The 144,179-nt window shown below is 44.3% G+C and overlaps 1 protein-coding gene across 1 annotated transcript; it reads left to right on the top strand.

Moving 5' to 3' along the window:
- The first annotated feature begins 67,726 nt into the window (after positions 1-67,726).
- Positions 67,727-114,094, top strand: ATP10B (ATPase phospholipid transporting 10B (putative)). Its single transcript, XM_032703126.1, is given in 25 exon segments — positions 67,727-67,763; positions 69,286-69,581; positions 69,583-69,657; positions 69,659-69,694; positions 69,696-69,814; positions 79,812-80,016; positions 81,052-81,137; positions 83,777-83,883; positions 87,290-87,421; positions 89,511-89,638; positions 90,763-91,015; positions 92,002-92,237; positions 95,067-95,246; positions 96,116-96,755; positions 97,281-97,375; positions 98,057-98,183; positions 99,680-99,864; positions 103,140-103,452; positions 104,620-104,696; positions 105,247-105,372; positions 106,704-106,904; positions 107,805-107,885; positions 107,994-108,098; positions 108,541-108,728; positions 111,636-114,094. Coding segments are annotated over 25 exon segments (4,476 nt in total). The 5' UTR covers positions 67,727-67,756; the 3' UTR covers positions 112,114-114,094.
- The last annotated feature ends 30,085 nt before the right edge of the window (positions 114,095-144,179 follow it).

Below are 144,179 nucleotides of genomic sequence, written 5' to 3'. Positions count from 1 at the left end.
GGGATGCTGCAGCACTTCAGACATACAGGCCTTGCAGAAAGATGAAAATGGACTTTTAGTGTAATTTATATCACCAGTTAACTATAGAAATAAAACTACAATGTGCTTTTAATATCGTATTGCTCAGTACTCATTAAGTGTTAGGATCATTAACAACACTTTATACACTGTGTTTAGTAATTGCACAAATGCCCTGCTGATAGTCTCATCTCCCAGCCCCATCCCTGAGTTAACACCAAAGGATATGTGCAACTTTCCACTCATTTCTAGAAATGGTGCTCGTGAGGGGTTATTAATTCCCCAGTTCTGGCTGTGAAGCAAATGTAGCTTGAGGCTCAATGTTCTGACAATTCTGCCCCCCTTTAAAGGTAGCCCAGCTCTCAGGGTTACAGTGCCTGGAACCAGTCTGCCAAGTTTAATGAGAGTTTCAGGAGTGAGAATAGAAGTGGAAGCCCTTGGAAGAGGTCATTAATAAGAAATAGGTTTAAAAAGGAAAGTAAAACATCTTGTTATTCTCTGGTCCAATGTTTTTGTGCAGCTGTGCTGAGCATTGTGAGCCTGGTAGAACTGGATGATTTATTTCCATCTCACAGAAAACTTTGTCAGGGGAGGAGGATGTTCAAAGTTTCACTGTGCTACGTTCCTCAGATCTCCTTTTCTCCCCCTCCACCCCTCTACAGTCTGTGTGGCTTCAGCCTTTCCCCTCTCCTGCATCCCATGGAATATTTCCTGCCCCCAGGAGATCTCAGCTGTGCCAGCCTCCTGCTGCCTGACTGGCTCCTGTGCTGGGGAGGGGACAGAACTCTTCTTCTGCAGGCACCTTTCCTGACTTCTCTCAGGGAGCTCAGGACAATAAAAAAGAGTTGGCCAGCACATCTTAATGTCAATGTTTGCACAAATGTATTTGTTTGAAGCAAATGGCTTCTCAGGAGTCGTTTGAAGAGCCTGAACACACTGTCCTACACTGCAGGCTGCTGATGGAGAAGCTCATTTCTTTCCAGTGTCCTGGTCCTGGTTTGATACGTACAGGGGGTGGGGGACTGCCAGGACTCTTCAGCTTAGAAATTCCAGGTGTCCTTATGTTCCTAAAGCAGATATTTTGGGGTTGTTCACACCTTTAGAAATGGAAGGAGATACATCTTCCTCAGGATTTTTATTCTCTTCCCAGCAGGCTGCAGGCAGGCAGAGGATGCTTTCAGCAGTGACCTTTTATCACACCAGAGATAATGGTATGATGTTTGTTAATTCACTCTTGTGATGCTTTAGGCAAATGTGATGGGTGGAGAGGCAAGAAATCTATTCAGTAATGTCATCCCCTGTAAAAAAGATTATAGGGAAATGCTTTATTCTCATTGCTCACAATGGTGGCTCACTGGTTTTCAAAATACCAACAATATGTCAAATGCTTTCAGGAGAGCTGTAAGAACAGCTCTTTCCTGGAATAATTTACAGCCATGGCAGGCTGTCATCTGCTGGTGTGCATGTGCATTTTCCATTTTTTATCACCCTGTTTCGCAGAGAGGAAAAAAAGAAAAGCATCAGGCCGTTCTCTGTTGTCAAATGAAGAGAAAATAAACGGGAGAGGAGGACTGCAACATGAGCAGGGAGTTGTTGTTTATTTGATTTGTTGAGGGGAAAGTTCAGATAATTACCTCGAATGTTGCAAAGCTTTGCCTGTCAGCCTTGATACATAATGAGAATTTGTTGGGAGACATCCAGAGGGAAAATTGCTTTGAATTCTTGCATGGCATTTTACAGTGTGCTGTTTGTGTTGGAGGGGGTGAGCAGTGGCTCAGTGTGTGCCCAGATGTGGAGCTGGACCCAAACCCTGCACTGCCTGGGCAGGGAGATGGTGCCTTTCCCTGTGGCTGTGCCTGTGACCCTGCCCCTGTCAGTGCTGAGAGGCACCAGCCCATCCTTCAGAATCACTCTGAGAACAAACATCTTCCTTCTACACACCCTGACTGATCCTTCTGCCAGCTCTTCATATTGCAACTCAGTCTTCCTATTGCAGATTTGAGGGGAAAAAACAGCTCAGCCCTCTCAAATAATCTAATCTTGTCCATTTGTTTCCCTGGGCTGGGTTTTCCTTTCCCTGTCCCAGCCTCAGGGCTGTGTCAAACTTTTGCAGAGATTTGCTACAAAGCAGAGCAAACAGCTGCATTTCTTTCTGAGGATTGGCAGTATATTAACACTGAGTTTTAAAAAGAAGTTGGAGGACTTCAGTTTGACTCTTAACTGAAGCCTTACTGATCATTTATCAGGATTCATTTTGCTAAAAACATAAATTGGTTCTTACTGGGTGCATTTCAGGAACCTCTAATCTTTCCTTCTAATTTCTGTATTGATTTGAATTAATTGTCATTCTAGGATTGCGAGCTCCTTCCTGTGACCATCTAGTGACTTTTGCCAATGCTCCACCACACTTGTTTTGAATTTTAACGATTCAGGAGATGGGGAGTTTCAAGTAATTGCTGTCTAGAGAGGAAATTGCTTTTCACTGGTTAAAAGTTATTGAATGTGCTGTTCTTTCTAACCTTTGAAAATCTGGGTTTGCTGGTGGTGTTTTGGTTTTTAAGCTTACATTTTCCATGTCTTGACAAAGTCACATTTTGACCTGAGCAATATTCTGAAGGGTCTGAGAGTCCTGATTAGAGCCAAGAAGTGACCTGATTGACTTCACAGATTGCCTGATTTTCTAGGTGACTCTCCATACATGCTTTGTCTCTCCTTCTGCCACAGAATCCAGTGTTTAATTGTCAGGTGAGGGGGGATGGCAAAGTTCCCTTGCCCTGCCTTGCAGGACACCCTTCCCACGTGTGCTCTGTGCCTTCAAATCTCCCAGGCAGAGGAGAATTTCGTGTTCTGTGCAGACAGGACTTACCACAACAAGGTCCTTGTTTCCCAGAGCCTGCACCATGAAGGATGTAACCCTGGCATGGGATGATCACATGCACAGCCAACTCTCCTGGAGACAGGGTTTGTTCCACCAGGAGATGAAATGGGAATTTTGGTTCAGGAGTAAATGGGGTGTGGCTGAAGAGTGGATGGAGCCATCCAGCTGCTGCTCTGGTTGTGCCTCCACTGCTGGTGGGAAAACGGGAGAAGCATTTCTGTGACACATTAAATATTCTAAAAACTAATAGCAAAATGCTGCAAGTTCCTTTGACCACTAGTGACTAGTTTAAAAAAAAAAAAAGTCACTTAACCACAACAGCACTTTTAGAGAGCCCATAATTAGGGCTTTAATCTTATTTTATTGTTTTATTTCTTTTTCCCTGAGTCAGATTCTGGGGTTTGTTATGGGGACTAAAGAGTCAAGTTCTGTTTGTTCAAGTAAAAGCCCAGGCTAAGGAAACCCCCGTATTTCTTTCTCAATTAAGTAGATGACCAAAAGAGGGAAGAGCAGGAAGGGGGGCAGGAGAAATGGAGAAAAGTTGGTTCTAACGCATAAGTGTCACACAAGTGTCAGGTGGGAGGTGGCTCAGGGCAGACTGGGGGGTTGACACTGAATTCCTGCCCGGGCACATTTAGCACTGCTGTCCTAAGGAGTTACATTTCACCAAAATTCACAATTTCAGCACATCACCTTTGAATGTTTTTCGAAATGCTGTTCATCCTGTAGCTCCAGGAGTAGCAGAAATAGAGCTTAGAAGTAGGAGGAATTTTTGTATCTCTTCCATTTCTGGGGTTTGCACAATCTCTTATTTGCAGAATGAAAAGGGCCAAAGGGGTTCTGTTTGTGGGAAAAGAATCCTGAATATCTTGGCTTAATGTTCAAGCCCTTTGAATTCAGTGAGGAGCTATTCTTCCCAGCAAGTCAGAGAAATCTCCTGGGTGACTCAGATAATCTAGGTAAATTGCAAAATTAGTGTAATTTAAGAGTTTAATTCCTAAGAGGATCCCAGAGCAGCTGTTGTATGCACAATTAAGGTGGGTACAGGTTATCTGCCTGGTATGTCTGCTGCCATTTACTGAATTTCAGGGGTGTTTTCATGCAGCCTTTTAATTAAGTTAATGTAAAACTCTGTTTTTAGGACCAGTGATAAGATGATTTATGTACCAGCATTTCCCAGTGTTTGCTCTTGAGACAGAAGACTGATGGTTTAAAATGACTGAAAGTGTTTCTTCCATTTCCGTGTGACAGTTCATTATCAGATTATCCACAGAAACATCCTCACTCACATACAAAGCAGAGGCATCAGCAAACATGTGAAACGTGCATTTAATCCCATTCATTGATGTACACAATAATCCATAAAGGTGATTTATTGTTGCCACTTGCTTTATCTTGCATGATCAAACTATAATCAATAAGAGCTATTATTCTTTCAGGGTAGAGATTTATAGACCTTGGTCATGGAGTAATGGCCAATATGCACATAAAGATCAGTTTGAAAAGCCTTTACTTTTACATTCCAGCGTCCTTGAGACACAGCCCCTGAGCTGGCTTCCATGTCACCAAACAAACTGGATTATAATCATCTCAAATCAAAGAAATCAGAGGGAAAAATGGGTTTGGTAACTCAACAATTGATTTGTTTTTCCACCTATATCAGACTGGAAACGTGGCTACTCAGCACTTTTAAAGCTCTGTGAGCAAAACAGGGCTTTCAGCCCTTCTCCCCCCCGGGGATGTTTCATCCCATGGTGGTTTTGCTCTTGCTCTGTAACGTGTCAGGATCAGCAGGGGCTGCAGAGAACCTGCCCAGAGCCAGCTGCTGGCAGAGCTCTGCACACTGAGGGCATTTTGGTGGCATGATCTGGACATGTTACAACACCAACCTGCAATTTGCCATCCATGGATAAGTTGTTCCAGTTCCTGTGACTTTATAATTTGCCTCCTCTCAGTTTAAATAATAGTGAAAAAGTTAAGCTTAGTTCAAGGTTGCCTTATTTCACAATCACAGACATAATGAAAAGCTCAATTTTTCTTGGGGCTGTTTCAGCCTGTCTGCAGGCTCAGGTCAATACTGTCAGATCCATTTACCCTGTGTTTAATTGTTAGCTGGTTTTATTACCTTAGAGGAATCTCCTTTCTGGATTCCCAGCTGATCCCTAACTTCATGTGTACAGTTGACAGCAAACTGCAACAATAACAGCTAAAAAATGATTTTCACCCTCTCAACTTCAGCCACAAAGATATTAGCTGTGGTTTAGCTTTGGATTAAAGGCTTGGGATCTGTGTAAGGGAGGTGGACAAATCTGTGAGTTCTCAGAGGTAAAATATGCACGAGCCACTTGGGAGAAGAACAATTTCTATGTTCTTAAATATATTCTTAGCCCAGCTTTGTGCATTTTAATAAAACAAGGTAAATTAGGGTTCCTACAATGTGACTGAAGTTTCTGCTTTTCTTACCCAGTGTTTGACAGGAATGATGATGTTTTGACATGTTCTGTTGAAGGTTCATTTTGACTCCCCAGGTGGGAGGTGAGCACACAGTGGGAGAACAGTTCTGGTGTTTCCTTCCTCTCAGACACGCTGGAGAAGACAGTTGGCAAACTGCTGTTATATTAATCCTTCCACTGCAGACGGTAAATCAAGTTTAGAGTGATGTCTGTAGGGCAGCAAATGAATTGTGTCCTGTCTCTGGTAAAGGCATTGCATTGGCAGGGTATGTGAGGTCAAGGCCATTAAAAAGTCCTCATTCTTGTGGACTCTTATTTATACATTATTTACTCATATTAGGTACTTGGATCTTTTTAAAGATGTTGTTTGGCTCATCATTATAACCCAAAGGTGGAGATTTCCTATTGAAATGCTAAATGTTAACCATTTTTAGTTACAAAAGTTGAGGTTTTCTGCAGATGAGAGGCTTGTCCTGTAGCTGTGTCTAACCCTCCTCAGTGTTCAAGTCATGAAATTATGCAACCATGATTCACAGATGAATCTGGTTTATTAACAAATGAACTGTTATATTAAGTTACTAATTAGGCAAATCATATATTTTGTTTTCTTTTCAGAATGTTATAATTACCCATAATACATCACCTGAATGTTTCATCTTATTTCAACTGACAGCCCTTTTTTCCTTTTGGCATACATGAAGTAATTTAAATTCTACTTTTATTCTTATTTGTAAGTATTTCTTCTTATGTTGCTTTTTGTTGCCTCATCAAAATTTGGCTACTAAGTCTTTTATTTTTCCTGCCAGAGCTCAAGAAGCCTTTGGACAATGCTCTGAGGCACATGGTGGGATTTTGGGGCTGTGCTGTGCAGGACCAGGAACTGGACTCAGTGATCCTTGTGTGTCCCTTCCAACCCAGGCTATTCTGTGATTTCACTGATTTTGTATCATTTGAGCTGGTGTGTGTGTTCCACTCCAAGGGGCACACTGAACTGAGTTTAACACACAGGGGGAAAAGAAAGCTTTGAGATCCTTCCCCCTCTCCCACTTCCCACCTCCCATCCCCGTGAGAACTGCTGGGGTTGCTCAGATTCTCTCTGGAAACACATCTTGGCAGTTCTGCCTTCCCTGGTGGATGTGATGTGAAACACCACTGGAGTGAAGGATGACTTGTAAGATACCATTCCTGAATTTCAGTATCTGAAGAGATAAATTTGCCCCTTCCAGGATTAGGGCCCGGGGAACTCCTGGTGTGATTGTAGCTCCTCCTCAGAGTGGCTTAACTTCGAGGTGACAAAGCTCCCAGGCTGGTGATCCCCCAAGAACTGCAGCCTTTGTCTGCAGCCACTGACAGCACATTAAAGCCTCACTGCTCTGTCACTGCTTCTCATCTGCAGAGAGAGAAACATCTGATTTTCAAAGGGTTTGCTAAAATTCCACCATAATAACTCAGCCAATCTGGCTTGGGAGCAGGTCGACAGCTATTCAGTTAAACAACAGAGGATAGTTGTAAAGATTTTTATTCTGTGGTAATTTCTAGGTGAAAAAAATATTAAATAATGTACTGGTATGTGTTGGATTGGAGGATAAGCTGAGAATCTGTAGCAATTACTTCCCACCAGATGGGCTATAAGTAGGTTGGAGTGCTGGCAGCTGATATTTAGGATGTAATCTGAAGAAAACAGGAAAGTAGAAGCAAGGGGCAAACTGTAAGGCAGAGTGAAAATAGAACTAATAGAGCAGTGAAAATAGGAACCTTGTTTTCCTGCAATATAACAACTGCAATTCCTAAATCACTTTCCTGTAGGAGAGGATGCTTTTCCCACAGCTGATGAGTGAGATACAAAGGGAAATATTTTCACTGGAGAGCCAGAGCTTTCCCACCACAAAGGGCATCCTGGTTTGAAGTGTGATAGATGCTCACATATGGCCCAGTGGTGTTGCAAAAGGCAGCCAGAGTCCATGTCTGGAGCAACAGCTGTGTTAAACAAACAGCTTTCTGCAGGGGTAATCCAAATTTCCCATTATTAGAGTATCACATCCCAGGGACATGATGTGTGTGTCTTGGGGCCCTGGCTGTCTGCTGGGCAGCTCTGGTCCTTTCTTGGTTTATGTTAATTTGTTTGACACTATGTGTTAGAACAGATCCTATCATCTACTGTCCTAAATCCTTTGGAGCCTGTTAGAAAAGGGAATGTTTGTCACTGTGTTTCCTGAACACAACTCATTTCTTCACATCAGCCAGGGAGCAAAGGGAGACAAGTTTTCTCTTTCAGCATCTGTGTGTTGTTGCTGGCACCTGGCAGTCCTGTGCCCATTGCTGGTGCCAAGCAAGGTGCAAACCCCGTTCCTTTGTGCCCTGGGGAGCTCCAGGGCTGCCCCTTCTCCCAGAGCCTGCTCAGCTCAGTGATGGGGCTGGTGATTGCTGCCTGCCAGGGCTGGGACAAACACAGATATCTCCTATTTTAACACATGTTCATCTTTCACTAATGTCTCTCCTGGGGTTAAAGATGTGACTGATTCATTCCAGGGCTGGATGGTCACAACTGGGGGTCTCATCAGTCCTCAGCTGTTGTTTGCTGCAGCTTTACCATGTCCAGAGGACTGGGCACCATTTGTTCCAGTGGCTGCTGCTCTCCTCAGGTGTAAATGCTCATTAGCAGTGCTTTCAGCAGTATTTCTCTATTTTACGTATTTCTCTACATCCAAACCAGTTATTTAAAATTAAGTTATTTTTTGGAGTATTTTCTGTTTCTGTTCCATTTCCCCAGGAGTGTGGGTTTCTCTGTTCCTCAGACAGACAGCAGTCTGGCATGGCACACATGGCACACCTACACAGGATTAGCAGTTCCTTTTAGGGATTTCTGACTGTCAAAGCAGGTGAATCCAGCCCAGCTCCTTCGATCCTGCCTCCTCACTAAATCAGCTGCTCCTTGTTATTTCTAGACAAGTGTTGCATCCAGTGCAGGGGGAGTTTTGCAAGCACTCCATGTTTCAAGAATCTGAAGGATTTGTAATACCTGTGGGGCTTAGTTTGTTCATAAAATTAGGTATGAAACACAAAAGACTCAGAGTTTAAAAGCTCCAACCTCACATGCACAGGGTGGAAGAACCTTCACAGGTAATCCCCCATATTCTGGGCAGTTTGGGTGGGCTGATCCCTCCCCCCTGTGCTTCCCAGAGCACTCCTGCCTTGCACCCTGTCCTGCTGAGTCTGTTTTTGGGGAGCCTGGGGTGACACAGGTGGTGTTGCCCTCCCAAAATTTGCAGCCATGGTTGTACTGAGTTCAACGGGTCAGGAGAGATTGGGGAATGATGAATGCCTTGGTGCTGCTTCGTGTCATTATGCCTTGATGAGAGGTAAATTAATTTGTATTTTCGACCTATCCTTCAAGTTTAAGGCTCTGCTGTTGCTGTTGAATGATGTGTCACCAGATTTTTTGTGGCAGTGGTTTCTAATGTCTGATATAAATAAATTCAGCAGACCAGGCCTGTGTTACATCTTGCTTTCTTCTTAAATTGCTTGCACCTCACCTTACAGCATGGAGTTTTTTGTCTTCTGCTGCCAAGTAAATGTCGTGTAATAACTGAGCATGGTGAAAAGTCAATCAAACATGACTGCAGTTCTAGGGAATAAATAGATATAGCTCTGTAAGGGGTGTCTGTAGAGCTGAGAGAGAAAGGGGGTGCAGAGGGGACAGGCTTGTACTCCCTGGAGCTGTGTGCAGGATCTCTCTTGTTATATAATGGTTGTTTTCCATAAAGAGAGATTAAATTTATGGATTAATATGGTGGATTCTTTACTAAATCTTACTAGTTCCACTAGTTATAAAATGAAATTAATTACTGGTACTAAAATAAACATGATCTGTTCAAAGCATCACATGAAGAAAATAAATATATATTCTTTCCATTCAAAATACAACTTTTCAGAAAACCTGAAATTGTAGTTATTGCTATAGTCCACTTAATATCTAATATCTTGTATCCATTAAACCAGAACAGAAAGCCTCCTTTCCCCTCAAATTACCAGCTTGATGAAGGCATTACATTTTGTAATTCATTGAAAAATTCTGCAGGCTCCACATCTTGTAGCTTATGAAAGAAGTAAACGAGCTCATTTTCTGTTGGAGATGCGTGAAAGAATATGGTGGATCTAAAAAAAATTGGCTTTGTGAAGGAGTGCACAGGAGAACAGTCCATAACAAAGCAGGTTTGATTTCTGTCAGTACTCCAAAAGTTGTGGGATTCAGGAAAATTCCTATCTCTATTTCTATAGTAAAGTTAACAGCTACCTATTTCTACTCTGATTTCTTTGCAAAAATGATCTGCTTTATGATGCATAACACAGTGGGGATTTTCTATTAGATAGGGCCTTTAAGCAGGATTTTTGGTAATGATCTGTATGCTCATGGGTTACTGAAGGAAAGTAAGGGTAAAGTAAAAACTGGAATTAAGAGCTCTATAGGAAGTTGTAAAATGAACCTTACACTGAAACTTCCTCAGAGATTTTGGAACAGGGACTCTGAAAGGCCTCAGAAAAGTTTGTGACACTTTCTTTTGGCAGAGATGTTTCTGAAGGCTTTGCACAGCTGGAAAGCCACCACTTCCCATCCAGCTGATAACCCCCAGCAGAGCCCTGGCAGGGCTGGGACCCTTCCCTGGGGTCACTCCTGGAAGGGGCAGTGGCTGTTTGACAGCCCCCCCTTCCCTGTCCTGGTTTGCCACAGGGATGCACATCCACTGCTTGGTGTTTGCTGCAACAGAAGGTGTGGTTTCAGTTTTTATTTTTAACCCTATTACAACAAAGGGGATGTTGTACCCTGGGCTGGACACCTGTGCTGAGTCCTTCACCTCAGCCAGGGGTGGACATCTGCACATTGTCCTTCCTCTTCACAAAGGCACTTATTTATCCTGATGGAGGTGGCATTTAGATGAGAATGCAGACAAAGGACCTCCTTCACCTTTTCCTGTGAGGTTCTACCTCTCATTTCATCAGCCTTGTTCCCCATCTGTCCATTTAGAGCAGCTAAGATGTGCTTTCCGGTGGCACTCTGGATTTGACTCACTTTTTGCTTTAATATAAAAGTTGCAACAAACCTGTTAATGGCACAGAGACCTCTTATTGATTTGTATTTTCTATCCTGTCAACTCCTGAATGCAAAGAGAAGGGCATTAATTCCTTGGATCTCAGGGGATTCAGCACGCAAATTTCCTGGAGGAAAAGAGAAGTTTTATGCACCGGTTAAATTAAGGACACCTTCACTTGGAAGGTCTGTGCCTGGTTTTCAGTTGTCCTTGGTCAAAGGTTTTCTTTGGTCAGATTATATTGCCTGATATATCCTCCTTGTACCCAGTTCCCATTTTCCTTCCCCCTGAAGCAACATGACATGACTGCAGCCCAGAGGCCACAATGGGAGCCCAGGAGGAATTGCTCTTATACTTGCAGATCAGCTCCGTTTCTGTTCTTTCCTTCTCTCAGATGTATTTATGTTGTTTTTCCAAGGATGCTCCAAGGGTTTCACCCAGGGAGAAGGAGCTCAGATGTCTCCCAGTGCAGGGAAGTGCTGGGAACACTCCCACAGACACCAGCGCAGGGGCTGTGTTAGATCAGTGTTCCATGGCCACTGACTTCCATGCAAAACAGCAGCAAGTATGTGCTTCCTTTCTTGTAGTGCCATTAAGATGCCCAGGGAGAGAAGGCAGTTAAGTGGTTGGTAGTTTGGGGAACAATTTTCAGCATCTTTACATGTGCACTCAGTGTTGGCAGAGAAGCGGCTGCTCTCTGAGACACGGGGAGGATGTTCAGCTGAACAAGAGGTGGCAGATGTTCTGGTTACAAATCATGGGAGAGTCCTTACAGAGCCCTGAAATAGTCATGAAGGTTGGCTGGATGCAGGGTTCTTAAACTCTGCCTGCTCCTGTTCCAGTGCTGTGCTGGGAGCGGGAGGCACAGACCAAGGGCAGTGGCTGTCCCTGAGGGCAGAATTCTCAACTTGAACTCTTCTCTGCACAACAAATCCTGAGCATGTCATGCCCTTGTTCCATGCAGAGGGCTTACAATAATCTTAGAGTGCCTTTTTTGGTTGGTTGGTTGATTTGTGGTTTTTTTAAAGAAAAGTCTTGCTCCCTGATCCACTTGGGAGGCATCTTGGTTTGCTGCTGTGCTCAGTGCTGGACTGGAACAGCAGATGTTGAACTCTGACATCCGTGCAGGAGGGAAGGTGAGGGATACACTAAATCTGAAAGCTGTGGAGTTCCTCCATGGGTAATTTGATGACATTCAGAGCAGAATCTCTCTCAACATGTTAGAAAGAAATACAGGATGAACCATCCATGTCTTCCCTTAACCTTGTAGGAAGGAGCCAGAGGGACCACAGAGGCAACATTGCAGGAACAGAGTGGCTCCTGCTCACCCAAATTTTCTTGCTGCTTCTTTTGAAGCCATGGCAATAGTCTCCACAGTGCCCTGTATGCAGCTTAATTTATGGGTTTGGACAAAAGTCTTTGCAAAAGTTCTGCTTCACAGACTTCTGCTTAAACTGAAAGCTGCAGCCAGCCAAGGGAGGACAGGAGAGTGAATACAGAGGATAAAAACAGCTAAAAAAAATGGCAACAAGCAATTGCTTGTCAGAAAAGCTCTTCTAAATTGGAGAGAAGTATTAAGCAGGGCTCCCAAAGGGTAGTCCTTGAACACAGACGGTGTCTAATGTATATACATGACTGACAGGGAGACTGAACTAGTTAGTTGCTTGTTAAACTAAATTTTGAGCAGCAGAGGCTGTGGAACAAACAATAAAGGAGACTTGAAAGGATTGCAGACTGAAGTATGAGCCCTGGTGTATTAAATGAGCTTTAATACAGACAGATGTACACCACAATACAGCAAACAGTAAAAGTGCTCAAAACAGGAAAAAAATTCATTTAAACTGTAAGAGAATAAAGCTCAAGGGCTGGAACTTCTACAGCCTGAGTAGAAAGATGCAAAGAGCAAACAGAAAGCATGTCTTTACATCTGTCATTTCCCACTGCATTAATTGAGTCACTTAAGTAGCACCAAATTTTTGCCATATTTATATACCTAATTGCTTGGCACACATAAGACTATTCCCAGTCCTTTTTCTGACACTATTTCAAAGTATTAGAGAATTGATTTGTGAGTCAATTCTAATGACAGATTTTTCAAAACAGTAAGACAAATTGGGCCAATTCTGTGGTAAAAACTATCTCGTAATCCATTTATACATCTATAGGAACAGTTACATGGAAAAAAAAGTGAAATTTTGGACTATCAGAACCTGAGTAGAAGAAAAATATGATTCTTTTTTTTTCCCAGGTAGATGTATTTTTCAGCAAAGTTAATACTATGTCTGTGCTCTCTGGTGTTGTGCTGATGCACATCCACATGCCCTGGGGAAAGCAGATGTTGTGCTGTTGGTGGTGAGAGTCCCCATTTTTTCTTGTTTTACCCTCACACACTCTATCCCACTTCTCCTGCCAATGGATAGAACGTAAATGTGTTACCAGAGTGCCCATCCAGCGAGCAGCAGCACTGCTGGATGTGGAGGAGACCCCAGTGTGGGCTGGCCAGACCCCAGTGCCACACTGAACTCCCGGGGGCTGTGCCAGCCTTTCCCAGCTCCCTCCCTGCATCAGCAGCGTTCAGGTCCTCAGGGAGAACAGCAAACCCCAGGAGTGGGGCAGTGCCCCTCCTCTGAGCTCTTCCTTCTCTCCTCTGGTGAAGAGAGAACAGGGCAAACATGAGCATCCTGGGCCTGAATGTGACAGCACCCTGCAATCTTTGCTTGCTGACATGAAAGGATTTGCAAATCCAAGGTCCTTGTCCCCTTCCTTCCAGCTGACTGTGAGTTCCAGGCCTCACTTTACAGTATTTCATTTTTACCACCCCCCAGGAGCGTTGTACAGTCCTGTACAGGACAATCCTGCCCAGAGCTGGAGCCCTGCAGGGCTGCTGCCCAGGGGAGGCTACAAAGAAATCAGTGCAGTGATGCAAAGCCTTTTATAGCCGTTGGTAGTGTTGTATTTTATTGTCTTGGCCGTCACCTTAAGCAGCTTTTCTGGCTCTGGCTGATGTGGGTTAATCATGGTTACTGGGGCACAAAGCAGGGTTGGGTATAAATTAATGCAGTCAGCTTGGAGGAGGCAAAAAATCAATAGCAACTCCAGATCATCTTATTTTTGGTTTGGAAATGGACTGGCAAGAGGTTTTGGTAATGATTTAAATTGCATCTTGGAAATGCTTTTAATTATGATTAAGATGACTGCTAAATTTAACAAGATACAATTAAATCCCAGTGTATTAAGTTTGAATCTGTGGCTGATGAGCAGTTACGCATGAGGTACGTTTTTAATGTTCCCTAATCCCGAATAAATGGTTTGGATAATCAATTGGTATTTAACGTATTAATAACTTTTATCTCCAAATGCAAAGACAAACACACAGTTCTGAGCTGTGCCTTGTACCTGCCCCATCTCCTGCAGACTGAGCCCTTGCACTGGGCCATTGAAGCAACTCTGCAGCAGCTGCAGAGCAAAGTTCACCAACTCCCTGTAGTGGGTTTTTGGGGGTTGGGTTTGGGTTGGTTGGTTCAGTGTGGCTTGTTTGAAAGGCTGCTGTGTGACTTGGCCATGCCTGTGTTGCAAAGAGAGCAGAGCTCACTCAGAGCAAAGGTGACTTTGCTCTCTGTCCCTCCTTGGGCTCTGTGCTCTGGTACCTCCACTGCTGCCACTTGGCACCACATTTTCCAATATTTGTCATCAAAACTGCTGTCATTGGGAATGCCTGGGGTGCCTTTGGGAAAGCCAGCTTGAATTTAGTAGCCAGAAGATTTACCAAACGTTTGGTTTGTTTTCTACATTCTTGGAATGTATTTTTTCTTTTAATGGAATGTTTTGAATGCTCTTGCTTGGAGCACACCAGCTAATGTTTTCAATAATTAGTGTTTAACACACCGTTTCTTCACAAGCTGTTTTTTGCTGTGTTACTTTTGTGGTGGTTCAGAGCTCTTTGGAAATGTACTCTATCTGTGCCCAGGGTGTTCAGGGAGCATTTGCTGTGATAAGGCACTGATCTCTTAAATTCTGAATACTGGTGCAATTTAATTTTTTGGTATGTTTTACAGAGCAACACCTTACTCCTTATTCCCAGTGCCCACAGAGCTCATGTGTTTGAGCTGGGTGGGAGATCCAGCTGAACAAAGCAGGACATGGTGCCCTGTGCCCATATACACCAAGGACAGCAAAGTACAGATGTAAAGATGGGCAGCTGCAGATCTATATTTGCAGATCAACAGCTCTCACAAGGCAGCCCCAAGAAAGGCTGTCACCTGCACAGAAACACCTGCACACTTGGCTCTCCAGTGTCTCCTCAGCTCTCCTACCATGCAGTCCCACAGTTCCTCCCACTGAACACTCTCAGTAATCAAGAGAAAAAAACACTTGAGTTTTTCTCCCAGGAATGTGTTAAATGGTGAGACCTTGAGCTGAAAGGGCCTCATCAAACTGCTCTGGTACTTAAATACCCTTTAGGAATTGTGACCTACCAGATGCCCTGAATGCGTAGACTGCAGGTGTCAGTTTTTGGATGCACTGCAGAGCAGGAGGAGCCTCCAGAGCCCTCTCCAAGGTCTGTGCAATCATGGTCAGAGTGTCTCTGCCCTGTGACTCAAGGCACCTGCACAGGATTTTTTCCTGCTTACTTTTTTGACTTCTCATTATTAAAGTCTCCTAGAAACTTATTTTAATCTGTCAAGTAGAACTAAGATATGAGAGTATTCAAGCATCCAGATTTAATCCTCTCAGTAATAAAATAGTAAAAACAAGAACGCATATGAAAAAAGAAATAGAAGCTAACAAATATGTGATATGATTTTGACCACCAAAATGATCATATTGCATTCTTGACTCATTCTGCTGAGGGGTTTCACTTCAGTTTACAAGTGCCTGAAATCTTACTTAGTTTTTTCTCTGGCTCCCTCAGTTGATCCAACAAAAGGTACATAACTCCCTATAAACAAACATGCCCCATTTACATTCTTAAGTTCTTAAAGGTACACGAGCACTGGAACTAGAGTTTTATTGTAAGTACTAGATTTTCTAGGGCAGTGTGTGTCATGGGGGGGGGTGTAGCCTTAATCAGTAGGATATCAGAATTTGTTGTTTGGTTTATGTGGGAGTTTTAGTGGTTTTTGTTTTTAAGACCTTTCCTTCACTGAAAAAAAATAAATAAAACCCCAACAATGACAAAAAAACCCCCCTAAGATTTATGCCTTGACTTTGAATTGAAAGGACAACTTAGACATTTGGTCCTTTCTCTGTTACTTGGGCTTTTTTCCACTGAACTGCTCTTTAAATCAGTGGTGTATAATGTTATTGATGGCAGCTTTGGAGAGAAGCTTGACTTGGACTTTTTGGCGTGTCATGTTATGAAAAATCCCAGCTGAGTGATTGTGTCGGGAACTGAGGGACTCCACTCCCCCAGCTGACCCCCAAGCCCCTGAGCTGTGCCCCAGCTGCCCCAGTGCAGCTCCCCCTGAGCTGCACTCACAGGAAGCCTTGGAGGCCAAACTCAAGCTCTGGTTTAAGCAGGAAGGCCACAGAGTTGTTTTTTATGCAATCTATATTTGGACAAAGCTTTTGCTGTTCCTTGGGCAGACTGCCCAGAGCAGAGAGATCTGTCCAAAAGAACAGCAGGTGGTATTTGGGGTATTGCCTTTCTCTTTTCCTATTGATCTTCTGAGCACAATATGTCATTCTCAGGAACATAAAGCCAAAACTCTCCTGGACTCACATCCTCCCTTTGAGGCTTTAGAAGCTCTTCAGTAATTGGTGTTGTCAGTCTGCAGATTTCAAATCTGCAAAACGTTTGATCCTTTCTTTTAAGCCACACAAATAACTAAAAATTAATATTTTGGGTAAATCTTCAGCTCACACAAGAGTACTCTGCAGTCTTCATTGTAGGGAGATGATTGAAGCTAATTCAGGCTTTGAGACTTCCTGATTTTCACTTCAGGGAATCCTGAAGGTGGGAGAATTATTGTAAGTCTTGAGGGAGTCATGGAACACATTAGAAAGACTTGTATGTTGTTCAGATGCATGTTTCAGGTATTGTGGCAGGTACACAATCTTTAAATGTGGAGGAAGCAGCTTTCATGCAGGGTGTAGGGGTTTAATGCATTTTACTGTGGTACTTCACCATTTTGACAAAGCTACACCATTCTATTTATGCAAAAGTAAGACTTTGAGCTTGCTGCCCTGACAGAACTGAAGTTTCCACACCCCTTCAGAGCTCTGTTTAGCCAAAAACAGCAGCACCAAGTCCCAAGATTAATTTTGAAGTTCTTTTGCAGCAGCTAAAAGTAACTCCTCAAATTCCTTGCTCTCTCTTTTTGTGCCCTTTTCCCCTACTCTGTATGAAACAAGTGTTGCTTCTGCCTCCCTCCATCACTTGCTTTGCCTCCTGTAGACAAGAATTATCTCTTCTTTTGTACTAAGGAGTCTGGAATTTACTGAGACCTCAAGGCACTGCTGCACAAGGAATAAATAACAAATAATCAGATGTGGGAGAGTTATGCCTCATAACTGCTAATAGAAATGTACTTCTCAGCTTTATTTATCTCCTTTAACCAGTACAGAGGGACTATTGTAGTCTACAAATTCTGTGACTTATTTGCATTTCCAAGGCCAAGTTGCTCTGAATGCAAAGTGTTCCTCTGCCATTTTTTGAATCTCAAATACAATTTTATAATAAAACTGAACCTGTCTTTCCTGTTTCCCTCTCTTCCTGTTGTGTTTCCTTTATAGCTGTAGTTCAGGAAATTAGTCAGTGACCCATCACAGAGCTGTAGGAAGGAGAGATGACAGATTAATTTGGCTGAGACAGGTAGAAAACACCTGTGATTGGGTTCAGAGGTGCAGTTGTGTTGCAGCTCCTGCTGTGTTTGCCTCTTTTCAGCCACACTGCCTAAGGTGTTCCCACCAGATAATTAGATTAATACCCAAGCTTTCAAAAGGCAGCAGCATAACATCCCCCCAGACAGATGGGGTTGGATTCCTATTCTTGGGTTAGAGAGCAGCAAACCACAAGGAAAGAAAACAGGGCAGTTTGTTGTAAAATTGAACTCAGTGCTTCTGTCCTCTCTCTGAAATTATTTAACCTTGAGCTTCTTTTTCTCTGAGAAAATTATCTCTGTCAGAATCATTCAAATAATCATTGATGTCACTGAGTCACAAGACTGAGTTAGTTGGTTCATTAAATCTCTCTTGACACGTGGTTTTCTCAAAGCCTGTGAAGAGAAGGACAAACTGCAGCCAAAGGAAAAGGGCTCCTGGGTTGGGTTGGGTCTGGGTGTTCTTTAGGTGGTGGGATTCTCCCCAGATCTGATGATAAGAAAAAGCAATGACTGAATGACTGGCAGCATTTCTGAACTCTGTCTGCCCACAGGACTGGGGCAAATTTCCCAAAGGGAGGGAAGGGTTGCATGTTTAACATTCCCTGTGCAGCTCAGGGGAAGGAGTGCTTGGCTGGGAGGCAACACAGGCAGAGCAGTTGACTTTATTTATAAAATATTATTCACTTCTCTGTTCACTACTGTAGGTAAGGATTGCTAATGGAGAGAGACATGTATACAATATTTTAAGAAGCTTTTGAACATTCAACAGGAAATAGGTTTGAATAAAAGGGTGTTTTGCAGCAAGGGCAGAATAAAAAGCCAGGGAATGGAGCTGATCTCTGGACTTTTGCCTGACTCTTGCTCTTATTTGAAAGAAAGACTAAGGTAAAACAGTTGTTGCAGCTGTTAGACTGGCAAGAAAAAAGAAATTACCTTTTATTTCACACATTTTCTGTTGTGTAGGGAGACAGGCTCACACCTAAAGTCTCTGTGAAATAGATTTTAAAAGACAGTTTTGGTAAAAATCTATGCTTTCTGCATATTATAGAACTGGATCATCTCTCCTTCAACTCTCTTTTAACATCATTTCTCCCAGGATTAGCCCTAAAAACGCTTCTTCTTTTCAGTTGTATGTGTTAGGTGCAAAAATGGCTTTCCTTACTAAAACAGAGCTGACTGCTCCAGACTGGAGTGAAATTTAAGCTGAAATTCATGTCTGGGGGAAAACTGCTGTCCTCAGATGTCTCAATACCTGGAATAGAGAGAATGGAAGAATTTAGGAAAAGACTTAAATTTACATTTAATTAATTTCTTAATGTGAAGCACTGAGACTGTATCACATAAGAGACAATAACAAGGTCTTGTGGTTTTACTTCATACTGTGCTCTTACCACAACATGTTCTTTTTTCCTTCTGCTCAGTGATCACATCCACATCACCTCTATTTTGTTTCCCATGGAGAAGTATTTTGCTGATTTTCCATGATTATAGATGGATTATTCATGAAGATTCAGATCTTAATTCTTAGCCAGATCAAAGAGTCCTCTCTTCCTTTATAACCCAAAAAAAAGGGTTTTCCTCTCTTAGAAGATCCCACTTGATCATTGCTGCAATCACATGACTAAATAAAATCTAACATTGCCATCTAGTGTCCAAGTACTGGGATATTGCACTGGTTTAGCCCAGTGGGATCAGAAAACCTTTGAGTATCATTTGGAACCCTGGGGTGCTCAAGTGACAGAAATGTTCTTTGTTTCCAAAACTTCCATTTTGGTCTTTTTTTTTTTTCCCTAAAGAAGTAACTTTATACCTATAATCATAACAATATTAAGTATTTTATATAATGATGCCAAGAATGTCAGCTTTTGGACAGTTCCTAAAGGATTGTGTTCAGTATTGGAAGGAGCCAACTGGGATAGGAAGTGCAGGGAGTAAACTCTGTGCTCTTCCCCTCACTGTTCTGTTTGGAGAACTGGCACAAATGAGCTTCTTACCACAGAGTCTGATTCCACTGGGGTAAAAAATTCCCCAGCAGTTCTGGGACAGGAATGGTCAAGATGACCACAACAAATTAAGGAAAAAGGAGAACCATTGAAGAAAACATATTCTGTCTCTGGTTTTGTTTTGGGGGTTTTTTTAGAACTAATGTGTTGAGGACACACTTGGATGCACAGCAGCATCCTGCCTCCCTGGGGAGGCCCTTTCCCCCCAGGGAGCTGCAGAGGAACCCTCTGGCTGTCCCTGGGGGCTCTGAGCTGTCCCTGGGGGCTCTGAGCTCCCGGCTGGCCCAGGGTGCTGCCCCTTCCTTGGGATGCTGGAACAGAACTTCCCACAGCTCAGGAATGGTGGAGGGACCTCGCTGAGAGATGCATTGATCTGAGGTCTGTTCACCTCCCCAGTGAGCTCAGGTGCTGCCCTGGAGGCCTCTGGCAGGATTGCAGCCCCACAGCCCCGGGCAGCCCCGTGGGTGCAGTTCATTCACTGCTCCCCTGCACCCCAGAATTTACCTTTTACACCTTCCACTATTGACTTCTCTGTTCTGTCGTTCCTCAAGCACAAATATGAAGAATTCCCTTGAGAGCCAAGGTGCCTTAACCCCATTGTGAAGAGCCCTTCCCTTGGGGTCTGTGTTCCTTTGGCTCAGCCCTGGTCCAGCCCCAGCAGAGCTCACCTGGGCTGGGTGAGATCAGCCCCAACTGCTGCAGAGTCCAGAGGAACTGCAGAACTCACAGCAGAACCTCTGATGTGACCAGAGGTGATTGGCACGACTTTATTCCTGGAGCAGAGCTTAGGGGAACATGTTCTGCCTGTATTTTAGGAGATTTTTATTACTGCCATTTTCCCTTCACAAACACAGAAGGGATCCACAAAACCTTTGGGGATCTCCTTTAATGAAATCGTTGGCAGGTGGCTGCTCTTTGTGTTCAGTACAGTCTCAATCTTCAAAATTCAAAGTAAAAATTTAAAACTATTTGAGTGGGAAATGAGGAAATAAATCAGGTAGGGTTGTTCAAGTGCCTTTAGAGCTGTGCATTTCTTCAGTTAAGAGAAACTTCTCTTCTCCACAGGTTTGTGAACACATATAAATTGCTCCAATGAATCTTTTATGTTTACTGTCTTGCTTATTTATTGCTCATGTGTTTTTTGTTTCTAGTTTATACTCCTGTCTAATGACATAATATGAGACCTAAAAAGATACTTAGATTTGCTAAATCATACTGCAAGCCTTGCTCACATGCATGACAGAAGTGATTCTGGTTGGTTTGGGTTTGTTGGTTGGATTTATGGGCTTTTTTTCCTGTGACTTTCTTTTTCTTCTGTTCAGTGAAAACTAATGAGACCTTTTTTTAAGCAAGTATCATTTTGTAGGTTCTCATTGCTGCAATGTTTAATATTTGCCTGTATAAATGTTTAATTGCAGTGTGTATAGAGTGCAGGAATGTAGACAAATCAGTTCTGCAAATCGTCTATCTAAGGAAAATGTTGTTTACTTAATAAAAGACAACTGTTGTGTCTAACTGAAATGGAAGCAACTTCTCCTGTTGATAGGGAATGTTTTATCATGGATTTCTTGTATGTTAGCAGGATGTTTGCATTCCTCTGGACCAGAAGTTACTTCACATGCCCAGGGTTTAAGGGGGTTATTTAATTTTTCTCATTCATCAGTAGGTGTTGGCACTAGGGAGGGGAATTTATTCCTCAGAAGTAAAGATCTTCCTTTCTCAACCTCAGGCAAGTTGATCCATCACTATAAACTGTAGGTCTGTGCTGTGAGCTCAGGTAAAGTTGACCATCCTTTTATAGATGTGACTGGCACAGGATTTTACAGGACAGAAAGACCCCCTGGGATACACTGGGTTAGAATTTAGGTGGGGAAAAGGTAAAATGATGAACCCAGCCAGGAGGGAGTTTTCTGTCAGAGAGACACGAACCCCAGTGAGCTTAACTTGTGGCAACTGGAGCTCCCTGTGGTTTCCTTGTTCCTGCCCAGGGAGCTCCTGGCTCAGCCTCCCTGGCAGGAGTCCTGCCCGCTCCCAGAGGAGCTGCTGTCCATGGGCACAAGAGCTGCCCCCCTGCCCGTGTCCTGCCAGGCTCTCACTGAGATCAGACTGTTCCCCCAGTCCTCTGCAGCCCAGGAGGTGACTTTGTGGTGTCCCTGCACGAGGCTCAGCCCAGGTGCCACCACAGGACTTGTCAACAATGCACGAGCGGTGCCTTTGGAGCTCTGTTGGGTGATCTGAGCAAGATTAGTCCTTCAGGTTCTGGGGCACTCAAAGCCACAATAAACAGCGTGTGAATTAGCCCTTCAACCCAAAATAGCTACAGATTCTCATCCGAGCAAGATGATATTAGAATTGCAAATCATTATGAATACCATCAAGCAATCAAACCCTAACACAGAAATGTATGCAGAGATAAAGCAGATATTGTGTTCTCTAGGTTTAATGAAAAATGTCTGTTCCTTTTGTAGTCAGACTTTCATTGGATCTGTTTCTCAGGCTTTTTTGTGATGAAAAATCCAAGCGTAGTAGTTCATAAAAAAAGACTACTCTCTGGCCATTTTCTTTTATAAATATCTGTTACAAGTTAGAGTCCATTTCTATTTAAAATCTGTTTCTAGGAAAAAAAAAAAAAGATATTCTAGAGTTACTTTTATACTGTTTGCCTTAGAGAACTTAGGGTTGCTTATTAAACAACCACAAATTTTTGATTTTATTTTTACTTGTCTCTCAAAAGAGCTATGTGACAATGAAATGAATATTTTTTTCTCTTTTTCTGAAATGGAAAAGAACCACTTTGAATCTATTTTAGCATAGGTACAGGCATTTAAAATTAATAAGTCTCTAGGAAGCAAATGTTGGTGCCATTTGAGGAATGAGCAGTTGCTGTGCACCTGGCTACCTGTTAAAAAGAATTCAGTTAAATATTTGTTATATATTTGGGCTCATTAATATATACAGTTACATGATACAGTACATGTATCATGTAAAAGTTATTATGGGTTTTTTAGGAACTGTTTTACCCTTTCACAATAGAAAAAAATTAAATATAGGTCAACACTGTATGTTATTAACACTGAATAACATTCCAGCACAGCAAAATGTTAGCAGGTACCTGTTTCTGGAGGTGAGAAAAAGGACTGCAAATATGAGAGCTCAACCTTTTAACTGAGCTCTCAAGCCCATTATTTTCATCAGTTACTTAGTTCAATTAACGTGTGTCCTTGATTTTCACTGGTCAGGTTCTTAACAATAAGTTCTAAACCAGTGTCTGTGGCAGTTACACTTTCATCAGTCAAAGTCCATATTCCATCAGTCAAAGACAGTGTTTATCACTCTCTGCTTTCACTTCACTTTCAAGAAGGGCATTTGCAGCTCTAAGAGCTTCATTGCAACCATTTTAAAATAGCACATTCCATGCATTGTGGAGTTAGCACTCCTTTTACTACCTAAGAAAATAATGCTCTCCTTACCCATCAACCACCGTATATTTATTTCCAAGGTGATACAAGTCTTGCCTCCTTTTTGGATTACTTTTATTTCTCTGATTAGTAAAAGCAGAGTCGCAGCACAGTGATGGGCATGTTGTTTGAGGCCAGTGAGTCTGGCTGGTCAAATATCTTTTCTCCCATAATAGCTGGAAACCACAAGAAATCCTGTAGTGGCTAATTATGAAATTATCTGTCTCTAAGGAAAATTTCTTCTTAACTGCATGAGCTGGCTTATTCCCTGAAGGGAGAATGTTTTATATTTCTCATGTAATTATACAAGGGAGCTTAGAAAGTGCTGAAACAAATTCCTTTTTTAAAATAAGTGGATATTATAAAATTATAAAATCCATTCTCAGCTTTAGACACAAAGTAACTAATGTGGAAAGCAGACACAATGTGGAAAAAATCTTCCAGAATACTTCCTTGTATTTCAGAGGGTGGATGTGCATTGAATATTATCTCTTTCAGAAATGGTTAATAAGAGTGGATTCATAGTCACTGCTGGGGAGAACAGGGAAGGTCCAGACTGGCATTTGCAGCCTGTCCCACGCCTGGGCCCAACCTTGCTGGGTCTGACCCAACTCCTGCCTGTGCCAGCAGGACAAAAGCCATTTCCAGCTGTTCTCACACATGAGAGCCTGAAAAAAATGTCACAGATTTGTAGCTATAAAAACCCTATTAGTCTGGAGGCAGTAATCTGAGTTAATTGAGCATTGCTGTCCCACAGAGACCACAGAACAGCAGAACCAGAGCTGAGTCAGGACCTTCTGTGGGTTTGAGTCTGTCGGTCTGCATGGCATGGCCCACCCTGAGGAGGGGCTCAACTGACTAATTGGGCTAATTAATCACCTGATAAACGGTGCCATCATGGCAGGGGGGAGCAGAAGGGGCACAGGCTGTTGTTAACACCAAAATGGGAACTCCACTGGCTGGTGAGCACTGGGGAACCCCAGGAGAGGGGCTGTCCTGTCCTGTCCTGTCCTGTCCTGCCACCACAGCGAGCAGCAGATGTTGGAGAGAGGGAACCTTCCCGACTGCTTTCGTGCTTAACTTGATGCTGCTGCTTTGGTTTTCCTCCCCAAGCCCTTCCCGTGCAAAAACCCTGGGACAGAGTGAGGCTGTACCAGGGCTCTCCACACCAGCCTGGGTGTTCAGCCAGGCTTGGCTGGAGCTGCTCCTGTCTCAGAGCCAGGGAGACCTGACTGAGGACACGGGATTCAGGAGGTTGGGGCAGAGCCAGCCCAGCACAAGCAGGTGAAAATGAGGACTAACACCACAGCCTATCAGTGACCACGGCCAGGATATTTATGGTATGAAGGAGCTGTGCAGTGTTTAAAGCCATGTAAGAAAATCTGAGTTGGAAAATAAACCAACACCCACTTAAATGTCACACACAGAGCTCAGAACAGCTTCCCCAGCGTTTAACTATGATGGGAACAATTGAGCTCATCATCAAAAGGCTGCGAGTCTCTTCGCTGGGTTTCAGCACTACAGGGCTATCAAAATGTTGCTTTGCTTTGCAAAATGTTAAGTTGGCACACATAAATTATTTAAATAATTTCTGAAAGCCAAATGTCTGCAAAGGTACTGAGGTTGCATGTAAATTCAGGAACACGAGGGTACTGCTGGAGACAGGTACAGTGCAGTGGAGCGTGAGAAATGCAAACTGAATTGCAAAGCACACAAGCAGCATTAAAGAAATGTATTTCAGCTTCTAGGCAGTGAACCCAAACATGTTGTACATTATGCAGACTGCTTAGCAATTTGCATAATTATAAACTCCCCTCGAAACAGTAAACATTACTGCAGAATTCAGTAATGCCAAAAAAAAGCAACATTAATATGAATTGCTTATTTGACTTTTTAATTTTTCCAGGGTCTTTGAAAACACCAAGATTTTAGAACAGGCAAAATAGAGACTTTTACAGTAACAAGTAATCTGTATTGGAAAGAAATGGAGCATAAAAATAGAAACTTTCTGTTTTAATTTAAAGTAGTGGTCTTGTTGACTTTCTGAAGCTGTTTCTGGTAAAGTTTTATTTTACTCTTTATATGTATTCTTAAATTCCTCCAAAGAGTAATCCATTAAACCACAGACTGCCAATGTATGAGGGGGTTCAGACAAGATTATCTCTATTGCTGTGGATGGCAGACAATATGATTACTTGAGGGGGCTCTGCTCTGTGGCTGGGGAGCAGAGAAGCTGAATTAGCAGCAGAATACTAATATTGATAGTTCTTCACGGGAGACTGCAGAAGAGTTCTTTCCAGGGAGATTTGGGGCAGGAATACAGAAGTTTAAATATGAAAATGAAAGAATTCTCAAGGAGACAGGAATGAAAACTAATCCCTTTGTTAACAAAACAAGAAGAGAATACTGCATTGGGAATTTTGTGAGCTTTATGCCTGGTTCATGTTCTAAAGAAAGCCTGGTCTGGGGAGCAGTTCTGGAGGGGAGCTCCTGCCCTGGAGAAAACTGTTGTACCCTCAGGGGCCCTGTCCTGAGGTAACTGGTGTGACAGCTTCAGGCAGATTTGCCTTGTTTTGTGGAGAGAAAGGGAAGGAGGTGACCCCACTGCTGCAAAGGCTGCAGAGCAACTCCAGCCCCAGGGGTGGGTGCTGGGAATTCTGACTGGGAGGAAGCCACAGGAGCCATGTGCTGCTGGTCCTGCTCAGAGCAGGGTTCCTCAGAGGTTTCCTACTGATTCTAGTTCAGAAAGATGAATTAGTGAAAAGAGCAATGCAAAGATGGACTGCTTAGAGAGCCTAAAAGATGAGTTCAAGAGAACTTATGGGATGTTGGTAGTGCTGGTGCATCACCACCCTGTGTGTTGGGTTTTGTCAGCTATTCCATTGCAGGGCTCTTGTGTCAGCTCAGACCAGCAGTGATGTGTTTGGATTTATCTCTGTGAGCATCCTGAGTCATCCTTCACCATTCCAAAGCAATAACCTCCTTAATTCCAGTCTTTTTAAAAAGCTTTTCGAAATCAAATAAATAAAGCAGGCATCAGGAAAACAAACAATTATCAAGCAAACAAAACAAAAATTGTGAGCTTTTATGCAAAAGAAATAATTATCCCAGCAGAGAAAACTATTTCTAATTTTTTCTAGCAAGAATGACATAACAATGAGCACTGTGTAATCTATCTTGTTTTCTGTTTCTAGTAAAGAGGAAAGCTGCTTGCTCAGGCAGAGCAGGATCCAGTTAATTTTCTGCATCCTCAGGCCAATTAGACAGGTTGAGAAATCAATCTCTGTCAGTCCCATGCTCAGGAATGGGCTGTGTGTGTGTGGAGTGCTTGGAATGGCTGCTAGTAATTTCTTTCAGAAATGTATGAACATTAATTACATATTTTGTCCATCTGTGCAATAACATTGTCATTAAGATTTCAAAAAGGTTAATTTTGACTACTTCTTACCAAACTACGGGAGACTTCATCCTCTTTATTTCTCTTATCTGTTTGCAACCTTCCCATTAGTGTGACCAGGAATGGGGTTTATCTGCAGTGGGTGGCTGACTAAATCCACAGTGACTCTTTATTTAGACGGTATTTCAGGGGGATTAGGAGGGTGTGGACTAGGAACACACCCCAATATTTCAATTCTGACACTTAATCTGGACCACCAGCTCAGCTGCTTGTTCTTCCCATCTTTTGTGGATAAAGTACTGTGCAAATCTTGGGTGGATTTAAGCTTCTGAGCACAGGTTAATGCAGACTGTGAAGCTGTAGGGCAGAGGCTACCAAACTTCCTGACCCTGAGAGTTATTTGCTAAATTATTTAATTGTTTCTAATAGCTGTATCCTTTTGGAAGTCTCTCTGTGTCTCCTGTATTTTACAGACAAGCCCTTATACCCCATTGTCCCTTTACCCATCACTGTTCTGAAGCAAAGCTAATTTTGGCAGATTGCTGCTATTATATTGTACAAGAGAGATCTCTGGGTTCTATTGAAGAGTAAGGTTTTATCTGCTCATTAATGACTGTGCATGTTGATGGTTTTGTGGCATTTTCTGTTGAACTTTTTCTTCCCGTTTCAGAGATGTGCTGAGGTTTAAATAATGTGGTTCTGGGATTGCCTGTTCCCATTTCCTCAGCTTGTGCCAGGCTCAGGTTCAGCAGCCAGTGCTGACCCTCCTGCCCTTCCCACCTCTGATTACAAACCCCCTGGAGTTGTTCTGCACTTGGGCACATTTCCCTGCCATGTGCTGTTGAGAGCAGATCCTCCAAGCCAGTGCCCCAATTTGGGGTTATCTCATTCCACATGATCTGTCCCTCTGGCAACCTGCTTTTAGTAGTTTCTACACCAACTGCAAGACTGACAATAATCCAGGATTCTGTTTCCAAAGGCTGACAGAGGTAGGTGAGGTTTTGCAGGTACAACACACAGGTAAATGAAGAGTACAACCCTTAATTTGCAGAATAGCACGTGGCTGTGTTTGCTCTTCTGGTCACCACTTTATTCCTGCCTTGAGCTCTGTGCAGCATCAGTCTGAACAAACCAATCAACACCATGTTTCCTCCCTAGTCTGGCTTTCAGTGAGTTTTGTAATTATTTGATGTATTATCTTGGTGGGATGGGCCCAGTTTAGAGGTGCAGACCTGGGGCTGCCTCTCTGTGCAGGCTGGACCTGGGCTTGTCTGCTCCATTCTCAGAGAAATCCTTTGGAAAAAGGGAGAGTCTTTGCTGGGCACCCAGAGCCTCATTTAGAAATAAACTGTATGTAATGAGGAAACCCAAGGAGGTTGTTTTCAGTGTTTTAATAGAGTTTATGTGCCTGGATCAAACAATGTGAGTAAGAACCAATTAAAGAAAACTTGGGTGTTTTCTTTAGCATTCTCCAGGGTGCTGTCAACAAGCATATTCTGCTGCCTGCAGCCTCTCTGTTACCAATTGTTACCTTTTACCACAGATATTCTTTTATTTCCCTGCCCATTGTTTTAGTTACTTCATGAATAAAGAGAATTTAATTTGCCTCAATCTTAGAGCTACTGCATTTTTAAGTAATTGCAACTGATATGGGACTATCAGAGCTTAACATATTATAATATGTATTAGCTACTCCAGCTGGCTCTTGTAAACAACCTCTTTCAGTAATATTTCATTTCTATGCAGCTGGAGGTTTGCCTGGGCATGCAGCATGCTTATTCTAACCTAGAATAGTTTAAAGTATGTTTGAAAAGCAGAAATTCAGGAAATTAGTACTTGCATACACTGGGCAGTGTTAACGTTCCTGTTACACTGAAAGATTTTACAGCCTCTTATTGAAAATTAATTTGTGGATTTGAGTCTTGCAGAGAACTTGTAAATAGTCTGTTCTGAACTGGACAGTAAACCTGCAGCATTTCCTGAAGAGGTTTTTAGGACAGGCAAGGATGTTTCTCCCAAGCCACCCTCCTTATGCTCCATCTCTCTGCCTCTGCTCCTGCCCCTGTGTGCAGGGAAGCTCTTCTTCATCAGCATCCTTTGGAGGATGAGGCACTGAGATCCTCAGGAGTGGCCTTTCCACACCAGCTGTCTGTGAAGTAAAATGTGGATGGGTGGGAACTCTTTATTATTCCTTTTTCTACCTCATTTATGTTTTTTTTGCCAAAAGGCTTCTCAGGCACGTCTCCTAAGAATTGCTTATACAACCAGCCAGCACAGAGAGTAGAGAGCAGAGCTAATACAGTAATTTTCTACCTTGTCTGCAATTTAACCAGCCAGAGGAAGGTCTGGGGGGCTCTGAGGCTTTCTGGGCAGTGTGGCCAGCAGACTGTGGGCCTGGGTGTGTGCTTTCAGGCCAAACTGCCCTCTGATCTTAGTCTAGCCAGGTGGGGGGTTTCTGGTTATAAAGAAGGGAGTTGCCAGGTTTTACAAATACTAAGGCCAAATATCCCATTAGGTGCACACACTCCTCCTCTCCTAATTAGCCCATTGACACACTGTGGAAGCTTCTGTCAGAGCTGAGGACACGAACCACTGCTTTAAACATGTTTTGGGAACAGCCACAGCTGGAAATCTGACCTTAACTACTTCTTAAAGCACATAAATCATACAGATACAGATGCTGTAGGTGTTACTGCAGTCTTGCAGGATCACAGATTTTGTTGGTTGACTTGCCATTGCTCGTTTGTTCCTTGTGCTTGCCTGGTGTCTCATTAGAAGCTCTCACTCATTTGCAAACACTAATTAAACTGTTTACCTCTTGCAAGGTAGGGTCATGTGCTGTACATGCTTCAAAATCACTGCTCTTTGGTGTCTTTTCGAGCTGTTTTCCCTGTTCCTGTGTCAGAGCTGCCCAGGACAGAAGCTGGCAGGTGAAGGATCCCTTCTCCTTCACTCTCCCTGTGCTGTGCCTGACTGGCAGCTGGCACGGCCACCACTTTCCCCAGACCTCAGAGAAAGTGTAGGTGTTGTGACAGCTCTGCTACTCCCACCAGTGGTGTGATAGTGCCAGCAAATTAAATAAGTTGATGTAGACACAAAAAGTGAGAATACAAGAAAAGCAATGATAAATAGAGAGTGCTGTCAAAGTAAAACCACTTGGGGAAAGAGGCATGTTTTCCCTTCCTTGTATCTTTGTATCATGAGAATCCCAGGGGACACAGGATCTGTAAGAAGAAATTGCATGTTTTGACTCTATGAGGAAAAGCAGTATTGTAGCAATAGCCTGGTGCTGATCTGCTGTCAGTGCTTATTGTCTGCGTGTTGTTGAGAGTGACCAAGGCAACAGCAGGCAAACTGGTCCATTTAATAGAGTATTAAAGAAGTCTTTGGTAGTGCAATCTGAACCAGAGGATTATTGGAAGGATTCACTTTACTGGAAGAGCAGCCCCACTCTTGACAGGCCATGCTGTTCCATGAGCTGGTTGGTGTTTGCATACCCCCAGCTCTAAAATGCCAAAGAGCTCAGGTTCTTGCACAGGGTGGTTAATTTGCTTTGCTGTTTTAGTCAGCAGCTGTTCACCCATGTGTGGCCTTTCCTGATAATGGGAGAAAAAAAAACAAATATATTTTTTGACTCTGTCCTGTCTTGAGGGAATGTGACTATTGAAGTTGCTGTGGTTTGTGCTCTGTCCATGGGGGCTGGAGGTGTGTGCTCTGTGCAGGAGGGCTGGAGGTGTGTGCTCTGTTCAGGAGGGTTGGAGGTGTGTGCTCTGTTCAGGAGGGCTGGAGGTGTGTGTTCTGTGCAGGAGGGCTGGAGGTGTGTGTTCTGTTCAGGAGGGCTGGAGGTGTGTGCTCTGTTCAGGAGGGTTGGAGGTGTGTGCTCTGTTCAGGAGGGCTGGAGGTGTGTGCTCTGTTCAGGAGGGTTGGAGGTGTGTGCTCTGTTCAGGAGGGTTGGAGGTGTGTGCTCTGTTCAGGAGGGTTGGAGGTGTGTGCTCTGTTCAGGAGGGTTGGAGGTGTGTGTTCTGTTCAGGAGGGCTGGAGGTGTGTGCTCTGTTCAGGAGGGCTGGAGGTGTGTGCTCTGTTCAGGAGGGCTGGAGGTGTGTGTTCTGTTCAGGAGGGCTGGAGGTGTGTGTTCTGTTCAGGAGGGCTGGAGGTGTGTGTTCTGTGCAGGAGGGCTGGAGGTGTGTGTTCTGTTCAGGAGGGCTGGAGGTGTGTGTTCTGTTCAGGAGGGCTGGAGGTGTGTGTTCTGTTCAGGAGGGCTGGAGGTGTGTGTTCTGTGCAGGAGGGCTGGAGGTGTGTGTTCTGTTCAGGAGGGTTGGAGGTGTGTGCTCTGTGCAGGAGGGCTGGAGGTGTGTGCTCTGTGCAGGAGGAGGGCTGGTGGCCTCTGGCACAGGACCTGGGCAGAGCTCAGTCACTGCTGAGCTGCTGCTGCAGGACTGGCCGGTTGTTTTCAGTCAGTCCTGAGCTAAGAAATGTGAACAGAATTATCAAAAGTACCTGTGTGATTTGGGAGGTGGTTTCTCTGTGAAACCAAAGGCTCAGGCTCACGGGGGGATGCTGGTATGCTCTTGCTGAGCTTTGCTCCAGCTCCCCACCCCAGGCTGGGTGAGCAGGGGCTGCTCTGGGGCAGCAGCCCCGAGTCCAGCCCGTTCCATCTCCAGTCTCCAAGGGGCTCATTAGCTGGGGCTCAGCATTTTAAGCACAGAGCCCCAGCTTTGGAGCTGAGTCACATCCAGTGAGCTCCAAATCCGGGCTCAGTGAACTCCTGTCTGCAGCCAGAATAACAAGTAGGCAAAGCTCAGAGCCCTGCTGGCACATGAGAGGTGCTCATCTCTGAGTCTGGGATGCTCTGCTGGCTCCAATAAGGCAGAAGAAGTGAAAGTGTTCCTTTGAGATTATACTCTTGTACAAGGAATATTTTAAACTGAAAATAAGTTACCAAATGAATGGGACAGGTTGCCATAATCATCTGATAATTCGCTGCTGCCACCTGCCCAACCAAAAGTTAATTCTGAAAGGGAGGGACTAGTTCAGGAATGTTTCTTTGTGTCTCCAGCACTAAGAGGTCTTAAATCACACTACAGGTCTAAAAGAATGGGCTGATAAAAAGCTTCTTGGCTTTTTATCTAGGAAATATTCATTTCCTTAGATTCTACTTCCAAAACATTCATTGTCTGAGACCATAGAAATAAGATCCCAGCTAGGAAAGTGTGCAGATTCAAACTTTTCTAAATCTTTTTACAAGTTTTTAAAACCCTTCTCCAGCGGTACTGGAGGGGGTGGAATCCTGTTTAGAAGCTTGACAGTGAGATTTCTTTTCTTAGAAAACCTTAATTTTTTACTCTGAGTTCATTATCCTTTTATTTCTGCAGGTTTAACCACGAGCAATACACTCAAAAGTATTTATCTTTTAAGGAAAAAGCAAGTTAACATTTTCTTTTAATTAATTTTAATTCAGTGTTTGCTAGTGGAGTTCAGCAGGGGCAAATCAGCTACAGGTTTTGTCTTTGTACTGATGACTACTGTGAATTCTTACAAAATACAGCTTGCACTTGGCATTTAGATCCAGTAAATAAAAACAGATATTTTAAATACCTTCATTACTCTATGCTCAATTTTCATTTAACATAATTTATTTTCCATTAATTTCGTTTTGTTACCTGAGAAACATTTCTGGATCAATAATCTGATTTTTTTAAAGTAAAAATATATTGCAATGACTGTTTCTGTTATAGAGCTGAAACGCTTTTTTCAAATTGACTTATTTGCTCTTTGAGGTGATAAAAAAACCTGCACATATTTTATCTGAATGATAAATGATTGCAAGGGGGGAAGAATATCTTGCAACAAAAGATATCAGTGATGCTCTTTTCATTAGTGATTCCTTATGACAAAGATCAAGAAGTGAGAGACCTGTACATCCATTTAGATTGTTAATTACTTTCCATAAAATAACCTTCACATTTGAGGGCTTGTTTCAACTACAGCTGTGAAACTCTGCAGGTTTTAATCACTGTTTCAACCAGTTGGATCAGAACAGAAAGTTCCCCTCCTGTGAAAAGTTTTCCATTTACAATCTTATTGTACATCTTTATTATAAGCAAAGAAAGGAGTTTTTAAATGCTGAAACTCCAATTTATGGCAGCAGAGACATAAATTTCTTTTCCTTTTCAAAAATGAACTTTAATGAATGGGGCTTTATCTCTTTTATCACATTTTCTTATTTAATGCGATTCCTTTTTTACTTTAGCAGATTTCTTTTCTATAGCACAGCATGCATTTGGGAATGATTATCTAAAACTGGGAAAAAATAACTTCCAGAACGTCTTAAACCTGTTGCTGCACGATGTCCACTTTAGCAGTGATTTTCCAGCCTGTTTCCATGGCACAGGGACCTGCCCCAGTGTGGAGCTGCTGTGGGGGCTCCAGAGCTCCCACAAAGGCACCCCTGGCTCTGGGTGCCAGGGAAGGGTGCTCAGCTCTGCTCTGGGTGCCAGGGAAGGGTGCTCAGCTCTGCTCTGGGTGCCAGGGAAGGGTGCTCAGCTCTGCTCTGGGTGCCAGGAGAAGGGTGCTCAGCTCTGCTCTGGTGCCAGGGGAAGGGTGCTCAGCTCTGCTCTGGTGCCAGGGGAAGGGTGCTCAGCTCTGCTCTGGGTGCCAGGGGAAGGGTGCTCAGCTCTGCTCTGGGTGCCAGGGGAAGGGTGCTCAGCTCTGCTCTGGTGCCAGGGGAAGGGTGCTCAGCTCTGCCCTGCTCTGCCCGTGGGCCTTGGCACAGCTGTGGGAACATCTGGGGCCCCCGGGGGTGTCTGGGGGCTGGACAGAGGCAGGTCCTGCTCTCTGCTCTGTGCCCTGGATGGGCAGCAAGAGGCATCAACCCTGAGAGCAGCTGATTTCTGACAGGAGTCATCTCTGGGACTGGTTACTCAAAAGAACAACCTTTGTTTTAGAACTACAGTGTGTGGTTACATCCCAAATCTGTGGCTGTGTGCTCTTGGTTTCACGTTTCGAGGTCTAGAAGAGGAAAAACTGATTGAAGCACAAGTAAAAGCAGTGTGAGAGACTGGATGTGTCTGCTCCAACTGGTGTCACACGTACTGCTTTTCCTCATGGCAGGGCTGAGAATTCTCAGTTCACTTCTGGCAATCTATTTTATCATGGTTGTTATTTATTCATGTTGAGTGTTTTCTGGCAGGGGTGAGCTCTCTGGGGGTTGGCCCAGCCTTCCCCTGGTGCCCCTTTCTCTGTGGGCAGGATGGAGGCAGCACCTTCCCTGTGCTTTCCCATGACAGGCTCAGACTGATGAACCCCTTGGCATTCCTGCCAGGCTGATGTTCTAATCCTAATGATATTTATTCAGGGTCTGATGGTTCTGTTGAATATGGCTTATCAGTCAACATAATGTGGTAATCGGGCAAATATTAAAACTGAATGTTCCTCTTCTATTCCTCTCCTGCCATTGGGATGATCCTTCACCCAGCAGACCCTGTTGTAATCCTTTGGTAATGTTCTCTCCTGTTTTGCCTCATTTTCTATCTCACCCTGAGCACTCCCAATTTTGCAGTTAGTTTCCTGTGCCTAATTTTCCAAACATGCTGGAGCCTTTCTAGTGTATAATGTACCTTTCAGCCCACAGTGTCTGCTCTGCCAGGCTGCTTTAGAACTTGGGACTTCGTAAATCACTTTGGAACACCTTGTACATAAAAACACTGTCTGAAAGAAAACTTCATTCAAGGTCTTGTTCAAGGGAATTATCACAGCAAGGAATTTCTGCCACAACCCTCTGTCACAGGGGTTTTTTGGTGCTTCTTTAAGAATTTTGGTTGCCTTTCAGCATGAGTTGGTGAAGGATAAAGAGAATAGACAAACCCATAAATTGTATACTCTCTCAAGATGTCCTCATTTAAATCATCTGACTGGGTAGAATTTGGGGCATTATTATTGAATGAATGTAGAAAGGTGTTTTTGAAAAAAAAGTCAGTAATGTATAATATTTTTAAACTATCATATTTTACATGTAAATGAACATATTGTTGTCAGAAAAGAGGGAAATAATGATGCTTCCATGAAACCCACAAAAAGTTGGGAAGCCCTGAGGCACACTAAAGAAATCTATCATTAAACTTGTCCCTCAAAAACCATTTCCTAGTGCTCCTGTAAATTCCATTTACAGAAATTGATGGTAGATATAGGATTTTAGAAAATTGCCAAGTGTGTTTTAAGCATCACTGGACAGTAAAGAGATTTTTAACACAATATGGAAGACAAGAGCTCAGTTCTTTTTGAGAAACACCCAGGGCGGGTCCCTTGAGTGAGAGGAGAGGGATGAGGTCGTCATGTCAAGATGGGGAAAGCAATTAAAAGGAAAGGAAAGTGCTGAAAAGCTGCAAGCAAAGCTTGACTTCACCAAAGGTTGCACAGAAAGGGAGTTGAGGGCAGGTGTAGGCAGTGCAAGGGTAGAACAGTCCCGGGGAGGAAAGGCAAGGCTGCAGGAAGGTTCAGACGAGGCCACAGACTCTTCTCCCAGCACACTCCTGTCCCTGAGTGTTGTGCAGCCCCTCAGGCAGGGCCACAGCACCTCCAGTGCAGAGCTGGGATGGAGTGAGGACAAGGGAAAACCACGTGTGAGGGTTTCAGCAGAGAGAATGTGTCCAGTTCTGGGCCCTCAGCTCAGGAAGGACATTGAGGTCCTGGAGCAGGTCCAGAGGAGAGCAACGAGGCTGGGGAAGGGACTGGAGCACAAGTGCTGTGAGGAGAGGCTGAGGGAGCTGGGGCTGTTCAGCCTGGAGAAGAGGAGGCTCAGGGGAGACCTCCTCACACTCTACAACTCCCTGCCAGGAGGGGGGAGCCAGGGGGGGGTTGGTCTCTTTTCCCACCCAACCATCAGCAAGACAAGAGGGCTCGGTCTTCAGCTGTGCCAGGGGAGGTTTAGGTTGGATGTTAGGAAGAATTTCTTTCCAGAGAGGGTGCTCAGCCATTGGAATGGGCTGCCCAGGGAAGTGGGGGATTCTCCATCCCTGGAGGTGTTGAAGGTGAGACTGGATGTGGCATCAGTGCCATGGGCTGGGAACCACAGGGGGGTTGGATCAAGGGTTGGACTGGATGATCTCAGAGGTCCCTTCCAACCCAGCTGATTCTATGATTCTACGAATGGGCAGCTTTGCCTTTCTCAGGTGACTTCCAAGGCAATATTGCCTCATGCCATAGCTGGGTCACACGGCTGCAGGTCTGTGCAGGGCTGAGTCACTGCCAGTCTGAAAGGTTCCTCCTTTGTTTTCCAAGCTGAAATTAGGAAAATATATAAATATCATTGTCCTTCATGGTTCACTGCTTTGGTTGACTAGTTATGTTATGTTTATCACAGAAAGCTCAATGACCTGTGGTTCTAATTTATAGGGAAGAAATTAGATTTTTTTTAAAAGACTGTCTGCAGAGCACTCTCTAGATTTGCCTGCCTAGACCTTCTGCCAGTCAAGTGATGGTGACAGATTCTGAAGCAGTTGTCACTCTTTATTTGTTTGTGCAGTAGAAATACAATGCCTAGAATTATTACCCTTATAAACAAGAGTGCAGAAATGCTTGTATTCGTTTCTGTCCTTTAGTTTTGTATTTGCATGTGTGTTTTCCAAGGGAAAAAAAGAAAACTTCTTAAATGCTCATTGACCCAATACTTGATGTGTAAATAGGGGATGGAAAGTTCCATTTCAGTTAAAAAAAAAAAATTTGTGCTGTTATTATTATTATTATTATTTCAATGAACTCCACCCTTGCTCATGGTGCAGAGCAGCCAAAATCCATTCTGTGCCACCACATTGCCCTTTGATTAATTGCTTTTAGTCTCACTATTGCAAATTGTATTAATGCCTCCTGGTACCATAAATGTGTTTACTGCACAATGGAGCAGCTGCTGTACAAAGCTGAGCAGCATAACTGCATTTTGTATTGACTCTGTCTCGTTGGGATCTTTTTATTGATGGAGCTGACTTTTAAAGAGCCTCCTTGTAACAAAAATGAGTAGGCCTTGGTGCTTGTCATTTCTTTCACCTCCAGAAGAGTCTTTTGCACTTCTGTGGTGATGATAATGATTTCTCAGTCAAGTGGAACATAAAAAGGCTTAAAACAAAGCTCTTGGTACAGGTAAAAAAGTCATGCTTTTGTAAATAGTGTCCTCCCCACTCAGGAATGTGAGTCTCAGGCTGTGAGAGAAGTGTGCTCTGAAATCCAAGTAGTTAAATTGTTCTAACTCTAAAATAATTGAAAAATTGTTCAGTCTTTTTGTTTTAATGTGTTTTGGCTAATCTCTATAGCTAAAAATGAGAGAATAAGTAGAAATTCCTGAGACTTACTAAAGAAGGGGGGCAGTGGAATACCCAGCCCCCAGGTCCTGTTGTTTTATGGAGTAGCTCCACTTCACCTGTATTTGGAAAGTCATGTTCTTGTCTTTGTTAGTTGTTTATGTTGCAAAGACAAGCTCTGAGATGTGGTGGTGTCTTTGATATCCACGTTGACACTGGGGACTCTTGTCCTCCATGGTATCAAATCCAACTTTCATTAACGTGTGTTATGAGCAAGAGTTTCTTTCTGTAAGACAAAAAAGAGGGATATTTCTAGGGTTTTAAAGACATTCCAGCTTATGTATCCACAATTATTATACATTTCAGTGTTCAACACTTGCTCAGAGACCTTTATGTTTCTGAGGTTTTTTGTAAAGAAGAAATTGTGACTCCAATGTAGAATGTAGCCTTAGGGGGAAATGTGATTAGATTTGCTGCAGTAAGGATGGAAGGAGAGCACTGGAATTTTCATCAAACATCATTGATAGGTAATTCTGTAGGACTGGTCCATCAGAGGATCCAGTCTGATGCATTTGCCTCTTGTCCAACTGCCCATGATAGTGGTTATCCTCCTAATTGTGTGCAGGAGCTAAGTACTAATTGGTCTTGGATTTTTCATAACGGGATAAGATAGACAAAGAAACAGCTTTTAGCTCCTTTTGATAGTTGAGAGAGCAATGACAACCTTTGGGTCTAATTTAATGCTTCTCTGCTGAATTTGATTTATTAGTAATTGAATTGTGTGTTTCACTGGTTTCTGTCAATACATCTTTTTGTTCCACACTGACAGTGAAGAGCAGCAAAGTGCTGCTCAGAAAATCACAGAATCAAGAGCATGCCCTTTAGAATTATGTATTTTAATTAGACACTGACATCTGGTATGGACTATGAATGCTTATGTGCACACCTGCAGGCTATTTTATGAAGAAACCCCAAGTACCTGGAGAATTTGTCTGCAGATGGGGTTTAGTGATTTAATTTAATACAGCAATTGTGCAGAATGTATTGTATTTATAAGTATTGTAAAATTTGTATGCCACATATGTTCTGTGGACTTAAAAGCTGTTCATTACATAAATAACAGTTTCCCCTTCTGACAATTTTCATAATTGATGGAAAGGCAAAGGGATAATCTTGACAATATTAAAATCTGATAGTGGAAAAGGTTTTGTTGAAACACAATTTGATTTTTATTAACATTTAAGACTTACAAATGATTGAAATGGATATCCATGAGGAAAAGTCATTGTACAGCAAGCTCAGCTGGGCTGAGGTGTGCCTGAGGGCTCACATCACACAGCCAGAGGACAGCAAAGTTCACTCAACATTCACAATTACTATAATGACCTCGTTGGTTCTGAAGTTTAGTTTTAGTCACAGACATTATGTTAAGAAGAATTCCTAAACCTTTGTAAAATAACTGCTTTGTCCTCCCTGTAAGTGTTGAATGAACCTCGACACTGCAGAATCCTGAAGTTAAGGGTCACCCAAACAGTTTTCCACAGCAAAGTGAAAATTCCACACTGCAGGATGTCTGATTTACTGTCACTCTCCACTGCTCTCCCTTAGCAGAAGTTTCTCTCTTGGGAAGTGAGGACTGAGGACAAGACCCGTGTTTTGTGTCAGTGGCTTCTCCCATCCAAAGTTGCATGTGTGTGTTCTCATTTTTCTCATTGTTCTGCTGCTTTCAGGAGAAGGAAAGGGCTGAAACAACAAATATAAGAGAGGATTTCATTATGTCTAGGGAAGAAGAAGAAAAACTGATTTTAATCCCAGAAATGCTCTGCTTCTTAAGCTACCCCTCCCTTTTGAGGTGCTGCCTGTCCTTGCAGAGCACAGCTGCCTTTTGGCATCCCCAGTGCTGAGGATGGAGCAGGAAGTCACCAATGTCACCCCTCCAGCTGCTTCAGCAGCACGTGGGGAAGGCATGTAAGGGACACAAATGCTGCCACTGTGTCCCCTGTGCTGCAGGACCCTCTCCTTTGGGGGCCAGGTCTGGCACGTTGCTGCTGGGAGGGGGAGCCTGAGGCCCTGTTACTTTAGAGACCTATTTAGCTCTTGAGATCTGGCCTGGAATGCAAATGTTTATTTGTTCACCTCGTCCAAGGACCTGCAGGGCACCAAAGGGTGTGTCTGGAGATCAGATGTACAGCCTGTGTTAGAGTTTTGTATCGTCTGGAAGGAATTATAGCTTGTGATTTATACCTGATTTCCAGTTCTCTTGTTTTCAGCATCTCTATCAGAAAAAATCTGTTCTACTCACAGACTCTTATTTGCTTGGAAAACAACCCCAAGCATACAGCACACACCGCAGCAGTGTCATGGGCCTGGCAAAAGAGGTGAATCAAAAAATAAACTCACCATCAGCATATACAAGTTTCTGTGGGTTAGAGAAATAAAAAAAGTGGCACTGGAATAGGAGAAAATGCTTTACCTGAACAGCACCACTTCCATGCAACCCAGAGAGGAAAGGTTTGGAGGGAGCAGAGCATGTCCCTCACTGAGGAATTATCATCCCCCTGGCTATGATCTACTTTTACAGCTGGTCAAAAGCAATGACTCTAAACCCTGCTCCTTAATTGCTCATTGGGCAACAGTATCAGTGTGAGATATTGTACAACCTTTCACTGTAATAATAGTTAATCACAGACATAAATGCTCCATCATTAGTGCCTGGTAATAAGGCAATCCTGCCGTGCTGCTTGACCAGCAGACAGGACTGAGTGACACCCAGGCTGCTGCTCTGCTGTGGCTGCAGAGGAGTCAACAGCAGAAAAGGGGGGCTGCAGCAGATTATATTTTTTCAGTTGGGATTTTTGTTTGGTCCCCTGTACAATCTCTGCCATTGTACCCAAATCTGGAATAGTAAATATTCCTCTTCAGTTTCTGGCCATTTCATTAAGAGGATGAGATACTAAGATTACTCTGAATGTATTAATTAATGTGTCTTTTCACCTGCCTTGTTGAGTTTTGTATATTTGTGAGAAGTAGGAGTAACAGGACTAGAAACTTAACTCTGGTCTCATCCTAAGTAGGGAGATGCTCCCCACTCCCAGCAGAGTCCCTGACAGCTCCCTCCCCAGAATATTGCTCTTTTTCCCTTTCTTCATTCTGTCCTCCATTCATCTATTTGGGCACTTTACCCAGGTCAGTGAGCTCCTCCTCTGGGTGTGTCTGTCAGAGCAGAGGTGGCTGCACGAGTGCAAGCTGAGCTCTGTCTGACTATTGGCTTTAGGCCTGGCCTAAAGTCTGTGACTGTGGCTCTGGGCTCCGTCTGACTTGGCTTTAGGCCTGACCTTGCTGTCTGTGACTGGCTCTGGGCTCAGTGTCAGGCCGAGCTCTGTCCCCCAGAGCCACACAGACACAAGTGCACAATTGTTTCAGAACCAACTGGGCAAATTTGTCCATCTTGCAGCTGAAACTCCTTCTTGGCATATCACACACTTATTGATTAAATAACTGATTAATTAAGAGAAACAGCTGTTCTTTGGGCTAGACATGCAGGACACTGTTGCCAAAGCAAGTAACGTGCTACTGAGGAGAAAGGGAAGCAGACTGTGATCTCTGGATATTGCAGCATCACAGTGTCTGCACTAAAGGGTAGTAATTAAGGGTAAATGATGGTAGAATTGTGGACAGCAACTTCTTAATGGGAAAAATTGTCTTTTCATGTTCTGCCTAGCACTGGGAAGATTCAGAGGGACTGGCTGTGCCAGGAATGAAGTGGCAAACCTGCATCTTGGGCATGTGGGAAGGGCACAAGCAGAACGTTCTAGCCCAGCAGTGCAGAGCCAGAGAGGTTTTTGTCTCTACACAGAGCTCCTTCTTGTACAAAGCAAGGAGGAGCATTGATAACAAAAGATAGAGTAACACGCTCCTTTGCCTTGACTTGCAGCTTCCAGGGATCTCAGTCTGATAATGATGCAAGTAAAGGTTAAATTGCCTTAGAAGTATCCCAGCTGGGGGGTTGGTCTGGTTCATGCCATAAAGATTTTTCCAATCGATTTTCTTTATTCAGCAGGATATGTTGGTGTAGGTGAGGTCTTCCAACACAGAGGGCAGATAAATGTAAAGTGTGATTAAACCAGGTTCAAAATCATCTCGAAAAACAACTCCCATAACTTCAAAACAACATGCCTAGGTAAATGTTCAATACAGAAGTGAATGAGAACTGTAGTCCAGAGACAAATGCTTGTTGAGAGTTAACAAATAATCCCCTCATCAGTGAAAAGAGAAAGGCAAGTTAAAAAGGGGAATCTTGTTACAGGTCATGATAAATTCAGATCAGATGCTCAGCTGATGATAAGTTTATTTTTTATTCTAGAGTTTTAAAGGAAGAGTTGCAATAAATATATTAAGTCCCTGGTGACACATTTGCAATAAGAAGTCACACCCCAAAGATCTTGCAATCAAGACAAGTAGTTTATAAAGCTTCACAAAGCAGTGCAGGTCACACACAAACCTGTGGCAGGATGAAAACCAGGAAAGGTCTCCCAAATATAGCCCAGTGCAGACCCACAGTGTCCTCCTGAGCTTCCCACTGCTGGACACAGCATCCATGAGAACAAGGCACTGTTAACCAACAAGGACACGTGTCTTCATGGCTCTACCATCACCCTGGGGACAGAAAAGATAACAAGAACATTTACTTAGAAACTTACTCCTTTTTTTTTTTTTTCATATTACATTAATAAAACTCTTCTAATTCTAAATGCATTCCTCTTCCTTCCCATTGAAATGGGACAATTTTGGGAAAAGAAATGAGCTGGCAGTGAGTGCCCAGAGCTAAAAAAATTACCTTCAAATCATGGCTGTGTGAGGAGTAAGCAAGTCAATCCTTGCTAATCTTCCTTGTCTCAATAGTTCAGATTCCTCCCTCATTGTTGTTGGGGGGGTTGGATGTTTATTGCTGGGTCTCTTGTTCATTTTTTTTTAACCTTCTTATTGCCAACTCTCAGCTCTGCTGAGCAGCTTTATTAACCCTCTGGCATTCCATGCCAAGGGCCAGGCTGGTCCCTGGGTGTCCCTGTGCTGCCCCAGGCTCTGCCACACTGACCCAGCCCTGGCACCGCTGTTGGCTCCAGCAGCACCCCAGCTCTGGTGGGCTCTGCTGCCCCTCAGCTCCTGTGGCTGCTCTGCTTCCACCCTCCGGGCTCCTGGGAGCTCAGAAGGGTCATGGTTCCATAAAACCATTGCCCAGCCCCAGAGTGTCTGGGGGCAGGGATCTCTGCACAGGAGCCCTGTGCTCATGTGAGACTGGGATGAACCTCTGGTGCCACTAAGGAAAAGTTCTTTAAGGTAGTTGGCCAACATAAGGGACTTTGTGCAGCTATAAACCTGCATTTTAGGGACTTGTGGTCCTGACACAGAAATTCAGCTTGTCTGTCTTATTCATGTGCTACAGCTGAGTATTATCAAGGGAGTACCAGTATATCTGCAAGCTTGTGCTTTGGAAACAAGGGAGCTGAAAGTTAAAATGTTTAACTCTTTCTCCTTTGAAGACTTGTTTTAAAATCCTGGTTAGATGGCAAATGAAAAACTAGCTTGACTAAACCCAAAAATTTGCCACTTCACCTCCTATGTTCCTCACAAAGCAGTACAAGGTTTCCAGATGTCTGGACAAGTTTGGCAGATTCCTGACCTGCACAGGGAGTGTTTTGGTAGGTCCTGTGCAAATGTGGATGCAGAATGGGGGAAAGGAAGCAGGAGGGGGCAGAGCTTCCTGTGCTGTTCCTTGCAGGGCTGTCAATCCCATGAATAATCCACTCCAGCTTTCCAGCTGGTTCACCCTTGCATGAGTTACTATTCTGTGTCACTGAGTGATATTTCAGGAACCAAGTCAAACTTGTTAAAAATAACTATCTCCTATCATTTAGTTTTATGAATTTATATTATTTTGAGCAGCAATTACTGGCTGACTCAGTCACTGGCAATGGAAGAAGTGTCATTTTAAGTAACTCAGGCCAAGATTTGAACAAGAATGAGACTATTTGATAAGATGTCAACAAGTGAAGGTTGTAACCTTGTCAGCCATGACATTACAAGTCCTATCATGTCCTGTGCAAACTGTCACAACCTTTAAACAGGGGCTTCAGCAAAAGGAATTCTTATGTCACATAAAGCAATGGGTTGAAGCCAGACTGGAATAAATGGAAAGTTCAGTAGGCTCTTATTTTCTGGGGTTCTAAATCAATTCAAACATTTAATAAATAAATAAAACATTTCATAAAGATTGTAGTGCAGTCTCTTAGGCTCAAGAAGCTGACTTTGGGACTTGGAGAGACATAAAGACAGAATTGTAATGTACTGTGTTGGCTTTAATAGTGTGAAAATCCTGGATGCCGGAATAGTTGGATATGATTAAAAATTCAGGTGTTTAGTTCATTGTAGAATGGGAAATGCTGTCTGCAGTTCTAAATGTAGGGTCTGCCAGTACATCAGTTCTTGAACTGGAGCAAACATCTCTATAGTGTAAAACTTTTCTGTTGTTGAAATAATTTTTCAGATGACCCCACCAATCAGCTTTCCGAGTTCTGTTTTTCATTTGAGTGGAACTCTACATTTAATTTAGAAGTAAAAATAATATTCATGTTATCAAAGGTTTCCTCTCCTTTTGGATGGGCAGACATCCCCCCAGTACACACAGAAGTTAAATGCCTGAACCCATGGCTGGATTCCCACGAGTGCTGTGAGCACAGACCCACAGCAGATGGGGGTTTGCAGGAGGCAGCTGCACTTCACCCTCCTGCTCCTCAGGGACGGGGGGAGCAGCCAAAGCCACCTCAGGAGCTGGCCTGGGCCAGGGGGCAGTGACAGGAGGGGGAATCAGCCTTTCCCAGAAGCGGAAGGCAGAGGATTCTCTGAATCCTGAAGTCGCTGCCTCAGAACCGAGTGTTTCCCCAGAGGTGTTCTGTGCAAATCTGGGATTCACAGCGGTGGAAAAAGCAGTGAGAGGCTGATGGAAAAGAGGTGACACACAGAACCAGGTGGGCCATTTTTGGCCAGTGCACAGCAACAATTACAGCCATTCACTGGGAGCTGTTCCTGCCCAGAAGGACGACAACAGCTACTTATTTCTGCCTGTTAACAGCTGGGCTTTCATCTTCCTCCTGCAAAGTGAGCCATTCTTTCCTCCAGATGGAAGGTTTAATAACTTCTGCCTTGCTTGGGCACTAGGATGTCATCTGGTGTGTTTTCTAAAGCATCCCCTTTGTAAGGCTTTTAAAACCTATTTTTATATTCGTTCTTTGATGTAACTTTTTTTTTTCACCGAGCTCACGATACATGAAAGGCAAAAAAAAAAAATTAGGTACAATAATTACCAACTGAGAACATTTGACAGGAAATGACAGGTTCTGTCCATTAAAAAAGACCACAAAGGTTTTCATATGGATTTATACTAATCTCTTTTAACAAATTGTTCTTATTTTAAAGATTTTGCAGCTAACACGTGTATATCAGAAACCAGCCAGACACTTAGAGAGATCCTTGTCGTTATCATCTCTTTATGAAAAACAATAAAAAAGAGCTTTTTTTGTTTCTAAATGTATTTCATTAAAATGTCCAGCTTGATAAATGTCCTGTAGAGAAAGTGTCTGTAGCCAAGATAATAGTAACCAACTTTTGTGACAATCACTCCAGATGACAGACAAAAAGTGGAGGATCAGCTGGCAGTGCCCTGGCTCACATTCCCCACAGCTATTATTCACTTTTTCTGTCTGCTTCATCTATTCTTGTTTGCCTGCTTTATATACATTGACTTATTGCCACTATATCTCTTGAGGTGTCTTTTTTTTTTTCTCAAAATGGTAAAAATCCACACTTGTCCTTGGTTTTGGGCCATCCAAAACCAGTCTTTATAATTTTCCATGTTGTTTTCTTTCAAGCCTCATCTAAAGAATGAATTCATGCTCATGGAGCTCATTGTGCCTTAATGTTTATTGCTTCTTTTCATGGTAGGGGAACTGAAATGTGTTATCAACATCTAATTGCAAAAAATCTTTTAAAATTTTTGATAACCATTCTTTTCTTAACAGTAACCTCCAGGTTATAGAATTGTATTCAAGAGAGCATCACTACCATAATGTGGGGCAGTGGTGGAGCTTTCTTGTTGGGTTTTTCACTTTGAGGTGTTGTATTGATGTTATCCAACCAGGGCAGCTCCTTGGAAGTCCGTAAGTGCTTTTTCAGAATGTTGTACTTTTAACAGAAATCCATTTGCAGTATTTGAGCAGCATGTACAATGTGGCTTTTTTTTTTCATCCCTGCCATTAGCAGAGAGGAAAAAAAATATATATATAATATATATATGTAAAACCAAATCCAGCCTTATTGTTCTCCATCCTAAATTCCCTCCTGCTCAGAGAGGGCTCAGCAGGGCCATTGGCAGGAGCTGAGCTGTTAAACTCAGCCTAGCAAGGCTGAGTCCTGGCTCTGGGATTCTGCATGGAAGGGCAATTGTAGGGGAAGGCAAAGAGGGCGGGTTGCTGAGAGCAGCAAAACACCTTTGCAGCCACATTGGCAGCACTTGATGGCCCAGGGAAGGGTCACTGAGGGCTGGAGTGGGGCAGGGGCAGAAGGTGCTCTGTGCAGGGACAGGGGTGACAGGTCCTGTGCAGGGATAGGGGTGACAGGGACAGGGGTGACAGGTCCTGTGCAGGGCACAGGCAGCTCCCCAGCTCTGTGCTCTCTCTCCCTGCACAGCAGCACTGCCTTGGGAGGGACATCCCTGAAAATGGCCTTCCCAGAAGACAGACTGTGGAACCTACACCACCTCCAATGTCTTGGGGCCCAGAACAGCAAATCTGGTTTCTCTCTGAGCCAGCCCCACCTTTCCCTCCTACAGTTCCTGGTGTGGTCTCTCTCCCCCTGAACTGTCCCGTTTCACACCCATGGGTTCCTCCCCCTCACAGCCCAGTTCAGGTGGGACTGTCTGGATGATGGGACTGTCTGGATGATGGGACTGTCTGCATGGTGGGACTGTCTGCATGGTGGGACTGTCTGCATGGTGGGGCTGTCTGCATCTTTTCCATGCTTGTTTCAGCTCTGAACATTTGATCCCAGCTCCCTCTGTGGGGGTGGTTATCCCTTCCCCATTGCAATACTGATAGTTTTCTGAGCTTTGGCAGAAGATCTGCAGCAGTGTGTTTGCAGAAATGAAGCTCCAAGAAGAGCCCCTTCCATCCTAACCCTTCCTGCCCTCCCTGCCCAGTGCCTGCTCCCAGCTGTCTTGCTCTTTGAAAAAGGCCTCAGGCAAGTGAAATCCTGGGAGACAGGGCTGCCCAGGCTGAGGTAACACTGCCTGTCTAGTTTGCCAAATTAGTCTGTAATAATTACATTCCTAAACTGGTCCATTTTCATGGTTAATTTGGCTGGCAGAAAATGAAGAAGCTATTTTTGCAGCATATATGCACCATATGAATATAATTACTTGGAAACACTGCAGACTCCAGGACTGAATGCTTTCAAAAAAAACACGTTCTGATGAGCATGAGCAGCCTGTGCTGTTTGCAGTTGCCTGGGTAACTGAGATCAGACCTTTACCTGCCTTATTCTGGTACCCTTGGAGGAATATACACTAATTCTGATGTTTGGGCTCTACCCTAAAGTATTTTATGGAGATAGGAAAGGTCAAAAAACATCTTTAAGCCTGCCCTTACTGCATGCATCAGAGACAATGATCAGGCAATTGATCCCTTTTGCAGGAGAGCTGGGTCTGACTGGAATATAAAGGAGTTGGTTCCCTTTGCTTCTGCATCTGATTGCAAATTGTGTCCTGTGCTGACAGGCACAAGGCATTGAGGGGGTCTGCTCTGGGCTGGGCTGGACCTTCAGGCACAGCTCTGAACCGCACTGGGGGCTGCAGAGTGTTCCCAGCCCTGCGGGACCCTCCGGGGCTGCGGGACCCTCTGGAACCCGGCCCTGGATCCAACCCGTGCCCGGCTGGGTCGGCAGGGCACTGCCCACCCTGGCATTGCAGACAATGTCTGTGTGTGGCTCTCAGGGCACTGCCCACCCTGGCATTGCAGACAATGTCTGTGTGTGGCTCTCAGGGCACTGCCCACCCTGGCATTGCAGACAATGTCTGTGTGTGGCTCTCAGGGCACTGCCCACCCTGGCATTGCAGACAATGTCTGTGTGTGGCTCTGCAGGGCACTGCCCACCCTGGCATTGCAGACAATGTCTGTGTGTGGCTCTCAGGGCACTGCCCACCCTGGCTTTGCAGACAATGTCTGTGTGTGGCTCTGCAGGGCACTGCCCACCCTGGCATTGCAGACAATGTCTGTGTGTGGCTCTCAGGGCACTGCCCACCCTGGCACACATCTCCTCTGGGCGACTCCATGAGCTGCCTGAAATCTCCAAAGGACTAGTGTCCCAGTAACCTTGGAGACCACATTCCTCCTCCTCCTGCTGCAACCAAAGCGGTGGCAGCGAAGTTCGGTGGCTTTGGGGGGTGTTGCGAGGCTGATTAGTCTGAGGTTTGGAAAAGGGGGGGATTTCAGGGGGGAAAGGGCACGGTATTGGGATGTGCCAGGTGTGGTAAATAGGAATGGGAACCCCACCCCTAATGCTGAGCTGTGTTATGCTGCATATGGCTTGTACAAAGACAGGAGAGAGACCGTGCAGGGGAGGGACTGTCCATAGATCCCCCTCCTGCCGGGGTGGAAAAGATGGATAACCATTTTGAGAAATATTAATTTAAATTTTACTTTATCTTGTTTCTAACTTGGCGGTTTTGTCTGAAATGAAAATGCTGGAGTATTATGAGCTATAAACAAGCTGGTTTTTTTGTATGGAAAAGTCAAAGGAAATCATTATGCAACAATTATGCCAGAATAGGCTATACTGTTAGAGCTTAATGGCACATCTCCCTGTGTTGACAAGTTAACTGGCTGCCAAATAGACACAGAGGCCCTGAAGTTATTGCTGCTTCTTTCTGCTGCAGGATATCTCACAAGGGGGTTTCACAGGTGAGGACTGAGAATATGAAGTGGATTTGAAAATACTTTACTTTTTTAACAGTAGGAGAAGTGAGCAGAGAGCCTCAGATTTTTCTTCTAATTCAATCCACAAGATTTCAATCTGCTACTTAAGAATAAAATCCCTTTTCTCTAAACAAATCAAGAGAACAGTAACTCTGAATTATTCTTATCTGCAGCTTTTCCTAACTGCTTGATCTGTCATTTAACCTGGCATTTTTGTTAAGTGCCATTTTCCATCTGTATCTGTAAAACTGTGACTGTGTTTTTCAAGTTACATCAGAGAGCTTGAGGAAAGTCATACTGGATAACATGAAAAAAGATATTCTCTTTTCCCAGGAGGATGAACAGTGTCCATGTATGACATAAATCTACTGAGACACAAATCTTCGTGTCACAAACCCGCCTGGGTGTCACTGCTGTCATCTTCCCTTACACACAGGCAAGTGCAATGGAGTTTTTGCTTAAAAGGGCCATTACTGAGCCTTGTGTTACATTTCAGAGCAAAGAAGTTCTGTGCATCAGAGCAGCATGGATGAGTGCCCTGAGAGATGCCCAGGAAAATGGAGTGGCAGCAGCTCCAAAGACTGACCTGCTGGCAAGTTCCCTTCCATTGCTCAGAACCCCCTTCTTCCTCTGCTCCTCTGAGAACTAAATAGGGAGCACAGGTTTCAGAGAGGAAGCAGGAAAAGGTCAGGAAAGCTGCCGTGGCCAATCTGTATCTTAGTTTCTCATCTCTGTTCAGTGTTCTGATCCCTGCAGCCAACAGGAGGGAGTGTGTTCTCAGTGATCCCCACCAGGGCAGCAGTTTTTTGAAACCTGTGCCCCAGAAACACTGCTGCAGACTCAGCCTCTTGGATTTACCTTTCTTCTGAGCACATTTGGGCTGCTGTCAGGTGAATGATGGTGAGGGACTAAGGTAGGACAGACTCCTTCAGAAAATCTGCCTTGGGAAGGTGGCAGATTGTCAGGAACTTGCCTGTGACTCCATCCTGGCTCTGTTGCAAATCTGCCCAGGAGTTCTCAGCAAGAGCCACACGTTGCCAAGAACACTTGAAAATAAGGCTTAAATTATAGTTTCCTGATGTCCTGAAATGTCTGGCAGTAAGTTCTGCTGAAAGCACAACCTGTGCAGTCAGAGGTGGCCCTGCAGTGCCCTGTGAGCTCTGGGGCTGACCTGGAACACCAGGAGCTCATCCCAGCATAGTGCCAAGCACACCAAATGCTGCTGCTGGGCTGTGACAGGCACTGCTGTGCCCTGGGGGCTCAAACACGAGCCCCTGGCCAGCCAGGATCACAGTGACCTGAGCAAGGTCTGACCTCCAGGGCTCTGCAGGGCAGGTGCTAATGGAGAGCTTTGGGAGTTTGTTCTGGCAGTGCCACCAGCAATTTTTTTGTTCAGATGTGTTGCTTGGCTACAAGTCCTTTCCTTTTGAAAGCTCACATAAAAATCTAACCCAACATCTCTGGCAGTGTTGGCTGCTGAAAGAATATATTGCTTTGCAATCAGGAGCTTGAAAATGAAAATGTCCTATAAAGCTTTGCTTCCTTGCCACTTAGCCTGTTCAAACCCTTGTGCCACCCTTTACATAAAACCTAATAATAAACCCCAGCCGGAATAATTGATGCAGAAAATCACACAGCATAGCATTATGTATTTATTGTTTGTCTTTTAGTGGCACAGACTGTTAGTTTTAGTGGACTTGAGAGCAGTTCTTCCAAGTAAATAACATAACTGCATCATGGCTTCTTGCTCTCCTTAACCTTTAACCTGACTTTGCCATCACAATTTTTTAATGTGGGCTGTCTTAAAAGGATTTGCTCCTTTCCATCAGGGTGTGCTGGGCAGTGAGGAGGCAGAGAACAGAACACACCAGGATGGCCATGGCTGGTTCCTGCCTGACCAGCTGGGGATATTCAAGGAGCAGAGGAAAAAGTTTCTGCCAGGAAATGATGAGAGTTGTGCTGCTGTACTTTGAATAATTTATTCAATAGGCATGAGTGTGGCTGTGGCTCTTGTTTGCTGACAGTCAAATAACAGCTTTAAACCCCTGAACTATTTCTTTGGCACTTACTGGGGTTGGCTTCCCTTCTAATCCTTCACTTCTGATCCTTATCCTTGCTCCCAGTCCTGCAGGACCAGCTCAGCCCCCTGATGCAGCTTTGACACCTCAGCTCCAAGGTCCCTTTGGAGCTCCCGTGTCCCTGCTGTGCCCAGGGGGACAGAGCTGGGCTGGCTGCAGCTCTCACAGCCTCTCCCATCGAGCTGGGGTCACCAGTCCTTGTCCAGCCCCACAGAACTGTGGTACAGTGGGAGATGGACCCCCTCAGGCAGAATTTTCACATATCTCAGGTGGTTTCAATGAAAAATTCACAGTCTTGCTTTTGCTGACCAAGCCTATTCAGACCATATTCTGATCCCAATATACACTTTCAGATTGGTTGTGTCCATTAACTGAGCTTTCAATTAAACCGAGACTTAAATGTTTAGCTGCCAGTTTCAAAAAGGTCTTAGTTTAGTTAAACATAATGAAAATGGTGTCAAAGGAGCTGTGTTAAAGACATTGTTGCAGGTAATTTTTGAATGAAAACAAATGTCATACTTTCCTGAATGTTAATTTTTATTAAATCCTTGAATCCAATAAAACTGCTCTGAATCACTCTGCTAAAGCTTAACTACTTCGTGTTGGAAACAAGGCAGGTGTTCCACTTCTGGTGCAGTAGCTAATTAGTTTAACAGCCCTAAAACATGTCATAAACTCATAATTAAAAATAAGGGCACACCACTCATAACAAACTAGGGACATATTATAATCTGGCTGCAGAAAAGTTTGCCTTTTAGTCTGTACCTCTCTGGAGCATGAGTGGGTTCTGAAATGCAGAGGGAGAAAAGAGTACATGGTTCCTTCTCCTCCTTTTTCTACTACCTTGTATAACTTCAAGTGGCTCTAAAAAAATAAATATTTAAGTTACTTGAATAAAAGACTAACCTTCAGGTCATGCCCACCTCTCCCACAACACCTGCAGTTTATATTGTGTTTAACTGACTCAGTTGACTGAAGGAAGGAGGGCAGTGTGAAATTGGGGAGATTTCTAGGTATGTTCATCAGTTTAAACTCTGGACATCCACAGTGCTACAGTAATAGTGGATGGGGCTATTTTTCCCAGGATATTTAGGAAATTGTTATTTATCCTTTGCTGGATATTTACACCTCCTAAGTGTAGATACTTAATTTAAAGCATTGACCTTGTAGATTTATTTCCCTAGACAGGAAATAATTAGAAGAGACAGGCTCCTTGTGTTATCTCAGATAGATTCTCTCAAATCATCCTCTGCAAGACTCTCACCTTTCCTTTTGGCTAAAGAAAGATTGGAATGTGAATATGGATATTTGGGTAGGGAGTATCTCCCTAGAGCTATCCCAGTCACACAGAAGAACTGGTATCCTTGTCAGCCTCTAGTCTGCACATCTCTGAACTTCCTAAAGTGGTACCTCTGTCTTTGGAGATTTGCAGAACCTGAGTGGACAAGGCCCTGAGAAACCTCCTCTACCTCTGAAGCTGGCCCTGCCCTGGCATGGGGGTCTTGTCCAGTGTAAATTATTCGGTGCCTCTAAACTCAACAGTTCAGGGCATAACCTCACAAGAATTTCCTTTCAAGCTCTCAATTCAGAACAGGTTCATCCCCTGCAGCAGGAAAATGAAGGAGAATCCATAAATCTTATATGTTTATAAAGGATACAACTATTATTCTAATCTTGATAGCAAGAAGTGTTCTCCCAGTGTATGCCACATTTTCTCTTAGGAATCTCTGGCTTTCACTGTTACTCTTGGAGCTCTCCCCTTTCCTTGAAAGACAAGGTGCTCAGAAAGCAGCAAAATTCCCTTATGCTCTTAGTGAGTGAGAAGAGGGAACAGTTGAGGATCCGGGGAGGGGTTTATTTGCTCTGCATCTGCTGTGCTGTTTTCAGACAGTGCTTGGATACTCTGGGTGAGCACCCAGAGCACAGCAGGGAGCAGGTGAAGGGACCTGGGTGACCCTGAGGGTGCTGACAGGGGAACACTCTGGTCCCTCCAATGCACAGTGTGGAGAATGCAGTAGTGCAGGAACACGGGCTGAGAGCATGTGCCCAGAGGATTGTAGATGGCCTGTTAAGTGCTGAGAACACAGTTCAGAGTGTCTCGTTGAGAAGCTCTGATTCAGTTGGCACTTGTTTCCAGCTTCAGCAGCATGTCTGGAAACAGAGAGCTGCTGTGAGTCAAAGCAGGGATCTAGAGAGATGGGAACTGAGAGGGAAAGTACCCATCTGCTGGAGCTGTCAGGAATGTGTGAGGTTCCCCAGGGGCTGGATAAATAAAGGAGCTGTCTGGGTGGGAGCTTTGAAAGAAAACCAGATGGCTGCAGTTGCTTGCAAGAAAGTTGATGTGCCAAATAACTTTTTAAATCTCTAATGTGTGAAAAAGGTTTGGCCCTTGACTTCAAAGTGCCAGAGTGCTTGTCACGCTGCCTGGTGCTTTTCTGGCTTGTGTTCTGGCTGTTCTCCCTCCCAGCCAGGGGGGTTTGCTCCAGCCATCCTGCAAACAGCTCGTGAGGTACCTGCTGCTTATCCTGAGAGCTGCCTGCCAGTCCTGCTGCAAACGCTGGGGCTGTGCTGTTGTTAGAGCTGGCAGCAAATGGAGAGTTCAGAGTTGTGTGGCTCTGGCTGAATTCCAAATGGATAATTACATTCTGCCCACCTAAATTTCCCCTTCCAGCTTTTGGAACTCTGCTGCTCAAAGCCCTTATGATGGTGTCACTCTGCTCTTAACTGGTCACCACCTTCCACTGCACAGGAACTGCATTTCAGTGAGGGGTGAGGTGACCTTGTGTGTATTGTGATATCCCCATGGAAAATTGCAAATCCATGTAAAAACTGCAGTTTTCCTGCAAGCCTCATCCCAGCTGCCCTCTCCCCAATGATACGTTTCCTGTACTATGTGCTTGTAAAGTAATTGCCTCTAGTTTACCTGGAAATATTAATTTTTTGAAGTTCTTCTATCATACAGTTACCTTCTGCTGTTTTGGCAATGTCTTAGTTACCTTTTTCTTTGGTTTTTTATCATTTTTTTATAATGTGCAAGGCATCACTGGCCTCTATCCTCAGTGTTTAAAGTGACTTGAAATTCAGGGATGAGAAGAGATTGTTCCAGAACTGGAGACCCCCTGGAGAAGCTCCCACACATCCAGGCTCTGGCCATGACATTGAGTCAGAACATCTCACCAGACAAAATGAAGTAGCACACAAGTGGGTAGATCAACATCAGCACAGTCAGTTCTGCAGGGGATTTTGTCACCCCGGGGCTGGGCCATCCACATGGTGCCTGAATCCCATTTCCCCATTCCCAGGGCCATCTGAAAACTGGTGCTGGGAGTGCTGGAGCTCTGAAGTGGGTAGTGCCAGGTGTGGGTATTGAAGGCTGAAATTATACATGTTCTCCTATATTTAACTGTAATTAAGCAGACACTTGAGTATCCATTCATCTGGTTTGTGCTTTTTTAGGCTTGCCACCATTCAGTAAACACATCTTTTTAGCTTTAGTCCTCACATAAGGTATATGCACAGGAGTGATTAAAAATGTTAAGCTGTGCAAGGTTGAGTTCACATTAATCTTGTGGAAAATGTGTTTTGATGCCATTTCCACCCTGTCTCCCGCAGCCTTCTCTAAAAATGAAAAAAAAAAAAAAAAGAAGGACTCTGTTTGGGAGAATGTGTTCCTCCCTGGCAAAGAAAAGAAAGAGGAACAAATCCTGTGCAGCACATGGGAGAGCTGCAAACTTGCTCTCAGCTTTTGCAAATAGCACTGTAATGAGGCTCCACTCGGAGATCTGTAGTAAAAAATGGTCTGTGATGTTCCTGCCAACAGCACCACGTTCCCTTTCAGGAACCTGGATGGTGTTTGTGCTCTGAGGCTTTGGAAAAACAAACAAGGAGTTGCTTGAGCAATGCAACCTCCAGAGCCTGGCTTGGGGCAGGAGGGTTCAGGGCTCCTGGTGGGATCTAAAGGGGGTTGGGGGCACTTGCACTGCAGCCCCTCTTTGGGGCACTGCCCCGGGGGGCTCTGCAGACTCTCACTCTTGTTTGCACAGAAGCTGTGGTGTATTACTGTCTGAATTCCTACTTGTTTGATTCAAAATGTCTTGCTGTGGAAGGAAAAGGGGAATGATGAACAGACTGGTACCTTAATACCCCGTTTCCCTTTGCATCCAGGCTGCAGAGAAATGTTGGCTACAGCAAAGTCTACAGCAGGGCTGAGCAGTAAAGATGGTTTTGTTCACTCCTATACTTGTTATGAGGAGTCTCTGCCCCTGGCCCCTCTACAGTGCAGTTTAGTTCAAAGGTACAACTGACTTTGCTTTAGCAGTGACAAATACTGGAAGCCCAGGAAAATGCAGGGTCAGAGGAGATGTGAAATTAATGATACATCTACACTTATTTTGGGAAAGCAACTCTGTTATGTGTAATATATCCTGAAATATCTTATGGGCACTTAAGGCATGCACTTGGCACATGAACTGGTTCACCTTTGGTTTGAATGCGGTATATTCTTAATTTTTCTTTAGACAAACTGCAAAAGACAGTGGCAGTGCTGTCCCTGGCTCCTGACACAGTTTGCATCAGTCATTTCATGTCTGCAAACCTCACATGGAATAACCACACAGTTCCCATAGGCCTCTCTCATTCTGCACTTAGGACTGTGGTACAGCTGCTGAGGGATTTAATAGTTTTCAAGTGTGGAGGGTTCAGCTGATTTCCCCCAGTGATGGAGCAGCTGCACTGAAGCCAATTCAGCTTCAAGAAAACAGCCCTGAGTGTGACCTGCCTGTGGTTCTTGTAATACTTGGGGCATCTGGGAGTTTTAGTGCTGGGAGCTTCAAAGTACAGCTGTGGAATGGCAAGTGTTTTCACCGTGCTCCAGACAGGGAAAATCATGCAGCAAGAAAGGAACAGTGGATGTTCTGCTGCCATTCAGTCACTGTGTGTTATTGGGGTCTGTATTCTGCTCTAGTACTCCCACATTGCTGTCATTTAATTATAGCCCACTCTGCCTTAGGTCTCATTCAGGTTCCAGGTTATGTTCAGATTTGTTTTGTTTTGATTCTTCTATTTGTTTGTCCTGCTGCCCTCCTCAGGGCCCTTGGAGTTGTACTTGAGCAGGGGAAGAAGTGTTGGTGCTCAACCTCCCACGGTACTTATTGTTCTCTGAGAGTGTATTTCTGCCACAGACAGTCCTGTCACCAGATTATGTGATTTAATAGTTTGCAGGACCTGTAATAATGAGGTAAAGTAGAACTGGCCAACATGGTGCATCTTCCATTTCAACCAGTAGGTGAAGCTGAGAACATTTATGGGACAGAATTACTGCCTCCCTGCCATTAATAAAACTAAAGGTTTTGGGTAGTGCTGCACAGTTATTTCTCCCTGTGAATTTATGAGGGCATTCGGGGAGAGCTGTTTTTCTTCCCCTGGTTCCCTTTGCCTGCAGTGAGTGATGGTTGTGCCTGCAAGGAGAGCACAGAGCAAACAGTTCATAACTGAAACTGCCTCCAGGAGAGCTCTGCTGGGCAGCAAAGTGCTCTAATGGAGCAGCAGCCAGGGTGGGCAGGCTGTAAAACAAATGCATTGCTACTTAAAGACTTGTCTGCACTCACTTTATACCTCGCTGGTGCCTGATACAGGAAATATTTGCAGTAGAGGTATTTCTGAGCTTCTCAGGCAGTTCTGCTCATCTTCAGTGTGCCCTGTCAGTCACCTGCTGCCTCTCTCCCTGTCCTGGTAATCTCTGCAGTGCTGCATGGTGGAACCAACCCTAAAGCTGGGCTGTGAACTGGTAAACTTACGAAACATATGTCCAATTCTACTTCTAGTCTTGCACACTGCATAAAAGGAAAGATTCTTACTATTTTTTGTTTCTTACACCACATGTACCAGAGAGGAAGTTTTAGTTTCTGTGGTTCAAAAAGGGCACCTTCTAGGTCCATTATGAAAAAAAGGGAAGATTCTAATAAATTTATGTTCCTAATCTAAGTCAGTAGAAGAGTGTCTTTTTTTTCTATTAAAATCTGTAGAATATTTCCCTAAGGGCGCCAAGATAAATATACTGTTTGCACTAAAACATTCATTTCTAATAAATGGCCCTGACCTACTTTAATGCTGTTACATGTGTAATTGGGGCAAACTAATGTGTTAATCTTTCTTTAAAAATGGGAGTGGCCTGCAAGGCTGTAAATACAGAAACAAATATATAGGAGGTAGAGCCCCAAGTCCACAGTGTCTGCCTGCTGTTTGCCTTTAAAGTGTTGTGCTCTTAAAATTACAGCTGTGAGTTTGTCAGGCTCTGGGACTTGTAAAGTGCTCAGCTGATGTGGGTTAACCCACAGTCTGCACAATTCTACATTTTTACAGGCAACAGTTTAGTGTGGAATCCTGCTGGGATGAAGTGCAAGGCTGGGACACTGATTCCTGAAGTTTTGTCCATGCTGGGACACTGACAGTCATTTTTCTGTTTGCAGAATGGGTGGTTCATTTACATCAGCAAATCTTTACAGTGACCACCTGGTTAATGGTTGCAAAACAGACAGAGGCCTTTAAATGAAGTGGTAAAGTATTGAAGTATTTCTTGTGCTGCTCTTTTGTTGATTAGAGCCAGAATCATTTGATGTGGAATCCTTTAATATGTGAATGCTCTGCCTGTTTATTGACACTGTCACTGCTCACCAGTTCAGTTGTGTCCTGGGTGATAAATTAGGATTGTACAAACTCCTTGACACCCCTTTCCACTGAAAAATCACTGAAATGCATTTTCTTTTGTAGCCTCGGTGTGTGTGCTGCTGTTCTTTGGGTTCCCATCCATGTACAGCACACCCTGGGACAGGCATTGAGAACAGCCTCATGTTGGTTGTACCACTGAGCTCAAGAACCAGCACCACCAGCTTGCAATGGTCTTTGCTTGGCAGGAAAAGGTGGAACTCCCTATAGGATAGTCTTGAAATTGGCTTTGTTTCTTTCAGATTTCTGTAGGAAATCACCCTGAATGTGTCTGTATATGCTGTATAACTGTACTTTATGAAATTATGGGTAATATGTTTTAGAAGAGACCCCAGTTTTATTTCTTGGTGTTGTAAAATCAGAAATTCCATCAAGCACATACTTAATACTGGAAGAATTTGATAAAAGGATTGGCAAATGTTACTAGGAAGTCAGGTTATGCAATGCCATGCCCCAGACTAGGAACACTGACACTTCAGTTTTAAAAACAGCTCCCTTTTCTCTTAGCAGGGGCAGTACAGCTCCTGGGGGGAGAGGTCACAATTAGCTCTTGTGAACAAGGTTCTCAGGGTGTAGGCACTGCCTTTCATGCTGGTGTTCCCTGAAAAAGGGGCTCAGGTCTGACAGATTCCTTGGACTGTTGTGTAATGGCAGGATTGACAGACCTGACCTGTGGGTTTTGTCCAAGAGGAATCTACTCCTGCAAATAGTTTCTTTTGCAGAATTCACATGACAGTAACAAACCGTGTCTTGGGGCGCTGCAGTGCAGTGATGAATGAAGAGATGCTGTACCAGACACAGAAATAGATGATTCTGCCGAAAGACTTTGTCTTCTGCTGCCAAGAAAAGCTGTGAAATCGCCGTGCAGGAGCTGCAGGGTCAGCCTGGTGCAACAGCAACTCCAGATTGGGGTTGTGTTTAACCTTCACCCACTCGGGCAACGTCTCACTCACGTTATCCTGAGGAGCCGCAAATGTGGCACCTTCACTGCAGGGATGTGACTCCCAGCACCCCGTATTTGGGTATTTATAACTTCACTGTGTGCTGAGGGAGTGAGAGGGGACAGCAGGAGCAACACAGCAGTCAAGGCAGAGAAGGTAATTAAGAAATAGAAAAGAAGAAGGAACACAATGTAAGGGTTTGAATCTGTCTCTGAATTTAAAGGAAGTTCATTGTTCACAGCAGGTCAGCTGGGCTTACACAAGATAACTAACAAATGAGTAAAATTCCAGGAACGCAGACTGACAACTTCCCAGGCTCATGGTATTGCCTGTTCATAAACAATTGTGGTTTCCATCATCCACTTCAGGGTCAGAGCCAAGCCCAGCTCAGTTAATAACTGGAGATGAGTGAGTCAAGTGCCCCGGTACCAGCAGGTTGTAACCACCTTCAGGGGGAAGATATAAATTACAATCAGGTGCTTTTAAAAGCAAAACCATCAGCTTGAAATCACTTCAGTAACACTGTACTAGGCTGCTCTGACAGGAACACCACCTTGGGATGCAGTGGTGGAGAGGCTCTTCCACACACTCGGGGACCAGTTGTAACAGTTTGGGTTTGTTGGGCAGACTTGGCTGCAGGTCTCTCCTGTGTCAACAGGATAAGCAAGAAGAGGATGATAAGACCCTTTTTTCTCTGACTCAAGAACAGATTCATGCCCTAGTGCAATTTCAGTCGAAAATGCTGTATGTGAAAAGTCAGCCTAGAAGTGGATTTATTTCTCCATCAGACTCACACAGCATTTGTGCTTATTAATGCTTTTTGTTGTGCTTGACTTTGAATGTCATCTGGTTTAGGTCATAATGAAATGGAGTACTTTGAATAACCAGTCTTTCAATTTGCATCAGAAATCAGCCATCCTACTTTACAGGCAAGCAAAAAATATTTGCTGTTTTCATTGAAACCTTGGCTGCAAATCATCAGAGTGCCTGTGTTCTGCTCTTTAATTACAGAGTAATTAAAACCTGAAATTTGGGCCAGTGTTTGTGATGGTATAAAGTTCTACAACCAAAAAATAGTCCTCAGAACAGATGAACAAAACAGCTTTGCATGAGTTAGAATTTAGTATCTTAAATTCTTGGGTATTTTAGAAATTGAAGAATAATAGCAAAAAAGGGGTTTGCTATTTTTCATTTAAGGCTATTCTTCAGCATGTTTTCACAGTCTGATACTTATCATTCTGCTTTAAAGGCACATTTCAGACTTAAGTAATATTGAACAGAATTAAAATTTCCTCCTTTCCATTGGTTAAGTAGTAATTAACAATACAGGTTATGATAATATGATCTCAAATGTTGCAATCAGATGTAAGTGAAGATCAGATTTGGAATTAGATTTCTTAACTTCCTTTTGGGTTCAGTCTTAACATTTGCTGCTCTGATATCACTTTGATTCCACTCTGCCTCTCATTTTTGGAATCAGACACCTGGTTGCTCCTTATCATGATGATTTTGCACTCATGCAAAGACTGCACGAGTCATTTGCTGCAAAGCAACAAAAAAACAAGCCTGAGGAGTCTTCAGTGTGCCAGAGGCACATGTTTGCTTTTTATCTTAAGGGTTTTTATGCTTTCAGACCTTACTGAAAACACAGAGCTTGAACATAGACTGGGAGAGGGAGTTTGACCTTCCAGAGATTCTGACAAGGAAGGATCTGCCCCCAGAGTGAGGAGATGCTCAGAGAGGGTACCAGCCTCTGTTGGACCCAAAATAGTGCCAGTGTGGAGTGTGACACCCTGTGCCTCCTGTGACACCCTGTGCCTCCCTCAGCCCATTCTCCTTGGCCTTGCCTGGTTTTATACAGTAACTACCCTGCTGAATAACAAAGAGGTGCTTCATCAGGCCTGGCCCAGTTCTGCTTCACAGTTCTGCTCTTTACATGCAATCCCTGTGTGCTCTGAGTGCAGCCTGAGTGAATGGAGAAAAAAAAGTTTTCTGAAATTTTCCTAGATCTCACTTTTTTAATGTGCTTTTGAATCTCTGTTTGTGGTACCTCACTGCAGCACCTCTGATATTCTGTAAAGACACAGTTTCTGAAGGGACTGGGTTAAGTTCTCTTGCTTCATGTATTTTTCTCCAGGAATAAGATGACATTTCCCAAAATTACTTAATAATTACTGTTCCCTCCAAAAGGTCTGGCTTGGGTCACCTTGCAGGACAAACCCAACCACCCTTTGTGTCTGTGGGACACTGTAGACCACTTCTCCCTGAATTCCTGCTTCAGGAAGAGCCAGACTGGTTCCAGCAGATTGAGGCACCTGCAATAATTTGCAGTGTGAGTGGAGCAGCTTCACCCTCTTCCCAGCACTGCCCCTGAGCTGCTCCAGTGACTCGTTGCTCTGGAACAAGGTGACATTTCTTCAGGTAAATGTTGTATCTCTGTGACCTGACAGAAGGAGGAACAAGGAAGATTCCAGAGGAAATGAGATATAGGTAGAATATTGTGGTTATAAACCTTTCTAGGAAAACTAGCCTTGACCTGGCACAGTGTAAACTTTGGTCTCTCAGATTGTATTACCATGGGTTTGGGGGGAAATCCTCTGCCAACAAGGGAACTTTTGTATTAGACTATTTTGTGGCATCATAAAATAGTTTCTGTTGTATTATCTTATTTTACTATCTAGTTTATTTAAATGCAAATATGTGCATCCCAATTACCTTATTGAGGATGACAGTACAGGATTAAAAAAATGAGAGAAAGAGATAGGGTTGTAGGGAATCTTGCTACTGTTTTTAAAAAGGAGTTGATGCTTCCAAGGAGCACTTCACAGGTACATGTTATTATTATGCATTTCGTGCTCAGATTCTTTTATTTCTGGTGGTCTTCAAGGCCAAGGAAACCTGTGAGCAGGAAGGGGGGATCAGCTTCCTGCACCTTAACCTGTGTTCCCGTGGTCCTCCCCCAGTTCCTGTGGTCCTCCCAGGTCTCCTGGTGTTCTCCCTGTGGTCCAACACTGCCAGGAAGGAGTGTCTGGACTGAGAGGATTTTCACATCCTTCTTTCAGAAATGGCTGACAACAATTGCTCTGGACAGGACCAGAACAGGTTTGTGCTGTGCCCACCCCTGGTTCCCCAGCCCAGGAGTTACTGGATGTTCCCCCCATAATGCTTGTGATTGGATCCTGATGGAGCTTTCCCTGGATCTTTGATTGACATGGAGCTGTGCCCTGGTGAATTGGCAACCTTTTTAGCCACTCTGCTTTTTCTTTCCATTCACATAAATAAGTAACTATTCTCTTTGAGGCACTTTAACATTCAGATTTGGGGAACCGAAATTAGAGTCAGCACATTCTGACAAAAACATAGTTGCATAAAAGGTTTTTACATATAAAGGATCTTCTGGTCACTTTCCAGTTTATTTTCAATTTTTCTGCTTCCTTTTGGAATTTTTCAGCATTGCTGAGTTCCCACATGAACATCTGCAACATAATTTTGATCCTAAGTGCTTTATAATCATACACTCTATAAATATTAGATTGTCTTTTAGAGGCCACTTCACTTTGATTTTGAATATTAAGTGGAACAAAGAAAAAAAATTATTGTTCAGACAATTGCTCTAATTTTGGTGTCCTCATTTCTGGGCTAAAATGTAACTAAATTCTGCCATTGCTGGAGTTTGAAACATATGGTCTTCTAATTAAGTAGTGTGCAGGACCACTCAGAGAGCTGGAGATAGAGGCATACTTTGGATTGAAACAAATATTAGTCTCTTTTCAGTAGCAAAAAAAGACTTTTGAATAGCCAGATGAGAGCACAAGGGAATGCTTCCCCAACCTGCAGCAATGGGAATGTTTCTCATGTGTTATATTCAGGAAAACAAGAGAGCAGTGCACAAAGCCCCACACAGGCAGAGACACTGGGCTGGATGGGTTTCAGCTTTCCAAGGAAATCTTTGCTGATTAAAGGAGCTCCCAGCACAGTGGCTCTACAATTTGCCTCACTTTGCCTTTCCCTGACTCTGACGTGCCTCCTCCCCCCCCCATCCCTGTCTCTGTGCTTTCCCTTTCCCCAGGATCTGGCTGGAGGTGGCTTATCCCAGGGCTTTGCTGAGGCCACCTGGTTGTGTCTGCCCTGGAAGTTACTTTGCTTACACTGACTTACTGCAGTCACACCTCATTTATGTTTTGGAGGGCTTCTTGCACTCTGTTACTCCAGTACTGGTTTGAGATTGTTCAGGGCCCAACAAGAAAACTGATAACTGGGCCCAAAATTCTTTAATACTTTTCAAATCCTTAAAGATGGACTTTTCCCAGCCATGTTTGAAATTTATATGAAAATATGTATGCACATAAAACATTTTGAGGATGTGTAGTGGAATTCACTGCCACAGGAAGCCTCAAGAAAAGTCATGGAAACCACAGCCCTGGCTGCCCTTTCAATCTGACTCTCCAAGTAGCACCTTGCCATTCTGGACTCTGTAAAAGCTCTGTGCAAGTCCCACTTCCCAAAGTGTCCTCAGCTGCAGAGGTGAGGGGGCAGAAGCAATGCCCTTGTTAGAAGGTGGGAATGGTGCAGGAGTTACCTCTGCCTGCACTGGGAGAAGTCCAGTGGCCCAAATGTCCCAAGAACAGCCCCCCAGAGCTTTGGGTGTGCTGGCAGAGGGACACTCCTTGCACCAGCCAGAGCATTTCAGTCTAACTCTCTATTTAACTGAGCACATAATGTGGAGACCAGAGCAAGCTCCTTATTCACAGAGTGGAGTCAAACACATTACTGTTTGCAAGCTGGAAACTTCCTTCTTGAATAATATCTGATAATCATCCTTGTGTGCATGACCTGGATGTCAGCAGATGCTGAGAGCACATCTATTTTCAAACCAGTCTTAACAACCCAGCTGCAGCCCTGGGGAAGAGTGTTGTGCCTGAACATGCTCAAGCTCCAGGAAAGTTCTGCATCAGGCACTGAAATCTGGTCTGTCCTCGGCAAAGAGCCTTCTAATTAACCTATTATTGCAAGATTTGGAGTTTATTTCCAGAGGAGAGAGAATCTAGTCAAGACATGAAAAACGTGCCAGTGTAATTCAGTAATAGGGGAGTGAAGCCCTGTGGTCTAATGACACACCAGATTTATGAAAAGCTCTTTTCTGTGTATCCCTTACAAACACAAACTTGCACTCAAACCCATTAGATAATTGTTAATCCATATTACATTTCTCTTGTTAGTTGAATAACAACAGTCTGCATTGACCAGCTTTTTTTGAACGAAGCAGGTTTTTTGAGCTCTTTTTTAATTCTACAACATTCTTTCATACTGCAAGTCTTATGTCTCTAATTTGAAAAGCTAAAGGATAATTTTAGGCTGCGGTCTGTATCCTGCTAATCAATGTAACTGCCTTCCTTGTTCTTTCCAAACTCCTTTCCTTTTTCTGGTAGTCTTAGCCACAAAATATTTTCTGTGAACTGTGGCTTAGAAAGAGTTTCTATACAGTATCACCAAAAAATGAAAGACATTTCTCGCAGGTAACTACAAAGCAGATAAAGAAGTTTGTGGCTGAAATGTCTGTCAATACTCAGCTCACTTGGTACTTGTTATCTCCTTGGCCAAACCTTCCCTGGCAAGGCTCTTTTGGGGGGTGCCGCATCATCCATATGAGCATCAAGAAGAAAAATCATTGCTGCTTTCTTAGGAAATAAAATAAACTAAAAGTTTTGGAATAATGGAATAATATTTTAGACAGGACTTATCTTATGTCTTCTTGCCTTAGAAGTGAAGATGTACAAGTGAAAATATCAGCTTTTCTTAGTTGTGGTTCCTGATGATGCACATATCTGCATTTTAGTGCTAATTCTCACAGTCCTGATTTGCAAAAATAAGCTCCACCCTGTCTGAAATTTTGCCCTGAAGTTCAGAAATACCCAACCAGCTTTTGAAAATGAGATACAGACCTTGTCTTTCTTTGATAACTCTGGAAGTGACTGCTTTGTGTTGCTGCCTTCTGCAGCTGTTTTTCCATGTGCCTGTGAGCAGGATTGGTTTTCTTTTCATGTGGATCCATCGTGCCCTTTGATAAACAGCACAGGAGGCACAATTGTGTAAAAACCTTTGTGCACACACAGGAGGGACAGGATTCCTCTCTCCAGCCTCTCAGGTATGGGATGCAGAGATCTGAGCCTGTTGTTTGGCAGGAATGAGGCAACTTCAAAAGAGAGAAAATTGTTTTCTTATTGCTGCCTTCTGATGAGCTTTCTCTTCTGGTCAGCAATACCTTTTTGTGTACAAGAGTCTTCAGAAGAGAGAGAGCACTTGAATATTCCTGAAGTTTGTGTCAGAACCAATCCTTCCTTGCTGACAGCACCAGCACAGCTCTCCAGTGCAGTTCTGCTTCTGCCACAGAAGGGGAGAGTTTCCTTTAGGATTAGAGGAGATAAAGCACCCCGAGGGAGGATGCCAATCATACAATGAAAAACTGAGAAAGGCTCTTTGCAAGATCAACACAGGGATGCAAGAGGAAAACTCTTACCATCAGTGGTCTGTTGCAACATTCCTTTTACAAAAAGTATTTCCCAAATACTTTTGCTGGCTTACAATTGCAGTACTCGCAAATGGAAGATAAACTCAAAGCATTTGGGGATAAAAATGCCAAATTCTAGCAACTGCATGCAAACTTCCCTCTGATTTCTTACTTGTTAAGTCTCTTAACAAGAAAGTTCACAACTTGTATAAGAATGCCAAGTTCCCAGTATAGTATGACATATATAAAATAATTTTAAAATAGGCATAAGCCTGCCTGAGAAGGCTGGAGCCAGAGAAGTATGAGGTAGTTTAACTGGGATGAGCAGAACCCTCTGAACAGGTTGGAATCCACACTTGGAAAGGGCTGGCTGTGATTCCTTCTGCCTCTGCAGACCCACTGTGCCTTCCAGCTCTTCTGCCAGCAAAAGGAATATATCTTTATCCTGTTTCTCTCAAGTTTCCAAGTGTGTTCACATGCCCTGGGTACTTTATGTTCTGGACACAGGCAAGGGCTGCCTGTGAAGGGTTATCAGAGTGCAGGTAAAGCACCAGCACAGATTGCCCAGATGGTCAGGGCAGATACAGAGTTCCAATCTTATCAATGGGGGCAGTTCCATTCACTGATTAAATGCAGGAAGAAGGAAATAAAAGAGACTTTCCCAACACAAATGGTGGCCTTTGGTTTTAGAAGGTGGAGTTAAAAGCTCCTATTGCAGTGGATCCATCCCTTCTGTGTTCACTGCACGTGCAAAATCCCCCCAGAGACAGGGCAGGGGATGGCTTGTCACCAGCAGGAGCTTTTCCAGAGTGCCACTACAAAACTGTCAGGCAAAATATGTCCCTTCCAGGAACAGCATCCTGCACTCTTTTTAGCAATACAAGTTGGATGTTTTAATCCATATGTACATGGCAAAAAAAAATTGTTTAATGCCATTGTTCCATTGTTCCAAATTCTGTGCATTCTCTGCCTGATGGTACCATATGCCAAAGGGCACCCCAGGTTCTCCAGAAGGGATATGTCAGTCCTCCTTTTGTTGCTAAGAAGTTGTGACTTTTCAAGAGCTGCCTGACAACTTTATGAATGGTACCATTTTAATTTACAGTGCATTGTTCAGTTCACTCTTTCACCAAACATCAGAAATCTTGAAAACTTTCTGGGACATACTTTCTTCCATAGTTTTGTGGGAGAGGTGCAAAGATTTTCGTGCTTTCTTTATTGCCTCACTTTCCAGAGATTTTGCTGAAGCTTGTGAAATAATGTGAGTGCTCATCCAGCCTCCTGTGCTAACACCAGCTCACACGTTTCCCCTCTCACATCTCAGTGTATCTGGGTGTGTAGCTGACATTTTTTTGTGTGGCCAACTTACCTTTGCTATAAATAGATTATAGTTTAATCACTTGTATGTTGCTTATCTTGTTTATTCCGAGTGCAGGAGTTCAGGAATTGAGACACCAAGACATGTTTAACTTTCTGCCCCTCTCTTGATGCTGCAGTAACTCCACTGGACAGTTAGAAAAGTGACAAAAATTGGGACTGTGGGAAAGAGAGCTTTTCCTAAAAGGAAGAATAAAATAGGTAATGATCCATTATAATTTTATATAATGAATTTTATATAATGAATAATAATACATCTCTGTGAGTGTGGAAACTTTGAGAGGCATCTACACAAGGAGGGACAGGACTTGTCCTAGGCTGGATTGCACTGATGTTTTCTCCCTAGAAAACCAAATGGGAAAACTGTGTCTGCCCTGTTGGATACTGCCCACAGTCCATCCCTCAGGAATGGAATGGAAAGAAAGAGGACAAAGAGGTTCTGGAAACAGAAACTTCCCAGCAGAGTGGACGATGAGACAGCAGCAGTTTGTGACTGTACAGCAGCAGAGGGGAATGGTCCTGGCCATTCCTCTTGTGACTCACCTGAATAATTCCTCCAGGCTGCCTCCCACTTATTAGCTTTTGTGGCTTTAAGGACACAGAGGGTTCTTTTTGTCCCCCTTGGTTTCCAGGTCTGACAAGTGCTGAGCTGCTGTTGGGCTGCACAGAACTCTGGCATTTTCCATTCAAACCAGGTTCCTTTGGAGACTCTGGAAAACTGTTACGTGAGTGTAAATGAAATTAGGATGATGCTGCAGTTCTTTATTGTCTGAGCTATTAACATTCAACACCTGAACCAGTCCCCTTTTAAGTAAAAATGAACAGGAAAGGGTATTGTATGAAAGTCAGACGTTTGAAGAAAAATGCCTGAGTAAATTTGGTGGCACTTTATGACTGAGAAAAATGATAGAGAGTTTGTGATGGAAAAGCCATTGTTCCCCTCTGATAAATTGGCTTTGTCCACGTTAGTTTGGTGTTATAACACACGGAAAACACATTTTGGATTATTTTTCTCCCCAGAGATAGAAACAGATTTTTCCATATTGAAGATTTTGTTGTATCTTTTATTCTGTGCATTCTCTGAGCTCGGAAGCTGAACATGCAATGCAGGGAGCAGGAGGATTGTTTGTGGTGTTAAACCTCTGCTCACAGACACCAAGTGAGTTTTCTCCAGAGTGGAACTGTTTGTCAGTGCTTGTCATGCCTTTGTCTTGCAGCCTGACCCCCTGGCAATGGCTTTCTCTGTGGACTCAGCTTGGTACCGTTGGCAGCATCTGGGAGCTCCATCCCAGGCTCCATCAGAATCCACCCCACTGCTGCTTCCTGGCAGAGACAAACCAAAACTCAGCCTGAACAAATGGAGAGTCATCTTTCCTGGCAGTGGGAGACAGTGGAAAGACTGGAAACAAGCTTCTACCTTTTATTCTGGAAACGGGATACAGACCACAAAATACACGTGGTTCACTTTTGTGCCCCAAAATCTTTTTGAACAGTTTCACAGGTAAAAAAAATCGTTCAGTGATCCATGAGATTCCAGGAGTCTCTCTGAAACAGTGATATTTGAGAGCAACGGAGAAGGGCCATGTGTAGTGGCCACAGGACTAACACTTAGGTGATGATTATTTGTAAGCAAATGTCACTCAGTTCACACTGAAATGGAGGATTAAAGCAAGTAAACACTGGCAGTGTCTGACACTGCTGGGACCAGCTGTCTTGTTTGAATGCTGGAACAGTTTTCTTTGTAAAAATTTCAAATTTTTATTTAAAAATCCCTCTGGTTTCATAAACTCTTGATTTTTAAGAATACAGAAAGGATTCATTGGATGTGTTGAGAAAATATTGTGGATTTCAGCAGCTCAATTTTGATATCTTTTTAATGTCATGAAGTGATTCTCTACCAACCCATAAACAGTATAAATGTATGTGCAAGTGCAGGTCAGCTTTCTGTCCAAGTGCTCATTTCAAATTATGTACCCCCTCAGCAGAATTAATCGTGTCAAAAAGATGCCCAGGGAAATATCATTATGATAAAGAGAAATGAAAATTGTATATTCATCTCTAGCCTTGAAATCTTCATTCTGTATATTAGATTTACACATTCATAATTTGACCTTCCACTTGTGGAATCCTTCATGGATTCCTGACTGGGACATTTCATTCATTGGTTTGATTTCTTAAGGTTTTTTTGGCTTCTGTTTGATTTTGTGCTTATTTTCAAGACTGAGGCAGTGGGGGGGTCATTAAAGACCTTGGAGCTCCTGGTAAATAGTGTTTGTAAGATGTGGGGAAATGGAGTTAGCTATAATAGTATGAAAATGTATCTCACAGGCTCCTCTGAAGAAATAATTATCATCTTGGTTAAGCAACTGATTAATCCATTCTGGAGAAAGGAAAAGGAGGGCATAGGAGTGGAATGATTAATGTTCCTTTGACACAAAATGGGTGTTGTTCATTAAGGAAAAGAGACATTCTCATTTCTGACTACTTTTAATTTATTTTCTCCTTTTCAGGCTGGGCAATCTTTGCTTCTTCTTTCTGGTGGTTCTGATCTGGTTCCCACAAGTGGAAGTCTTCCACAGGGAGGTCACTCTGCTGCCTCTGGTTGTGGTGCTGCTTCCCAGCATGATTAAGGATGCTATTGAGGACTACAGAAGACACCAGTATGACAAGACAATAAACTCCTGTAAAACCAGGGTATATGACAAGTAAGTAAACAAAACCAATTATTTTCCCTTGTGTTTATTGGGGCGGAAACTGTTCATCTGGTTGTGCAGTAATTCCCTCATTGACCCTTTGGAAGCACTGTAAATTGGAAAAGCTCTTAGAAAAGAATTTTTTCTACCTTAAAATGCCTTACTTATCTCACTGAAATCATCTCAGTATCACTGGAGCTTTGTTCCATGTCCCAGCAGTGTGTGCTGATATACAGGTTTCCATTCCAAGTTTTCAAACCAGCTTGCCAACCCACACAACATCCTCTCCAGGGAGCAGAAGGATCTGGAGGAAAAATGAAACTTATCCAAGTCTGGAAAGGATAACTGGGGCTGTTTAAAAACATGTAAGATGTTTCACACTGAACCCATTAATAAAGAATTAGTGATCAACAACATTCAAGGTGAATCACGATCAGGAACTGAAAAACAATTTCTAGGGCTTCCAGTAAGCAGAGGGATCAATAGAGGCCTGGCTTTGGGATGGTACAACACCTGCAGGGAGCTGTTTGCTCAGGAGTGACTCAGAAGGAAGAAATACTTTCATGTGTAATTGTTATTGCAACATTCCATTTCATCAGAGTTTTCTTGTCCAAGCACCAACTTGACTTGAGACTGCTCAGCTTATCACTGTATAATGCAGTAGATAAGAGTTTTCATTTAGAAGAAGTTTAAATATTTAGGTCTCTTCCTTTTTTCACCTCCCCTTAAGACCAGACTACAGAGAAAATATTACTGTGCTTTGCATACCTGTCATTAGCTCTCCTGGAAATTACATATTCATGTGCCAGAGGCATGAGGACCAAAGGGTGAGAAGAAAAGAGAGACTGGAAGGAGTGACTGGGTAAGAGAGGAGGTTTTGGGTCTATCAGAGGAGAAGGGTTGGTCTGAGGGGCAGTGCAGGTACACTGCCCTTCATTTGCCTGTGTCTGTGTGTCATCCCCAAAACTGCCAAATCAGAGGTTTGCTGGGTTTGGGGGGTGGGAGTTGTTGTTCAATAATCCATGTTATGATCCATGTTATGATCATGAAAACAAGTAGTAGATAGAGGAAGTAAAAGAGAAATAGTGTCTGAACTGAGCTTGGAGCATTGTCGTATTGACATCTGGGACGTGAAGCTCAGCCCATCACCTTTGAGCTTCCTGGCAACTCCCAGGGCCATAAAATGATCCTGGAACTCCTGGAGTGACCTGTGGAAATCCTGGGAGTGTTCTGAGCTCCGTCCCTGCTCTGGGGCGGAGCAGAGGCACCCTCTGAGCAGAGGCGTGCCAGGGAATGGTTCTGAGCCAACAGGAATAACCCAACATTCCAGATGCTTCTGTCCCGGCGAGGTGCAGCCCCAGCAGGCTCTGGGACCTGCAGCTGAGTCAGGCTGAGCCCTGGCCCGGGGGAGCTGGAGGCTGGAGCAGAAGGAGAGGCAGCTCTGGGCTTCGGACACCTCAGCTCTTCCCTCCACCGTCTGGGAGTTCATTTGGATTATTGAACTCTTCTAACCTGGTTGGTTTTCAATTTGAAGCTACTTTTTTGAGAGGAAACAAGATGTCAAGGAGAATTGTTCCAGGCTGCTTCTCTAGAATGGTGTGGAAGAAACATTTCTTCAAAGAAAGCTGCTGCCGCTGTGGTTGCCCAGACACCGAAATCCAAAATGAGGAGCTGGAGAAGAGAGGAAAAGGAAAGAAAAGAAAGAAGAAAAATGAAAACAAACGAGTGATCGTCTCCAATTTGCCCTTTGGAATTCAGAAGTGGAAGGAAAATCCAAATAGACACTACGGCTCCAATAAAATCAAGACCACAAAATACACCATCCTGACCATTCCTCCCCAAAAACATCTACGAGCAGTTCCACCGCTTCGCCAACGTCTACTTCGTGTTCATTGCCCTGCTGAACCTTTGTGCCAGTGGTGAATGCCTTCCAGCCAGAGGTTGTCTCTGATCCCCATCTGTGTCATCATGGCCATCACAGCCATCAAAGATGCCTGGGAGGACTTCAGGAGGTACAAGTTAGACAAAGAGATCAATCACATGGGGTGTTACATCTACAGCAGGTGAGCTTTGGGCAGCTTTGTTACTAAACCGTGGGGTCTGAGATCTTTTATCAATGGTGAGGCTTTTTGCTGAAAAAAATTAATACATTTCCAGCTGCTGGGAAATCCCAGTGATTAAGTGAAATGGGGGAAAATTCAAAGCTGCTATTTCCCACCTGGTATTTGTACTGATACAGGGGAAGATTTTGATTTTTTTTTAAAGCACTTTTAGATGGGAAGATCAGTTTGAGTTTCATGATATTGTGTGGCTGTGGGCCTCTTGGATGTGGAGAGCACCTGGAAAGAGGTGCTCGAGGAGGTACAAGCAACTGCTTTTTAAGAAATCTTTGGGAGGGTTTAAATTCTATCTGTGTAAGGGGCACAGAACAAGATCGTCATGGGACTTGTTTGCATTCTTAGATGCCAAGAAACCTCTTAAAGTCTGGCCCTTTGAAACCCATTTAATGTTGTACTCTACTCTGGAGCTTTCAAAATGAAAACTGTAAAATGCAGTCTAGAAACAGGAGATAGTGCCATGTGCCTGTGTTTAGTCATCCCCTAAATGAATTAACTGCCTGTTAGTCTGTGCTCACTTAAATGCTTCCTGACTTCTTGCTCTCAGGACTTTCCTAAATTGAAAATTATGTTTCATTCTATCAAAACTGTTCTCTCAGCAAAGTAGCAATGCCTTCTCCCTGTTAAAATATCACATCTGGGAGTCAGGAGTGCAAAACTTTCCATCTCTGGGATGTACCTGTCAGCCCTCCAATTAATCAGCAGTGCTTTACATAATGTGCACTTTCACAGGCCGGATCTTGCAGAACTTGGCTTTTATCACATGGGGCTGTCATTTCTCTTTGTTTCTCTTGCGTGTGTTTGTCAGGTTTTTATTTTATATCCTGCTGGTTTTAAACAGGAAAACAATGGATTTGCTTGTTTAGAGGCTAGACTTATCCCCAAATATAGATAGTGATTTGTCAGAAACAAAACTGCACTGCTCTCTTTGCCAACTTGTCCACAAGAGAAGGCACTTGACAAGCTCCTAAATAATGTTCATTTAAGATTCCTCCTCTCCCACAGAGGAGAGTGTCAGTAATTGGAGCTCTTGGGAGGGAGGCAAGCTGCCTCCTCTGCCTGTCTTGGAGACAACAATCTAGTTGGACGTCTGAATGTTTTCAGTGTTGCATTAGCCCATGAGGCAATGGATTATTTGTTAACACTTGTTAAAACCAGGATGAGGGAAAGGTGGGGCAGTGGGTGCTACTGAATGAATCCACAGAGGAATCTTAGTTGTTTCCTCTATACAGACAGCAACCATGTTAATTTAGATCTGAAAGCCTTTTACCACAGGAACATGAGAAGCAGGGAATACAGTAAAACTTGTTCTGTATAAGGGAAAAATGTCCCTCCTGGAATTACAACACACATTCAGACCCAGGTTCAACTCACAGCTGTGAGTACTTTGTTATGCAGAAACATGACATGGGCCTGCCTTAAAATTGGTTTCCCATGCCATAAAAAAGATGTTGATCTGCTAATAATACTGCCTAGAATCTTGTCTTTCACCCAAGTTTTATGGCCTGAAAAGGTGATGTAAGGGAAAGGAAGATGAGAAGGGCTTCCGACTGTAGGATTCATCCTGTCTGAAAAGAACGTGGGTAATTACAGTTGCCATCAGATCAGTCACCACAGCTTATTATATCATGAATAATTTTAATCAGGCTTCTCCAGTGCTTTGGGAAGCTGATATTTCTTGTTCTTCTTGCTGGCTGCAAAGTCATGGAAGAGAATGATGTCTTCTAATTTTCTTCCTTCTGAATCATCTGCTGGAGGTGATTTTTTTTAGCACAGGTGAAAGTCTTTTTGGGACCCTGCACATTTTGTTAATCTTGTGGTGGCAAAAAGTTTTTCTTAATAGAGCAACTGATCTTTCATCCTAAAATGAGGGATTACTTAGATTTTAAGGGGTAGTCTTGGAGTGCATATGGTCTTTATCTCAGATTTCAATAACAAGAACTCTGGCTCCTGCTCCAAAGGAAGTACAAAGACAGACCAACATTTCCCAAATGCTGACTGTTCTCCAAAACTTTCTTGAAGACAAAAGGAAATGCAGTAACCTGTCTTCTTTTAACACAGAGCAAGGGAAATTGAAATTAAATAGGCTGGCCTGTAAACATCCTTCTTCCAATTTTGTTTTTCCAGAGATCAGCTGGAATGGGAAACCCAGGTTGCTGATCTAATGAAAGAAAAGAGTCTTCCAGTACTGTTTTTAAGGAATGTTTAATTGAGAAAATGGGAGACAATTAACAGACATTAAAGTATTTTGGGGAGATGCAATAACTTAGATCTAATGTTTCATTTTGAAGATTGTCATTTCAGACCCAAAGCTTTTGGAATCATCCCAACTGTAGACAAACTTGTGCTGTCAGAACAAATCACCCATGTTTAAATGCCTCATTTCTCCTGGTGTTCTTTAAAATATAATTTGTCTGCTTTTAAATTTTGCAAGCGAGGGGGGGCTGCAATTACTACAAAATGTGATTGTCAAAGCATTTTCTGTGATACTATGCTTTATTATCCCTCTTTCATTGCATATAAATTTCTCAAGTCACCTGATTTCATACAACCCTAATTAGTTATTCTCCATCCATAACAGTTAATTATAATCTTCAAATGTGTGATTTTCTATCAGGTCATTCTGCTGCACCCAAACACCTTTAGTCAAAACCTGCACAGAGATTGCTCCTTTCATCTTTCCTGTCAGTCAGTCCCCCCAGCCCTGCTGTGGTTCCTTCTCTCTGAACTCTCTCCAGTTTGTCACTCACTCACTAACAGGGGCTGCCACTGGATGGGAGGCACAGCCCTGAGAGGGAATGGCAGGGCAACAGTGGCTAAAAGCTGTTATTTAATTTTCTTGAAGTTCCATAATGTTCAAATATATGGCTTGGATGTGATACATCCCTCAGATTTTATAGAGGTCTGCAAATACTCCATAGCATCCAGACAGGTTTTTACATCAAAATTCACATTTCTTGAAGAATTAACCTCATTTTTTCTCAGTGTTTCAATAGACACTAAGATACAAATGCAAGGACTGCACAGTTCTGGATGGCACAGCAGCAGCCACAAAAACATTCCCTTCATTTAAGCTGTTCACATTGCTTAATTTGAAGCACCTAAACTCGGATATCTGAGTCAGTGACTTAGGGAAGCCTAGTTAGTTTATATGCTTTGAATCACCCTGTGGAGCTGTTGGATAAGTAGATAAGCCAACAGGCATCCTCAATGAGATAACCTGATTACTTTTTCAATAGGAAGTTCCTCTGTGATGCTTCCAGGGCCTGTGGTTTTCAAGTAGTTCTTGCAAGGATCAATCTCCTCTTCCTCTGTAGGTCCATTGATGTCTGTGATACAAAGAATTCAGGCTGCCCTTCACTGGAACTCTTTGTCTGCTTAGTGTGAGGTTTTAGAACATTTAAAGATTTTTGCATCAGCACTAACTCTGGGTTAGTCCTACAGAGTGATGTGGAAAGAAGATAAAAACAAAGAACTCATCACTGTGTTGCACAAAACCAGAACTGCTAACAGCTGAAAAGCTGCCAGTGGCTTAAGCTGAACTCCCTGCTTTGAAAGAGAATTAAAATATTTCAGTCAGTTGGAGTATTGTAATTCCGTGTTGTAATTTTCTCTATGACCTCCTTAGGGAAGCTGGGCAGCAAAGACAAAGGTTCTGTTTGAACCTCCCTCAGAGCTCTGGTCAGCTGGACTTTGGGAAGGGAGGAGAGACTGAACCTCCCCTGGATGCTCCCCATGGAGCTGGGAGAGTGACTGGGGCTGGCCAGGGATGCAGGGACCAACAGAGGCTTCTGGAAGACAGCAGAGAAGGGCAGGGAACGGGCCTGAAAACAGGCATTAACCTGCTGTCAAATCTCAGAAGAAAGAAGGAAAGAAGCAAAGAAAGAAAGAAAAAAAAAAAAAAAAGAAGAAAATTTATTTCTCTCTGGACCCTGGAAACATATGCAGCTCACTCTGCCCAGGGTGAACCTGAGGGTTTGTAAAGTAGAAAGCAGGAGGAGAGGAAAATACCATCCTGCCAAGGGCACAGTGAGCAAAAAGATTTCTTGCCAAAACTTTAATTTAAGTCTTGTTCAGCAGCACTGAGTGTTAAAGAGCCTTTTCTTTTAGCTTTATCATTTTTGTTTTCTAACAAAGCATAACTTTAAAGACGAGGAGCCTGCTGGAGGCTTTAGTGTGTTCATTTTATACACCAAAAAACCTAAAGCCTCTGTCCCACTTGAAATCTCACCATGTTCCCTCAGGCAAAATTGCAATGAATTTTCTTGGGCATAGATATAGAAATATCAAGGCTCCACCTCAGTGGTGCCTCCTCTGAACAGTGCATGGATCTCATCAGCTGGGGGCTGAAGGACTCCTCAGTAGGTGCATTCCCAGGACAGCCCCAAAGCCACTGTCCCCCTGCCCCGTGTCACCATGACTGGGCTGTTCTCCACGAGGGACTGGCACTGCACTGGGCATCCTCTGCTCTGTCATCCCTGGGATTTTGGTGTGTACTTCAGCTACTGTGGAAATTTTGCACCTAGTTTAGCTCTGGATACATGAATTAACAGTGGCTTTTAGTGAAGGCCCAAACACTCTGTGCAAGCTGAGGGGATTCTTCAAACTCCCACTGAGCTGAGAAAGTGTCCTTAGCCAAGAGTACACCCAAGGGTGTTGTGTCCCCAGGACACTGCTGGAAACCAGTGCTACCAAAATTGTGAAGGAATTAAAACCTAAATTCATCTTATGAGGAGGGTGCTGATTGTTTGGTGAAGGAATATGGGACATCCTGGGCTGACTAAATGCAAAATTAAGATACCAACACTCAGCTGGGCCGGGCAGCAGCACCTGGAAGCCAAAGAGCAGCGAGGCAGGAGGAGGTGTGTGATTGCTGCAGTGAGGATCCTGCTCTCTGTGCAGGAAAATCCATAAATCCATTACTAATGCTACCACTGGTTTGTGTATTGCTTTATCAGAGCTTTCTCCAAGATTTATTACCTGCCAAGGCATTAAAGCTGCTTCCCAGAAAAGGTGCAGTGGTTTAGCAGTGGCAGCAGGAGTTAATGACTAAACATTAGGGGAAATAAATGAAAACCTGTGGATTTGACTCAGACCTGCAGAATCGTGGCCTCGTGGCATTAAGATCCATCCTACTGTCTGGATTTTTAAAATACCTTAAAAACCTGGAGAGAAGCAGGTTTCTACCTTGTGACCTCATGAGCTACATGGTCATGTAAGGATATGACCACCAAAAAAATCTTATATAGACTGTGGGTCCTAGAAACTTCATAAGTTAATGAGAATCTTTAGAAACTAATGCTGATGATTAATGCATGCTAAGGACACTGAGTGACCATGGAGTCACATGTTAGTTCCTACTGGTGCCAGGAAGAATCGTAACAATAGTATTTTGTTCAAGGCAGTATTAAAAACAAAATAGATTTTCTTAAGTACAGTGATCTATAACTTACAAAATGAACCCAGTAAGTCTAAGCAAATGTGCTCTCAACATGCTTTTTACTCCTATTTTATTTTATTTCTTCAAAGGCAAGTTAAAGAGATCCAAACCCTTGTATATGAACACACAGCACGTTTATAGAGCTCTGGCACTTACTTAAAGTTCTCATAAAATTGAATTGATTATTGAAGTTGAACAGAGGCTTCTTTTATCATCCAGAGAATAACTTCCTTGGTACAATACTATAGCAGCTTTAGCACATAAAAGATGGGATCTGTTACTAACATTAAGGAATTTGGAATGCCAAAACCATGGCAGTGTTTGTATTTTATTAGATTTTAGAAAAATTTCACTCTCATTACCTGTCTCAACACAGTGTCCAAATCACAGAATGGTGAGGGTTGAGAGGGATCATCTGGTCCCACCCCCTTGCCATGGGCAGGGACACCTCCCTCTCGAGGTGGGGAACCTGGGAGAGTTGGGGATCTGGGAAAGGCTGGGGCTGGGGCTGGTTCCAGCACTGGCTGCTGCCAGAGACATCCTTGATGCTGCTGGGCTGATGTCCAGGTCACAAACCACCTTCCCAGCCCTGCAGTGGCTCCGTGGCAGAAGCCAGGGATGAGCCAACACTGAGGTTCCTCCTCGTGCTCCAACAGTGTCTCCAGCCAGGAGCCAGCAGCCAGGTTGTGCTGCACCCTGACCAGGGACAGCTCTCACAATCAGCTCCTGGATGGTCCAGTGCCTTCCTTGAGTCCTAAACCTGCTCCTTTGGTGTCAGTTTTGTGAAGTTTGTGGCAGTAGCTCCAAACTGTGAGGCCCTGGACCAACAGTGGTCTTTGAAAATATTCTGTGAGTTTTTTTACATATAAAGGCTGGTGTAACCTTTGATAGCATAAAACTGTGTGAGGTTTCTACTTGCAAAAATAGCCTGTGAAGGGTAAGAACCTGTGTGATTCACCCTGCTGTATGTGTAGAACTGAGATCTCAGAATATGTGCATTTTTTATAAAGCAAGTGATGCTTGAGGAGGCCATTTTCAAATACAACAGTTTAGCAAATTTATATACAATAAAATAGAAACATTGGAGTTTGTCTATTGATGACACTGATATATTTTTCCAGGTGTGGCAATTTAGGGAGTGAAAGGGAGAGAAAACAAGCTTTACTTTGAGCTGCAAAGGATCCTGAGATGGAGCTTGCAGTAATTCAAGGGAATAAGACTCATTGAACTCTAATTGGCTGTTAAAATGCTTTTAGGTGATAAAGATTTTGAAGATCTTTCTCTAAGACAACCTAGGACATGTAGACATGTTGTGGAGTGCATGTGAAAAATTACTTTTATTTCATTTCCTCTGGGGAGCAGAACAATAATTTTTATTTGCTCCCATTCACCATCCATTTTGACCCAGTTTTTGTTTGAGATTTATCTTTATTGAATCCAAGAACGAGAAATCAAATTGTTGACACAAAGTCAATAATTTATTCAAGTTTCCCCATGATCTCCAGTGGCAGCAGGGTGTTTTTATGATCCTTTTTTCCAGAAATGACTTCATAAAGTCTATTTAGTTTGGGTCTTCTGGTCAGATTTGATGGGTCCAATAACAGTTCTGGCACTTTGGCTGTTCAAGGGAAGCTCTTTTCATTGGCACTGTCCTCTGCTGGACATTATCATGCTCCCCATTATCCCAGGACAGCAGGGGAACACTTGTGAGTGTGCTGTTGATAAATTGCTGGTAAAGGAGAGAAGGAACTGAGGAATTCTCTCTTACCTCATGTCTCTGATGTGCCACAGCCCTGATGCCACGTGCTGCAAGAATCAGATTTCCAGATTCCCACCTATTGAAAATCATCACATCTTGTTTATTTTATTGGTTAAATGCATTTGCCCTTTTTATATGTTTCTCATCAGACCATCTTGGATTTATGAAGCTCCTCTGTTTGTTCAGCAACCAGAGCTTGTGCTGTGAACTTTAATCAGTGAGCAGAAAATGGGCAGCATTCCCAGTTCCAGGGATTGCTGGAAGGAATCTGCTTCATCTAAAAACATTGTCAGGCAACTGGGCCGGTGCTGCCATGGGGGCACCAGGCTCAGCAGGAAGTGTTTTTCTCCCTTTCATCCACTGGTAATTCTCTATAAAGTTGTAGAAAACCTTTGTACTGCAGGAAACTGTTAATCTTCCAGCTCCAACTGAAGGGTCCTGTCAGGAGCAGAAAATGTGTTTCTCTGCCAAACTGAATGTTCCTTGGGAGAGAGGGACAGGCAGTTCACCTGAGAGCAGGTCTGGGATTCTGGCAGTTCCTGAGCTCCAGTCCCTGTGCTGAGTTCTGCTTTTCCTCTCATCTAAAAGAGGTCATTTGGCTTTTCTGACTCACTCTCTCCTCTGTAATTAGTGAATGGGCAGGACCCTGAAGCTTTATGTGTAATGTGCGTTTCATAGGGAATTATTGAAAAGATATTTCAAATCTGGGATTTCTGTGCATTATTCCAGCTACAATGGTTTCTTTGAGCTGGTGTGGAACAGAGCCAGCTGGGCAAGGCCCTTCTGTGGTGTTTTGTGAGCAGGGAAAGTCAGAAGTGTGTCCTGTAAACCTCCCACCTGCGCAGGAGGTGACGTGCAGGGAGGGGGATTGTCCTGAGGGAGCCACAGCAAACATGGTGTGCAAACTGCACACGGCTTCCAAATGTCCAGCGTGGCAAGACAAGCCAGCTGCTGTCTCTGAACTGATTTTATACTCTCTCTTTTATGCTTTAAACAAACACATTTAGAAGTCCTACACAGGTGTTTGACATGGGAAGGATTCATATTTATTTAGTTGACTTGCTATATTAACTTAGTATCTATTTTGCAGAGCATTAAATACACAACATACACCTACTGAAATACTTTTTAAATAGAAATTGATCTAGATTTTTTTTGAATGGGTAGCAACATCAAATTAACTTACAATAGTTCTTCAATGTGGTCTTTTATGTCTGTTGTTGAGCAAAAGAGAAAGGATGTGCAGATAAGTAGAGTCAGACAAAATAAGAAAGAAGAATGAAAAATTCAGAAAAGAAGAATTAATGTAAGAAGGAAAAAATAGTGCTGCAACACCATCATTTAGTAAACACCTCCCAGCATTAAAGGGATTTAAGTAGTTAGGTTGAGGGGTTCTTTTTTTGAATAAAAAGTGGATACCACTGGGAAATACAGAGGATTTAATTGCTTGCACAACCTTTGCAGGTGGCTGTGTTTGATGTTGTTCTGAAGGACAGCAGCCAAGTGTGAGGGTTTGCCTGGCAGCACAGGCTGGCTCTGCTCTGCAGAAGGCAGAAAGTAGGTTAGCAGGAAGCAGCCCTTGGCCTGGCTCTGAAGCAGAGCTTGGAAATGTGCTTTGAACTGGAGCAAACCCCTTTATCTGCTCTATCACTGCTCCCTTCTCTGGGTACAAACACTGAAATGAACGACAGGATTCTTCAGGCAAGAGATGGGGATGATGAAAAACTTAGAAAATAAGACTCTCATTACAAGAGGCCTTTTAGTGTCTGTCTGCAAAAGTATCATGAGCATTTTCCCTCTTACTGAGCAAGGCATAAGATGATTTAATTATTCATTTTGAAAAAATAATTTCCTCTCAAAGAGTTAGAGGAACCAAGCCATTGTTGCCAGAGCAGTTTTCCCATTAACTAATTTTAAAACTTATTGTGCAGTTTTCGGTTGGCTTAGATGGTTAAGAGCAGTTGAAGGATTAATTATTGAAAATGTAATGCCAAAAAAAAGTCTGCTATTTGCTGAACCTCTGAGCACTGTTCTGTTGATGAAATAGTAATCTCATTTCCTTGAACCCCATAGGCTCTTTTTCTTCTCCTTTTTTTTTTTTTAATCATTTAGAAGCTCTTTGTTTCTTACTTTAACTTTTCCATTAAACTTAGGCTCTGGTTGCATTTTTTTTTTTGCTCAATAGTAAGGGTCATTTGTCAGGTCTTCTACCTTTTGAAGCTGTTCCTGTGCACTAAACTCAAGCTTTGTAGCTCCCTCTTGAGAATTACAAACTATAAAGACCTGAAACAAGTGTAGCTGAGGTATCACTTTGCTTCATTCAGGATCTATGTGCTGATGTTGGAAAGTATCTGAGACGTAGTCACACAGTCAAAAAAATTAATAAGTTTTGGTGAAGTGTCTGAATTTTTTCAATAAGATACTTTAAATACTTCTACTGGTCTAAACTACATTCTAACTTTTGCTGTGGAGATTACAGGGCTAATGCTAGAATGAAAGAGAACTTCAGTTGTAGTTGGGTGTTTTTTAGTTCCATTATTTAATTCCAAGATTTGGTTTGAATGTGACGTGGTGAAGTGACACTATGGAAGTGTCTGACTCATTAATTTCTGGCTGTTGGGCTGTGTCCTTTAAAAAAAAAAGTCAATGAGCCCCCAAGCCCTGTTTTCTCTTCCTGAAGCCCCCAACCCTCGGGTCCTGCCCCCCCAGTGTCCCCCTTCCCCTGACGGGTTTTTGTGCCCCAGGGAGGAACGTGCTTACGTGGAGAGGTGCTGGAAGGACGTGAGAGTGGGGGACTTTGTGCAGCTGCAGTGCAACGAGACCATCCCAGCTGACATCCTGCTGCTCCACTCCTCCGACCAGAGCGGGATCTGCCACCTGGAAACCGCCAACCTGGACGGGGAGACCAACCTGAAGCAGCGGCGGGTGGTGAGGGGCCTGTCTGGGCAGGTGAGAGCTGGGAAGGGGCTGGGCTGGGACACAGCTCTGCCAGCACACGGCACAGCCTCTGCTGCTGAGGGGGGGAGTTCTGCACCCACTGCTCCTGAGGGCATTAGTTCTGCAGGGCTTGGAGGAAGGCTCGTGGTCCCTCTGCCCAAGGGGCCGTGGCTTCCCCAGCACTGGTGAGGCCACCCCTGCAGTGCTGTGTCCATTCTGGGCCCTCAGCTCAGGAAGGACATTGAGGGGCTGGAGCAGGTCCAGAGGAGAGCAACGAGGCTGGGGAAGGGACTGGAGCACAAGTGCTGGGAGGAGAGGAGGCTCAGGGGAGACCTCCTCACTCTCTGCAACTCCCTGACAGGAGGGGGGAGCCAGGGGGGGGTTGGTCTCTTTTCCCACCCAACCATCAGCAAGACAAGAGGGCTCGGTCTTCAGCTGTGCCAGGGGAGGTTTAGGTTGGATATTAGAAAGAATTTCTTTCCAAAGAGGGTGCTCAGCCATTGGAATGGGCTGCCCAGGGAAGTGGGGGATTCTCCATCCCTGGAGGTGTTGAAGGTGAGACTGGATGTGGCATCAGTGCCATGGGCTGGGAACCACAGCGGGGTTGGATCAAGGGTTGGACTGGATGATCTTGGAGGTCCCTTCCAACCCAGCTGATTCTGTGATTCTGTGATTCCATGATTCTATGGATCCTCCTCCTCCCAGGCAGCTCCTGCCCCACACTCCCTTTCCAGGCACATGGGTGTGTGGCAGCTCAGCCAGGGGCTGCTCTGAGGCACACAGGGTCGACAAAATTTAAAGAAAGGAATTTTTTACAGGAGTATAGTAAGCATTTTAATAGGAACTGAAGGTAAGGTAAATTAAAATTAAAAAAATTATATGTTTGACATCACTTTGAGATTCAGTTTGGATGCTTAAAACCACCATTTTTTCATAGACCAGGGAAATGCTCCAGCCTTGGGGGTCTAAATTAGGCTTCTCTTGGTCTCTGACTTTTCAAGTATTCATTGCATTTGACACTAACTTTCAGTTCATTTTCTCTTGCAGAATGCTTTGTTTGAACCCGAATTTTTCCAAAGCACCATCACCTGTGAGATGCCAAACAATGACCTCAATAAGTTCCAAGGTTACATGTAAGTGTTTGTCATCAGTAAATGCATTTTGTATCTGAACTTCAGTATTTCTCTTGGAGGAACTGGATGGAAGGAAGTATTTTGGGGATATTGATGGTTGTCACTATTACCTATTCCTGGATTAAGAAGTCAGTATAAAACATAGACTGGACTCCTTTTCTGAGGGGAGGCAGAACCAAGGCTTGCCACTGAGTTTGTGGTTGTTCCATACAAGCTGTTCTCACAAGGCTTCAACTCTCTTCAAAATTTAGACATAAGCTCATTTAAATCTGACCTAGTGGTTAGACTAGGCTAGATTTTAGATATAAATCCTTCCTAATGTTTAAAGGTACCCAGCTTCATGGCTCTAGTTTCTTCATCTTTACAGCCCCAGGGACAAGGTGTCCAAGAACTAACAAGCAATCCGGATTTTCTTCTTATTAGAAAGTTAGAAAAAGCAAACAAGCAAATTCCTATTGAACCAATGTATTAGATTGGTGCGAAAATGTGCTCTTTTTTTAGTGTTTCTTCATTGAATAATTCTGGCACAGGCATAACAAGGAAATCTATACCAGCAAATTCAGCAGACTTAAGCCCTTCCGTGGACTGTAAGGACGTGGCTCATGTCCTAAAACTCTCTCACCCTCCAACACAGGGCAGCTGTTTCCCAAGGTGCTCTTCAGAGGTCTCAGTCCATGCTGATTCCCACACCAGTGTCCTGCTGTCCCAGACCAAATCCCTACCCCGTGTTATGCAAACCATTTAACTGCCTGACTGTGCCACATCCCACCCACAGCCCGGGTTTAAGTGTTCCTGTAGCTGAACTGGAGTTCCTGTCCCTGCAGGGCAGCAGGGAGAGCTGCAGCTGGAGCAGCTGCAAAGGGCCAGATCAGCCCCAGTGACCCCGAGGGGTGTCCCCCATCAGCACTGCCCCTGTTTGGGCTGGGTTGGGGTCCCTGCCCTGTGAGGGTGGTGCCTCCCCCAGCAGTGCCATTTCTCCTCTCCTGCAATATCTCCTCAGGCACAGAGAGGTCAGGTTTCTATTGATTGCTGGCTCTGCTTGCTGGCTTTGGGACCGCTGGGCTTAATCTAAATTGAAGCAATCCTTCCAATTAGCCTGAGTAATACAGCCCAGGAGCACTGAGATTATAGAAATGTGGGGGATGTGTCACAGGAAAACACACACAAATACACACCCTTAGGACCCAGGACTGGCTTCAAAATCTTCAACTCTACTGAAAGTCTGTAACAGAAATCTCTTTGGTAAATGCCTATTATCTCACCTGCTTGCTGGAATGTGGAATTAGCTGCCTTTCTCTCCCTGCTCCAGGGGTAGATGAAAGAAGTTGCCAGGGAAAATTACTTGCTAACAGTTAGTGGAGTTTCCATCTTTGGTCTGCTGAGATTTGAGCTATTTTGTAAACACAAATTACTTGGAACAGGTTACCTTTTTCTCCAAGAACCCTTAATAAATTATTGAGGCTCTATTGCCTTGCTATAAAATAGCAGCAGTACTGCCTCTGCTAAAATGATCCGAAAGAACTTAGTGCCATCCACCTGACACACCTGACCAGAGCACATTCTGTTCAGGGAGGTGCAAGAAGGCTTCTATTAAATGAGTTCACCAAGGCTGAATGTAGATTCCAAGAAAAACAGATTTCTGGCATAAATTTTTACAATTCTAGCAGGTGTAGGCTGTTGGCAGCTACACCTTTTCCCTTGTCTGGTGTAAGTAATGTAACCCTGTGCAGCTGCACTTGGACATGGGGCTGGACTGAGCCCTGAGATGGCACCCAACTGTGCCCCCATCTGAGGGACACTGCTGTTTGCTGGTGAAGGCAGTGCCAGGCATCAAACACAAAGCAGAGAAAGATGCATATTCTTGGAAAAAAGTAATCTTTTCTGACCCTGATGTTTACATAACAAAACAAGATGGAGTGTCTTCAGTAAAAAATCTCAGCCTTGGTGAAGGACTCAGGAGGAAGGTACCAGAGTGGGCAATAAAAGCTGGACAGAGGTTGGTGTGAGCATTCATTTTCAGAGGCACATCACACACTGCCTCCCTGCTGGAGCACTGACCTGGTGCTTTCATCAGTTGGTGCTGTGAGCAGAAGGGTCTGGGGTGTGAGGGAACACCGTTAGCCAGATGACAAGTCTTGCATCCAGGGTGAGACTGAGGGAGAGATCTCAGCCTGGACACTGCTCAGGTGACCTGAGGGTCACAGAGATGAGAAGCCCTTTGGTGGCTGACACAGAGACAGAGGCTCTTGCAAGGTGTGGGTGTATTTGTCTGAGCCACGACCTGCAGGCAGACCCTGCTCAGCTTTCCAAAAGAACTGTGTCTGTGAGAAGTCACATAATGTGTCTGGGTTTCATTCATGAGATACTGAATCTGCCTGATGAGGCACCAAGGGAAAGCCAAACTTGCTCTGTGTTGACCTCATCTCACACACACACAATGCAAGTGGTCTTTAAAGACAGATTTGTTCTTCCCTCAACTTCTTGCTGGAGTCTTCACTGAAGCTGAGTGAAATAAAAGCAAAATAGGGCCTTCAAATTTACTTGATTTCAGCTTATAACAGACAAGCACACAGAAATTTTGTTTAACACTTTATTAGAAGAAAAAAAGGAATTGCTTCATTTGATATTCTTTCTTCTAGGGAGCAGCCAAATGATGAACGGGTTGGTTTTAACATTGAAAGCCTCTTGCTCCGTGGATGTACAATCAGAAATACTGAGGTTGCAGTGGGAATTGTTATATATGCAGGTAAGATATACTTTCTATTCAGGTAAACTGAGAATTTCGCTGTAAATATCCCTAAAGAAATAAGTATAATCTAATATTGCACCATAAGTCAACATTTTGTTTTAAAAACTGGGAGTGCAGAAGAAAATTACATAACTTTTTTTTTAGGGTATTACTCATCCATCTCCAAAGCCAGCAAGTCTTGCACTGGGTCTCTGGCAAGTGCCAGTATCCTTGTGCATGTCAAATATCTTGCAAAAATATCCAGACAAGTAAAGAATTGCTGAGGTGAGTTTAACCCTCAGCTCTGCAGCTCTGACTATGACACTAATTCCATCTGTCATAAAACCTACCCAGCTGCCCTGAGGGAGGTCTCACTGGCTCCTCAGGGTGGAAACTGGTGCAGCTGAAGATCTACCCAGAAAAAAACAAAAAGGGACTTTCGTCTGTGAGTGTCATCCATCCATTTGATCTGTGGCAGTGCCAGCACACAGGAGGCAGCAGCTGGAGGTGACAGGGAGGCAGCAGCAGCACAGGTTTGTGCTGACACAGACACAGGGTGTCCATGCAGCCATGAATTCCTGCAGCACAGACCTGGACCAAGACAATGCCAGTGCTCAGATCAAGAGCAGCAGTGCCAGGGTCAGCAGAGGGTCACTTCATCTGTCTCTCAGCATCTTTTACCTCTGGACTGTCACCACTGCTGGGACTCAGGGAGCATGATTTATCATTGGCTTTGCCAGCTGTGCCCTCTTCTGCTCCAGACAGGGGGTATCAGCCACCCTCTTCTTTGTAGGTTAAGTAGAGGTCACTTCAAACACAACAATTAATCCCACGGGCTAATTTGATCTTTCCAGTAGAGTTATATCACTTGTTTCATGTCTAATCAGCAGCTTCAAGGCCAAGCCACCTAAAAGAAAATAGAAGTCACCAACTTTGCAGGAGTCATTTAGATTGGATTAATCTCCAATCCACAGAACAATTCACCTGACAACTGTTTATTTCAGTACTGCAGAACTGGGATCTAAATGTCTGTAGCTCCCCTATGTTTCCAAGGTAGCTGTGTCTTTGTGGGCCTTTCATTGCTCTCTCTGAACACCACATGTGAGGGTGGTGCCTGCCAGGGAGAGGAGGAAAGCCAGAGCTGAGCTCAGCCCTCATTTTTTGGATATAACCACTACATAACAACCTCAGTAGGGATCTCTGTTTATGCTGCTTAAGCTGCTGGTAGCAAAGGCTGGAGTTCTGAAGGTGTTCCCACGACATGGTGGCTTTGGTCTGAGTGAGTGTTCAATTCAATTCCCAACTGACATCTCATTGTTCATGTCAGCAGAAAAGTTTATTCTTTTTTTCCTAAAATTAGACTGGCTTGAGTCAGTACCAGCTTCATTTCCAGGGTTCTTTGACATTGATTATACTCTGGCTTTTAATCATGGTCTGTGACCTTTTCTGAACAGTCAAGATCAGTCACATTATAAGAGGGCACATTTTCCATTTTTATAACTCTATTACTCCTCAAACTTTCTTTCTGATGGAAGCCTTTGTGAAGAGCACAACCATCACTTAGTGCAATTGCTTGGCCTGTGCACTTCTCATCTGACCCCAGGAGGGTTACACTCCTCATGGCCACCCAAATGGTTCTGCACAAAGCAGCAGCACTAAAGCACAAAAACCTCATCACAGAGCCACAGCCAGTGTGGTTTTCTCATTGTGATAGGGACAGCAGCAAGAATTACAGGCTTTTCACATAATAAAGTACCAGAAAGAAGTTTTAGATGAGCCCATCAGCATCTAGAAACACAGAGACAAGGTTTTAGTAGGGTGGTAGGTGAGGGGCTGTGTTGCACAGCAAAGGAAACTGTGAGGGTTAGAGGACAACAAAGTAGTTTATTCCTCATATTTCTGATTGTCTGTCCCTTGCAAGGTGATATCTGTGCTGCAGAAGTGTCCTTCTCCTGATGGTCAGCTGAAGTGCAGAGGAATGGTAGCACTGATATTTGGAAAGAAAGCCCTTCGCATTTTCTTTGTGAAATAAATCCGTCAAAATTTCCTTGAGTATTTTCTGGGAGGGATTTGAGGGTTTTGGCTTGTTTTGTTTTCAGCACAAAACATTCCATTAAACCTGACACGACAGAGAAGTGAGGCACAAGGTTCACACAGCTCTGGAGGAACAGAAGTGCAAGGGCAGTGCCCTCCTCTTCTGTGCAGCTCAGTGCTTGGAGCATTTGCTCACAGAAGGGCAGACCTGGGGTCTGGTCTCAGTTCTGCCTGTCTGGGAGTGAACACCCCCCTCCTGCTGCCCCAGGAACACTGGGAACTGTGTCCACACGAGCTGCACAGGAAGGAAGGAGCAGGGGCAGCAAGGGCTTGGGCCCACCAACAGGCTCCAGGCTGTGTAAATAATTACAGACTCACTGGAACAGCAGGGCAGGAGTCCCAGCTCTTGGGTGAGTGTCCTGAACATAAGGCTGGAGACTCATTTTCTCTCCTGCTCTCTGCCTTAGTTAATAACCATTGATGTAAAGCTGGACTGAATCCAGCAGGTGTGATGGAATTGCACCTGACCCCCAGCTTTGGGTTTAAATCACTTCCCCAGAGAAAGCTGAAAGGCAGCTTGGAAAACAGCCCCTCACACACACACCATGCACATACACATGACAACTAAATACGGGTCTGAGGGGTCTGTATTTTCAGGGAAAAAGACTGTAGAAATAAACATAAAAGATACCATTTACTATAGCAACAGATGGTGTCCAGACATCCCAATTGTGGAGCCACAGTTTAGATAATATTAATGGAATTGAAAAAAGCAATTTCGACTTCTTTACTTCTTACAGCACTCCTCTTTTTCCATTACAAATAAACCAGCTCAATTCTAATTCACTAAGTTTAAGGTTTTTTAATTTCTCATCCTACTGTTTTGTTAGCACTTTACAACCACATAGTGAAAAACTAAATACCATTAGTGTCTTTCACTGCTTGTTGAATTTTATTTAAGTTAATACGTGAAATGTGTCTAGTGACTTTTAAATAGCTGCTGCAAAATTCTCAAATGTAGGTTTCAGGAATCTGTGTAACACCTAAGCAATTTGTTTGTAAAATACAAAAACATAATATTATTGTTCATTTTCCTTTTACTCTTATGGAGATTTGGCTTTTGAATTGCTCTCATTGGGAGAACAAAATGTACATGGCAGCTGAAATCTGCAGTGTAATGGAGGCCTTTTGTCTCTGATATACTCTCTGGATTTAGTCTCTGATACACTCAGGCAAACGGGAAGAGGGGCAATAAAAGTTCTGAGTGAAACTGGAGTCGGATTAACATTAGTCATCCTGCTCTCATTCTGGGAGAGAAATACTTTTAAAAAAGGCAAACCAAACTCCAGAATGTTCCCCAAACCTGCTGACCCTGCTCTGTGTTTTGAAGGGCACGAGACCAAGGCCATGTTGAACAACAACGGCCCCCGGTACAAGCGCAGCCGCATCGAGCGCAGGATGAACGTGGACATTTTCCTCTGTGTGGGGCTCCTGTTTGTGATGTGCCTCATTGGAGCTGTAGGTAGGAAGCACTGACAAAAATCCTCTTCTGTTTCATTGCTTTTTTCTAAGTGCTGTTAAAATTGCTCTTACAGACACGAGTGGGATCCAGAGCTGAACGCTCCCGGGGGCTTTGGGTGTCTTGGTCTGTCCAACAGATGAGTTAAAATGACAAATCTGAGCAGGCTGTGAGATGGAATCATTGTTTAGGTGGGAATAGCCTGTACTTTTCTGGGGTCCTTGCAGGTGAGCACATGTGAATACAGCACCCAGGGTTAGCTGACTAGAGTTTGCTGGATTGCTAATCTCAAAAACATCTTCCTCACCTGCTTCCTTCCAGCTCTGGTTGCAACCTGTCTCAGGCAGGCCAGAATTAATAGGATCTCATCATTCTGAGGGAAGGACCAGATTTTAAATCCACTGTCTTTTGAATGGGTCACTGCTTTAAGGAGATAACAGGGGCTCCCATGAGCCCCTTTTCTTTTTAATGGATTTTGTCTCGGTGACAACTCGCTTAGTGCTGCTGCTCTGATTTAGTGACAAAGTCACATCATGTGGTTCTGCCAAGTTTTCCTGCACCTGCCCTGGAGGTATGTGATGGGACACACAACCAGTGCTCAGTGTAATACTACTGAAAGTAGGAGCCATCCAAAGCAGATGAACAATTGAACTGACTTAATCACTTCTTTAATTTTACTGCTTCATGTCACAGTGGGCTTTTTTGGCACCGAAATGGGATTTCAACTTGACAACTGAGCTCTGTGTGAGGGAGAGAGAGACTTTATTTTCCTTGTTCCCTGGCTACTGTCATGTAGATTTAGAGACTTGCCTTTGTCTGTTGTGTAGGGGCCCTTGAGTAATGAAGTCCTTCAATTTAAGGTTTGAAGTAGTCTCAGATGAAAAAATCAGTATTTGAAAAACAGCTTATCTGCTTGGGTTAAAAAAAAAAATAAAAAGAAACAAAATGTTGTTAGTTTAAGTGAAACATGTGAAACAGTACCAAGCCCATTAGCTTTCATCCATCCAAAATGTCCCGAGGCTCCACCATGAGTTCTTGCTCTGCATCCTTGTCTGAACGTGGGGTTCCAGGCAGAAATTTCCCTGGGGGGTCAGGTACCAGGATTTCTTGCATACAGTGATAAATTGGGGTAAGAAGTGGCTTGTAGAGCAGAGTTGTTCTTGCTCAGATGTGACTCTGGTCTCTAGCAGCCAGAAAGCATTGCTGCAATAATCTGAATATCTTTGGCAGCATTTCAGTGGGCAGATGCTGCAAAACAACTGCTTTCTTATGTGGTGCTAATGGGAGTTTGATCAGAGCTGGGTATGTGAAGGGGACTAACTGAGACTTTTGGCATCTGGAGCAATGATGCAAAGAGGGAAATCCAATTGTTTGCCTTGGCTCTGCATTTCTGATTGTGGTATATTTAGTTTCTGATATTGTATATTTAGTAACCTCTTTGAGCAAAGTTTATTTCCATAAGGGCAGGATGAAAAGTGGTAAAGCAATCATGATGGAATGTTGTTGAGTCCTGAAACAGAGGCTTTGTTGTTGTAGCAGATGTCTACTAGTGTTTAAGACACGGCAAGAAGCAGTTTGGGATAGGATTTGATTGAAGGGAATGTAAAATGAGTTGCCCAGACTGAATTATAGAGGGTTTGTCAACTCTAAGACACATTGAAATTGAGAGTGGTCAGGAAGGATAAGAAATATTTTAGTTGGTCTCCATAAAGGTTCTAAGGTTTCTTTCAGTTGGAAAGAAGAGTCTTCAGCACTGAGGATTTTTATAGACAGGAGGTAGAGATGGAGCCTCCAGCAGCAAGATGGAGAATGGGAAAGGTCTGTGGAGAGCTGAGAGCCCTGGGGGACTCCTGCTGATGGGAATGCAAATATCCCTGGCTGTTTATTTCTCCCCAGCACATCCCTCATGTGTGTGCTCCAGAGCTCTGCACGTGCTCTGTGTCCTCCCAAGGTCTGGCCACTGCTCAGGCCTCTTGCTCAGGAAATGTTCTCTCTGTGCAGTGACCAGGGCAGTTCCACACCTGCACATCTCAGCAGCTCTGTCCATCCCCTCAGGGCTCAGCCCATTTCAGTCTGTCCCTCGTTCCCACAGGACATGGCATTTGGACTGGAACCTTCTTGGAGCACCCCCCTTACGATGTCCCAGATGAATATGGCAATTTTCTGTCTCCAGCCCTTGCTGGTTTCTACACGTTCCTGACAATGATAATCCTGCTGCAGGTAAAAGACAAAAACCTCTCTGTTACCTCCAAGGAAGAAGCTTTTCAAAATTAAGTATATTCACTAATGAACAATTAATATTAACTAATAGCTGTGCAGTATCTTCTTAATCCTATTTGAAAAAATTGCTGTATTTCAAACCATCCAAGTGTGAAATAATGTATCTTCTTTTTCTTTATTCCTTCTTACTAACTGCAGATTTTTCTTTCTTGCTGTTGAAACCCCACAAGAATATAGATAGGAAAGACATGTATTTTATCTTTCACTCCAGAATTTCTAGCAGATGCAATAAAGAGGATGTTTGCATCCAAATGTCAGATTATTTTTTTTGCCTATATACAGAATTCAAAAATAATAATTCCACTTAACATCTCAGGAAAACAGTGAAACAAAAATTGTCATTTTTGCCAGTGGGAAATAATAACTAGTTATGGTTCAGCTGGTCTAGGAAGGAAGCTAAATTAGAAGTAGGATACTTGTATATCTGAGTCTGATTAAGCCTAATTGGGGGAGAACATTTTGTTGGTTGAGGGAAAAAAACCACATTTACTTTTCAGATTTCTTGATGTCACTGCTGAGTTTTAAGTGGACAGAATTTCTTTAATACGAGTGAAATATGAAAATAACTTTCAGAGCTGCTCAGAGATTCCTTGGGGGATTATTCTTCATTACTGAAACAGAATATCTGTGCATCTTAAGAATTCATTATTATTTCAGGGCAAGGAAGCTCGTGGGTGGGAAGTGTGTGCCAAGTAATGGTTTGTGTGAAACTTTTCTGCCCTCAGTCTGAGCTGGTGCAACCCTTCAGAGCTTCATAAGGGTAAGGGCAAGCATGGTCCTATGTCCAGAAAACCTGCTTTGTGAGGGCATCCTCTGAGAGACACAGCTTAGAATTTGGTATTACAGGAATTCTGTCTTAAATTTGCCACTTATTGTCTCTGTTTATCCATTGCTATTTTGTGCAGGGTTTTTTTCCCCCTGAACTGTTATTCATCTGTGCTACACTATGTCTCTAGGAAGAACTGTTTCTTTGGGAATCATTAGTGTGCCTGTGCCAGGACATTGCTGACAGAAAGCAGAAAGACTTGTCTCACCCCTTACTGAGAATTTCAACTCTCTTTCAGACTTTAATCCCCATTTCTCTCTATGTGTCAATTGAGTTGGTTAAATTGGGCCAAGTCTTCTTAATTCACAATGACATTGACCTGTATGATGAAGCAGCAGATTTGCCCATCCAGTGCCGTGCCCTAAATATTTCTGAAGATCTTGGACAAATCCAGTATATCTTCTCAGACAAAACTGGGACACTAACAGAAAACAAAATGGTATTTCGACGCTGTACTGTTGATGGAATTGAGTTTTCCCATCAGGAAAATGGTGAGAGATGCTTTTTTATTCTAGCTTTTTTTTCTCTGAGCAATTAAATGCTATTAATTTAAATATTAATACTTAAACCTGCTGAGCCTTCTAATTGAACATAGAGCTTTGTGCATTTGTCTCCATTTTGTGAGGGACTCCTGTTACAGAGATTCATGAGAGTCAAGGTGTTTTAAATGGTTCAGAAGTCAGATGGGAAAGGTTTTCCACCTCAGGCTCTGCCCTGCATTCAGTACCCACTTGAGCATGCAAAGAGAACATTTCCTCTTTCATTTCTGGAGGAACACCAGTCAACCTTTGATAAGCTCCCAAACTGATAGTAATTAAGCTCAGTGGGTCCAGCAGTAATTAGCACACTGTGTGTGACAGGGAGGGCACAGCCACCAAGCCCTGGTGGGCTCTGCCCACGGTCCCTGTCCAAGGGCTCTTGGCACTCGGGGCTCTGAGTCACTCAGACCCCTCTTTGGTCGCTGCTTTCTCGCTCCACACAGTGGAAAGGACTTTATTAAGCTGGCAGGCAGCTGCCAAAAAAGATGTTTGTGTTCTGTGACTGAAAACATTAGCAAATTTGTGAACTACCATGTTTCACTGTCCTGGTCCAGTCAACTGCAAACTGCAGCTGAAGAGACCAAGCGTTAGCAGAAGTCCATAAAAGTGACAGATTGCTTTGGAAACATACTTTTGTTTTTTTGCAATAATAAACAGTGGGAGTTGCCAGAAACTGCAGTGGACAGTGAGGTTTTCCTGGTGCTGGCTTTGGAGATGTTTTTGCTTTGGTTTAGTTTGTTTCAGGTTTTTTAACTGATCCAGGAATTCCTCCCAAGCAATGCAAAAAAAAAAAAACCAAACCAAAGCAAACAAACAAAAACCTCCAAACCCAAACAAACCCACAAACAAGCAAACAAACCATAAAATAAAAACAAGCAAAACTAACAAACCAACCAAAAAACAGAAGAAGAGGTGAGCTTTCTTTTTGTCTTTTCCAGCCAGGCGCCTGGAGACCCACAAAGAGCTGGATTTGGATGATGAGGACTTTACAAAACTTCAACACTTCACTCTCCCTACCCCGAATCTTGGGAGAGCAGCCTGTGCCCAGCAGAGCCCCCCCGGAGCCCTGCGGCGCTGCCAGAGCGCCCGCGCGCGGGTCCAGGGCCACGCCAGGAGCAGGTCCCTGGGCAGGAGGGACAGCAGCCAGTCCCAGGTGGCCTTCAGCAGCACCATCGTGAGTACCAGGCTGGGCCACCCAGCCCAGCCACCCTTCCAGCCCCCCTTTGGCACGGGGAGCCAGCAGGGAGACGGGAAAATCCTCCCTGTTGGGGCTACAAGAGGGAAGAGGAGCCAAAGCTTTGGAGGGTGCAGAGTGCAGTCAGGGGGGAGCAGACTCTGCTGGACTTTAGATCTGAAACTTCCCGAAGTCTGGCACAACCTAATTAAAATCAGACTGAATTATTATTCTTCTTGGAAGGTTTTTTAACAGGCGTCTCAGACAAGGCTTTTGTGAACAGTAAGAGAAGGTCACACACTTTCAAAATTAGAATTCCAATTAAAATTAAAGGCCTGGAAAACCCTTCCAAATCTTGACTTTAAAAAAAAGGCTAACAAATACAAAATTCTCAGAGCTTCATTTTCTGCAGTTGTTGTTCATTATAAGATCCTACTTAGCTTATTCAATTCCTCTGTCATATAGTAGATATCAGCCAGAACTCTTCCTGTTCTTGGAATATGGGAGTTGCTGTCCCAGGATTTTCCAGCCCAATCCTCATGAGATGTTGAGAACATCTCCATGGATTCTTGAGAACCCATGACTTGTGACTTTTGAGAACTTCTTAGAGGTCATGACTTTTGAAGTTTGATAAAGAAATTTCTTGCCAGTATATTTCCCAATTAGATTTTTTACTGACAGACCTCTTCACTTTCTTCTATAAATAAACCTTTTTTTTCCACTGTAAAAGCAATATCTGAGGAAATGGTATCAAATATCTCTTTTGCAGAGGAAGATTAAGTTGCTGCCATGGACTCATAGGTGTCACTCTTATCTGGATAAATCGTTTGACCCCTATGACAAATCTGAAGAGGTAGTAAAAAAGGAGACAATACAGGAGGCTGTCCTGTATGTTGATGTCCTTTAAATGACACGTAGGAGCATCCTTCTTTACCTGCCATGCCAATCCCCTATTAATAAAATGGGGATAATAAATTTCTCTGTGTCTCTTTGGTTCCTGCCCTTTGGAACTTGTATCTCCTTGTCTGATGCATTTGTACTTTGCTCCAAATTTGGAGCATCCTGAGAATTCCAGGTATTCAGAGAGTGTTTGTGGGCCTGTGTGGATGTCAGCAGTCAGAGGTTCTGAAGAAAAATCCATCTTTGAACAATGGAACAAGATAGAGAATTAACATTTACTCTCTCTACCTTAAGGGGTTCTTATGAACTAAGACAGTGACAGCACATTTCCTTCTAGATTTAATAGTTCCAATAAGTAGTGCCTTGCTATTAGAAACGTTTCATGAAGATTTCCACTGTCCTATTGTCATCAGATTTTAATGCCACCAAGTAGAAAAAATGCTATCAAGTTAATGAGGAAATCTTAAAAACTGAATGGCACCAGCCATCTTATAGCATCAACATTTTCACTAACAAAATTGCTAACATAGAAAAGGTGGTAAATTTAATTGATCAGCATCATTAGTGCTGTCTTATTTTGCTTTCTTTTTTGTTTGCTTAGAGTTTTTTATACATTTTCAGGCTGGAAATTCAGGTCAGCCTTGTTTTCATTGAATGTGGAAAAAAAAAGGAGAAAAATTCTTCTGATAAATATTGACATGTTTAAATTATTATTATTATTATTATCAGTCTCTGATTCCTTTTAAGAGATCTGAGAAGACAACTAAAAAATCAGGCTTATCCTTAGCACATATTAGTTTGCTAAAGAAAGGACTGCAAACATTTTCTTGTGTGTGAAAAAAAAAAGTCTGAAAACACTGAACCAGAAGAACCAGAGCCTTCCACAGCAGGGAAAGTGCAAACCTTGTTCCAGCTTTGGATTTCAGCTGAGCTGCAAAATGAGCAGTGGATTTCCTTGCAATTATTAGGATTATTTAAGAAGCACTCCTCACTGCAGCAAGCAGGAGTTCCAGTGCAGCACTTCCAGCCCAGCCCAGCCCTGAAGGGGGCTGGGGGAATTTGCTGGAATTTTACAGAACCGGGGAAAACTGTGCCAGACTGAATGAGGAGAGGAGAAGAGCTGGGATGAACTAGAAAGCAGCTCAGTAATTTGGCAGTTCCTCAAAGAAGACATCCAAAACTGTTGGCTCACAGGAAGTTGTCTTTTAAATTTGGAAGTCCTTGTTAAATATGGCCCTGAATTAAATCCAAACCAGATTCTGCTAACATGAAATTTCCATTAAAAGTAATACTCCCATAGCCCTTCACCAAATTAAATTGTAGATAAGTGACACTCTTAAGTAGTTTGGCTTGCAAAATTAGGTTTTATTAGAAAGAGAGTGGTAGTAAAATTACAGAAACATTTCAGGAACAAGTATGTATTTATTTATTTATTGTAAAAACTGAGGAAGAACAGTTTGAGGCAGCTTCTCTTTCTGGGTGCAAAATGAAATTGCTCTGGAAACAAAAAGTGATGCTGCTGTAACTAAGCCATAAGCACAAAATATTCTCTGTTGAAATGATGATCAGTTTCCACATTGAAATGGAAGATCCCAAGTATACTTCCATCTGGAATGCCCTTTAATTCAGGAGTCAGCAGTTTCAAAGTTGGGGGATACAGTATAGATTATTCTTTATTTTTAGTAAATCTCAAAAGAAAAAAATTCCGAAATCCTCTTCTATTTCAAGATGCATTTCCTTCTAATTTTCTAGCTATGCAGCTTTTAGAAATACATCTTTTTTTCCCTAGAAGTAAAGTACAAAAGACATTTACCTTACATAATTCTAGGTGTAAATTCAATAAGAGGCAAGAGGTCTATCAAGCCTCCAGTTGTTCCTTGAGGCCAAGGGGAAGTGGGAATAATCCTCACTAAGTAATTTCTCTTGCAGGAGAAGGATGTGACTCCCGACAGCAGGCTGCTGAGGAGGGTGAGAGAAGCTGCACTCCAGACTGAAAGCCTTTCTCCTCTTATTCCTACGAGAACTTCCACAGTCTTTGCTGACTTTTTTCTTGCCCTTGCCATCTGCAACACAGTGCTGGTGTCCACAGCCACCGAGCCAAGACAACGGGTAATCTGACTTCAAGTATATGAGGAAAATTGATTATGCTCCCATTTAACAACATGGAGCAGTGTTCAGTGAAAGCTCAAATGGTGAAAATGGTTTGTTTGGGAGCTCTCCTCTCATTCCTTTACCGTTTCTTTTTCCTTTTACTGTTTCTCTGCCTTTGTATTCCTCTCTAACAGGGCTTTTTAAGGTTGATGAATAGTTATGTCTACCACAGAATCTGCACCTTTTCCTTTAGATTTTATATTATCTGTGCTATAAGAAGTATGTGGAATATACTGGGTTTTCTCTGATCTACCAGGCAACTGACAGAACTCCAAGGGGCTCGACTGCATCTCTGCTTCAGAGGCAGAGACGCAAATCACCATCAAATTTGGATGCCACCTCACCTATGACTCCTCTGGTGAATTCTCCCCCCACAGTTAAATAGGGGGCTGGGGAGAAAGTTTCTTTCATAATTATTGTCATTTAGATAGAGAAAAATATACTGAAGTTTTGAGAAGTATCTTGTAGTTCACCTCTTGGCCATATTGATCACCATAACTGGTCTACTCTGGCCTCCAGTCGGGAGCTCTGGAGACACACCAGCTATAACGCTGCTGTTTCCTTTGAGAACACACGCAGGGTCACTCTCGAGGAGAAAAGACAAGCAGAAAGAATCGTGTCTTGCAGAATTCACCACCTAAGGAGTCTTTCTGCTGTGCCTTTTGCAATCGGACATGTCTGTCTCGTATTGGCCTCATAAGCCACCAGCGAGCTTGTAACAAACGTGGATAGAGCCTTTCCTAAATCTTCATTCGTGAAGCCCGGTCATGATGATGATGTAGTTCACCTTTATTTATTTTTAACCACAGGTTTTCTCATATTTCTAGGTCACGATTCCACCACCAATAAAACCTCCAGGAATCACCCTGGAGAAGATTCACCAGATATTTCAAAGGCTAAAGTTAGCAAGCCTCAGCCAGTCCTTTTCCACATCCCAGTCCAGCTCTGAGCTGGGTGCGAGTTTTGGTGCGAGGGGCCCCGAGGAGCCTCTCCCTGCCCTGGGCAGCGGTGACAGAGGTGACAGCGGTGACAGAGGTGACAACGGTGACAGAGGTGACAACGGTGACAGCGGTGACAGAGGTGACAGCGGTGATAGCGGTGACAGACGTGACAGTGGTGACAGCACGGACATGGGCCCTGCCTCCCTGGAGGAGGTGTTCCAGTCTGTGAGCAGCAGCTCTCTGCCCCCGGCCTTGTGCTACGAGGCCGAGAGCCCTGACGAGGCCGCCCTGGTGCACGCGGCCCAGGCCTACAGCTTCAGCCTGGTGTCCCGCACCCCCGAGAGGGTGACAGTGCGCCTGCCTCAGGGCACCCTGCTCACCTTCGACATCCTGCACACCCTGGGCTTCGACTCCGTCAGGAAAAGGATGTCTGTGGTGGTGAGACACCCCCTCACCAAGGAGATCGTTGTCTACACCAAAGGCGCTGACTCGGTCATCATGGACTTGCTGGAGGACTCTGCCAGAGGTAACTGGCCAGGGAGATGCTTCTGTTGTGTCTCCTGCAAAGGGGAATTCGGCTCTCTTTTCTGCATGAAATAATATGTCTAGCCATTAGAAGTATAAAAAAAAAAAAGAATAAGCTTCCCCTAGTGTTATGCTTGCAGATCAGAACAGAGGTATTTATTTAACCTCAGTATTGCTTAGAACATGGAACGGGCTAATTAAAATTCCCTGGCAGTGCTAACCCGTGTGGATTGTGTACTCTGCAGTAATACTGTCAGAAGGGCCTGACCATTATTTTTCAGCTTGTCAGCAAGATTGCTATAACATTAACAAACAAACAAAAACAAGAAACTTTATCCTAAAGGAAACAAAGATCTTTAGCAAGCCTTCAGCTTCTGCACAGACAACAGTTTTGAGCTTTTAAAGAAATTTCTGTTATACTGGGACCCACTTTTCTCTAAAACCATTTAACCTTAGGCCATTAGATCTGAAATGATCTAAATGCTTAAAAATGCTTAAAATACAGAATCTTTTCCTTGTGTTTTAGCTGAGAAGAGAATGAAAAGAATAAAAGAAAAAACACAGAAACACCTGGACCTCTACGCCCGTGATGGACTGAGGACTCTGTGCATAGCTAAGAAGGTGGGAGAGCACCAGCCTAGTGTTGTTTACAGCTTATCTCTCTATATGTCAATAGATTTACTAGAAACATATAATGGTTATAATTCTTTCTGCTTCAGAGAACCAGCCAGACCAGCTGCTCTTTTTTTCCCCTTTTTCTTCAATGTGACCAGATGATGGATTTTTAGTCGGTCTCAAAACATTTATTTCTGTTTCTCTAATGGTAACTCCAGCTGACCTCCCCTACAATGCTTCCAAGTAAGAAACAAAAAATCTGCAGAGGAGCCAACCGTCTTCTGTTTTGCCTGGCATTCAGCTTTCACAAATCTTGCCCTCAGCCTGGGTTAGTGCACCTCAGTGCCATACTTTCATGCAGAAGGTGTCTATGTGCAACAAATAGGTCACATCCAAGCTCTGGAGAAATGTAGATCAACGTTCAGAAACTGTGTGTTCTGGTTCAGAGCCCCAGCTAAGGGCTGTGTGATCAAGAGCTTCTAGAGGTCATGTTTTTGAGTCTCAGCTGAAAGCCATTTGTACAAACTACTAGTTCTTGCAGTTTTCTCTTGGAGAAGTTTGTGTTATTTTAAAGATGACACGGTACTTTACCAGCTTGGATAGGAGTTAAGTCGCTGTGATCCTGAATGTTGGCATTCCTCTCTTATTTAAATTTAAAATAAGCTCTGTTTAAATTGTGTTATGCAGGTCTTAAGTGAAGATGACTTTCAGAAATGGGCCAATTTTCGTCGGGAGGCAGAAGCTGCCATTGAGAACAGAGAGGAGCTGCTAATGGAGACAGCCCAGCACCTGGAGACCAAACTCACCTTGCTGGGTACTAAAAATAACAATTGTCATTGCATGAAGCAGCACTGGCTCTCCTGTGATATTCTTGGCAATCAGACAGACAACAGCTTATACTAATTTATATCCAAAAGTCTTCTTCTGAGGTTTGGAAATCTGCAGGCCAGGGAGATACAATCCAATGACAGTGTCTACACAAGTTCTTGTGCATTTCAAGCAGCAGTAACTTTGAAAAAGTGCACTGAAACTCTCATGTGCCAGGAGCAAAGAGCACACATATCAGCTGTTACTGTGGCTCAGCTGACACAGCAGATAATGAAACCACCCCTATTCAATCATGTGTCCATGTCCTTGGATAAACCCATAATATGCTATAAATTAACTTCAGTTTTGAGCACAAGTTCCAAGGGAATTTTGGTAATTGAACTGTGTTATAAAAACCAGTAACTTAAACACGTGGGCGTTTTGCCAGTGAATTCCTGTTGTTGCATTGGTGAGTTTACTTTCTGCACTTTGTAGAAAGATGTTTAATGTTAAAACTTACATTCATTGACACTTCTGCATCATCCATCACTATCTTATCTAACAACACCATTCTGTTAAATTAAGAAGCACTACAGTGCTTTCTATTCTATTTTGTTTCCAAACATTTTGTTCTTTATGACTTTGATTTTTGGAGTTGTCTCAGTCTCATTTTTCTGTGAGTACAATTTGCACCCATATTTCGTTATCCTGAATTTCTGTGATTGCAAGCTATTAGCATTATGGCTTCTCATAGTCTCTGCAGTGATTTAAAAAATTAGAGTAATAATGGTAAATGCCATAAGCAGAACACATAAGAGGTAATGTAGATCTTGTCAGAATCTCTTACCTTTGCCAACTCCTAAGGCTCTGTGTGCTTTCATACTTTAATTTACAAGAAATGTTCTTTTAGCTTAAATCAATGTCTATCTTTAATGTACCACAGTTACAGCATCTTCAAACTGACCTCTAGTGGAAGAGACAAGGAGTGTTGTAACTCTCAGAGGGTGATTTACCAACATCATCAGGATGAGCGTTGGCATCTGCTCCTAAGTTTGTGCATTTTCAAAAAGAAAATGTACTGTACTGTTTCTTCTCCTTTGATGGCTGAAGCATCTAACTTGACAATAGGGACAGCATTCATTTAAATACTCAAAGTTCATCTTTTCTGGTTGCTTTGATAGGACTTAATGCAGTACTTTAAAAATGCATATGGCGTGGTTCCTCTGCCAGCACATTGTCATTTTGGATTATTAAGAAGAAATGAAATTCATTGTTCTACCAATGAGCAAAATGAAGAGCCAGAACTTGACTGCTGACACATTCAGACCTTAATCCAAATGCAGATCTTGTGCCTGTGTGTTTATTTGCTGGACAATACCTTAGCTCAACTCTTGATAAGTTCAGGAGCATGACTGGAAACCAAAGAGCTTTCCTTAAACAAGAAAACAGCAATGTGATTTCCAAATGAAGAAACCTGTTTCTCTTTTTTTCTTGTTTGCCCAGGAGCAACAGGGATCGAGGACCGGCTGCAGGATGGAGTTCCTGACACTATTGTGGCCCTTCGGGAAGCAGGGATACAAATCTGGGTGTTGACAGGAGACAAGCAGGAAACAGCAGTGAACATTGCATACTCCTGTAAGCTCCTGGACCAGAGGGACACTGTCTTCACCATCAACACCGAAAATAGGGTGGGTAGAGAAAGACAAGGTGCACAAGAATTCGCTACGGAATTTGCTATGTTGCCCTTTTTTCGTGTCTTGCAGTTTGGTGCTGCTTTGCTTTAGACCACATTCAGCACAAAAAATTCAGCAAAAACCCCTATAGCATTAGGCCAGGAACTCTGTAGACCACACATAACAGGATGAATTGAAATACAAGACATTTATGTAGAGTTTCATTCAATTAGAATGCACTGATTTTTCCAAATGAAAATATTCTTTTTTAAAATTGCCCAAATCACTAGCTATTACCTGAATTACTAGCTTTAGAAAGAAGGGTAATATGCAGTTTAAGTGCCTAATTCCTTAATAACATTGATATCTGGATTTTCAGCTTACAATGGAAATTTCAGTGGCAATGATATTTTAACCCTAGTATATCTATTGGAAGACATTTGGAAAGTACTTTGAGTCAGCCAGGAAGAAGTCTACAGGTGTAGATCTAATTAAATTGAGAATTTTCTAGTTGCATGTTCTCCAACAGGATTAGACTTAACCAGAAATTTATTAGTGAACATTTTTATCCAGTATCTTTCTGTGTAAGCAGAATTTCACCTTCTTGAACACCTAAATATAGTTCTGGTGGGTCAGTAAAAAACACAGTCACTTCCTTGGCATTCCATGGTGGTGCACATCGTGGTTGATGGGCACGGATACTCCTTGAATTTCCATGAGCAACAAGAAGGGCAGACAGCAGGCAAAACAAACACTCCAAAATGAGGATAAGCACTTGAAGCTGTCTGTCAGCTCCTGTGACTCACTGACACACCGTGAGCAGTCTGGGGTGCAATCCAGGGCTATTCCTGACACATCTGAACAGAACAAACACAGCCCTGCCTTCCCAAGATGGTAAGTGCCATCATGGATGGTGCAAGTCAAAGGCTTTAGAAAAGCCACACTGGCTTTTGGTGGTTGTGGAGCAACACAGAAAAACCACGCCTTGATTCCAGAGAGCAGAATGGCCACCCCTGTGCAGGGCCTTCATCTCATCCCTCCAGGCAGCCAGGGGGGCAGGTGGCTTTGGAGATGGACTTAGGGGAGAGAGAGGCCAACATTATGGTTAAACCAGATCCATTTGCTAAGGAGAGGTCAGCCCTGACCCAAAAGCAGGGTCCAAGATGTGCCACTGCCCTTTTTGCATTTTCTTGCTGGTGACCTCTTACTTGCCACAGAGCCCTGGAAGCCCCTGACGTGCCCCCAGAGCAGCTGCTGCCCTCTCCCCAGTGCTGCTCCGTCCCTTTTGTGCAGCGTCAGTCGTGGCCCCCTCGGCAGGGTCAGGAGGCACCATGAGAGCAGCCTTGCCATGGGCTGGCAGGAGGCTGGGGAGGGCAGGAGGAGCTTCCCTCTGTCACTGGGCAGTCCCTGCCTCGGTTGCCTCCGTTTCTCTCCCCACAGAACCAGGGTCCCCAGTATGAGCTTGCCTTTCTCTATAAAGCTATTGTGAGGATCAATTAAATATAGTTAAAATACTGACTGTTTTTCTTGGGATAGGCAATTGTAGAGAGCAGTGAGATGGCCTACTTTCTAACTGCTTTTGTCTGCAGTTAGTAGCTCTCCAAAAAAGAATCAAATCCTATGCAAATGTCTGTCTCTTTTAATGTCACGGAAATAGGGGAACACGCAAGGGTGATATGGAATTTGGCACGGAATGCTTTCCCTGCTTCAATGTGTAATTTCATTTGATACGGGGATCTGCCTGAACGGGAGGCAGAATGAATACATTTAGGATGGAAATTAGGAGATGGTTTGTGCCAGGGAAGTGATGCTGCAGGTGAGACCACTCTGGCTCCAGGAAACACTTCCCCCCAGCACCCTCTGGATCCCGGCACAAGCTGAGCACATGTGGGGAATCCCAGTGGGTCACTGGGCACTGGAGTTCCACCACGACAAGGTTTAGTTGCCTCCCTTTCAAAACGCAGCCAAGGACAGACCCTGGTTCTGGAAGGGGCTCCCAGAGCAGTGAGGGACACACAGAACACCTACAAAGTTTAACCTGTTCACTGTGCCAGAGTTAACTCTGGAAGTGGTGTCAGTGGAAGGCCTTCTCTTTACCCCTGAGCCCAGCAGCTCATTCAAATACTGACAATTAAATATCTTCCAGGAAGATGCAACATAAGGAGGGAGCTTGGGGGATTCATTTCAACAGCAAGCCAAGGCAAACCAGGAATTTCCACTACAATTTTTGGTTTGTTCACAGAAAGATGATGCTTCTTCAATATTTTTTAGATGTTTTAAGCATGCAGGATTTTTATTAGATGTCAGAGGAATGCTGACATTTGATTCCAGAACCTCCCACTTACGTGTAATTTAAATCTTGCAAACATCCTACACATGTACCTTATGCAACATAAAGTGAAAATAACATTTTAGAACTGAATCATCGCTCAATAAAGCTGACAGAAAAGGTAGAAAAAGGAATGATTAGCTCCTCAGGTATTCAATGCCATGCACAGAAGGAGGACTTTCAGTGCTAAGCAACAGGAAAATAACTTTAAGATCATTCAGGGTTTTCTGTGATAGTGGTGTGCCAGTTTAGAAGATCTGTATGGGAAAGACAAAAGTGCTCTCCTTGAATCTGTTTGTATTTAATATTAAGTCAATTCTGTTGTTTCCATCTAAAAAAAAGCGACTTGGAGACAGATGAGACAAAATGAGACAGATTTGCTGAGAGGGATGGACTTAATTTGTGTTTAAGACAGAGTGCTGGAAAGTAGGAGCTTTTATTTGTGTTCCTAACTCTGATACACATCTGATATGTGACCTAGAAAAGGCCAAATTCTCAAAGTTACTGGATAATTTTGATTGTTTCTCTACTGCAGTTCATTTCTGATGGAAGCAAACACTGCAATATATCACATCATTCATATCAGAACCAGATTTTTCAATCTCCTTAAAAAAAAAAAAAAGGGATTTTCTTTTTAATTTCTGAACTCTCAGCATTGCAAGACAGCATTGCACATATGTCCTCCTGATGTAAAGATTATTTTATTTTCTTTTAAAATAATTCCTTTCTTCAGTGAACTGGCTGATGAAATGCTCAGTGTTTCCAGGGGGGGATTTGAGGATGCTGCTGCAATAATCCCCGACCAGATGAACGAGTGCACTTCCCAGGCAGCGTTCTCTGATGTTTGTCTGACAGGCTTAAAGCCACTGGTATGGTTATACAAACACACACTTGGCGAGGTGCTGAGCTGGAAAAGGAGCTGAAGACAACCATTGCTAAACCCGCTCCTGTTTCCTCACAGGAAACTTGTGAATCTCTCCTGGATTTAACCCTGGAAGAGGTGAGGAAGAGTTACGAGTGCGACAAACCGCGGAGGAAGATTTTCGGCATCATCCCAACGGCCCCCCCGGCCCCGGAGGCTCCCAGTGCCGAGTTTGGGCTGGTGATCGATGGGAAGACGCTGAGCCTCATCTTCCAGGGGGGCCTGCAGGAGAAGTTTGTGTCCCTGGCGCGGCGCTGCCGCTCGGTGCTGTGCTGCCGCTCCACGCCCCTGCAGAAGGGCATGGTGGTCAGGCTGCTCCGGGGGCAGCTCCGAGTGATGACCCTGGCTATAGGTACCCCATCTGAACCCCACAGCACACGGGGGGAGCAGGTTCCTCCTGTAAGAGCTAGGGAAATGTATGGAATACACCTACACGCTAGTTTTTGTGCCTCAGAGGGACACAGGGAGGAAACAGCACTGAATAATCTTTCCTTGTCAAAACACACATGAAAGTCCTTCTTCATCTATCACTAAGCAAATCTGGCCCCCCTTTAAACAAGATGAAGGTACTCCAAATTCAGAATCTCCCAGCAGTGCCTTTCATGCACGTCAGTACAAACACATGTACATGTTCCCTCTGGAATGTCCTTGCTTTGGGCCTGCAAAGCACTCCAGAGTAGTCACTAATTTGTCTTTTTATAAAGCCCTTTTCCTGTCAGATTTTCCCAGCTGGTGAAAACAGAGTTATCCCCAGAGTGGTATTAAGCAGTGACTCATTTGCCTTTTACCTCCAAATAATGTGAAATGTTTTGAGTTCTCTGCCCCACTTTTGGCAAGCAATGCCACTAAAATCCTTGCAGAATTGATTTTTGTGACTTCCAACTAAAAAATACACCTCTGTGGACCAAACAGAAAAGGAAGGGTCTGTTGTATTTTAAATTTTTTTACTTTGCCTTGTAGTTCAAAATGTAAGCTTTCAGCCTTCTGCTCCATCTACCTTGCTTTACCAGTAGCCTGATTTACCATCTCCACACTGCAAGTGGCAACCATGGCTGTTCTTTCCCTGGAAATTTGGTTATATATTTAACATATTGCTGTGAGTTGAAACGAGCAAAATAACCCCTGAAATTGGCTTGTTACATTGTCATCTGCAATGCAATTTATCCTACAATTTGGAGGATTCGAGTAGGTGCTGCAGAGCGTGTTGCTGAGCATATGGAGCTCTCCAGGCAGAAACACCAAATGATGCAGATGGAGACGGTGTCGGGGTGTCCATCCACCACCCAGCTGGTCCCACTGCTGGAGCCAGGGCTCCTGGAAGGGAGGGAGGATGTTCCTACCAAGGACAGAGCCTAGAGGTCATGAGTACTTTGCTAAGTATTAGTTACCCTAATTAAGATGCAGGTAGAAGAGAATGGCCAAAATAATCAGCATAGCTAAGATTATTTCCTTCTGATAGGGGCACTATGTATTAAACACCCTTTCTCACACTTCTGTTGTTCCCCCCTTCCTATTCTAGGTGATGGTGCAAATGATGTGAATATGATTCAAGCAGCTGACGTTGGAATTGGAATATCTGGTCAGGAAGGCATGCAGGTACCCTGTCAGTTTAGTTCTATTCCTCCTCTGTCATGTGCTCTCTTGCTGCTTAATAAGTTCCAGAGCAGCCCTGTGCTCTCAAGTGTCATCTTAAAAATGCAAGTTGGCATCATCACTGTCATAAATTAACATGCAGTTCATAATTATGGGTCCAGCCAAAAAACAGCATTTTGAGCCAACAATTAGCATGCATGGACAGATGTGTGTTTGCTCATAAGCCTGGAAAATTAGCAGATGCCTGTCCAGTGGTAGCTTAGCATCTGCTTTCTGAATCCTTTCTGCTACTGCTTTTCCAGGGTTTGTAAATTCTTTCTTTTCCACTGTCTTCTGCCCTGAATTCTTCCCTACACATCCCCCTTCCTCATGCTCCTTAAATGGAGAGTTCTGCAGAGAAAGTTCCAACTATTTTCTTGAGGGTTGGTTTTTTGAGGGTTTTTTCCTGCAATATGCAAAAGTAGGAAATTATTTCAATGTCCATGTTCAAGTTTCATTATATTGGCTGGGGAAAGGATATATTGTAAATGACCTTCTATTCCTCTTCCCAAAGGCAGTGATGGCCAGTGACTTTGCAATAGCCCGATTTAAACACCTCAAAAAACTACTTCTTGTCCACGGACATTGGTGTTATTCTCGCCTGGCAAAGATGGTGATTTACTTTTTCTACAAAAATGTGGTAAGATTATTCAAATTATGGAGGTTTTCATCCTAGTAAGGGTTAATTCCAGGGCTGGGTTGGGTTTTTTGGCCTGGTTTTGTTTTTCACAGGTTATGCTCATACTTTTTATGAAGCTACAGTTCGCATTTCTTCACTTTTCAAGTTTATAATGTGGCACTTCTTTCTCAGCAATGTGCTGCATAAAGCACTGAGGAAAATATGGGCTTTAAATATATTTTGAAACTAGCATTATTCCAGAGGGAAAAGGACTCAAGGCTTGGTAACTTTATATGGTAGTTCAAGAAACTTTATTAATAATACCCATGAGCCTCAAAATAAAATTTGCATAAGGAAGATCAGATTATTAGTGCTAGAATATAGAAAATGACTCTGCACTAGGAATTGCTAGCCTGTGAAACCTCTGAATTTTTATAGGAACCACTTGCAAGTAATGATGCAGTCATACCTGGCATTTTTATTAAAAATTTAATGTATATGCAAATGAGCTGCGCATTGAAGGATAATGTAAAGTGGAAAAAGGACAGTAATTCAGTTTCTACAAGACTGTGCAAACAAGTCCATTTGACATGAAATACACTCTGAGCATGAAAGGCTATTTACTTAGAATTCAAAGTGTCTGTTTTTGGGAGGGTTTTTAATAATTTTGAATAAGGATTACTTCTTATCACTGTTAAATTTTGTAGTGGAAATGAACACTTCCCTTTTTCTGATTGGCCATCCTTTTAGAGTTCAAAGGATACTTATTTACAGTGTGAAATCTCTCTCCAGAATGGGATGCTGCTCTTCTATTATCTCCCCAGTAGCATTAGGGAGCAGGAGCCCTTTGATTCCACATGGACAACCAGTTTATGCAAGGATTCTAAAATCTGGTGCTCGGAGCTGTAAACAGTTTACTTAATTATTCTCTGATATGTTCTTAAGGAAACCTAATGGCTTTTAAAGAGCTCTATCACAGTGGATTGCTGTGAAGCAGAGCCTTCAGATATTCTCTTTATGGAAGGAAGTGCAGGGCTGTCTGCTGCCAGCACCTTTAACCAAAGCAGGGTGTTCCTAAAAGGCTCTGTCAGTACCCAGTGTCCTACACCAGCCTTGGGGCTGGAACTGTGAGAGACACAGACCCTGTGCATTGACAGCAAAAGGTCCAGATCAGGTGTAATGGGGGGAAAGGAAGGGGATGGGAGGAAGAGGCCACAGGAAAACTGCAGCTTCATGGCTCCCACAGCCCAAAGAGAAATGGAACCACATCAGCATGAAGGATGGGATGCTGCACGTGTGGAGGGGCAGCACAGCTCTGACAGGCTGTTGGGTTTGTCTTTGCCCCTCCCCAGAGCTACGTCAACCTGCTCTTCTGGTACCAGTTCTTCTGTGGCTTCTCAGGCAGCACCATGATTGATTACTGGCAGATGATCTTCTTCAACCTCTTCTTCACCTCAGTGCCCCCTATTCTCTTTGGAGTCCTGGATAAAGATGTTTCTGCAGAAACACTTCTAGGTTTGCCCGAGTTATACAGGAATGGGCAAAATTCAGAGGTATGTCATGATTGCTGAAGCAGCTGCTTGATGAGCCAAAGGACCACAGGTTTTTTGGTTTGGGAAGGAGTGAAGGAGTTTAGACTTACTTGGAACCAAATGTTCCATTTTATGGTGTCAAGTTTACTGATGTCCACTAAAAAAGGCGTAATTGTAGCTGTCAGAAGAGCTGGAACATATGGCTGAAGTTGCTTCTTGGAAGTGATGCTGGTGCTGGGTCAGAGGATGTAAAGGGAAGGTTTATTCTGCCATTAAATGTATGGAGCAATCCCAGCATGCTGCATTATAATGAGTAATGTGACATGCCAGGGAATCAGCCCTGTGGTTGGTTTGTTCACTGAAGAGATGGTGGAGCAAATACCTGTGTGTGTGTGTGTGTGTGTGTGTGTGTGTGTGTGTGCATGTATATATGCACTGTGTATGTAGACAGATTCTCAGTGAAGGCTTATGGAGAAATAAATAAAATAGGATAAAAGATGTAAAAGATGAAGGTAAAATAGTTTAGCTGGCCCTTGGTTAAACTCAGCTCAGATTTAGTGCTTCAAACACTCTCAACCTACTAAAGAACCTACTAAACCTACTAAAGATTACAGCAAAAAGTGACAAGAAAACACAAACCCTTAAATCAATAAGCAACTTGACATTTTTTTCCTCCTCTCAGGTTCAGAAATACACCTGTTAATGTTCCTAAGGTCTATCTTTAGCTAACACAGAGAAAAGGTCTGTTCAGAGATAAGCCTTTGGATTAATCAGCTGCTCATGAGGCATTTACTCATGAAGGGAGACCAGTTAGCTCTAATCAGTATCTGAATGGAAGAAAAACAGGCAGCAATTATGTCTTCAGGACAGGCTAGGGATGTGTGTCCCATCCTAATGACTGTTATCTCTAAACTCCTGCAGATATACAACCTGTCAACTTTTATTATCGCCATGCTGGATGCCTTCTATCAGAGCCTCATTTGCTTCTTTGTCCCCTATTTGGTAAGTAATAGGCTCATTAATATTCTCATTCTCTTGTCCTCCTTAAAAAGTAGAAAATTCCCTTCTGAATGGTCAGGGTTCCTCACAGTGCCTCTGCCTGTTTTCTAGGTGTACAAGGACTCTGACATAGATGTGTTTTCCTTTGGAAACCCCATCAACACCATCTCCCTCCTGACCATTCTCTTGCACCAGGCTCTGGAAATGAAAACGTGGGTATGTGTTTGCCCTGCCCTGCTCATAGGACTGTTGTGGTTTTGGGAACACAGCATCCTGTGTAGCCATGGCATTGTCTTTCAGAGTCATTTGCCAGAATTCTGGGTCACAGAGAGTGAGTAACAGATGCACTGAGACTTCACAATGTGCCAGAATTTGTTATTAGCCCCGGGACAACACCTTCACGTGCACAGAATTTGTTTGTACTGTGCCTTTGGACAGGACAGAACACGATGTTTGCATCTTTCAATACATGAGTATGTGTTACTCAGAGAACTGAACTCACTGTTGTTTTCTAAGTTCATTCCTGGCTATTTCTCCTACTGCACATTTCAGTAAAATGGGCTGTTGGATAAATTCTTTCCACCCTCTCTGTGTCTCCCTCTGTGTCACCCTCAGAGCCAGGTCTCACAGTCCCCCCTGTCTCTTGTGCCCTCCCCAGACCCTGTCCCAGCTGGTGGCCATGATGTGCAGCCTGGGCTTCTACCTCGTCTTCTCCCTGATCTACAACGCCGTGTGCCTGCTCTGCAACCCTCCCAGCAACCCCTACTGGATCCTGGAGAGGCAGCTCTCCGAGCCCACCTTCTACCTGCTGTGCCTGCTCACCCCGCCCGCCGCGCTCCTGCCCAGGTGGGGACGGCTCCTCTCCGTGTTCCCTGGGGGGTTTGTGGGCATGGGAGAAAGGGACAAAGTCAGCTGTGTCCATATGGGATGTGTCAGGCACGTGTTGCACGGGGATAATTCAGTGTGGGAGGCACAGGCCTGGGTTCAGCTTTCCAGTTCACAAACCATCCATTTGTTCAGTTATATAACCCCAGATAAGTCACTATATATCTACTGCTTGTTTTCCCACGAGAAAACCTTTTTTTCTGGGGTGCTTCAAAGTTTACCAGTACAAATCTACTCTGGAATTGTTCACTCTCCTGAACACAACGGGGTTGAGCTGATCAAGACTAGAAGGCAAGTCTTTGAAATATTCCTGTAAACTTTGAGAGTTGCAAAACATATTCTGTTATTAAGTACTTTGCAGTCCATTGCTAAGCTAAAATTAAGAACATGCTTCTGTATGAAAAAATTTTCTGCATCCAGAATTTTAGTTTTACTCTCTGCAACAAATCAGGTATGTTAAAGATAACTTTAACTGAGACTGGATATTTGGAGAGGGATAATTATTTTGATACGTTGCTGAAAAAAATTGGTTTGAAAAACATAATGGTTCTGTTTCCATGTATGTATATGGGAAGCTTACTACTTTTGGTACTTAATACCTTAACTAATCCTTTAAGCAGATGTAGTTTGTTTGAGTTGCACCATTTATTTAAATTCTTTATTTGTACTTGGACAGTGAAAGCACACCCATTTGAGTTGGTTTGACTATCTTCCTAGTTTCCTTCTCATCCTAATTGCCATGAAGTAGTGCAGCACACTGGTACTGCAAGAATCAGGAAAATATTTTTAGTATCTGATTTTGTAAGTGCTTTAAGGCATTTGAACTGAGCCTTAACTTTGTCTGAAAAGTTCCTTTTCAAGAATAGATAGTCTTTTTCTTCATATTGTTATTATTATTCCCCCATTTGAGTTGAGATGCTCTTGTGACTTCATGCTCCATTATGTAAGTTCAGATGAGAATAAACAACACATAGTTCAGTAAGGTCTCATGTCTTCTAGGCAGGGCACCCTTTTCCAGCCTGTTTTGCTCCTGTGTGAGTTTTGTTTTCCTGTCAGGTCTCATTCACAGAGTCATTTTTGACCCTGAGCTTCTCACTGAGAGCTGCCTCAAACATGTGCTTAGAGAACTCACATCTCCATCTCGGGAATCCAGCACAATTAAGGTCCTTTCTGCCTCAGCAGGTTACTGAGCTTAAGGATTTTATCTTGGTGTCTTCAAAGCTGGAGAACTGCTTTTCCTTCATGTAGGTCCTGCAGATTACTTTCTGCAGAGTCCTCTGTTCATAGACTGTCCACCCTCCAGTTCCTGCTACAACTGAGCTGTGCCACCACAGCTGTGGTGAAACCACCCTTTCCTAAAATATCCTGAATTTTCAGTTCCATTCCATGGTCCATCTCAGCATGCTGCCTGCTCACCATCTCCTTCAGAAACTACTCCTTCAGAAACAGAGCCTTGACATTCTGGTTTCTGCCTACAAGGTTTTGTTAAAATCCTCGCTCTCCTCAGTTCTTCCTTTTTAGTCCTGCCTCCTGTTCTGGCTGCCAGGCCTGAGACACCACAGCCCCCTGGGGGTCTGGCCCGTGCCCTGCCTGCTCCAGGCTTTCCCTGCACAAACATCTGGCAGTGCTTTGCACCTCTGCAGCTCAGAGCTGCCCCTGCACTCCTGGGACACAAACTGCACAGCAGGGAGTTTTCAAACCCTCAAGCCTGACAAGAAGAAAGGGGTCTGAATTTCATGTTTGTTCAGTGGCAAGGGAGGGCTCTGTGTCTCCTGGAGGATTTCAACACACAAACCAGATGCATTTGTCCAGCTGTGGAAGGACTGGTCTGCCAGGACCTGCAGAGACCCAACAGACCCTGCAGGGCTGTGGGAGGGGCAGGAGAAAGTGAGAGCAGTTCACAGGATGGAAGACACAGTTTTCCATCCCATCTCTGTCCTCCTGTCTGGTCCACATGCTGGCCCAGAAAGTACAGAGGGAGGCTGAGGGGAAAGCCAGGCCAGTCTGATGCAGGTCTGTGCAGGTCCCTGGGCTGCCCTTGCTGTGCTCTGGGCTCCCAACCAGAGCTGAGATTGTGGGACTGACCAGCCTGAGCACAGGCACACAAAGGGACTTCCTCCACTCCTGCTTGTGCAAGCCTGAGGAATCCATTGCCTTAAAAGCCCTTTCTGTTCTGAGTCTGGCCTGTCAGCCTTTTTAATCCTGTCACACTAATTTATACCTACATTTAGCAGCAGGATGGGACAACAGCAGCTTTCTCAGTGCCATTTCATAGAGTCCCCACGTTTGTTTTAAAATGCATGTTGAGGCCATCTATGTAAAGGTCAAATCCTAATAAAAAGATGCTTTGAAGGAGACACTGGTTTTCACACAAAGCTGACATGACATGGAGAGACGATGTGTGCTCTCTCACTGCACACAATATATAGTTATATAAGTTCTCTATCCTGCAAAGGGCAGGTAGGACACCTTTTGGTTGCTGCTTTCTGAGCAAATCCAAAAGCTGAGCTTTTAAAATTTCTAGTCTCCTGTTATCTACCAAATTAAGATCCTTTCTTTAGCCTGTTTTAGCAGTACAAATAGAATTTCAATATTTTCAAATACTGCATCTCTTGGTGACCTTTTGTGTCTCTTTCTTCACTGGTCAGCAATTGAGTAGTTGTCAATACTAAATAAATGATCATATATATGTATAGTTCATTCTCTGTTGTGTTAAGATCCAGGAGTCAGCTTTCATCTACCAGGTATAAGGTGTCTACCAGATGCCTGTAGAGCAATGGAAAATTAGCACCTGGATTTGTGTTATGTGATGCAGATTATGGAAGGAGCCCACTGTTAGAATAATCCATTCTCTTCCTCTTTCATCAGGTTCTTTGTTTCTGCTCTACGAGGAACCTTTGGAGCATCTCTGATTCTGAAAGCACAGCAAATAGATAAACTTCCTAAGGGACAGCGGGATCTCGAAATCCAGAAACTGAGATCAAGGAAAGAAGCTACTTCTGGTGCATCACCTGCACCTAATGATGACCTTGACCAAAGCATCAGCCACTTATGTGTGTCACCATTTCTCCACCCAGCAGCAGCAGCAGCTGTGTCTCAGGGGCACACAGAGGGTCAGGGGCTTTCCAGCTCTGCAGTGAGTCCTTTTGGGAGAGGGACACCAGAGGAAGGCTACTGTTTCTACAACAGGTGGGCAGAGGAAGAATCTGCTGCTACAGACTCTTCAGCAGGACCCTTTGCACCCAGCAGGGGAACAGCTCCTGGGCAGGGCAGTGGCCAAGTGCCCAGCGAGCCCTGGTCCAGCTTCGGGAGCCACCGGCGCTCAGTGAGTGCAGTGACCCTCTGAGCAAACCCTGACAGACCCACAGCCCAGAGACCCTCTGAGCAAACCCTGACAGACCCACAGCCCAGAGACCCTCTGAGCAAACCCTGACAGACCCACAGCCCAGAGACCCTCTGAGCAAACCCTGACAGACCCACAGCCCAGAGACCCTCTGAGCAAACCCTCATGGACCCACAGCCCGGGAGAGAAGGATGAGAAGGACACCTCAGGGCACACAAAGAGTCTGTTTGTGCTGAGCCACGATGTCACTGTGAGTGGAGTGTGGAGCAGTGCAATACCAGCTTTAATGGGCCTTAATGGGCTTTAATGTGCAGCCTCTCCCAAGTGCAAATGTTGTCTGGGTTTGCCATCACCTGACTTCTTGACCTTCCTGGTTTTGTCATATTAGAGGGAAGTTACCTGAGCATCACACATCTGCTGAGAATTGCCAAATTACTTTATTTTGATGAATATTTTTGTACCAAAGTAATAGGGAATAATTGTACTAGTGAGGTTTCAATGTTATTACACTACTGAGGTGACAGAAGGAGAATCCATTTTTTATTAAACCAAGTCTTAAAGCAACACATCCACTCTAGCTTTTACTATCAAAGTCTTAAAAAGACTTCACTAACTTAAAAATTACAGTTCTGCCTCGAAAAAATGTTACCTCTGAGTACTAAAGGTACTTGAAGAATAAAAAAAATTGAAAGACACTAGAGAATGTTCCAGGTTTTAATATATGGACTTTATACATATAACAATATTAAGTCCATAGCCTGTTTTCCCTGAACAGTAAGCTCAGTACTTTTATGCAGGTAGTGGTTTGACCTGATACTGTTAAGAAAAGGACAAATGAGTTTATAAAGAAGAAGAATACAAATACTGAACTGCAAGAACTGCCAGGATAACTCAGTGATAAGTGGAGTCTACTTCTTCATACCTACAAAAGCAGACAGATAAAACAAGTCACATTTAAGGATTTATGTCCTAGAATTCTGAAGTTGTCCCTGATTTTTCATCTGGAAATTCAGTTTCTTCCTTCCATTCATTGTATTCTCATGTGGTGTTGCTGCTTCAATCCAGTGTAAATGGTGCTCCTCCCCACAGTTGGTCACAGTCAGTAGTTGATGAGATCTCAACAGTGGAGATTGTGACAAGCCATCTATGAAGGTCACTAATCACATTGCAGAAAGTACATGGTGTAGAATGACCAAAATATACATAATATGTTCACCCTTTGCAGTATTTCAGGACAACAAGGTGCAGGAAAAAAACCCATAAGACGTCACCATCATCACTACTTATTGCAATGCAATGAAAGGTGACTTTGGTATTTCTTATAGAAATGTCGACTAGTAAGACCATTTCCCAAGTTTTTCTGCACAATGTGGGATAAAATCTTAACTAGTTTTCAATTCAACCTATTTGTACTTTTGTGAATCTATGATTGGTTCTGATCTAAGTAGGTTTTTAGCCTTTTTTATACATGCTGTATTAATTTAGCTATTTAATACCTATCACGTGTGATCTGTTTAATAACCTATTTAGCAAATACTAATTTAACTTCTGTGTGTTGTAATAATTACTGTAACTGGGCTCTTCAAGTTCTTACTTTAAAACAACTCAGGCAAAATTGAGCAGCATATCTGCCACTGGGACTTCTGGGAGCCAGAGCATATGTAGAACTGCCATTGTTAAAGTATTAATTGTCAGCTGTAAAACAATTCAGAAAGAGATTTTTTTTTGCATGATGTACAGAATGAAGGGAATTAAGCATAGCTGAGACTACTGTTAATGGAGTGTGAGATTGCTCAAACGTTTGCTCACCAGCTGGGAATGGACCTGGGGTGACAAGACTGAAGATCAAGCCTTTACAATTCATAACCATGTTTTTATATTAAATGATCCATTTCCTGTGAACTTAAAGAAGATGTCAATGTCTGACACATTTTATTACAAAATGTGAAGTGTTTTTATAGTAATAAATGTGATATGGTCATGACTTGGTGTGTTGTTGAGAGGTAAAAAAACAGAGGTGGAGGAGGGGTTCTCCTTTTCCATGAGCAGCAAACTCATGTTTCCAGGGGCTATTCCCCTGTCTAGTAGGAATGGTCATCAGAAAAACTAGGTAACAAACTCATCTGAATGTGCAAGGGGCCACACAGGTTATATCTAAGCAAATCTGGAAGACCTGTAGACATTCCTGAATTGAAAGCCAAGAATTAATTTCATATTTTCTCATCACAGTTTCTGCAGAACTGTTCTCCCCTGCATTTTACCCTGACAGAAATGGCATAGAGTTAAGGGAAGGTCCTTTTAAGAAGGGGAGTGAAGGAAGGATTGATCTGGATCTCCCCCAAAATAGCCTCTAAAAGCTCTTTAGTGATGGAGTCCCTGCTATGTCAGGGAATGAAAGAAGTGGAAGAGTCCCAAAAATAGTTACTTCAGTTAAAAGAAAAAACGAATCCAGATGTACATGGCTGCCTTAAATGATTCTACAGCCAGACCTACAGACTGTTCATTGGACTGTGTGGTAGCTGAGCACAAAATGGCCCAGGGGGTGAATTTACCTGCAGAGTTTGCACCAGAGAGGAACCCCCCCAGTCCTTGAGGGGAGAGACAGCTGGAATAACAGAAACAGGAAGGCAGCCCAGGCAAGGGCTGGCCCTGCACTGCAGCTGCTGCAGAGCTTGTCCCTGCACTTCTCCTCCAGGTGACAGAGCTGCTCCTCCTGAGCCCAGGACACAGTCCCTGGGGACACCGGGATCTGCTCCCGGGGAAGAGCTGACCCTGACCCAGCTCCTGTTCAAAACCTGGGGAACAGGCACTTCCCTTTGATCGTGAGGCAAATTAGCTGAGGCTGTCAATCCTTTTGGGAAGCAGGATTGAGAGTTAAAAGACTTCTTTTTTTCCAGTGAAAGCAAGCCTACAGCAAGACAGCAAAGTCCCCTAAGGAATTTATTTGGAAGAGGGGAAGTGTATTTACTAAATGGGTTCTTTAGACCTAACTGGATTTCCAAGGTAGCTTTATTTATTTATTTCAAGACACATTTAATAATACTGTCGAGATCCATGTTCCATTAATTCTAACGTGAATGTTTCACAACAGAACAGGTGTCTCACTTTTTAATGCATCCTCTGGTGATATTCAACATTTCATACACTTGGACAATAAAACATTAAAATTAATGGGGGTTATGTGAACTTACTGCATTCTTTTTATTTTGATCTGTGATATTATTTAATGATACTGCATTTGCAGCAGTGCTTTGAGCTGTGCAGAGCTGGGACCATGTGACAGCCTGGAGGTGGCATCTCCCACAGAGGTGAGCAGGAGGCACCTGCCAGGTCTGTTGGCTCAGTAACAGCTGCAATCCCTGGCTGCTCTCAGTGGCCAGTGAAGAGCCATCACCACGTTCTCAGCACAGGGAGTTGTTCTGGGTGTTTCTAACCCAGGGTGCAGGAAAGGCACAGCCCTGTCTGCACTTTGTGCTTGTCTGTCTCAGCACAGCGAGTTGGGATGTGCTCTCTGACAGTTAGAGCTGATTAGCTGCTGGAATCTGAACTATTCAGGCAGGAGAGAGGAAGGAATCCAGTTTCTCCTCATATATCTCAGAAATATAAAACCAGCTTTGAAACTCTGGGGAGGTAGCTGTGCCTCATGCTCCAGCACAGAAGCCACTTCTCCCAAGGATGAATTGCGTATATTTTGCCATTTGTTGGCTGATGCTGCAATGTTTAATTCATTTGTTTGATTGCGGTTTGAGGTGGTGTATGAGTACAGAGCTCTTTGCTTTAGGGGAAAGGTGACTGCAGGCAGGATGGGGGATGATTAGGTACTTGTAAGCAGCACTGATGAGTAAAAATATAAACGTGGAGACAAGAGGCTCTTGAAGATAATGATCACAGGGGGTGGGATTTAAAGAGACAACCAAATAACACTGAAGATCTATAAAGTACTTTTGACATTGCCAGTGACTGGAACTTGCTGCATTATCAGCCCATGAGACAACTGTGAACAGAACTTGCTGCCTGGCTTTGCTTGTTCTCAACTCCACAAACAAGACTGAGCTTGAACAGAGTCTGAATCATTATTTTTCCAAAAACATCAGAGGGGCAGCTGTCTGTTGTGAGCAGGCATTGAAGGCAAAGGTTATTTACCCACCATTCCCAGTGCAGCTCCCATCTCTAACCATCCCTCACAGCTTTCTTTCCCGAAGAACTTGTGTGGTTATTGTGTTCTCCAGCAGGAGAGCAGAGCTCTATAAATTATCAACATGAACGACTAAAGGGTCAAGTTTTGGCTCCACAGAACCTGAATTTTGACCTTGACTTCAGCGAAACTAAAGCTGCTGCTTTGTTTTTGCCTGTACTGTTCACCACCACAAAGCTGAGACAGGATCTTTATGGGACTGGGAGGGGAAGCAGTAAAAATATTTACAGTAAGTAGCCAATACATTGGCCTTCCTTTTATGTGCTTGTATTCCTCCCTATTTTACTAACATTGTTCTGTTTAACCTCAAACAGATCATTCAGGGAACTCCTGTACATTTATTGTTTTTATTCAAACAAGGTCAAATGTAAATCAATAGGCAGGTCAATAGAGCTCATTTGAAATCAGCTGAATTCAACTGAGATTTTATTAGTGCCCATCTTGTTTTGTTAATACTTTAATTCTAAAGAATTTTGCCAGGAAGAACAAACACCTGAATGGCTCCTCTTTCACAATGTTTAGCACCTTGTGACCAGTGGTAATGTCAAGGTCTAAATTAAGATGTGAAGAGCAGCCTCTGCATTCTGTTCCTGTGGACAAGGGATGGATTTGGGGATGGACTGGTAAGTACCAGGACCAGGAGTGCACTGGAATGATAAAGGAAGAACATGAACATGTCTAACACCTTCTGTAGCTTTCCAAACGAAATCTAAAACTACTGTCAAGGACTGTTCAGAGGTCACTGGGGGCTTCAAGAGCCCATCTAAGATGTTTTATGAGTAAAACAAGTAAAACCTCCATCCATGGACGTTCTCAGGGACGTGCAGGGGACTGCAAGAAGGGCCACACACTTGCAAGAGGCTAAAATGAACTTGCTTTTAATCTTGTTTGGAGAGGAGCTGATGCTGTAAACATTCAGATGCAATTTCTCAAAAATTTGGAATGTATATAAATTATGGGAATCTGTTCTTAAGATCCTTTGCTCCACTTCATAATCTTCAATTTCACAGCGAGGAAGGAATAGAGTCCAGAGACATCAAAGAGCAGGAATTGTGCTTGCAGCTATTAGTTCTTAGATGAAAAAAAAACCCAAAACTAAAATTTAGAGCCCAAAGGACTCTAATTCTCCAGCACTTTTCAGTAATGGAGCCCAAGCACACACCAAATAAATATTTTAAATCCTAATACTGATTTGGAAGGCAGATTATTTAAGAGGAATATTCTGGCACCACGTGTGGCAATTTACTTGCATTCGTTTAAAAATTCAAAATTATTTGCAGTTCCTTGAGAATGCTTCACATAACTGGTTATTTGTGATCCATCATATTTTCACAGAACTGGGCAGTTGAGTATCTCAGGAGAGAATCTGATCTCTTTGAGGAGGGACCCACAGACAATCCCCATCAGCCATTTGTCTACCCAAGTCTTATTAACAAAAAACCCCCCCAAACCCTGTGAGAAGTGAGATCAGCACTGCAGGGGGGTTTGCTTGAGGAGAACATGTCCACTGGACTTTTGAAGATTCATCTACTACCTGTTGTCAAAATAAAGTTTTTCTGTACTTCTGGTAAGGAAATCTGTCCCCATAATGGTTTGGAGCCAGAGCAAGCCCCTGTGCTGTGAGAAATGACAGGACTTGTAGGGTGTTCAGAGCATTATTAGGATCCATTTCATACCTCATCTGTTATTAGAAGCATAAAATGTGCAAACGTTCCCTGCTGCTGTAAATGTCACCATGCTGGGGGCAAATGCTTTGATTTTCTATCAGCAAATAATGTTAAATTATATAGTGTTTAATCATGCTTGGGGAGAGCCATGAACTTAAAGAACGAGTTTCTTTCCGATCATTCCATCTTCAGGTCTCCTGAAAATGGACATCAGCAGTTATAAAATCCTGAAGGTAACTTCCACAGCCTGGGGGCTTCCTGATGGTTCAGCACTGACAGCAGAGCACTGAGATGCAAACCATTTAGACATTATTATTATTTGGATTGAGGCAATCAGTATTGAGCACAGAATTTGAAAGTTAACTTTGAAATCAGAACCCTCTGATTTCTGGCATCTTTTAGGGCGTTGACAGTTTTTGATATTTATAGAAGAGTCTCCATTACCTGGTGTGACACAACCTTAAACTGTTAATTTCTAAATAAAGCAGTTGCATCCACCAGGCCAGACTGTAAGTGGTTGGGAGGTGAGGAACTGCAGGGCTGGGCTCTGTAGTGTGGAGAATCTCACCCCCACTGCCCACCTGCTCTGCCAGAAGGGAAGGGAAGGGAAAGGCAGGGAGGCAGCACGTGGAGGAGACTGGTACAGGGGTTAAATAATACAAATTTCCAAGTCCCAAAGACATAGTGGAAGGTAACACTGGTGGTATCTTAGCAACCAGAGAAATACAAGCCAGGCTGTGCAGGGAAATCAGCTCCAGCCCAGCTTTAAGAGCTCTCTCAGGTTTATATTTGTGACGTGTTTCTGAAACTGGATTTTTAATCACAGCATTTGAAAATACCGACATTTTTTGCTGGAGAACATAATCCTTGGTTTCTGCTGAGGGGAGCCACACTTTTATATTTGGATTGGTAATCACCAATTTATTAGAGCAATTCCATCAGCCCATGCCAGACCTGAAGGGCAGACTGGGAGAGCCAGTAGGATTCTCCCATGGAAGGATGGGGTTGGTGCAGGTGCTGGACAGGGCTCCCCACAGCCCCCAGGGCAGGGCACAGCCTCTGCAGTGACACAGAGATGGGGCCTGAGCTACTGGGAAATAGGAAAGTTTTCTATGTGGTATCTCCACCTTTTTTCTGATTAAAGTGGCTTCAAGCACTGTCAGTACAGACTTGATTCTCTGCAATTTCTGTATCACCCCAATATACAGCAATTGATATTTTTTTCTAATCATCTGAAATAGAAAGATCTATTTCACAGGGGTCACGGGCTTATGGCAAAAGTTTGATCACAAGGCAGAATTAATATAAGATCAGTCCATTTTTAAAACATCAGCTCTCCATACAGTGCCTTTGGTATAAAATGCAGCAGTCTTGAAGCAGAATGGAATTTACAATTAGTCAAATAATAGATGCATATAAATGCCAGTACATTAAAACTTCAATATTCACTTTGTTGTTTCTTTTATTGTAGGAGTTTCAGCACCTATTACTTCTTATTAATCCTATTATGCCTATTATCATCTTCCTATCATCATTAACCTTCATGATAATAACCAGAAACCTCAAAAGTTTGAAAATTATTTTGTTGAAAGTATGTCCTTAGATATGTTCTATTTGTTACATATAATAATATTTTATTGTCATGTTGGAAAGATACAATCACCTAAAAAAAATCCAGAAACAGGTAAAGGTGCAAATTAGTCTGTTTGATAAAAAGCAGATAGTCAAAGTCAATAGTTATCTGCTGTTCAGTGATAAGTGAAAATCCTTTTAAAGATTGACAAGGAACAGGAAATTATTCAGAATCCCCTAAATGCTCACATTCAAGAAATATTTTGTCTGCTTAATACTCTCTATCCAGCTCTAATCAATTGTCTGTCAGCACCCAAAAGATTGTTTCAGCTCACAAAAGGCAAACCAGATAATTTATTGTAAAAATACTGCTATTAGCTTGTGTATAGCTCTTTCTTTGTTAAGCCACTAATGGTTCAACTGTGCTAAATAATCAGATATTTGGGAAGAGGAAAATGAACGACTCAACCGTATTTCTGACAAACAAACTGTGCATAAGTGGTTTTAAACAATTTTCAGGAAGACCGATGTAGTGAAAGTGTCTGTCACCAGCAGAAATGTCTTACAGGTCTCGTTATTTACTGACATCCATCCCTCTCCAGGGCCTTTGGTTTGTTACCTGGCTTGGAGCTGACTCAAGGGCAATTTTTAATTAGTATCTGGAGGTTAAGGAGTCGCTGGCTGCCCGGGCCGTCCTGAGCCAGCCCCCGAGGATGCTCTTCCCTCAGCACCGAGAGGTGCAGGTGCCAGCAGCAGAATGGACAATGTGCTGCCAAAACAGGGAAAATGGACAGTGTGCTGCCAAAATAGGGAAAATGGACAATTTGCTGCCAAAATAGGGAAAATGGACCCTGGGAAGCACCTTTTTCTAGACCCAGCTGTGCAACGAACGGTTTAACAGTCTCTCCCTCTGCAGCAGCATTCTTGAATAAAACCAAAATGCATAAATACCCTAGAGCCAGCAAGTCTCACTGCCCTGCCAGGGGGCCCGGCCCTGGGCAGCTGTCCTGGAGGACAAGGAATTTGGGATTGAGCAGCGCCGGGCGCTGTCAGTGGTGCTGACAGAGACAAATCCCTGCCAGGAGATGGGGAGCAGCCTCTCCGTGCCTGTAAGTGGAAATAATAATCCTTTGCCCTCCCTGGAACCAGCCACATGAGGGTCTCTAAGTTGTCAGTGGCTGGGATGGCAGACGGGGGGAGTCGGAGGAGAGCAGAAAATGTTGGTGTCAAATGTAGAGAGAACCCAGATTTCTCAGGAGAAATCCCTGCTATTGTCTGGTTGCTCCTTTAACCTTATGAGAACTAAAAGCAATTATTTCAACGGGAAATCTGAACGGGATTCACAAAGCACGAATTTTAAACATTAAAGATTTCAATACCTAACACCTTGGACAATAAACAGGAATTAACCTCTTGTGCCAGTACAAACATTTGTCAGCACTGCCAGTCTGGCAGCTGACAACCAGGCACTCAAATTTCTTTGAGTCTTCCCAGTCAATATTAACGAGACACTAAATACTCAGATTGCCCCTGTCCATTAGATTAGATTGACTGGTTTATTGTCTTCATGGCCTCTTGAAGAGTGATAAGCACCTGCTTTGAACAACTTCTTGGAGAAGATTTCTTGATTACAGCCTTGGAGTCCCACACTGCTCCAGCACTCTCTCCTCCAGGGCAACTGAGAACACTCCTGTTTTTTCAGATATTAAGCAGTGAGCATTCGAGGGGAGGATCTCAGCCCTGCCATGCAAGGTGCCAAAGGTCTTTTTCTTCTGGGAATGGCTATAAAAGGAGATGCCCAATAACTGAGGGTTGGAACTGTAAAATAGTGAGAAATACTCTCCATTGGTTTTTGTACTGTCCAGGTGGCATTTTATATTCCACTTTTTTCCCCAGCAGGAACGACTTTCTGCTGCACCTGCAGACACAGATCTTTACCTGCTGGTCTGTGCTGGAACAATCCCAAGCTTTCCAGAAGGGCAATTCTCATCAGGCAGCCAAGTGAGCAGCAGTGTTACAAAGGGTTTTACCTTGGCCAGAAGCAAAGTGCATTGTTTACATATAAATATGTATAAATACCTGTGTTTAGCTACGAAGAATGGATCAAAAACAAAGGGCTGCATGAGGAGGTTTGCTATCCCCAAATAAATGGGGGGGTCAGTCCTGCTGAGCCCACAGCACGTGTCCTCTGGACTCACACAACTTCCCAGGATGTGCTGGGAGTGCCTGTGCTTCCTGAGCCCAACCTGCTGCAGGGTGGGGGGATGAGGCAGAAGCTCCAAGATGAACTTGCAGTGGCCATAAATGAGGGATCCCTGCTCGTGAATGCAGGTGCACCCCAGAGGGAAAGAGGCTCCCAAATTTTGCACCTTGCTCTGCATTTTGACAGCTCTCCCTTTCTGGGTCACTGTTCCTCGCACAGATGCAGCCCAGCTTTACATAAGGTTTGTGTAATGAGGTCTCTCCTCATTAATTTTCCTCTTGCAATCCCCATCCACCTCTTTTCCTTTGCCTTCTGATTCTTCTGCTTGGATGTTTTCCTTCTGGTCCTCATTTCTGAAGGAGGTATCCAGACATGAAAGGCAAGAGCAGAACTGAGCTGAGCTAATTAGCAGCTGCTTCAAGCCATTGTTTACCCTGCACAGGAACAGGTCTTCAATCAGTGCCAATTCGGATCACAGAAATGGTGCTGGAGAGAGCCAGGCAAAGCCTTGAGAGCCCAGGGACAGCCCCTTTCAAACTCACCATTTTGCTGCAGAGGCATTTCCCTGCTCCACAGGTTCCTGCCTGCAGGGAAATGGTTAGAAACACATTTCTCACTAATTCCAGGTAAATGGGAACACTGTGTGAACACTGAGTCAATGCAGCAGCATCACTATTGCAAAAGAGGGAGGAAAGGAATCAGGAAAGGTTTGGTTTAAGGAAAGAAAAAGAAAAAAAAGGAAAAAATTGGAAAGGAGTTTGCTTTTTTTTCCATCCTTTTCACTGCCATAAAGCTCTACTATTACCTGTTATGGTTCCAGCTCCTGGGAAGAAGCCAGTAAAAAACCTGGTTGTTCTGGGTGAGGATCCACATTGGCAGCATTGGCTCTTCCCTCCTGGGGGCACAAACACAACACACATTTGTGTTACTCAGGCCCTGGGTGATGTGGGTTTGGAGCTGCTCTGCCTGGGTGTGGAGGGGCCTTGCAAAGATGCTCCTCAGCTCAGCTGGACTCCATTTCAGTGCAGGCAGGAAAACTGAATTAGCTACATCTACAATAAATGCAATTCAGGTTCAAAGTTGTGAATTTTATCTTTTTTTTCTGGATCAAGCTATGAATGTTTTTGCTTATGCAAATATATGAATTTGCTCTGATCTCCATGAGAACAACATGGAAAGATTTGCATTGACTTTATGAACTTAGTTTTGAACTAAATCATAAATGGCAAAAAGTATAATTTGAGCTTGCTTGCAGTTCATAACAAACCTACAAAAAGGGAAAAAAAGCCTCTGTCAAAATGAAAGCAGGATGTTTGGTTGAAGCCACTGCACCAACATTGCCAGCTCTCATTTGTTCCTCAGGCTGAGGAGTGACAGTGTCACCTAGCAACTCCTGAAGGGCATTCAGACCTGACAGTGCTGAACTCTATAGAAAAGCCTATAAATAAATTAATTTACAAATTAATACATTTTATGAGCATCAAAAGCATCACATTTGACATTAAAAAAATTAACACTGTACAGGAGGAATCAAAAAATAATTGTCATGCTGCCAGTGATGTAGTGGGAGGATTTAAACACATAACCATGAAATACTGTGACCCTGGGAAGCAAAGGGGTGCATTTCCAATGTCCCTGCTCTGAAAGGTGTGCCTGCACACCCATAAAATGTATTGCAAAAAATATACATGCATATACATCTATCCATGCACTTATCTATGGATATTATTTTAGATAAGTTCCATGTTTTTCCAGGTACTTACATTAACAAAGAAGAAAGATTCATGTCTTAAGGTTTGCCCAAAATATTTAATCCCTTCTCATAAGTACAGTTCCTTACTCTTCAGCAGGTTCATACCCTGCCCTGCTCTCTCAGCCCACCTGAAGATCAAGGTGTGGAGCACTATGGTGGGCTGCAGTGTTGAAATCCAGTAACTTCCCATTGCATTGCCCCTGCCAGAGCTGCCTGGATGGAAAAGAGAAATCCATGTGCATGGAAGAGTTGAGCCAAAAACCAACAGGCATGTGATCAGCAAAACTGGGCTGATTTTGGCTGATGGGTTAGGATCATGTCAACCAGCCAGTCTCTTTACTCCATGGACTAAAACTTGGAAAAACAGAATTAATAAAAGCTAAATTAGGCTTATAATAATTTATACTGGGAAATCTTGAGTAGTCCAACATCAGAGAGACAGGTCTAGGCCCTCCTTTGCACAGCTGAGAAGACAAAGTGTCCCCTGCAGTGATTTTCTAGGTTATACTTTAATTATTAAAAGCTTTCACAGAAGAAAAAAAATAGGGAACTTTCCTAAGAATTATCGGACTTGTAATGCATCAGGGCATTTGCTAAGAGAGGAAATAGAAGTTCCAGCAAAAGGAACGAGTGAGTCCATACTGCACTGCATTGCCTGTGGTGTTGTCCCTCCCCACAGCCCCTCAGGTGAATGTGCTGCTCTCTCTGCACTCTGGGGATCTGAGTTCACCCTCCAGGTCACACACAGGGACTTCAAGGTGGGGGAAAGAGCAGGTGCTAATGGGATCTGCTTGCAGGCTTGTCTGAACAGGCTATTCCAAAATAGATCTAAGAAGCCTACACAGCTTTAAATCAAACCTGAGCCTGGAAAAGAGGCATCAGTTTGAGTGTGAAAAAAAAAAACCAAAAAAACCAACAAAAACTTTAATAGATGTGAGAATGGAAACAATATTTTACAGGAACTCATTACTGGCTCTACCCCAAAACCTTTCCTCTGCTTTCCTCCTGCCTCCTGTGAGCCCTGGGCTTAACCTGTATTCCAGCTGGGATCAGCAGGTTGGATATCCAGTGCTGGAGAGCAGCACAGCTCCTCCAGGCTCAGGGGACCCATCACTTCTGCACTGTGTGGGCACAAGGGACAACTTTGCAGTCTTTTTTTCCTTTTTACAAGCATAACCCCATTGGATAGAGGGGCAAACAGCTCCCACGTGCCCCCTTGCCTGGCCTGGTGCTGGTTGTTCATGGAGACAGAAAAGAGCCGGGCAGGGCAGCCTATTCCCACCCACACCAAAAACAGACAAACATCAGACCTTTACTTCTGTTAGATTTGATTTCTTGATCCTCATGGATACATTATTTGTACTTCTAAGGGCCAGGGCAGGCATCACTGACTGTTCTGGCACCAACCAGCTCCTTTCCTGTACATTGATAAGCACAGGAATCACTCACACACGTTTTCCCCTTCCCAACAGAGTGTCAGAGGAATAGCTCCCAATTTCCTGAACAAATTTGCCAATGGTGGCAACAAGAAGGTCTGGCCCCAAAGGGCAAACCACAGAAAAATAAGCTGATGATGCTTTCTGTGCTTCTGGGAGGATTCCGTTTCCTTTATTTTCCAAGAAACTGCTGGCAGCTGGATGAGCTGAAAGGCTGGTTGGCAGTGAGGGCTCAGCAGGGGAGGGTGGGCAGGGTGGATGGATGGCACTGGTGACCCAGGACAAACAGATGTTTTGCTAAATGTCACTGACCCAGCTCAGCCTCCTTCAGCAGCCTGAAATAAATCTGGAATTTCCCGATTTCTCCTCCAACATTCCTGGGGCTGGGTTCCCCCTGCATGCAGGGATGAGAGCACCTCACCCATGCCCCGCTCTGCATGGCCCCAGGGAGCCTCAGCACAAGAAGAAAAAGGAACAACAAAAAGAAAGGGGAGGCTGAGGAGCTGAGTCCTGGACAGACGGACATGCCGTGTCTGCAGGGCTCTGAGCTCTGGGGCACCCTGGGGACAAGGACAGGCTGTGTGGGTGGGAGCCTGAGCCTGTGGCAGGACACTGTCAGAGCAGCTCAGGCAGCAGCTTCAGGAATCACAAAAAACTGCCCCAAATCCTCATGGCCAGACCTGCTCTGTGGGACAACGTGGCTTCGGGCACGTTTGGGAAACCCCTGGGCTGGTCCCTCCTGGGCAGGGTCCTGACTGTGGGGGAGCAGATTTCACTCCCAGAGTCACCCAGCAAACATAACTGAGGGCACTGGTTATTCCTTGAGTGCTATATAATCCTCATTTCTGCCTCCATCCTGCCCCTCAGCACAGCTGGGAGATGAGCAGGGCTGAGGTGCCCCATGAGCACAGAGCTCCAGGGCACTCACCCTGCCAGGCCTGGGCACTGGGGCAGGCTGGCACTGCTTAGGGGGTGTCTCGTACAACAGAAAGGCACTGTTGCTACTACAGGATTAAATATGATTTTTTTCCCCTTAAGAACATGTATTATATGCATAAGGTCTGACACCAATGCATACACATTTATTTATGCTGCAACATTCCCATGGCTTCACAAAACAAACATTTTCTTGAGATATTTTTCTCTTACACTGCCTACATATATAAAACAATTTTATATAACGACTGAGGATAATTAAAAACTAAGTCTGGCTTGCTGCTGCCAGTCAGAACATTTCCTACCCCACGGTGGGATGAAACCAAACCAGAACAGTGAGGCAATTTATGCTCATACAACCCTTCTCCTCTCCCCATTCTGTCCTCAGCTCCTTTCCAGGACTGGATATTTTTCATGAGAGAACATGGTTTTTTCATGAGCAAGTTGTTTCTCCTAAAGTCACTGAGCAGAGCAGATGGAACAGCAAAGACTGAACAGCAAAAGCTTTGCTGCCTCCAAACTGAGTGGGATAAAAAGGTGAAGTGACATCACCCCCCAGGACAGCTGTTCCCACAGCATGAGGGACCTGTCATCCTTCCCTGCTCTCTGGGGGCAGGAGCAGCCTGGGACCAGGAGGGCACCAGAGCAAAGGGATTCCAACAGGCAGCAGCAGAGGGTTCCCCTTGGGATCACTGGGAACATAACATGGGATCCAGAAACAGTAAAAACCAGTTTATTTGATGATAAACTAATTAATCACTGAGGGAATCTATCAGTATGGTATTTGATCTGGCTTTCCAGAATTTTCAGTTCCACCTTCCATCTGTAGTAAAAACCATCTCTGAGTTTTTATTTTCTAAAGTTTCCCGTATTTTTACTTTCACTGACAAATAAAATACATTTTCTTCTTCTTTCATCATTACATTTCTCCACAGCTACCGCAGAAAAGTGGTGCTGAAGCAAAGCTGTAATCCCAATAGAGGCTTGGATTTCTTCATTAAAGGGAGGTTCCCATTTAGGAGACAGATGGAAATAAGTTTGATTTGTTGTATAAATACGTAGCAACCCAGGGCCCGATGAGGTGATGAGCTTCAGTTTAATACTTTCTCCTGTGGTTATGTCACAGCACCAGGTACATTGATAAAAGTGCAGAGAAAATTCAGCAGTGATTAGAGGGTTGCTGGTGGGTGGGAAACAAGCAGGAACACCCTGGAAGGTGCCTGGCTGACTGAACAGAGGTCCCCGGGTGAGCTGCTGTGCACCAGGGGGGAGTGGAGGTGTCTGGAAGGCACTGAGAGCCCAAGGTACCTTTGTCTCCAGGCACTGTGTGTGCAACCACAAGAGAAAACCACTTTCTGTTCTAAATGGTTAAAAACTCTTTGTATTAATCAAATCAATGCAAATGATGTAATTTAGATGACTGGCAGCTGTGATGGGCTGTACAAAGACACTCTGCCAGCTTAAGGAGAACTGGGAAGGCAATCAGCTCTCAGGGCTGAAGCAGGAGCTCAGAGCTGAGGTGAAGAGCACAGAGATGAAACAAGTCTGGAGTGCCTCCAGACTCACGGTGGTGGGGGGTTAATGGGTCTCTCCTAAAGAGGCCTCCTAAGGATGCACCCCCACTTCTGCTCTCTAAAAGCAGGGCTGTACTTGTAGGCACCCGCTGGCTCAGATCAATCCACAGTTCCTGATAAATTACCCTGCAGGGGTGGAAAAGGCTCCTCCTTTCTACCCCACCTAAGATGAGCATCCACGGTCTGTGGTCCTGCCTGCAAGCACTGTCTGTTCATCCACGGTCTGTGGTCCTGCCTGCAAGCACTGCCTGCTCATCCATGGGCTGAGGGACTGACAGTGCACCTGCACCCGGAGCTGCCACACTGGGCTGGGGCTGCGGGGTGGAACTGTGGGGCTGGGGCTGCGGGGTGGAACTGTGGGGCTGGGGATGTGGGGCTGGGGATGTGGGGTGGGGATGTGGGGCTGGGGATGTGGGGCTGGAGTTCTGGGGCTGGGGATGAAGGGTGGAGCTGCAGCCAGGGAACAGGCAGCACAGGAGAGTCTCCAATGAACTTCCCCAGGGAAGGAGTTTCTCCTGGCAGCTGTTCCTGCTCTTACACACTCCTGTTTGATCCAGGACAGGCACACAGGCTGATTTAAGCTGCCAGTGATGACAATCAAGGTCATCCTTTTACTTTGACTTGAACTGCAATTCCTCTGCCTCGTCAGCCTCCTGAGGTGTGAGTCACACTGGGGATGGGTTGAGCTCCTACCAGACACCAGAGGATGAGCAGCTCCCATGTCTCTCCACCTTCCTGCCCGTGCACCTTGAGGCTTGGGACTAATGGTCTTTGGGAAGCACTGCACCTCCCAGGAGGGTGCAACCCAGCTGGGGTTTAACACAGGGAGAGGTGGAAGTAGAGGGAACTGTTCAAGGCATTGGCTGAGCTGGGAGAAGAGGGAAGAGGGACTGAATACAACCCAGCTCAAAAGAGATGAATAGAGCTGTGTGCTGTGAGCAATCCTTTCTGTCCTTGCAGAGAGGACTCCTGCTGTGTTCTGTGTTAGGTGACTTCTGGGGATGAAAAGCTGTAGGAAAATAATATTTTATGCAAGAGAGGAATTGCGTCTTTAGCCACTGTCCTCAGTGTGTACCACAGGCACAGGGATGAGGTCTGTCCCCTGGGCCACTCAGGGGGTGACCATCATCTCCTGAGGACTTGTTTCACTCACATCTTTTTGGTTCAAGGACCTCTACTTCTCCAATTCCAGCAATCTGATACGGGGTTCAACTGAAGCGCCAGCCTCTATTTTTTAGACCCCATATACAGTGAAAGGACACCACCCTTCCCCAGCTCACCCCACAGCACAGTTTCCCTGGGGTTCTACAATACAATAAAAAAAACTCTTTAAAGAGAAGATATTTTATTGAGTTATCTTACTCAAAATTAAATTAGCATTTTAATGTTGTTTAATTAGTGGCAGGATTTTTGTACACCAGTTTATAATGTTGGGAAAGAGCGTTTTACAACATCACACATACAGATAATAAATTGTGCAATGCAGATGTTGCCACTAATTATAATATTTTAAGTGAAGAGGAAAACACTCCGCTTAGCTTTTAATTAGTTTTATTCCAAGCAGACACAAAAATAAAAATTTACTTATCTTTTAAGTAAATACCATCTGCAGTATATTTCTATACCACAATGTAGTGCAAAGCCTCTCTGCAGCCTGCTATGCTTCTGCATTATTGTCCCCATGGAGAAAGCCTGTTGCTACAGCCAAGGTAAGTGGGCAGTGCTGGGGGTTTGCAGAGTGGCTCTGACATGGAATGTGCCCCCAGCCTGCTCCAGTCAACCTGTCACAGGAGTGCCAGGCTAGAGGGGCCCTGCCCTGATGGTAGGAGAGCACAGCAAACGTCTGTCTGTCCCTCTGTCTGTGTGTCACTGGACACTGGGGGACAAGCAGTGGGCCTGGCACACTACAGGGCACAGAGGGGACTGGAGAATGACTTGCTGAACCACACACGTGCCAGTTTGATCATTATGTGAGTGACATGGGGACAGTGAACACTGCAGGAAGCAGCAAACCCACCCACTGCCTCTTTGCAGCCAGCATCCCTCAGCATGCTGCACAGCCACAGAGGCTCTGCCTTTTGTAAAAAAGATAAGTCCAAATAACCCCTAACACTGGCTAATTTATTTTCCCATTCCTGTTTTGTGTTTCCAAAGCACAGAAGGTACCGATGCAAATGCCTGACGCCCGAGGAACGAGGCCATTCAGTGTGTCCCTGGTCACTGCTGTCCAGTTTGCAAGCTCAGGTTTCCTCAGCAGCACTTCCAGCACAGGCAGGGGCAGAGTTGAGCTCCTCTCAGACCAGGGAGTTATTCCTGCCCTGGCAGGGGCAGCAGTGCTGGGGGAGGTTGAGCCAGCCCAGGGCACTCCTGGTACCAGGGCTGCTCAGTACCAGAAGCCTTTAAGCTCAGCCCAGGGACAGGCAGGGAGGGCTCTGGGGTGAACGGCCCCTCTGTGAAGAGGGTGGGACCTTCCCCCTGTGCTGTGACAGCTCAGGCGTCTCACAGACATCTCATCCGGACGCTGCAGAGCAACCCCAGCGCTCTGCAGACTGAGCTTGGGCACGATCAGCCTCTCCCCACGCTCACCAGGGAGTCAGGCAGGCACTGCCCCTCCTTTGGGTCCATCGGGGTTGGACTTATCCCAAGGAAAACTGCAGCAAAGGAGCCTTCTCACCTTCCCCTCCCCACCTTTGCAACGCAGCGGGAAAGCAAAACCCAATAAATCACCTACCACTGCTGTTATTAATGGGGAGTTTTGCATCTGAATTTTACATCTAAATTTTACATCTAAACCTTCATATCCACTATTCCTTCTGAGCTGATTTTTAAGATGTCCCCAAAGCCAAGCCTGCAGCCTGGTGACACCAATGGGCACTGTGGGGAAGGGAGACGTGGTTGTGACCATCTCCTGCCATTGCAGCTGTAGTAGCAGCTCATCTCTAAACCAAGCAGAATCAAAACCTGGAAACATATTTTCTAAAAATGTGTATTTCATCATTTCTCCTTAGCTTTTGTTCTCAGGGAACAAGAAGCAAGAATGGGAGGAAATTATTCACTAAAGGGCTCGAGGTGTTCTCACAAAGGGTAAATCATTTTAATTTGTTTAAATGAGCTGCCTCTGAAATCTTGGGGGTGGCTGCAGTGCTTGGGAGCATTGAGCTTCCAGGCAGTGTGGCTGAGGTGCACATGGACATCCCTCCTCCCCTGGTCCCCCACTGCCAAGCCGCTGGCAGCACATGCCAAGCCCCAGCAGCCTGAGCAGCCCTGGCACTGCTGGAAGGTCCCACGTGTGGAGCCAAGTGCTCTGCTGGCAAGTGCCAGCCTGGGGACCTGGGGACCTGCCTTCCGTGCCACTCACCCAGCATTGGCTTCTCCCAGAGTCTGGCCCTCCTGAATTACCACACACTGACCTGCACACAAAATAATTGGCCTACAGACACTTCCTTTTTAAGAAATCTTGTAGTATTCCAGGTAGCCCTATTTTTCTCATCTTATTAATTTTGCACCAGTTAAATGAAAGCTGATAAACTAGAGACTGCTGTAAGACCCAGAGAAAATTAGGTTATGTAACCTCTTTTTTATTTATTTAGCATGGTATCAAAGTTGTTTCTTATCATTCTTCAGGTACATTGTGCTGAGGAATAAATTAAACTGTCTATTCGACAAAGAGGAGCTGATTTTTCTGCTGCTAATTTTCTCTCTCCTTCTCAATTCTCACTCTATTATTAGGAGGAAAAAACACCGAGCTTAGCTGAAGCCAGAAGAGCCCTTCCAGCTTGGTGCATCACACCTCTCACGATCCAAGTGGTCCATCTATTGGCCTCTGCTCGACACGACAAGCACCAAAGTCAAAAGTACAATGATGTTTTTCTTTACATAATTACTTGCTGATGTTGACAAACGGAGTGACAGCTGTGCCCTTTTTAGGGCGAGCAATCACAGTCACGTAGCTGATTTCCCGGGGTGTTTTTCCCCCTCCTGCTCCCGCCGTGCCCACGGTCCCGGCCGTGCCAGCTCGGGAGCAGCAGGGATGGGCTGCACATGGGCCCCCTCCCCGGGTGCCAAATCCCTCCCCCGACGGTTTCTGTCGCGTCTGGAAATGCTTCCACTGCAAAGTGGGTTTGTTTTCTATAAAATGTGACGGGAAGAGCCAGCAGAGCTCTGCACTCCCAAAACTGAGGGGAAGGAAGGAAGGAAGGAAGGAGGAAAAGGGGGGTAGCTGGAGAAAGAGCTCCCCCTTGAGAAGCACAGCAGGATTGTAGGATTTGGTGGGTTATGGCCCCTTCCAGATTTGCCCCGGCAGTGCCAGGCCAGGCTGGCACAGTGGGATGAACAGCATTCATGCCTGGCTGGCACTCAGGCAAAGCTCAGGGCTCTTGCCAGGCTGGGTCTCTGCTGGAAGATCCAGCAAGGAAAGACAGGGACTGTCAGGGAGCAGGGTTTGGGGTACAGCGGGGATGTCACCTCACTGCTCCTCCCTAGCACCACAGGATGAGTGGTCTGACCCCTCTGCCCTGCTTCCCCTGGTCATCCCAGAGCCAGTGGTGACTGGTGCACGAGACCACTGTCAGTCCCCAAACAGACACACAAGGCACAACAGCACAAAAAAAACCCTAAGAAAACACACCTCTGCTCCTTGGAGTTCCCAGCAGCAGGACAGGTCTGCCAGAAACCACAGTGTGCTTCTGGGGAAGGCAGAAGCCTGGGTGAAGGTGACTTGCTCAAGGTCACTAACCCAGCAGTTCCTGGTTCTTGGTGGATGCAACCATTACAAATTTAGTGCAGTCTCTGTCTTCGGAGTCATTTCTGGCTCCGTTTCACCCCCAGGGCAGCAGTGTGGGGGCAGCAGTGCCTCGAGTGCCCCACACAGGCACGAGGAGCAGCTCCTGGGGGCAGGTTCTGCCCTGTGCTGTTCTCTGCCCCACAGGGGTGTGGGGTGTTGGCCAACACAGGGAGTGTGGCAGGGTGTGTAAACCAGAGAGGGCAGGGCTGGCAGGATGTGCACACACGTGTGTGAGGTACCCAGGGTGTCCTCTCCCCCTGCACCCTCTGCAGGGCAGGGGCACAGGCAGGTCTGTCCCATGGCACTGCACTGCAAACGTGGAACTGTTGGAATAACTCCCGGAGACCTGACCCCACAAATAGATGAGCAATTGCTGAAAGGCCCCGAGGTTCTGCTCCTGTGCTAATGCTCTAACTGTCTCTGTTAATCTCAATTAGGCAGAAAAGTCTATCCTTATTAAAATTGTCAGCTTTCTATTTTATGTGTGTAAGGGCAGGAGAGAAGTCAAGTAAATGTGTGGGTGACACTGCTGAGGGAAAGCACAAAGCACAAAAGCCCTTTGGTCCTTCTCTTTTTTTTTTTTTAATTTAAAAAACATGGGCTAATATGACATCAGGGCTCCTGGGCATGGCAAGAACCTGCTCCACTGGGTGCTATGGGGCTTTTCCAGAGGCACCAGAGACAGCAGAAAGTGTCATGAAGGTCTCACCAACCTGGCACCTCCAGGGCATCATTCCAGCACGGAGCTGGAGAAGAGGTGGTGCCTACTGGTGAGAGCAGGGGAATGGAAAGAAACTGAGGGGAGGACTGGGACACAGGGCAGGCAAAATGGAACTGAATTGCTGAGGAAAGAAGGAGAGGAAGAAGGGGAGAAGCCAGTTTTTTCTCAGCCTAAGGTAAATGATATCAGGAAATTTTACCCAGCATATAGCAATGACACATTATAGGACAGAAACACTTTCTGTGTGTATCTGTAGGTGTTTACATGTGCTTTGGGGCACCAGTGCAGCTAGAAATGGCATTAACAGGTAGTGATTTTCTTCATCTTATTTTCAGTATGACTTTCTTGTCCTGCTTCTGCCTCACACCTACTGGCCTGAAAATGGCAGTTCACCAGTTCAGATTTCACCATTAGCTTTGGTAGTTATCAGGTTTCTGCTTATATAAAGGCTATGAAAGGCTTCAGCTCTTCTGTTTAAATCAAAAATAAAATCAATCCTTTCATTTCCTTGATTTTTTTTAATGACAACAAAACTGTGAACACAGGTAGGAAAATAATTGATGCATTCTAAGAAACTGTCAGGTGTGAAAAATGTTGAAGGCTCAACAACCCCATTAATGCTGTGAAAAGGTGTTAGACAGCAGACTTCTGTAGCAGCATCAGTACAGCATAAGATATATATGACAGAAATTAAGACAACAGAATTCTGTACAACCACTCCACATGATTTTGTTGTGGGAGCAGCGTTGCAGCTCGTGAGTGAAACCAGCAGCTGGAGAGGGACAAGGGGCAGCTCCAGGCCCACCAGGCAGGGCCCCTCAGCAGCAGTGGGTACCCCTGGGCACTCCCTGGGGTTTTGGGGAGCAGCTGCAGGTGGCACTGATGGGCAGAGATGCCTTTTCTCCCTCCCTCCCTCCGTGTTTCTGGTGCTGCCTCACTGCCCAGACACAGGTCTGAAATGATTCCCCTCTGAAGGAGCCTCCCCTGCCCTGCCCAGGAGCCAGTCCTGGTCCCCCAAAGGGACAGTGGGTGCCCACCTCCCCTGCACCAGGAGGGTTGCCAGGTCCACACCTTCCCACAGACAGGTGGGTCCCCACAGCCACGCTCATTTGTGGATCTGAACATGAGCACCCCTAAAACAGACAGGTTTGACTTGTTTTCCAGTATTTGTAACCAGGCTGAAAGAGCTGGGGGCACTTTTCAAAGCCAGTCTGTCTGTGCTGGCTGTGGTGCCCCCTGAGGAGCTGGTTTCAGTGATTACTCTTTCCCTCTCTCTCAACACTGTGTCCTTCATCATGAACTGCTTGGTACCCTGCCCTGGTCAGGCTTAGGAAAAAGACTTCTTTTTCCATCCAGCTCTGCATAAGCCCACTGAAAAGTATCTGCCATGTTTGTCTATAAACAAAGCACCACGACAGAAAAACAAACTTTTCTTTAATAGCCTGAGGTTCTTTAATTTTAATCAAAAGCAAAACAAACCCCCTGAAATGCATCAAATTCCCATTAGAACTGGAAATGTACTGACATCCTGTGATATTGCCTTCTACTGGCATTTCAGAAGTTTAAAATGAAAAATTAGCTTTCAAAAAGTGGGATCTTCTTGATTAGGAAAACTTGTTGAAACTGTAATGGAAAGATCAGAACAACTTCATTAGTCTTCATTAAACAAAATAAATGTTATTTTTATTCCCTTCACATACAATCATATATTACAACTATTAATATTGCAGAGATGTTTCTTTTATCCCAGCATTTAATGTATAAAGCTGCAAACCTCCTTGGATGAAAAACAACTTATGATCACCAGAATGACATGCAGTTCATCTTTTTTACGTTCATTAATTTTCTGTAAATAGAGCACAGTCGCTTTGCATTGTTTGCACTAATGGAGAGCTCAGAGCAGTTTACCCTGTTACTACTTATCATTTATTTGGGTGATAATTTTAAAAAGCTTTTAAATTAAAATGATAAAGATGGTTAGGGGGAAAGATACAGCCTTTCAGAATGTTTCAAGCATGATAGATGATCCCAGCAAAAAAGATGGTTCTCATTTAAGAGATGTACCAGGGCTGGCTGCACATCTCAAGCAATTTTTCAAGCCCCCCACCTTGTTTTAGGCATCTTACCCAAAGGCATTTTGGAGCATAATCACCCCTGGTGATTCCTGCTGGTCCCCCCTGCCAGGGGCTTGGTCCCCCCCGCCAGTCCTGAGGCACAAGGGTGGCTTCCCTGGTGCTTGGTGTGGCAGGGACACCCCACAGCTCCCTACAGGGACACCCCACAGCTCTGCACAGGGACACCAGAGCTCTGTGCCAGGACACCCCACAGCCCTGTACAGGGACACCCCACAGCTCCCTACAGGGTCACCCCACAGCCCTGTACAGGGTCACCCCACTGCCCTGTGCTGCCCCACGGGCTGGGGGTGAGGCAGCTGCCAGCAGTGAGGGGTTGGTGTCCCCTCAGCTGGGGCCAGCACAGCCCCCAGCCCGGGATCCCCAGCACGGCCCAGGGCAGGACTCGGGGGATCAAAGCACAGCTCCCGGTTCTTGGTGCCATGTTTGTACCCTCTGTGCTCTCTGCCTGACGTGCACACCCTCCTCCTGGAGAACACCCCTGTTTGGGATGGGGACACTGTAACCCAAGCACTGAGGGACCCCTGATCACTCGGCTGCCAGCCTTTTGCACTGCTCAACCAAAGAGACACTTTCTAACCTACATTTAATATGTTTTTCTCCCTAGGTTTCATAATTATGAAACAACAAACAACCCTTTGACATTCAAGTTGGAGCTGAATTCCTGCTGCCCCTCAGAGCCCTCCACCTCCAAATCAAGGCAGTTTTCTCAGCTGGATCTCCCACCCTGCCCTGAGGGTCTCTGGGAGGACACCCATAGAGCCCGGGTTTCACTCCAGACTGATCCCAGCCAGATGAGAAGCACTTGTGTGTTTGTTTGGAGCTCTGTGACAGATGGAATGGGTTTGATGTGTGAACTCCTCTAGTATCTCCCTCTGTTCCTACAAGGGCTTTGGTTGCCCGCCAGAGAGATTTGGGATGGGTTGGAAAACCTGACCTGCTCTGGGGAATGATTTAATTTCCTCTCACTGATCTGGTTAGGGGCTCTGAGACGAGGAGGATGAGGAAAGGCAGAAGCAACCAGAATGGTTGCCCACAGAGGCAGCTCACCCACTTCTGCTGACTGTGGAGGGATCCTGAAAGCAAGGCCAACTTAGACACAGAAATTGCGGGACTAAAACGATTAAATACAAAGCAGCCAATGCTCCCATTGTCCCCATTGACCAGTCCCTCCAAGCCCTCCCCTTGGACACACATCAGAAAACCAGCTGTGTGTGCTGGCACAGCTTTGCTGCTGAAATCAAACCTGGTGCCTCCAGCTGAGATGCACAAGTGATGCCTCAGCCCTGCAGCCTCCCCTGGGGTCACAGAGCAGGACAGCAGAGTGCTCACGGCCACCCTGCAGAGGAGAGCAGGTCAAACCCTCTTGAGTTTAACCTGGCTCTTATGCCTCACTCAATATACTTTACATATTCATTTTCCCAAGCTTTTCCTGCCCAGTAACTAGGACAACTTGTTCTTATGGTCGTCCCAATCACCCTTCCAAATTTCCATCAGCTGTCCATCAGCATTTGTTATCCCATTACCACGCTTGTGTTATTATTTCAGCACTGCTTGACAGTTACTTTATAACAAAAAAACCCAAACTCCAGCAGACGACCCAAACAAGTCTCATTTCACCAAGTATCTTTTGTTTTCCTTTTTCCCCTGCTAATACAAGCAAGACTGCTGCGATTCCCTTTGGGTATTAGGCTTGTGTTGACTAAACTTCTCAGGCCTGTATTTTGCAAAATTTAGTAACAAACATTTTGAAAAATAACAAGCTAGTCAGTAGCGTGTTCTTGTCATCTGGAGAGGCTGGGAGAAGCTCTCCTGGATCTGAAACAACACCAAACACCATGCAGGCAGCTAAGGAAAACCATTTGTACTTAGGTTAAATTCCAAAATCATGGACCGTTCCAGCATCTGGATGCTGAGAATGCTTCCATGCATTATGTAGTCAGTGAGGCACTGCTATAAACTATAAACATAATGTAAATTTAATATACAGTCATTATGCAAACTGGTATCTGTGAGCTGGGTAGAGGCAGGGGTTGGTCATCAGGCCCCATTTTTTCAGAAAGCACCGAGCCTACCCTCAGACTAAAAGCAGGTCAGAGCTTATTATCCAACATTTCTAAATTCAGCCCCTTCCACTCCTTGTTTCAGCAGATTTAATGGTGTGTTTCCATGGAAAAATGCAGAAGATGCTTCCCAGCAGCAAGAGAGTAGGAAAGAATTGAATGTTATTTGTGTCAGCTGTAAATGGAGTTCATCATAAAGCACTCAGGAGTGGGTTCTGCTGGCAGTATTAGATTTTGGGGGATGGCATATGGCACAGCAGTGATTAAGGCTCTAAACTGTACGGCTGAATCTTGCTCATAATGAAGTTCTTGAGAATTTTGCAATTAATGGGAGAATTGAGCCTCTCATGATCTATTTAAGGAGGATATATCACGTGCCATGATCAGCTCTGCAGCAAACAAGCTGCCCAGGCATCCGTGCCCCCGGCAGCTCCAGAGGGCACAGAGCCCCTTCTCCTGCCTGCCCAGGGGGCTGCACAGATGGGACAGGCTCAGGGCTGAGCAGGGTGAGCTCCCCTTCCCCACCTCCTGCAGCCCCACAGCCCCCAGCATGGGCTTTGCTTTGTGCAGCAGGCATTTGTCATTCTGCTTAAAATTCCAGGCAAAACCCCCCATCCCGGGAGCCCTGGTCCTGCACAGCTACATCCTGCTCTTCCTTTTCACCAGCAACTTACAAATTCCTGAAAATGAGGAATTTTAATGGGAGTGCTGATTCAGCCTGAACTTGCAGTACCAGCACAGAGTGCATTGAAAGGATAAAATAAAAGGACTTTACAAACTCCAGCTCTGTGTGCTCATGGTTTTCTCCAGGGAACAACCTGGCAGCCTATCTGACAATACCCATCCAGAGAAGCTTTCGGTGGGCCTGTGTGCTGTGCATGTCAATGAGCTCTGCAATAAACAATCCAGGCACCAAAGTGGTGGATTATTTATGCATCATCACATCCATCTATACAGAAAATTGGCCCTAAATTAAAAAAAGCAGGTATCAATATTGCCTACGTGCTGGCTCACAGGGAGAGGCTTGAGGGAAGAAGGCAAAGTTTCAGTAATAAGGGCTCTTTTCCTCCCATCAGGGTAAACAAACAGCCTGTGCCACTGGAGCAATGTTTACGCTGGCAAATGCCCTGAGGTGTTCCACAGAAATCCATCTGCAGAGAAAAATCACCTCAGATAATCAAAATTCAGCAACTGCCCAGCTCAGGGCCAGGCTTTGCTGCAGATTTGGGGCTGGGGGTGAGGGCTGAGAAGAGCTCAACTCTTTTAATTTTTCACCTGGTGAAACAATGTGCTCTGAGCCCTGAGTGCCACCCTGGCTGCAGTGGTTCCATTCCAGTCCAGGGCAGGAGCAGTTGCAGGAGGGAAAGGCAGTGGAACTGCAGGAATACGTGTTAGAGAAAACTTCTGCAGCCCTGAGAGCTGGGAGGGCACCACTCCTTCGGAAACCACCTGACTCGGCAGGGAATTTTCCACCACCTGTGGTTCCTTCCTTTGGCTCCAGCCCAGGGCAGGGCAGCCTGGACAGAAATGTCACCCCTAACTCTGTCACCTCGAGGAGCTTTGTGCTCTGCAGTGGCTGATGCAGAGGGACAGAATTACAGTTCCACTGTAAAACCAGGCAGTGAATAAAGCTGGGGTTGTCTGTGATGATGGCAATTTATGTGGCTGTTCTGCATCTCAGCCAGTGGCCTGGGAAAAGCAAGTAAAGGAGTCAGAGAGCCTTAATTTTAACATGCAGAAAAATCCAAGCTTTGCTCTAATTTTCACCTAAAGCTCCTGGGCTCCAATGACTCCAGAGCTCAGTCAAATGTAAATCTCCCTATTTTCTTGTAGCTGCCCTTTAACTTTCCTCCCTTCCTCAAGAATCCCAGGGAAGTCAAACCTGCAGCAGTTCCAGAAGCCCCATAAGAACTCACTGCCATCAGGACCCTCCCACCAACAAACCTGGTCAGAAACACGATCAGAACTTTCTTCCAAACTTCAAAGTTGTTTGTTGTGCCAATTATGAAGGAAGATTGAAGTTGGCTTTTGTTTTATTGATTGAAAAAGGGAATGATTGGTGTAGCTCATAGTGGAAGGGACGTGAGATCTTTATGGAGGTGTTCAGACATGATTGATTCATATCACTGAGACTTAGAAGGGTAAAGAAAATCCATACAAGGGATAGGGAGGGGTTTCCAGATCTCAGACAGTATCAAGGCTACAAAGGCACTACTGCTTTTTGAACATGAAAAACATATACATTGTAAGGAGCCTTTGGGCTCCAGCATTTTTAGCTGAACTACTCTTATAATAGATTTTAGATTTTCCCTCACAGTATCTGTCCTCCATTTCATTATCCTTTTCACTGTAACTTAAGAAAAGCAAGAAGCAGGAAATTCACAACTTACAGTCCTGCCACTCTTTGTGACATCTTCTGAGCATATCTATTTATTTAGAAAGAAAAAGAGACTTTTGCTAGTCAGTAAAATGTAGAAAACACAGTCCCTGCAGTTGAACAGTCCTGGTCCTTAGGCCAGGTTTGTACCAATGACTAACCAGTTCCTGGCAGTCTATCAGCAATCAGACACAAATTCCAACCAGCTCCAGCTCCTGACCAGCTCCAGCTTTAAATCCAAATGTCTCATAGGTTGAGTGCCTTTCACTTGTGTCCCGGCTGCCTTTTCTTTAGATGAAGTTTTGCAACCAGCCAAGTTTCAGGACCAACTTGTTTTTCCCTCCCTGTGCCCCTGGAGGTGTGTGCTAACACCAGGTAACTGTGGAGTGAAAGCAAGTAAAAGTTCATAATGTTTCCCTAGGACTGGATTCACAAACCAGTTGCACAGTTCCTCAGCAGTTCAAAAGCTATTTATACCTAAAATGCAGTAATTAAGCCCAATTATAGTGCAATACAATTCTGGGACAGGTGAGATTGGCTGGGAGGGTCTTGCCCCAGCTCTTGGGCTGAAGTTTGGGAGTGTGCCTGAGCTGTGCTGAATGGTGGCTTTGTGCCTGCAGCAGCATTTCTGGTGGTGACCCCGGGGTTTTCCTTGGCTGAGACATGGGATGAGGGCTGGCCCCAGGAAGCTGCCAGAGAATCCTTCCACACTGGTTTCTGGGGCAGGTCAATGCCACCAGCTCTGACCCCAAAGCATTTCCCTGCCTTTCCTCAGGGACAGCAGCAGCAGAGCCCCTTGGCCACCAGGCAGTACCACAGGTGTTCTCCCACTGCCTTTGGCCCTCTCTCCACAGCAGCTCCCTTCAGATGCTTTCCAGCTTTCCTGCAGCTCACTTGCTTTTAACTACATCCCTCAACAGCAATAAAAAAGTGTTGACAAATGAGTGTGCTAAACCTGACCTGTGCAGCAAATGCCTGAGAATATGATGATTTCCTTAGTCTCTAATAAAAATTAAAACCTAAGAGGGTTTCATCCTTTCCAGCACATTTAGACTGTATTTCTTTTCCCATTACCACAGCTAAGATACAAGGCAGATGATGTTCAGTTTGGGTGATAAGAAACCCAAAGAGAGTTGGTTTTCTGCTGCTCCAGTCTGGCAATGACTGCAGCCTGTGGGGGGAGTTTCCTCTTCCCACGGCTCTGGAGCAGTGCCCATAGAAGTGCCCATGACACGGAGCTCTCCCGTTCCCAACCCCACAGGAGCCCTCGGGGGCATTGCCCTGCCCAGGTAGCAGCACACCCCTGAAAAGGAACCACAGCAATCCCCAAATTCTTCCAGAGGATCTGGAGAGGGGCAGCACCCACTCATATTCCAGGGGTGTTGCATCCTCCCTGTGCCCCAGGGACACCCATCAGCCTCCCCACGTGCTTGCAGCACTGTCAGCCTCCCCCACAGCTCAGCATCTTTCACTCCAACACTTATTTGCACTATCTACCAGCTCTGACTATTTAAAGCAATCAGAGATTTACATCAGGAGACTTTAAATATAGAAGTAATTTTCTGTAAACTCTTGCCTTTATTGCAGGAAGGAGAAGGGAGGGAAAAGCCTTTCTTTTTTTAGACTTGGCAGGAAACAAGCAGTTAAATAAGTGAATACTATAAAATGAAAGTCTCAAAGTGATTACAAATATGAAAGGAGTGAACACCAAATTGAAAGAGCCGTTTAATCAAGATAAAGTACCGAAATCCAGCAATTGGCCTCCTTCCATGATCCCGTAGAGATGTGCAGAGGAGGCAGCTCCCTGCAGCAGCACCAGTCTCAGCTGCTTGGCTGCTGAGTGCCCAAACCCCAAAGTCTCCCACCCTTTGCAGCTTTTCACATGCAAAATGCCCTGCTTTATGGATCGCCCTTGATGTAAAGTGGCTTTAATTATTCAAGAACTGAAGTAAAGATGAAAAAGTAATTGCATTTTAATTGCTCTAATAATGGCAGGAAGCTGCACTGTGACTTAAATACTGAAAGGTGAAGATTAAGACTGTTTGTTAAAATGCCTCTCATACAGCTTCTTAGTATTTTGTGCCAGTCTTCCCTCACTTCATAAACAGTCACACCAGTGTATGCCAGGTTTATTCTTAAACTCCTGAGATGGTGTGGTCTGTTAGACAGTGATATCTGCAGTATGGAGCTTTTTACCATAAGCAATTTTCAGGTTGAGGGATTTTCTTGTAATGTACCAATACCAGACTTCTCAGCTTGAGATATTTGCTTACCCCAGGCGTGTGCAGCCTGGGCAATGAGGGCCCTTCAGGGCCGGGGGTGGCAGCGGGAGGTGGCAGTGGGAGGTGGCAGTGGGAGGTGGCAGTGGGAGGTGGCAGGGTGGTGTCACACGGGGCAATCCCACTGAGCCTCACCCAGCTCCCGGTGCCCCACACACAGCAGAGCTCTGGGGCCACGGGGCAGCTGGGCTTGGGCTTCCTTCTTGTGTACAACCAGCACACATGTGGGTTTGTGCACAAGATTTTGGGATGGGAGGGCAGGGCATTGCAGAGGATTTGTTTTCTCCTCACTCTACTTTATGTGCCCCATATGCCAAAGTGTCAATGGGAACAAATCCCCTCAGCCAGAGCCTCCCTGGGACAACCCTGCCAGGCAGCTGCCAGACCTGATCCAGGCTGGCATTAATGGCACTGGGGAATCAGAGTGTCACTGCTTGGTGTCTGTGTGTCCCCTCAGAATGTCTCAGCCGGCTCTTTGTCCCTGTGCACAGGGAAGTTTTCTGCTTTTGCTGCCATCTCGGTCACAAGAGCAGGTTGATTCCTCCCCCCCAAAGCAGAGCTGTTCCCTGCCCAGCACTGCTCCTGTTCCTGCTCCCCTGGCAGTGCCAGGGCAGACAGGGCGAACTGGGGCAGGAAAGGTGCCAGGGCACTGTGGGGTGAGGGCACTGAGGGGTGAGGGCACTGTGGGGTGAGGGCACTGAGGGGTGAGGGCACTGTGGGGTGAGGGCACTGTGGGGTGAGGGCACTGTGGGGTGAGTCCCCCTGGGCTGGGCTGGTCCGATGGGAGCTGAGCAACACAAACACCTTCCAGGGTGCAGGGAGAGGTGTCCAAACAATGACTGACTGATTTCAGGCACTCATCAGCCTCATACAGAGAGAATGATCCAGAAATACACAGCCAAGACTGCTGTGAGCAGAAAATGGTTATCAAAACAATTTTTAAGAAACAATGCAATCAATGTATGAGTGAAAGTGAACATCACTCCCTCGCTCTCTTCCTCCTTCCTTTCAATGGTTATGATGCTCAGCACGAGTTCAGTACTCATGCAGGTTATACAGCATTTTCATAAGCAAAGAGAAGTCCTGAAGTTATAAAAATGTTATCATAAGGGGAGTTCGTTCATGCTGGAAGAATCAGTAATTTAGATTACAAATCACAATGGAAGAAAATATATCTATTCATTAACTAATTGTTAATTTTAATCAACGTGCAAATAAGCCAGATATTGGCTATGCCTCAGCACACCCCTGCTCTGTGAGCACTGGGCTGCTGCAGGTTGGACTTTCCCCCCAGGAAAAAAACCAGACAGGAACTGTAAGTCACAGTGGGGCTGAGCTGAACCCTCGGTGCAAAACTGAAAGTGAGTGAGATGAAGCTTGTTAAGAAAAGATTTTACTAAGTTGAAAGCAAGAGTAAACATTAAAGACACTCTTCAGCCCCGTGTAATGGGAATACCACCATAGTTAAGGCTGAATTGCAATTTACATTCAAAAGCAGGGAGAAATTATTGCAGTTCACATTTCAGTGAATGAAATTCATCTAATGAATTAGCATATGTTGCTGTGAGACAGTTTCCCATTTCAGAGGAAGCCAAATTTTGTGCACACAGCTTTAAAAATAAAATATTTTCCAGGTTTTGCAGAAATACTCTCAAATGTTCCTTCCTTAAAATGCTGTCTATCTTCCCTGCATGCCACTGGGGAGTCCTGCCCAGGGGAACCCCCTGCTTCCTGTGCAATATGGAAATTTTGCCCAACCTCCTAACTTCTTACTGAGCAGGGAAAGGCTGAGGAGGCCATTTGTGGGCATGGGAACAGGAGGATGCAGTTGCCCTGAGGAAAAGGGGCTGGTGTGGGACCAGGCCAGGAGGAGAAGGGGCAGCAGTTGTGCAGGGAGAGCTGCAGCCCCCCAGCAGCAGAGGGACAGACCACCACAGCCAGAAATGTCCCCACACTTCCCCTCGGGAAGCCTGGGGCCCCTGCAGGGCAGTGCTGCTTTATGCAGAGAGCATCCCATAATAGATTTAGCACTGGCTGTGGCTCCAACCTGCTCAGCAAGGAGCCAGCCCAGCCCCTTGGCAGCAGGGAATGCTCAGGCTGCTCCAGCTGGTCCCTCCCTCCTGCCCTGCTCCAGCTCCTGCTCTGCTCCCTACAGGGTAACTCAGGGGCAGGGGACACGTCAGACCATCAACAGACCACAAGGAAACCAAGCTGATGAGAAGGATGGAGCACCTCTCCTATGAGGAAGGGCTGAGAGAACCAGGATTGTTCAGCCTGGAAAAGAGATGGGCTAGAGGTGACCTAATTGTGTCCTTCCAGTTCCTGAAGGGAGCCTAAAAGAAAGGTGGAGAGGGACTGGGGGCAAGGGTCTGGAGTGA

This window comes from Chiroxiphia lanceolata, chromosome 15, assembly GCF_009829145.1.
Source record: "Chiroxiphia lanceolata isolate bChiLan1 chromosome 15, bChiLan1.pri, whole genome shotgun sequence".
Lineage (NCBI taxonomy): Eukaryota > Metazoa > Chordata > Aves > Passeriformes > Pipridae > Chiroxiphia > Chiroxiphia lanceolata.
This window is presented reverse-complemented; position numbering and strand designations above follow the sequence as displayed.